This window comes from Miniopterus natalensis, chromosome 7 (assembly GCF_054644295.1).
Source record: "Miniopterus natalensis isolate mMinNat1 chromosome 7, mMinNat1.hap1, whole genome shotgun sequence".
In the NCBI taxonomy this organism is placed as follows: Eukaryota; Metazoa; Chordata; class Mammalia; order Chiroptera; family Miniopteridae; genus Miniopterus; species Miniopterus natalensis.
Window position 1 is genome coordinate 4,745,011 of NC_142087.1, and position 142,972 is coordinate 4,887,982.

General features: G+C 51.0%; 2 protein-coding genes across 2 annotated transcripts; one reads left to right on the top strand and one right to left on the bottom strand.

Annotated features, from left to right (window-relative positions):
* The first annotated feature begins 21,399 nt into the window (after window positions 1-21,399).
* CDH22 (cadherin 22) lies at window positions 21,400-89,723 on the top strand. Its single transcript, XM_016204776.2, has 11 exons — window positions 21,400-21,690; window positions 30,638-30,932; window positions 43,604-43,723; window positions 52,268-52,435; window positions 55,991-56,184; window positions 58,928-59,181; window positions 68,148-68,284; window positions 79,586-79,707; window positions 79,826-79,943; window positions 86,124-86,375; window positions 89,170-89,723. The coding sequence occupies exons 1-11, from the start codon at window positions 21,448-21,450 to the stop codon at window positions 89,721-89,723; spliced, it is 2,457 nt and encodes an 818-aa protein (XP_016060262.2). The 5' UTR covers window positions 21,400-21,447.
* Window positions 89,724-127,031: 37,308 nt separating this feature from the next.
* CD40 (CD40 molecule) lies at window positions 127,032-133,368 on the bottom strand. Its single transcript, XM_087818529.1, has 7 exons — window positions 132,834-133,368; window positions 132,406-132,552; window positions 131,981-132,074; window positions 129,345-129,406; window positions 127,864-127,950; window positions 127,716-127,744; window positions 127,032-127,196 (listed from the first exon to the last, which is right to left on the bottom strand). The coding sequence occupies exons 1-7, from the start codon at window positions 132,970-132,972 to the stop codon at window positions 127,032-127,034; spliced, it is 723 nt and encodes a 240-aa protein (XP_087674655.1). The 5' UTR covers window positions 132,973-133,368.
* Between the last annotated feature and the right edge of the window lie 9,604 nt (window positions 133,369-142,972).

Below are 142,972 nucleotides of genomic sequence, written 5' to 3' on the forward strand. Positions count from 1 at the left end.
TCAAGCTTTTACTTACAATGTGACTTCCTGTGAGTTCTCCTTTCTCAACCCAGTGGCTCTTCTGCTAAGATGCAAGGCCATCTTTGTGCTCGTTCTGGTCCTCTCTGCTACCTCCGGCCATTGTCCCTCCCCATCTCACAGGGATCTTTCTGTCCTCTGAGCTCACAGCTCAGCCTCTCTGCACAGCTCACTGAACTCTGACTGCAGTGCTTTGTTAGCATTTTGGCCTGGGGATATGATGTCCAATGCATTAGAAAGAGCGGGGATGTTGGAGACCTGGGTTCACTTCATTCATTCAGTCAACAAATATTCATTGAGCAATGCATTTGGTAAGCCCTGGGGATTAACAATTTCTGTGCTTAGAAATAGGAGCCTCGGGTTTTCGGACCAACCCTTCGGCTGAAAAGAGCTAAGACTGCTGGATAAAATAGAAAAAGCATCTTATTAAAGCATCAAAGAGCTGACAAGTAAGCTCTTTGTAAGGAATTACCAGGAATTATTAGGTCAAAACTGAAGGGAAAACAGAAACCCAGAGAAGTTAGAGAACACAGAGTCTGCTTTTGTCCTGAGGGTGTTTGCTGATCTCGGAAATTTTGAATTTGTTTTTTGATGATATCATGGCATAAAAGGAATCAAAATCAAAGTCCATGGTCTGCAAAAGATGTGCAATCAAGTAGGAGACCCTCAGTGAAATAAGCCAGGCCTCCAGAGGGCTTCACCCTTGGGGTAAGGGTGAACCAAAGGTTACCCAGCCTTGAATCATGGATTGGTGGCCTCATCGACACTAGTTGAGTATGCCAAGGAACCTCAAGCCTTAAATTTCTTTTTTCACTTCAATCTTGAATTTTGTTTAAAGCAATCTCAGAATGGTAGCCCCACAGCCAAATGCAAATCCTTGTTAAGAAGAATATACCTTCATCCTGGGCTTGCAATTCTTCCTAAAATTAAAAAAAAAAAAAAATCCAATAACAATGGCCAACACACAGTCAAAGATAACCAGACATTCCAGAAAACAATGCTGATGAGCTAAGCACTAGAGGCATATTGTAAGCAAACAAATGACATCTCTTGCTTCATGGAGCTTACAGTCCAACAGGGAAGACAGACATCCAAACTTGTATCAAGGCCACGAAGAACCCCTGCATTGCCCAGTGGAGCTACTTCTCTGCCTTTAGTTTACTTTGCCTCTCAGCAGCTTACAACATGCTGACCCCTAGTTCTGCTCTTGGTTTCCATGACACCACAATCTCTTGGATGGCCTCCAACCTCACTGGCAGTTTCCTCTCAGTCTTTGTGCTTCCTTTTCCTCCTGTATTTCGTCTCTGATGTTGGAGTGCCCCAAGGATCACTTCTGGGCCTGCTCTCTCTCTCGCCCCAAGTGATCTCATTCATTTCCTCAGCATTAATATCACCTACATGCTGATGAACCTCAAATTTATATCCCCTCTCCTTGGAATTCCAGACTATACCATCCAACTGCCTGCTACATATCCCCATTTTCATGTCTCGTGAATGTCTTATACATAACATATCTGAAAAGGTACTCTTGTCTCCTCCCCCAACCTTTCCTCCACTAATTCACTCCATCACAGTAAGTGTCATACCATCCAGTGTCAAGCCAAAAATATGTGTCATCCTGAATCCCTGGCTTGAATTAGGGTGGTGATGGACATGATGCAGTGGTCAATGGAGAGAGAGTTATTTAAGAATTAAAGTGAACTAAGCTTAATAATAAACTGTCCATTGAGGAGTGCAGGGTTAAGAGCTGTCAAGCATGACTTCCAGCCTCTGGTTGGATCATCTGACAGATATGGGTGCCATTCACTGAGATGGGGCACCCTGGAGAAAGGCAAGTTTTAAGGAAGAAGAGCGTATGTTTAGCTTTGGGCATGTTGGGTTGGAGGTTTCCCAGAGGCATCTAAGTGGAGATGTTGAGAGGACAACACCTGGACTTCAGAAAGGAGGTTGAGACTAATTTTGGGAATTATCATAGTATTGATGGTAATTGAAGTCATTAGCATGGCACAGGAAAAGATCAAAGAGTTTGTAGGTGGGATAGAGGAGAATGAGCCTGCAAAAGAGCTACAGAAGGCATTATTACACTGGTAGAAGAAACCTAGTTTTGTGTTTCAAATGCTGATGAGAGGTCGAGGAAAAGGAAAGGTGGAGAACATCCATTGGGTGTAGCAAGACGGAGGTCATGGGTGACCTCTGTGAGCCACCTCGATGCAGTGTTGGGATGAAAGCCGGGTGGCAGCGGGTTGAGGAGAGAGCGGGGGCGAGTGAAGGACATAGTTCTGCTGTTAAGGGAAGGGCTAGGAGGTGTCAAGAGGTATGTGCTCCTTTTCTTTCCTGTTTTGTTTTGTTTTTTAAAATGGAATCTGCTTGAGCACATGTAAATGCCGATGGCCAGGAGCCCACTAGAGAGAGGCGAAGTTCACGCAGGAGGAGGAAAATCTGTAGTGTAAGTTACCTCAGAGGCCGGGAAGGTGTGAGTGGGCTCCTGAGCCCACATCAGGGGACTGTCCTCAGACAAGAGGAGGGACATTTTCTCTGTTGCAAAGGGCAAGAATAGAGGACAGACACAGGTGTGTTTCCTCATCTATGAAATGGGGATAATAGTGCGTGCTTCAGGGGCTGGGGTGGGGATTTGATGAATGGATGCTTATAATGGGCTCAGCCTGGGGTGATAATCACAGGTGGTAAAAGCTCTAGGAACAGCAGCTGCTATTATTATCTTGCATTCTCACGACTCCGATCCACTCCCGCTTGTGGATAATAGTATTCAAGCCTCACCTGGTGACAGCGCTTGATTTTTTTTCCAGACCATGACTTTTATATTCGTCATCTACCCAAGCCTCACAATAAACCTGGGAAGATTTATTTCCCCTGTTTTATGGACAACAACACTGAGGCTCAGAGAGGTGACTTGACTTGCCCAAGGTGACACAGCTGGTAGGAGGAGAGTTGGGAGTCCAGCCCAGGTCCCACTCCCAAGTCCACGCCCCACCCCCATGCCAACTCCCGCCTTCTCTGTAAAGATGGGTGCAGATTAGGGCCTCCCACCACCTGTGCAGCCCCTACAGTACAGCCCAGGATATGAACCCCATTTTCTTTAATATTTACAGTGTCCCCTGGGTAAAGGGATAGGGGGATCCAAGACTAGAAGCTATAGCTTTAAATTCAGGAAGGAGGGGATTAAGGTTTGAACAAGGTGATTGCCTTCTTCTTCCAGCCTGAGGCGGGAGATTAGGAAAGAAGATGTCCTATCTGCCAACTCCACTGCTTGTCAGGAGAGAGAATAAAGGCCTGCCTATCTGTCACCCGGATGGGGCTCATAGTCTGGGGGGACAATTTGGCCAACCGGGTTTGCAGCCTGTAGCCCCAGCAACTCTGACCTAGGGATGTAAGCCCATGAGAAATATTCTCTCCCTCCATTCTCCCATCTGTTCCAGGCAGAACTAGGTCATAATGAGTGTTCTCACCTCCTAGCCCCTAATCAAGGTGCTCAACATGACCACCTTACTTTCTACCTGCTTCCCCATCTCCCTTACCCCCTCACCGCATCCCCTCTGCACTCTAAATATTTCTTCCTCCACAACTTTGCTCCAGCAGTTCCCTCCATCTGGCATTCCCTTTCCCCTTTGTTCTATGTGGTGAGCCCCACTTATTCTTCCAGGAGCAGTTCCAGTGTCATCTGCTTCAGGAAGCCCTACTGACTCCCTTAGATAAAATCAATCCTTTATTAAGCACCTACTATGTGCTGGTCCCTGGGTTAGGCTCTGGGGTATAGACATGCATCGGATCCTGGCCCTGCCTCCAGAGGTCCAGGGTTACATTCCAGTAAGAAGAAATGACAAAGCTGGAGGTCCCTTGGGATGTGGATGGGAAGTTGCAGAGAAGTGGGAAGTGACAACTCCTGATGGACAGGCTTGGGGCAGGGCAAGTGCTGACCTCAGGCCCCAGACCCAAGAACACAAGTGACAGGCAGTTTCCCTGGCAGATCAGCCACCCTCACTTCTCCCTGGTATGTTAACTTGTCTTGAGTATCTTCTGTCTGCACATCGAAACAAGCCATGTGAAATGGAGTGAGGCAGCATGGAGCATGGGGAGCACCGAGTCAGGAGCATGGCTTTGACATCAGACTGCCTGTGTGACGTTGGGCAAGTCACCTGACCTCTCTGTGGCTTATCTCCTCCACAAAATGTTAATAGAAATAAGACCTGCCTCATTTGGGATGCTTGCAAATTAAGTGGACTACACATGTGAGATGCTCAGAATGGTGATACCAAGCACTCAATAATGTTAGCTATTTTATGACTATTTATTAATTTATTTGGCAGAAGATTTGGGTCCATTATCAGCTACCCCTGTTCACTAGGAAAATTCATCCCCTCTCTGAACCTGTCTCCATCAGAAAATGAGGAAAGTAGTAGATTTCCAGCTTTGTTATTTGGGGATAGGAATGAATGGGGTGGGTAATTGTAAGGGGGTGAGAAATGATATAAGAAAAGACTCAATGGTGAGGGTGTAGAGAAAAAGGAACCCTAGTACACGGCTGGTGGAAATGCAGGCCAATGTAGCCACTGTGGAAAACTGTATGGAGGTTCCTCAAAAACTTAAAAATGTAACTGCCATTTGACCCAGTGATTCCACTTCTTGGACTATATCCTAAGAATCCTTAAACACTAATCAGAAAGAACATATGCACCCCTATGTTCATGGCAGCATTATTTACAATAGCTAAGATCTGGAAACAGACCAAGTGCCCATCAGTATATAAGTGGATAAAAAAACCTGTGGTACATATACAATGGAATACTATGTGGCTGTAAAAAAAGGAGCTCTTGCTCTTTGACACAGCATGGATGAACCTGGAGAGTATTATGCTAACTGAAACAAGCCAGTTAGAGAAAGACAAATATCATATGATGTCACTTATATGTGGAATCTAATGGACAAATTAAACTGACAGACAAAATAGGTCCCAAAAGTATGGATGCATGGAACAGAATAATAGATCTCAGTGGGAAGTGGGGTGGAGGGGACGGGAAGAGATTAACCAAAGAGCATATAAGCATATATGCATAACCCATGGACACAGACAATAGGATGGGGAAGGCCTGGGGTGGGGTGGGGGTTGGGTGGAGGGGTCAAAAAGGGAGAAAACGGAAGATATCTGTAATACTGTCAACAATAAAAAAGAGAAAGAAAGAAAGAAAGAAAAGACCCCCAGGGCAGAGCTGGGGACTGAGCAGGAAGAAGACCCCCCAAGCAGCCTACAGTGTAGGTGAGCCACAAAAGGTCAGTTTGTAGAAGGGAGTTAGCAGGCACACCATGGAGGACCTTAAATGACAAAACAGTGCTTCTAAGGGATGACAGGGATTGTGTCCAGTAATTAGAGAGATAATGGACCCTCTGCAGAGGCAGTGATCTCCCCATCACTGGAGGAATGCAAGCAGAGATTGAGAATTCAGACATCAGATGGGTGGGCCAAGGCCTTAGGGGGCCTGAAACCTTCTAAGAGACTAAAACCCTCCAAAAGCAGCAGTTGGAGGGAGAGGCAGTGGGTTAAGTGGGACTTAAGCACTCCAGCCCTGAAGTCAGCTGCTTCCTCGGTGTGTGACCTTGGTGGTTGACCTTGGCCCCAGTTTGCCCATCTATAACATGGGGCTGATGACAGTGTCTGCTTCATGGTGAGTGTGGGGAATAGATGTGACAGTGTCAATGTGCTTGTTGTTGCTGGGGTTACTGGTACCTCTCTGCCTTGGCCTTTGGAAGTCCCTTCCAGTCTTGGCCTCTCCTCTCTCCCATCCCAGGAGGAAATGGACACACTGGAGTCTGGGGCTGACGAGGCTCTGCCAGAAGCCTCCCTAAGGAGCTTGCCATGGTTACCAGCTGCCTGCCAGGAGAGGCCATAAATCCTGAGCCTGGGGTGGCGGGAGGGAGGAAACCCATCTGAGGGGCGGGAAGTGGGGCAGCTAAGTGGAATTGAATCTTGTTTAAGGAGGAGGCCCACGCCTTCCCGGGGTCTGTAATTTACTGCGAGGTTGACAACATGAAAGCGGAATTTTCAGTGGCATAATCGCTTGGACCTCAGGGAACCGTGGGAGATGAGCTGCGAGGTTGGTGGTGGCAGCCAGGCTTTAAGCGAGATCCCGGGGCTGATCCCACTGTGATCACAGCAGGTGGCAGACAGGGGCTCAGGGCTCAGAGCAGGGCCAGGGCCAGGCTAAGCCCAGGGCTCAGGCCTCATCTTGTCTGCTGTCATCTCCAGAACCAAGGTCAGGCCCTGATTTTTTCAGCGGATTTTATGTAGTGGAACGTACCGCCCAAGACGGCTATGACAGTGACTTCTGACAGCCCTCAGCCAAGCCCCTTCTCAGGGATTGCACTGGGCCAAAGGGAGCTGTCTCACTCAAGGTCATGCCCCCTGGGTGTGTGGGCAACCTGGTTGGGTCTGGTAGCTGCAGGATTCAAAGGCTGGGTTCCTTGCCTCAACTTGGAGCTGCAGCCCCAGAGTGACCCATGGGGCCAGCTGAGGCCTCGGCTGAGACAGCATTGCAGCTCAGCTTCTCCCTCTCACAGCCCTGCCTCCCTTCCCCCTTCCATGGTCCAGAACTCTTCCCAGTAAACTTCCCGCAGGCAAATCTCTGTTCTGGAGCCTGTTTCCCCAGGAGCCAGACCTAAGGCCTTCCATCACCAGGAGGCTTGTTTTAAAGCAGCATTTGCTTGTCAATTTAAAGCCTTCTTTCCAGATGGGGAGACTGAGGCCCAGAGAGGAAAGAAATTTATCCAGGAGCCCATGGTGTTAGGGACAGAAGCAGGGATGCCAAACTCTGTCTCACTAGTCCAACTCCTCCATTTTACAGATGGGAAGACTGAGGCCCAAAGAGTTGCGGGGGAGTGTCTTCAGCATCTATTGCAAGGTGCAGGGCAGAGTAGGGTAACGGAGGCAGCGTGCTGGGGTGAAAGTTTTGGAGCTGGATTCCAGCCACATGGTCTTGAGCCTCTATTTTTCATCAGTAACTGGAGAGACTAAAGCTCATCCCGGGAGGATGGTGTGAGGATTGCCTAAAATAATGACAATAAGACCTCTCACTGGCTGTATGCAGAAGGAGCGCTTCACACACATCTTGATGAATCACTATGAAAACATATCGCTCGTGGCAGGTGCCCAGTGCTTGATCTTCGCTACACAACCTCCTGACCACCTGGTCCAGGGGCTCCCCGGCCAGTGTGAGAATCTGCTAGAGAGCTCTTCCAGACGGCCAGGCTCCGGAGCCAGACTTTCCTAGTTCAAGACCTGGATTCCCACTCTCTGGCTGTAACCTTGGACAAGTTACTTTACCTCTCTGTGCCCCAGTTTCTTCATCTATAAAATAAGAACAATAAAACAGACTGTGACACAGATGAAACAAGGTAACTCATGTGAAGTGCTTAGTGCTGTGGTTAATAAGCGCAGCCTCTTATTTTGGGCTCATCAAATGCATAAACCTTGACACATAGAAGCGCCTATAAATGTTGCCTATTAATATTATCATTGCTACTGAATCAGATGCTCTGGGGACCTGGGGATGTGTGTTTTGAACAAGGCCCCCTTATTATGCTGCCAGCAGGACCCTGGTCCTCTGACAAGCCCCAGGAACCACCGTTTGACCTCTTGTTGTAAAGAAGCCCAGAGAGGGAGGGGTCTTGCATGGCTGGATCAAAGCCAAGCTTCAACCTGGTCTCCGTGCCCTCCAGCCTAGAGAGCTTTCTCCTGCACTGCAAAGGGACAGATTCCTAATGTCATCCGCTCAGGTTGCAATAAAAATTAACTACCCTGAATATGAGCATCATCAACGCAGCTCCAAGAGAAGGGGCGAAGGGAGACAAATGAAATGTGTCACATGTGTTCCTGGGGTATCCAAGCGGGCTCTCTAATGACTCTTTGGAGGGCCCCATCCTATTAGGGCCCCCGCCAGCCTGCTGGCGTTCTCTGCTGTGGCCTGGGTGAGACCTGATGCTAGGCACAGGTTGGGTGCTCCATGAGACTTTGAGTGAGCGGACCTGAGGGTGGGCCTTGGCCCCTGTCCAGCCCAAGTTCCCATTTCCCCTCCCCACTCATTCTCGTATCCTACAAACGTCTGTAGAGCCACTTGGGGACAACTCAGTTCTTACCGCAGCCTAGAAGGTAGTGTTTACCCTCTGGGTAAGGGTGATAGGCGAGGCCTTCTCCCCAAGGTTTCTAGGGTAACAACTGGATACACAAGGGCAAAGGACTCTGCTGATGATCCCCAATCTCTGTCCCCAGGGATCCTCTGCACAGATAAGCTTTAATAGACTCAGGTCTAGGGGATCCTCCCTCTGGCTGGACCTATGTGTTCCAGGAGCTGAGTTGAGGAGGAAGAGACTCAGAGAGGGCATCCAAGACCCTGATAGGATGGAGGAGCTGGAATTGAGAGAGAGAGTGAGTGTGTGTGTGTGTGTGTGTGTGTGTTCTCTCGAGCGATGTGAGCAGATGCAGCAGACAAAACAATGGGAGACAGACAACAGAGGCAGAATGGGGGAGAAGAAGATGGAAGGAAAGGAAGACACTGACTAGAAGGAAAAGTAGAAGAAAGGGAGAAAGAAGAGTAAAAGGAGAATAGGTACAATAGATATATAAATTGTGGCATATTCATGCAATGGAGTACTATATAGCAGTGAAGAGGAATGCATGTGAGAACAAAGCCGAATCTCAAAAGCATAGTGCAAATAAGATACAACAGAGTGTATGCAATATGAGTCCAGCTATATGAAGCTCTAAAACAAGCAAAACTAAATTAAGACTTTAGGAAAGCATAATTAAGTGGTAAACTATAAAGAAAGGCAAGGCACTGGCTATCATCACAGTAGGGATGGAGAGAAGCAGTGGGTTATGGTCAAGAAGGAACATAGTGGGGCACTTCTGAAGAGGGGATGATTTTCAGTGTTTTGACCAGAGGGTGGATCCATAGGGTTCATTTTGTAATTATTTGTTAAACTCTGCATTTATGATTAATGCACTTTTCATTATGAATGTTGAATTTCACAATTTTAACTGATTACAAAAAAAGTCAAGAAAGAGGAGGTGAGGGGAGGAGGCTGTGAGAGGGAGAAGGGCCTCTGGGGCTCTGCTTGGCTGGCAACACAGCGGCCCTGCCCCCCATTCGGCCACGTTTGTAAAATGGAATAAATATTGACACGGCCAGGATGGTATTCAATTTGTCCTGATCACTGGGCTGCGGTGAGTTCTGACAGGGCGCGGTGTAAAACAGCAGCTTGGGATGTAATTTCTACTGTCAACATGATGTACAGCGGGCTCTGCCTGCGGCACCAGCAGGCGGGCAGGGCGGGGGCAGGGTGGGGAGACAGGTACATGCTGGGGGGGCACCTGGGGTGGAGGGTTCCAGACAGGCCACCCCTGGGCAGGTGAGCTGTGGCAGCCAAGGGGGTGTGAGTGTGTGTGTGTGTGTGTGTGTGTGTGTGTGTGCACATACACGTGCGTGTTCATGACTTGTGCGGGTCGTCAGGCCTGGAGTAAGCAATATCAAGAGGGTGTTGCTGGAGGGACATGGTTCATGCTCAGAGCCAAATGCAGGCCTTTCTTTCCTCCCCTGCAGCCACTAAGCACCTCTTTGCTTATCCTCATTTCCCTCCTCCTGCCACAGCCTGTTTGAATTTCAGATCCACCCCTAACAAGCTGTGTGACCTTGGGCAAGTCCTGCAACCTCTCTGAGCCACTGTCCCTTCTTCTATAATAGAAATTTGAAAAAGAGCTGTTGTGAGAATCCCATCAGGACTTTGATATAAAGTGCCCTACCTGGAACTAAGTGTTACCTCTTATTATTAGCTAATTGGATGGCACCATGCCTGGCACACAGTGAAAGCTCTATAAACGTTATCTATCTCACTGACTCGCAATCAGCTCAATAGATGCGACCTGCCTCCCTTTCCTCCTTCTCCATTCCTTTGATCTGCCAAGGCTGTTCCCCAAAGGAACAAAGCTTGGGACATCCACCTCTGTGTCCCATCGCCCAGCTTTCTTATCTGAGTGAAATGAAATTGTGATGGGGGTGATGATAACGCACCTTAAGGGGTTATAATTGTGAGGAATAAACAAGGTAATGTGCATAAAGTGCTAGAACAATGCCTGGCTCCCAGCAGGTGATCAATACATGTCAGCGAAAACCAAAACCGAAACCAGGGAGTCATTCTTGATGTCGCTGCCCCTCATTCCCTACATCTGATTCATCACCAAGTCCTGTCCATTTTGCTTCCTAAATATATCAAATCTGTCACCTTTTCTCCTTCCCACGGCGGCCTCCCTGATCTGAGCCACCACCACTCTGTCTCGCCCAGACACTGCCACCACCTCCGCATGGCCCCCTGCTTCCCACGGTCGTCCTGTACTCGTGTCTGTTCTTTAAGTGGCAAGCACAGTGATCTCCTTAAACACGCAAATCTGATCACATCTCCTTTGCTAAAAACCCTGCACTGCCTTGCTATGGCTCGCCAGCCAAAATCGAAATCTTTAAGCCTCTTTGTAACAGCCGCTCCCCCTCACGCTCTGTGCTCTGGCCCCTGACCTTTCAGCCCCTGGAGTGTGGCTTTGCACATCCTATTACCTGTGCCCGAGTATGTCTCTCCTCCTTTTGGTTTCAGCTCAAAACCCTTTTCTCAGGAAATTGCCCCACTGACCACACCCATCCATCCCTAGTGAGGTTGTGTCTCCTGCTAAGTCCGGGGTCCCCTGTACTTTCACTTTGTGGAACTTGACCCAGTTAGTAATTGTGCATTTACTTGTGATATTATTGGATTAATAAGTGTATTTCCCCCTTACACACGCACACAGAATGGAAGGCCTTGGGGGCAGGGACTTTGATGTCCCCAGTGCTGTATCTTCAGCCTCCAGCACAGTGCTGGCATATAGTAGGTGCTCAATAAATATTTGATGAATCAATAAATGGAACAAGCAGGATTAAACGAGACCACAGAAAGGCATTCAGAGGCAGGCGGTGTGGCAGCAGCCAGGCAACTCCATCACCTGTCCTCCATCCACCCATCCACCCATTCTTTTGTCCGTCACTCACACATTCAGCAGTGCCCACCCTGAGCACCGCTCAGAGAGCAGCGTAGAGGTGCTCACAGCCAGCACGCAGGGCGCGGAGGCCAAGCCAAGGGAAAGCCTGGTTGTGCACCAACGCTCAGATGGGGGGGGGGGAGGCAGAGAGACTACAGGGGAGAGAGGGCAGTTGGCCTGGGCCCTGAGAGGAGGGTCAGGGTTGGAGGTGGGACAACATGAGAGAAGGGCATTCATGGCAGAGGGAGCAGCAGAAGCAAAGGCCAAAGGCTTGAAAGTAGTAAACAGTTGGTGGTCCCATCTGCCCACAGAGATGTGTACATGAAAAGATGGGGTGACAATATCATACAGTGCAGGTCCACATCTCACAGGGCTTTGAGTGGCCACGTGGATAGTAGCTAAAAGTACAGGCTTTGGAACCCACAGCCCACAGTTCAAATCTCAGCTCCACAACATACTATTTGTGTGACCTTGGGCAAACATATAAACTCTTTGTGCCTCAGTTTCCTCGTCTGGAAAATGAGGGCAAATAACAGTGCCCACCTCAAAGGATTTTGTGTGGTCATTGAGCATGAAAAACTCTGTGTTGCTCGGAATGGTAACTAATAAATGCCAGGCCCAAGTCTGGACTTCATCTTGAGGCTGAAAGGGGAAGATGTTAAACAGGAGGACATTCCAGATTGAGCTGGGCTTCATGAAGGCACACGTGGCAGTGTGCTCAGCATAGATGGGGGCAAGACTGGGAGCCTCAGACTGGCCTTTGCAGATGGGGTAACTGTGTATGTGGAGTGTGTATGGCCCCAGCTCTGCTCATCCCCTCTTCCCTGACCTCTCACCTTTGCCTCCCTGGGTAATGGTCCAGCTACCAAGCCCATAAGTTTTGGCAGATATATCCTGACCCTACACACAAACACACTCAGAGATGTAAACCCCATAAGCCCATTTGGTGCAGACCCCCAAGCAGATACTCACACTATACTTACTGAGCACCTACTGCATGCAGGGAGTTGTTCTAGTGCTGGGATACAGTGCACATGCTTGCTGCCCCTAAATGCATCACTAGTGATGCAAATGCACACATGTGCTCAGGCACACAACACATGTGCTTGTGCATGTTGAAGCACACTGAGGTAGTAAATGGCCTGCTCTCTTGTGCTTTCCACCTGGGAGCATGGCAATGAGAGGTGAGCAGAGCCGGGTGCCTCTGCCCAGCATCTATCCATACCTCAACAGCTCGCGCATTACACTGGGGTCCATTCTAGCCTGGAGGGAGAGCACTCAGCTGGTAGAAATAATTTTCCCCAGGGAGAAGGCAGCAGCCAAGCGCAGCGAGCTCTGGGCTCAGGAGCCAGCGGGCACAGTGCCCTTGGGACTCAGACAGGGCAGACAGGAGCCAGAGTGCCAGGCACAGCACTCCCACTGGCAGACCTGGGAGCCAGGTGAGCATGGAGACGTGACATGTACACGCCAGGCCAGTGTGCAGGGTGGAGGGAGTGAATGAACAAATGAATTGAACAAATGAAGGAACTGCTTCTTCCTGCATCACCCTTCCCGTGGGCACCAACTCAGCACCAGAGCAGGAGGCAACCACAGGGTAAACCCTGCACAAGTCTTCATTCTTGCTGGGATGAGGTGCACTCATGGGCCTCATAGTAATTATTAAATAAATGCATGACTGAATAAATCAGTGACTGAGTAGACAAATATCTGTGAACCCCTTTTACCTGGTGAAAATACATTTCACATAGTATCCAGTAGTATTTGTGACCAGAAATAATAATAATAAGAGTCATCATCATTCCAGTAGCTAACATTTATTGCCAAACGCTGAAGATCCCTTCACATGCATCACCTCCTTTAGAACTCACATTGGCCCTAGGAGGTAGGCACTATTATCCCCATTTTTCAGATGAGAAAACTGAGGCTCAGAGAAATGGAGCCAATTACCAAGATCACATATACAGTCAAACAATGAAACTTGGGCTCAAATCCTGATCTGACTTTGGACCCCATCCCATGGTCTGAGGCCCCCCTGAATGTTAAATTCTGCCCCAGAGATAAGGGCGAGGAAGATTATCAAGGAATTCGCAGGAGGCAGGAATAAGAAGCCCCAGGTGACACCATAAAGTCTCTCCTGCTTTGTCCTGCTGGGGGGGGGGGGGTTGTGCCCAGCCCCTCTTCTTGGTCTTAGCAGAGAGAGAGAGGCTGGGAAACTAATATGGGATGGAGAGGATAAGAAGTCCTTCCTTTGTCCCCAGGGAGACAGCCAAATGACAAAGGAGGATCTGGAGCCACTGAGCTGGCAGTCATACAGCCTTGGCAGCGATGGTACCAGGGCACCGAGAAATCAAGAAAGGACACGCTGGCTGTCCAGCCCAGACTCTGGAAGGACACACAGTGTGGGCACTGGCAGTGGTGCCCAGAGCATAGACGGGGCCACAGCAAATCAGCAAGGTTGGCAGCTTCTCAGTGAAAGGGAAAGACATGTTGCCCAAGCAGCTCCCAAAATCTGTCTGAGGCAAGACTGTCCTGAGTCCCTCTCAGGCCCCAGCTCTGTGCTTGGCTCTGCCGGGACCCAGCCAGGTCTGAGGCTGTTCAGAGGAAAGAGAATAAGAGTCTGTAGGAAATGGGGGCTGGAGCTGAATCTTCAAGGCCCAGAGGGGTCGTTTCAGTTGTTCAACATCATCAAGAACACGGATTGTTCCATCTTTTCTGAGTAGGTTCCTTTGGCCTCTTGGAATGGCTCCCTTCATTGTCCCCAAATGGCTGCTGTAGCTCCAGCCATTACCTCCTCACACATGAATAAAAGCCAAAAAGTTTCTTCTCAAGACATCTCTTTTTAAAAAGTAAAATACTTTCCCAGAAGCTCCCCAACAATTATCCCTTTATATTTCATTGGCCAGAACGGTGTCACCTGACACTTTCCAAACCAATCACTGGTGGGGAGAGGGGCGTGGTTCTTATTGGTTTATAAAAGTCACTGTTGACAAGGGCGGGGCTGGGCACTGAGCCAGCTGAGGCAGGATGGACAGGAAGGAAGAAGGAGGGGGAATGAACTGGCTGTTTGCCAAACTTTAGTGTTTCCTGTCACCGTTTTTTACACACCATAAAGCACAGTCAGGCTGCACTATTGAGTGTTTCCTGTTGGTGCCCTGAGGTCTCCTCTGTTCATGCCCTGCTTTCTTCATGTAATTCCCTACCTCATCTCCCCATATCCAAATCCTCCTCACCTTTCAAGGATCACCTCCTGTGCCCCTCTTCCAGGCAGCCCGCCATGGTTACCTAGCTAGACATGAGCTCCTCTGAGCCTTTATGTCAATGCATGGTTTTCCTGTACTTCCCATGTTCTCGTGTTTTGTTTTAGTTTGTTTTTATATGTTAGTTTCTCCTGTTCATCTGTGGGTATGTACATTTAATTCACAGGGCCTGGCACACAGTAGGTCTTCACTAGATGTTGATTCATTGGATAAATGAGCGACTGCAGAGATTTCATTCATTAGAATCTGGTGACTTTGCCACAAGCCTGTTAAGAACAGGGCAGGGGCTTTGGCTTACTAAAACACCGAAGCTGCCCAGGGCCCAGCACAGGGCTTGGCACACTGTTGGAGTTCAATAAATGTTAATTGAATAGATAACTGAGTAAATGGCACACGACAGGTGTGCCATAAATCCTAAATGAATGTTGCCGCTCTCTGGATGGTGAACTTCTGGAGGGAGGGAATTGTGTCTTTACATCTCCGTCACCCCCAGAGTATCTAACACCTTGTCTGGCCCAGAGTGGATGTCCTGTAAGGGTCTTTGGAATGAACGAATGCATGAATGAATGTCTCTACCCTAGTCTGTGAGGGCCTGGAGAGCAGGGATCACATCTGGCCTGCTTCCTGGCTGTTGAGCAGCACTTACTCCTGGCACAGCTGCCATGCATGTGGAAATGTGTCGTCCCTGTAGTCCACCCAACCCTGGTCACCCTAGCCTCTGCCACAGGGACTCCTGGTCCTCCCGTGTTCCAGCACCCAAAGGGGTAAGGCCTGGCTCAGCAGGGGGCCTCTGAAACCCTGCTTCTGCAGCCACCGTGGCTGATGTCCATGCTGTACCAAGCAGTAAGACATTTCCTACATTGTCCCTGCTCACTGTGTGGACCCGCCAGAGTGACAGAGCCTCAGTGGGACCCAGAGCATGGCGGGTCATCAGGGGCTTCCTGAAGACTGATGCTGTAGGGAATTCTCCTCCCAGAGCTGTGTGGGAGCTGGAAGGAAGGTGAGCACACCGCAGGGTGGGGACTGGGGGCTGATCCCTTCTTCCCAGATCCACTAGAGAAATTCATAGCTTCAGGCAGCAGCACAAAGGCTCGGCTGAGTCAGTCACAGGATGGGTGGGGGCAGAGCCTCACTTGTTCTGCTTGGGGGTTTGGGCCCAGTGGCCCTTGGTGAATGGTGGCAGCTCTGTCACAGCCTCAAGGCAGGAGTGATGAGGAGGGTGGAGGAAGGGGTTCAGAGGTGGGGGTCTTACTGACTCATCTATGCAGCTGAAGCTGCCCTGGTGGCATTCCTTGGACATCAGTGCATATTCTGAGGCTTTGTCCTGAGCCCTCCCTGCTGGGTAGAGGTGGGAGCCAGAGAAGCAGGCAAAAAACCTTCACAAATCCCTAGAGGGCCACAACCACCTACACATAGGTCTCCACCCACTTTCCTCCCAGTCTCTGATCTCACTGCAGTCAAAATGGCACACCTACCACTCCACCAAAATAGCTTTTATCAAGGCCACTAATGACCTCCGTGTTGCTAAATGCAATGGTCAGTTCAAAGTCCAAATCTGACTTGATGTCTCAGGAGGATGACTGTATAATTTATCATCCAAGCTGAGAGTAAAAGGGGTGGGGCACTATTAATAGGAACCATCACAGGCAAAGCTACCTGTGGGTCACACCGGGTCGCCCACCTAACAGCACACAACGCAGCTGGTGACCTGTCCTTACAGCCCTGTCTGCTGCTGGCTTCCAGGATAGCTTCTCTCTCCCCCCTCCCCTCCTCTCCTATCATTTTCAGTTTCCTTCCCTCTTCCTCCTCACCTCCCCAATCTCTGTATGTTAAGGTGCTGGACCTCTTCCCCATCCATGCTCACTCCTTGGTGAGTGCATCCAGTTTCAGCTCTAAGTACCATGAAAATCCCCAAGTTTATATCTGTAGCCAGGACCTCACCCTTGAGCTCCTGACTGTAGGTACCGTTGCCTGCTTGACATCTCCAGTGGATGTTAATAGGCATTTGAATGTAACATGTCCAAAACTTGATTGTAACACGGCCAAATGAGTCCCTGATCTCCTCAGATCTGCTCTGCCCACAGTTGTCTTCAGCTGGGTAAAAGGAAACCCTGTCATTCCTGTTGCTTGGGCTGTAGGCATGGTCATTCTGACCCATTAACATATCCTTCAGTTCAGCCTCACTTCTCAGCACCTCCACTGATCCCACTTGGTCCAAGCCACCATTACTTCTCACCCGAATTATTGAAATAACCCCCTGGCCCCCATCCAGCTCCAGCTTCCCTCTGTTTTGAACACAATAGCCAGCCAGAGTGATCTTTTAAAACAGAAATCAGATCATGCCACTCCTTTGCTCAAACCCTCTTAGGGGTCCCATGTCACTCCCAGAAAAAAACTAAAGGAGACCCTGCAGGCTCTGTTGCCCACCTCCATCGCTCTGACCTCACCTGCTGCCCCCCTGCACTCACCTCACTTCAGCAATGCTACACTCTTTGATGTTTCTCCTGCAGGCCAAGCATGTGCTGACCTTAGGGCCTTTGCACTTGCTGTTCTCTCAGCCTGGACAGGTCTTCTCCCAGCCATGTTTGCAGCTCCCTTCTTTCCTCCCTCCAGATCTCTGTTCAAATGTCATCTTAACCATGATGCCTTCTCTGACCAACTTATATAAATCATCACTTATAATAGATGATTGAGAGAGAGCGCAAATTCCCCCATGCCAGCATTTCCTATGCCCCTTCCCTGCTTTGTTTTTCTCCATAGCTCTTAGCATCTACTGACACGTTTTTTATTTGTTTATTGTCTGTGCCCCCTCTAGACTTGCAAGGTCAAGGACTCTGTTTCTTTTCACTGTGCCTAGAACAGCACAGACTGGAAACTCATAAATGTCTGTGGAATGAGTAAATGTGCACCAGACACACACACACGCTGACATCTGTGATTGCAGGCACACGCCAGCACGCGCATAGGAACCACATGCTCATACGTGGACCCGAGGGCACATGGGTTATAGGAGGTGAGGCTGCAGAGTGGACAGAGCAAAACCCACATTTACTGTCTTTGTCTGGGGCTCGGTTGTTAATCCCATTTGGGATTAAACAACTGTTGCGGTAGGTTGAGACCTGCAGCCCAGAGAAGGCTACCAGCGTGCCCAAATCTCATGGTGAGGCCCAGCAGAGCCAAAAGCAGCCTCAGGACTGCACAGCTGCCTCCCGTGAACAACTCTGAGTGTCAGGACAGGGTCTTATCATTGACACCCACTCAGGAAAAGCAGCTGGAGCAGGAAAGTGAGGAAGGAAGGGAGAGAGGAGGCCGAGGTGTGTGCGGCAGAGCTGGGCAGAGTGGTGAGGAGTTGGCAAGTGGCCAGGAAACCTGGCCAACACGACCGAGGGAGGACCTGGTGGGCTGAGACATGAAAGCCTGAGTGGGAAAGAGAGATGGAGGTTGTGAGGGCCCCGCCCCTCAGACCATAGTGCAGGATGGACCCTGTGCAAGGGTGCGTGGCCAAGGAGGCAGGTGGGGGCTGAGATGTAGCCACCCTTATCCTGCCAAGGGTGTCCCCCTGGCACTGGGCTGCATTCACTCAGACGGGGGTCTTTTCCATTCCCTAGTGGTTCTCTACTCCATGGGGAATCCAAGTCCTGGGTTCGAGGTTTTGCTCCATCACCAAGTATGCTATGCAACCTTGGACAACACCCTTGCACTTTGCCCCTTTCTAAAGTGGGACTTGACCTCCAGCCTTTGCCCCAGGCAGCCCTTCCACAGAGAGCTCCCTCTCCTCCCCAGCACCCCAACTTCCTCATGTCCAAATCCTTCCTGTGCTTCAGCTTCAAGTGCCACATTCTCTGTGATGCCGGCCCCGCTCTGCAGCCCTCTGTGCTTGGCCCTCAGAAGTTAAGGACTCACATCATGGAATCCCCTTATGGCTGTGTACTATTTCAGTCTCCTGTGGATTTGATTGTACTAAGTTCCTCCAAGGGCTTCTCTAAACACTCACAATAAAATGGAAACTGACTTCCCTCCTCCAGGTCCTGCCTGCTGTGGCCCAGACCCCTCTTTCCTGCCTCATCGCCAGCCACCCCCTTGCTCTGTACCAGCCACAGTGGCCTCCTTGCTACTCCTCAGCTTGTTCCAGCATCTGGACCTTTGCCCATGCTGTTCCCTCTGTGTGTGGAACCATTTTGTGCCTGGCTCCTTCTCATCCTTCCAGATCTGTCAAATGTCACCTCCTCTGAGAGGCCCTCCCTGATACCCTGTCTATAACATCACACCCACCACAGACCATTCATCATTCTCCTCCTCCCTTTTTCCTGCTTCATGTTCCTTCTGAGCATTTATTACTCCCTGAAACTATATTGTAGATTCCATTCCTTTATTACCAGAAAATCAGCTCCATGAGGTCCAGGACTTCATCTTGTTTATTGCTTTGTCCCCAGTGCCTAGCACAGGGGCTGGCATCAGGGAGATGCTGGTAAATATTTGTAGAAAAAGTAAATGAATAACTGGAAGAAACACATCTCTCTCCTGATATAAAGCTGATTGCATCTTGCTGTCTTACACAGAGAAATTATTTTTAAAGTATGTTGAGTAAATGAATGAAATGCATTCCTGTCTCCCCAATTGTAGAAGATGCTAATATCTGATGAATGAATGAATGAATGATTGACTCTTAGTGTGTGTGCACCTCCCCTCCCCACCTTGTAAAAGGTGTCAGAAAGAAAAAAGAAAAGAGGGAAGAAGAGAGAGCAACAGTGGGGACCTGCATACACTGGGGGTGTCCTCTTGTTTCCACCTCCTGTGCCCCCCACAGGCCTCCCTCCCACCAGCCCCTCCCTCCGCATCCCTGCGGGCTGCCAGGAGCCCTGGAACTGCCTGAGGAGCCAGGGGACCGCTCCCGCTGCACGCGGGGAAGTCATAAGCTCCAGGAAATGAAGGCTCCGGAGCAGCGCCTCCTCCTCACCCATAACTCCAGCCTCGTTACGACCAGCCCGGGCCGCGGTTATGTGCAGAATCAAAGCCGAATCCCCAGAGGCAGCAGCACCGCTCCGGGATTGCGATAGGGGCTACCAAGGGGGGGGGGGGGGAGCTGCCAACATCCCTCGGTTGTGCCATCACACCCAGGCCCCGCGGAGTGGGCAAAGGGGGGAGGGGCAGGGGTGCTGGGGTTGCTCACAGCGGGGCGCAGGCGGCGCTGATCTCCATTAGTTCAGGGGCCTGGAGGGAAGGAGGGAACGGGATGTTCAGGACCCCTCCCCTCATTCTTCCCTGTGGACTGTTGGTGTTTTCTCATTGTCATTGCCCTGCAATGCAGGTTTAACCCCTCACCTCCCAACCGATCACTCCCTACCTCAAAACCCCTTCCATAAAGAAATTCCGGAGCCACTATCGGGAAAGAGCACTGAGTAGTCAAGCATCCGCAAAATGGGTATAAGATACCAACTTTCAGTTATGACTCACATGAGTTAGTGAGTTAAAACAAAGGCAAGAGAATTGCCCACTGTGGCATCTGGTTAAAGGAGCTGGTCTGCATTTCTCCTGCCCCCCCAAATTCTAGCCACTTCTTTGTCCACAGCAGGACCTGGCTGGGGCCAGGTCAGTCCCTCCCACACCCTCTGCCCAGCCACACATATCATTCCCAACTTAACTCCTCACACTAGCCAGACCACCCAGCCTGCCTGCACACTCCTGTGCTGGAATGCCACATCTCTTTCTTCCTACCTGCTTAGGCACCCCCTCCTCCAAGAAGCAGCCCCGATTCCCTCCCACCCACCTGCCCCTTCTAGACACCTGTGCCCACTCCCTTCCCTGAGCCCTGTAGGTCTCAAGTTGTACCCCTTTGATAGCCCTGATCACTTGCCACCTGCATTTAGGTTGTTATTGGGGGTCTCGTCACCCATCCCACTAAACTGAGCATCTGTGTCTGTGTCCTAGCATCCTGCCCAAACCGGGCAAAGTATAAACTCAAAGGAAATGAGTTGCCGAACTGAGCTGAACTGGCTTGGGGAGAGGAGTGGGGATTGAGCCCCTCACCTCCACCCACTCTTCTCAGTGCCTGAAATTCCTCCGTTAAAGCAGCATTGCTGTCCCCTGTAAACACCCACATTAAGCCATTATTCATCATTATTGCTTGAGTAGGAGTTAGTCCCTCAGATCCTTTCTTGCCGAAAGCAGGATCTGATGGAGGGAGGGAAGGAGAGAGATGGATTGATCTGGGGACTGCGTGCTGGTCCAGGAGTGGGGAGGAGGGGTGTCTGAGGCTCTGGGAAAGGAAGGTTTTCTGGGGGAATGTGGAGACACAAAAGGCAAGTTCAGAGGGGTTGTAACCCTGCCCAAAGTCACATGGGCACCTCCAAGCAAGGCCCTCTGGGACTCCGGTGCCCCATTCCTGAAAGGGAATGTAGAGGGACTAGCATGAGATCGAAGGGCCTGCCCTGGGCTCCTGTTATGGAAGGAATGACCTCTGTGCTGCTGTGGGAGGGCACGAGTGGTGGGTGGCAGGCTGGGTGCTGGCCTCTGTGTGCCCAGGAGGCCTAGGTCCTGGGAGCTCCTGATGATCCTTCTAGAAGGGTCACTGTCCTATTGGCCTACCCTGCACAGTGCCAGGCACACAGTAGGTGTTTAATTAGTAACTAAGGTCAAAATATAGGCTCAACCTGCCCTGCCCTCACATGGAGGCTCCTCTGATGTTCTCTTGTTTCTCTTGCAGGCTCTTGGTCTGGACGACCCCTAGTCCTCTAAGGATCCTTGGATCTGTGGGCCCCAACCAGCACCCCTCTGCCCAGGGACCATGGCGCGCACCAAACTCCGGAGCTGCGGAGGCATTGCCTGGTGATCCTGCTTCCCAGGCTCCAGGGGGGCGCGGGCGGGACCCCGGGGGACGTCCATGCCCGGGGTGCGGCCGCGCCCCCTCCCCCTCCAGTTGGGCGCCCCGGCTGCTGGGTGGCGTTCAGGGGCGCCGGCCAGTCCGGGCGCCCCGTCGGGGGGCGGCGCCCCGGCGGCCTCGCTGAGGCCACCATGTGACGTGGCGCCGCTTGGCGGTGCCACCTGAGCTGTGACTCCCTGGTGCCTCCCGACGTCCATGCTCCTGAGCCCCAGCGCAGGCCAAGCATGAGGCCACGGCCCGAGGGGAGGGGGCCGGCGGGAGCGGCGCCGTGGGCCGCGCTGCTGCTGCTGCTGCTGCTGCCGCCGCCGCCGGGCCACCTGTGGGCGGCGGGCTCGCCAGCGCCGCGGGCGCCCGGGGCTCCGCAGGAAGGCGCGCTGGGCGCCGGCCGAGTGAAGCGCGGCTGGGTTTGGAACCAGTTCTTCGTGGTGGAGGAGTACACGGGCACCGAGCCCCTGTACGTGGGCAAGGTAAAGTGGGACCCCGCACCCGCTGTCCCGTGCCCAGGACCCTGATAGACTCAAGGGACCCCAGATCCCCTACCCCCTAAGTGCCTGGTCCCAACTGCCTTGGCTGGAGGCAGACACCAAGGTCACACACTCTGCTTTCCTTCCCTGCCTGACTCGCGTCTCTAGTCCCTCTTCCTTTGTGTCAGAGCAGAGAGTGCTAGTAGGTAAGCCCAGTCCATCCTACAGCTAGATGTATCTAGAATGTAGAAACAAATTCGCAAATCTGAACATGTCCCACATGCACTCTCCCCACTCTGCTTAAAATTCTTCAATAGCTTCCCATGCACTTGGGGACACACCCAAATTCCACCCCACTGCCTACAAAGATCCCGCTCCCCACTCGAGTTTCAGCCGCAGGGCCCTGGTGCCTCAAGCATGCCTGCCAGCGCCCCTTTTCCTAGGTTGTTTCCTCCTCCTGAACTGCACCACTGTGCAGCTCCCACTGATGACTTTATACTCACACTCAGGTCTCTGCTCAATTGCCATTTCCTCAGAGAAGCTGACCCTACCACACCAAGCTAGGAGAGACCCCTCCTATATGTGACCATCCCTCCCTGTTATGTGCCCTCTAACACGAGGTATCTTTCCTTCATATCACTTAAGTATGCATGTGTTTGTTTGATTATGCATTTAATGTGTGTCTCTCCTCTTAGACTGTTTGTTTTGCTCACTATTAAATCTCCAGTGCTTAATGCAGACATTGCTCACAAACTATTAATTAAATGAGTGGATGAATGAATGAATGAAACTTTCTCAAACTCTGATGGTTAATGTGGCTAAAGATCTGTGCCCTAGGAGTTTAAGGAGCTGAGGTCTTTGAGATGCGATGCTGGAGAGGCAGTGGCAAATAAGATCCAGCCTCTGCCATGCGGGGCTTCCCAGAGTGGCAGAGACACCCTGATGCGTAAGAAACTTCACAGGTCAGCACCTGGCACTGAGAAGGCATTCAGTAAATGGTGTCTGTTGGCTGGCTTTTTAGAGGAGAAAACACCTGCGCCGGGTTTTGATGTATGAGTAGGAGTTCATCACCCTGATGGGAAGGAGAGCATAACCTATGGAAAGACTTGGAGTCTTGAAGGAGCCCAGCTTATTTGGAGAATTGTTGAGGTGGAGGGTACTTGTAGGGCATAAAAAGCAGGGTGGTACCCAGGGAGTTCTCTCGCTTCTGCTAAGGCCAATCAGCTTTCCAGGAAGTTTTGGTCAGCAGAGATGGGTGGAGATCAACTTTGGAGTTTCCTGTGTGCTGAGAGTTGGGTCTGAGAACTGAGAAACTGACCAAGCTGCTCAGTTCAGGGCTCAGGGATCAGAACCCTAAATAAAGACAGGAGGAAAGCCTTGATGTGAAGCTTTCATTTTGCCTGGCAGGAAACCCAGATTTTCTCTTGTTTAGACAGTCATACCTGATCCTTGGCTACTTTCCCCCTCCATACATGTGGCTGAAGCTGAACCCCACAACTGAGCAAATGAGAATTTGACAGATAGAGCTCAGAGAGGTTCATGTCCTTACTCAAGTAAACTAGTGGGAGAACCTAAGACTCCTGACTCGTAGCCAGGGGAGTGAGATGGTGGGTCTGGTAGAATGCGGTGAGGGGAGGGGAAGGAGCCAGTGCCAGCTGGATAATAGCTAATAGTGAGGTAGCTAAGAATGCAGGCTTTGGAGCCAGACACACCTGACCCCGAGGCCTGCTTCTGCTAACCCTCAAACCATATTACCTTAAACAAGTCACTTCACCTCTCTAGACGTCAGTCTCTTCATCTGTAAAAGTGGGGCTAAAAGAGCTCACTTCGTAGGGTTATTGAAAGGATTAAAGAAGAAAACTGAGCACGTAAAGTGTTCTGCCTGCGACCTGGTTGCTTGTTTATTGTTTTCTCATCCTATATAAAGCATTTAACTCTTGAACTTCAAGATAGAAATCATTGTTTCTTTATGAAGGCGAAGAAACTGAGGTTCAGAGAGGGCAAAGTCATAGAGGGCCCAAGTGGCTTGGCCAGGATTTGAACGCTGTGTGTGGGAGGCCAGTCCCAGCCTGATTCTCCAAACCTCTCTGAGACCTCCAGGCCTGGGAGAAGGATTTTGGAAAACCCCAGAGTGACAGGGAAAGGCTCTGACACATCTGCCTAAATGTCAGCTGTGGTGGCCTCAGGCACCTCAGCCCTGTTGTCTGCCCAGCAGCTGGGGCTCTGAGAAGGCCCCCTGCCCAGCCACCACCCATGTCCTGAGAAGATCAGAGAACCCGCCGACTCACCGCTGTTGTCAGCATCCATCCAGCCATTGCCATCATCTCAGTGACATGAGTCAAACCCCACCCCATCTCCTAGAACCACAGTCTGTCAGCGATGGGAGGGCCCTAGTAAGTTCCTTCATTATAAGATGGGGCCAGAGGCAGAGAACATCATGCCAAAGCCACAGCAGCGCAGTGATAGAATCCACCCATTGACCAGATCTCCTGACACCAGCTCCTGGCCCCAAGCAATTTAACTATTCTGTATGAACGTCTACTGTGACGCAAGCATTGTGTCCAGCCCGGGGGTCTTCTCACAGCAGCCTCCCAACGTCCCTGCCGCTGTCATGACTATGTCATCCTCCCCCTTCATCATCTGCACCCAGAACCCCTCCTCTCTTGCTTTCAAGGCCACCTCCAGAAAAGCACTCTGTGCAGGGAGGAAGGAGAAGTTTCCATTTCTTTGCAAACGTTTGCCCAAAGCACACTTTTATGAAAGGTGGTATAGTGTGTGGTTCAGGGCCGCAACCCGGAGCCAGACTGCCAGGACTGGAATCCCAGCTCTGCTGCTTGTTATCTCTGACCTTGGGCATGTTATTTAACGCCTCTGTGCCTCAGTTTCCTTATCTGTTGAGTGAGGCTGTTCCTAGCACCTCCTCAAAGGGTTGTGATGAGGGTTCAATGAGTCAGCAATGTTAAGAACCTAGAATAGTGCCTGGCATGTGCTCATTATTAGCTTTTATTCTCATAGGGCTCACCTGATATTTCCATTACCTTGAGAATACCATCTACACGGACACCACAAACCCTGCTCTAAACCCTGAAAGCCTCCTGACAACCTGATGTCCTGGTTTCTCACCGGAGTGGGGGGAGGTGGTCTCTAGCCCACTCCTCACTCTAGGAATATGAGCTGGGCTTTTAAAAATCCTCCTGTCTCCTTTCTAGTAGAATCCATGTTTTTACAATTGGTTGTGTGTGCACACACATGCATACACACACACACACACTCATGTTTTCGCTCTTTGGGGAGAAAGGACTTCTCCACGGTTTCAGTTAATTCACTGCTTCCAGGTCCCCTGCCCCAGGGAGCCACTGGGAGCATCTGTCCTTGTCGAATTCCAAAGGTAGCTTAGCAACAGCACCATCTCCAGTGAACCCCAGCCCCAACGGTAACCTATTTTACAACCGCCTCCTCCATCACTCACCGCCAGGCTCCTGTCAGCACCCGCAGGAACCGCTGGGCCCCGAGGTTGTCACCAAGGCCCCACACCAGCAGCTCCTGTCACTGTCCTGGCCCCTCTGCAGCCCAGCCCACCTCTTCCCCTCACCTTCTCACAAGACCCACCCTTAAAGCAACCTCCCAGCATTTCCATACAATCTGGGTAGTTGACTAATCCCTTTTCTGAACTGTAATTTCCCCAGAGGCTTCTGTCAGCTGGATGTGGATTTTGTAGGGTTTTTAATTCTTTTTTTTAAAAAGCTAGAATTATGGGGTCAGCCCTTATGACCAACTCCTGTGGGCGGTGAGATCTATTTTAGATATACGGCAGGATTAAAGTGGGAAGGAGAGCAGATTTAATTAAGTTGCTAATATTTAAAGAAAATTGATGAACTCCTGGTTTACGAGTAGCACAGGCTCGAACAGACCCCTTATTCTGGGAGAGGCTTTTTATTTCATTTGCTTTCCGTTTAAATCCTGGGCTCGTTTTATTTGCGTAGCTGCACTGTCCATTTAATTGTCTTTAATAAGGAAAACGTACCTCTGCTCGCATTTAATTTTGATTTAATTAGGAGGAAGTAATTAATGGCCTCATAAATCCTGTTTTTCAGCCCCCCGGGTGAGAAGCGCTCACTCTTGTGTTTTTCGTGTTGTTTATGATCTAAGGCTGGGGTTGGGGAGGGGCGGTGTCCTCCGGGGCTGGTCCACACTTGATACAGTGGAAAGAACCCAGGATGTGGAATCAGACGGGCTGTGGGGCTGCCTCTTGTTAGCTGTGTAACTTTAGGTAGAATATGGGCCCTCTCTGAGCTTCAGTTTGCCAATCTGTACAATGGGGAAAGAATAGTCTCTGACTCCCAAGATCACTATGAGATACCAACGAGGTCATGATGAAGGGTCTGGAAGTTTGCCTAGTGACTCCCCTCCCTAGTCTAGCTCGTGGATCTGAAATTTAACAGACTGGACCTTCCAGAAATCCCAGAAGACATTGGGGAATTCTAAGGACAGCTGTATATTTCACTACTCATTTATTCAATGTGTTTGGTGCTGTGCCCTGTGCTGGATGCTGGGGAAATGGAAACAAAGCCATGTGCTTGGCCCTCAAGGAGCTCAAAATCTCACACTCTCATGTGCATACACACACACACACACATTCCACTTTCCCATCCCCCTTGTATTTTCTCTGCAGGCATTGTCAGGGCACTAGTGTGTGCCAGGCGTGGGGAGTTCAGACAGAGAGTAACCAAGTTAGCCCATGCTCCTGACGCCCATGACAGCTGGGAAGACAGATGTGCAGCACTGAGGTGTTATAGGGGAGTGTGCATGGGGCAGGGGCCAAGGCAGGGTGAGGGTTCTTCAACCAAAAAGGAGGGCATCTGAGAGGGCTGCTTAAAGGAGGAAACAAGCTGAGTTTAAAAGGCTCCAAGCAGATATTGGGTGATGGCTCCTGTATCTCCAATGGGTCAAGATTTGAGCTACCCTCAAATCTTCCTGAGACTAGGGTGAGAAAGGCAAAGGGAATGAATCTACACTGAGCACCGACTATGTGCTAGAAGCTTCCAGATATGATCTTATGAGCCTTTGAAATCTATGGGAAAATAATATCAGCCCAATCTACAGCTAGGAAAACTGAGGCTCAGAGAAGTATTGCCTCTTACCCAGGGCTAAGCAACAGGCCCGTGACAAAGCTGAAGCTGGCACCCAGCCATTCCTGAAGCTTGTTACCTTTCCTGATTTGTGATTCAAAGCCCTTTTCCAAATGATGAAATAGAGGCTCCGATTGAAAAGGCTGCCAATGACTGTGGCCTGTTGAGTGCAAGGCAAAAGACTGGTGCCTGGCCTCCCTTTACCCCGTGCAGCTCTGTGACTTCCCTCCTCCTCTGACCCTCTTCCTTAGCCAGAAACATTGAAAGTGGACCCATCAAATGCCCAGAGGCTGCAGAGGGACCAACCTGTGCATAGGAGTCAAACAAATCAGGGCCCATCTCAGACTCTTCACCTGGAAAATGGGGATACATTTATGTACATCATAAAGTTAAATCAGATTTCTGCAGAAGCCTGCACACATGTTGACATGCAGTAGGTGATCAATAAATGAGAGCACCATCCTCCAGCCTCCACTCAGAGCTGAAAGCCTTGAGAAATGTCCTAAGATAAGGCCACAGGCACTCGCTCTCCACTACAGAGCCAGGGCTGAGGCAAACAGGGCAGGCAGCCCCAGCCCAGCCCAAACCCTCAGCTCCAAGCTCCCGCCCAGGCCGACCAGCCCTGTCAGACTCTACAGTCCCCAGAGGGTAGCCACTGGGCCCAAGCGTGAACTCTGTGTCATTCTTTATGGAAAAACATCGATGACATCACCTCTGGGTTCCACTCATCCCTGTCTGGGGTCTGAGATAAAATGTCAGGGGCTGCAGGGGCATGAGGGAGACCCAGGAGAAAGAAAGAGAGGGAAACAACCATTTATAGAATGTTTAGGTCATTGCAAGTTCTCATTCAATCCTCACCACACCTGCACCAGGTAGGGCTTGATCTGATTTCTCCGGGGGGTGGGGGAACAGGCTCAGAGAGGTAAAATTAGCAAGCCCGTGGTCACAACTTTTGTGAGCCATAGGATCAGGAGCTGGCTTCCTGCACTTAGCTGTGTGACAAAGCAAATGACTTCCCCGCTCTATGCCTCAGTTTTCCCATCTGAAAAATGGAATAATAGTGTTCCAAGTGGCAGTGATGAAGACTAATAAGATTATAGCTATGAAGCATTCCCCCAAAGAGTAACTATAGGCATACCTTGTTTTATTGCACTTCACTTTATTGTGCTTCACAAGTGTGTTTTTTACAAATTGGGGGTAAGACCTTCCACCAGCAAAAATATACGACTCGCTTTATTGCCATACTCGCTTTATTGTGGTGTCTGGAACCGAACCCGCAATGTCTCTGAGGTATGCCTGTATTCCGCGCACTGATCAGAAATGTTTGCTAATGAAGTAAGCAGATGCCAGGTCTGATTGGAAAGTGGGTGCAGGCACTCTAAGATGGAACAGGCCCACCCTCTCCTATTGCATGTCACCTGGGCAGATGTGGAGGAAAACCATAAACAGCAAACAGGAGAGACAGGTCTCCCCATCCCCGGCACTGCCAATGATTCAGGGCCGCCGTTCTGAGATAATTTTATTGGGGGCATTAAACTGAGTTATGAGGTTTTTACAATCCAGCCACTTATGAGAAATCTATTAACAGTAACTGGACAGGAAGAAGGCTTCTTGGTGGAGCCCAGGACAGGCATTAATTGGGGCAATCTATAACAGGACGGGGACCCAGAGAGGTTCCACCAGCCGCCTCCATTTACTCCCCACAATTTCTGCTGAGAATCAGCAGACTCGCCAAAAAGAGAGAGATGCCCATTAATCGGCTAATGAAATATGAAAATGTTTATGGGCCATTCAATCTTCCAAATGGCACTTCTATAATCCACCTTTCAGACACAAAGTTCCACCAGCAGAATTTATTCCCCTGCTTCTGCGCGGCAGGGGGTGGGCTTTCGTCCCCCTTTGTGACGACTTTATTTGGCACCTGTTAACCTGCTGAGTAGGCTGGGGCACACAGCATCCTGGCCAGAAAGGGAACTTGGGGATTCTCTTTTTCACACCCCATTTCTGTGGAAGCTTAGAGAGGAGCGGGGACCCACCCAAGGTCACCAGCTTCATTGGATGCATTTTCCTCCGATTAGAGCTGCCTCGGAGATTTGAGCATTGGAGGGTAAGGACTTCTGTGTTTCTGTTCGGGAGAACAGTCTGCTGGCTGGTTCCTTGCCCAAGAGATCTCCGTGCACTAAAAACAGTCTGGGATCTGGAGCCTAAGAGTGCCTGGATTAAATCCCAGTTATATATAGCCAACATTTAGTAATAATATAATAATACGATAGCTACCATTTATTGGACACTTATTATGTCTCAGGCAAGGCTGATTTTCAGTTCATCCATGCCAGTGTGGTTGTGCCAGTTGTTGAGATGGTGAAAACGCTCCCTACCTGCGCTAAATAGTCTCCCTCCTCTCCCTCACCCCCACCACCTCAGCCCCTTGGACTTCTCTGTGATCTGGAAACCAGCAGGGCCCTGCTGTGGTACCACTTTGTAGACAGTGCCCCTGCCATGCTGGCTGTTAAATACTGTGTCACGTGGTACCTGGCAGGTGCTAAGGACCTTGTGTGATTTCAGCTCACATGATCCCCCAACACCTCTAGGAGACAGGTGCTATTATGATCCACATGTTGCAGAGAAGGTGACTGAGGCCCAGAGAGGTGCAGTGGACACACAGGGAGATGCTGCTGCAGCCAAGGTCAGCTATAAAGCCGCTTCCTCATCCTGGGCTCCTCCTGGGAGACTTGAGGATGGAGTGAGAAGGCCAGGCTGTGGACCAGGCCAGTTCCTCCAAGGAGCAAACCATCCCACTTCTTTAATCCTCAGTGGGAAACTGAAAAAAATAATCTATAAAATCAGTAACAAAACCAGCTTAAATACTATTTTTTATAAAGAACCCTAAATTAGATAAATATGTAAATTGCTTAGCACAGTGCCTGACACATAGTAAGTGCTCCTTATTTTATTTGGCGCCTGTTAACCTGCTGAGTGGGCTGGGGCACACAGCATCCTGGCCAGAAAGGGGACTTGGGGACTTAGATTTGCATTCCCTTTTCTCCTCTCTCCCTTCATGCCCTGTCCCCATCATGTGCCAAGCCCTGAGACTGGCTCTCCAGAAATAAGTAAGATACCAGCCCTGACCTCTGGTGGCTCAGAGCCTAAGGAGATTGGACAGCAGCTTGGAATCATATTAGAAATGCAAACTGAGGCCCTGTTCCCAGACCTACTGAGTCAGAATCTGCATTTTAACAAGATCCTCGGGTAATTTGCATGCACATAAGGTTGGAGAAGCACTGGCTGCAGCGTCCTACAAGCTGAACATGATAATGATGGCTTGATGTACTGTAGAGATCGTGGAGGGGAGTGGGGACGGAGATCCAGAAGAGGTGGCTTTGAACTGAGCCTGCGGGATGAGTAGAGTTTCAGTAGGCAGAGAAGAAAGGACAAGGTGCTGAAAGCAGGAGCTGATTGGTGGAGAGGTGGCTCTGAACTTCTTTGTAAAGGCAATGGGGAGCCATGGAAGAGTTGCAAGCAGGGGAGGACATGTCTAGATCTGCCTCGGAGGCTGAGCTGGCTGCAGAGGGAAAGGCAGATTACAGGGGTGGGGCTGGAGCAAGGTAGATTACAGTGGAGAGCTGGTGGAACTCTCTGGGACAGACAGTGAGGCCCAGACTGGGTGAGGTATGGCTTCCCAGCCTCAGTGTATTTACTGAAGAATGGGTATGTCAAAGAATAGCCATGCTTAGGAACAGGCCCCCAGTGGGACTTGAGGGGGAAAGCCAAGAGGAGCTTCCTCCCCCACCTCCACCCTGTCTTCCTCCCTGCCTCTCCAGATCCACTCGGACTCCGACGAGGGTGACGGGGCCATCAAGTACACCATCTCAGGCGAGGGCGCAGGCACCATCTTCCTGATCGATGAGCTGACAGGTGACATCCATGCCATGGAGCGGTTGGACCGTGAGCAGAAAACCTTCTATACACTGCGGGCGCAGGCTCGGGACCGCGCCACCAACCGTTTGCTGGAGCCTGAGTCGGAGTTCATCATCAAGGTGCAGGACATCAACGACAGCGAACCGCGCTTCCTGCACGGCCCCTACATTGGCAGTGTAGCCGAGCTCTCACCCACAGGTGGGCTGCGGGACCCTGGGGGCATGGGGTGGGCCAGGGTGAGGGGGAAGGGGAGCTGCCAGATTCTGAGTGGGCCCCTGCTATGGGGTGAGTGGCTGATACTCTGAGAGGCAGGAGAGACAGGAACTGCTACCCCAGGCTCAGGCATAGTGCTGGACACGGTCACAGAGGCGTACACATGACCTCATGCGTATACATGGACACAGTCCCCACGTGAACATGGGTCTGCATGTGGATACAGAGACACACTTGGACATGGTCTTACACCCACCCACAGTCACACACACAGGCCCAGCCTCACATACCAGCTCAGCTGTCCACCTGGACACAGCCCTTCACCAGAGTTCAACTGCACGTACATAGCACAGCCCTTGGCCACAATCCCCACACAGACTCAGGCACACAGGACAAGGTACACCTACAACCAAAGACAACCAGCATGGGACACAGCTGAGACAAGGCCCAACCACACAACCAGACACAGCCTCACACCCAACATAGTCACATGCAACCCCACCCAGAAAACAGCCCCTTACACAGAGGAGCTTATGCACAGACACAGTCACCTACACAAACACAAGACACAGCCACACCGAGTATTACTATCCTGGAACTGGCTCCACCAGAGTGTGGCCGTAGACAGGCCTGGGCACAGCCAAGTGCAACGACATTCAGAAGCTTCATTCACTGCCCTCAGGAAGCCCAACACACCAAGATGCAGCCACCTGGGGACACAGGTTCACAGAGACCAGTGAACCACCAGACACAGACTCAGGTGCGTTACCCAAGCATGCTGCAAACTCCCAGGGGCACTGGGTACATGTGGAAAAGGAAGCACGCACATCCAAAGTCCCATCTGCAAGAAGACCTCAGACATGGCCATACCAGAAATTCACATTTGCCCATCAGAGAACTCTGAAGCTAAAGGGCAGATGAATCTGCCCTCTTCCTCTGCGGGACCCACATACAGTTGGATGACCATTAAAGACCCACTTGGCCTAGGGTTCCTGGTAAAGCCAGTAGCTGCCATCTCCTTGCCCACCGTGTTAACCTAAGCACCTGCAAGCCAGGCTGGACAGGGAGCGGTGACCCTAGGTCCTAGACCATGTTCCATCACTGACACACTGTGGGCTCTGTGCTGCTTCGCTTTGGGCCTTCCAGCTCTACAGCTGCATGTCAGGTGCCAGGGGTATTTGGGTTCTGGAGGAAAGTGCAGTCAGTCCCAGTTTCCCCAGATTGAGCTAAACTGGCAGATTGGTGGGTAATGAGCCGGTGGCCAGGAACTGAAGAGGAGGAAGTGGACCAGAGAAAATGACAGGCACAAAGGGATGGTGGGAGAATAGGGAACAGTGAGGGTGTGAATGTGAGGTAGGTTCACATGTGTGCCTGGTGTGCACATCTGTGGCTGGGCAAAGGGCACTTTAAGGCCTGTACATCTATATGACATGCTATGTGTCTATTGGAGTGTATTGATTCATTCATTTAAGAAATATGTATGAGGACCTACTATGTGCTAGGCATTGGGGTTACAGCAATGAAAAGGCAGACAAGCCTCCCTGCTCTCAGTAAGCAAATAAGCAAGTAAACAAACAGATCTTTGACCTGGGAAGGCTTCTCTGAGGAGATGACATTGAAGCAGAGACCTGAAGGATGTGAAAGCATGGGCCATGAGGGAAGAGCATTCTAGGCAGAGGGAACAGTACGTGCAAAATCCCTGAGGAGAAGTGGAGAGGCAACCAGATCTTGCAGCCCTGTAGACCATAGTCAGGGCTTTGCCTTTTATGCTGAACAAGCTGGGAAGTCAGTGGATGGGCTTGTACAGAAGAGTTACATGATCTGACTTAGTTTTAAGAGGACCCCCTGGCTGTTCTGTGATGGTTAGGTTGGGTGGGGGGAGGAGTGGCGAGGGCAGAGGCAGATTGAGGAGAATATTGCAATTACCTAGGCAGGAAATGATGGTGGCATGAAACAAGGTGGTGCCAGTGAGGGTATTGAAAAGAGGTCGACTTATGGATAGATTTTGAAAGTAGAGCTGAAAGCATTTGCTAATGGATTGGATGTGGGGTGTGAGAGAAAGAAAATTCAAGGATGACTACTGAGATTTTGACCTGGGCAATTAAATAGATGGAATTTCCATTACTGAGATGGGAGGAGCAGATTTGGGGAATGGAGGGAAATCAGGAGTTTGGTTTCAAACATGCAAAGTTGGAAGTACTTACTAGCCAGCCAAGTAGAGATCTTGACAAAAGCAGTTCAATATACAGTCAGTGGAGAGGTCTGGGTTGGAGAGATAAATTTGGAAGCTGTCAGTAGCAAAGACCCCTGGATGTTCAGAGCCCAATGGGTACTTAGGAATCAGTTTTGCAAATAGGGGAAACTGAGGCTTAGAGGGGCAGTGATGTGTCCAAGTTCACACAGCAAGTCAGAGGTAGCTCAAGCCCCTGACTTCCCAGGTCTAGCAGCCCCTACTCCTGGACTCAAACTCTAGCCTAAGAAGATGTGGCACTGTCTCACTTACCCAAAATTGACCTGCTCATTTCCACATGGAAAAGGCCATAAAGGAGGCTGGAGAAGGAAGCAGGAGCCATATCCAAAGAACCTGAGGGAAGCAATGACATGGGCAGACTTGCATTTTAGACAGCTCCCCATGCTGCTGTCTGGAGAATGGATGGGGATGGTGGGGGTGGGGGCTCCAGAGGGAGGCCCAGTCCCATATCCACCAGGGTGACTTTTCCATCATTACTTCTCTCTCACTTCAACTCAGAGAGGTGGCAGGACTGATGGTAGCATCCCCATTAAACAGATGGGAACACCAAGGCTCAGAGAGGAGAAAATGTACTTGCAGTTACAAAGCAAGTCAGTGACAGAACAAGTTGGAGTGGCAAGGGGTCCTTGTGTCACACATCCCCAAACTGAGACCAAGAGAAAGGTCAGGACCCCTTCAAGGTCACCCAGCAAGTAGGAGGCAGAGCCAGCCCCCAGCTTCATGAGCACTGGCCTAAGGAGCCCCAGCCCTGCCTCACCTCCCTCTCCCAGCCCACTCACTCTGACATTCCACTCAGGAAAAAGCCAGGCAGGGGGACTTAACTTAGACAAGCCAGGAAACCCAGGAAGGGGAGGGAAGAAGCAGAAATTAAATTAGTTTATTTCATTTGAGCAACTTTTTGAAGGAGAAGCAAATTCGACACCTGGGTGCTTGCAGAGACTCCAGGCGGCTTTGAAAATCAGTCACAATTACTGAGCCTCCTGATCTGGGCTGACGGGGGCGGGGCCAACAAGCGGCCCCAGGTCGGGCAACTTCGGAGATCAGAAGGAGCAGGGACACAGCTTGGGACATGAAAGGCATCAGAGCTCGCAAATTAAACCACTCATAGCTTAAAAGGGAAGGGAAGTGTGCCAGGGGCCTCCAATGAGCCACGCTTCTGAGGAGGGGCACGGCACGCCAGCCAAGCTGAGCCTAATGCAGTGAAACTGGTCCTGCAGCTGACAGTCAGGAGTCCTGTCTTTCCTCACGACCTTGGCCACATCCCTGTCCCTCTCTGGGCCCAAATTCCCTTCTGATCATTGAGGGATTTTATTCGTGCAACAGATATTTATTGAGTGCCTGCTATGTGCCAGGCGCTGTTCCAGGCATTGGGGATTCTTAGGAAGCCTATATATAGAGCAGGGAGAAACCAGAAATAAACAAGCCAATATATTATACACCCGGTGGTGTAAGTGCTGTGAAGAACAGGGGATTGGGAATTACACAGGGTGGGGCAAAAGTAGGTTTACAGTTGTTTGTATGGAAAATAATACAACTAATAAATAATAAAACAAGAATAAACTCTGTTTTGTGTACTCACAACTGCAACTCTACTTTTGTCCCACCTTGTATTGGGGAGTGCTATTTTAGACAGAGGAGTCAGGGAAGGCCTTTCTTTTTATAAGATGACATTTAAACAATGATCTGAAGGAACCAATGGAGTAAGCCAAGGAGCCATGTGAAGCAGTGGTTTTCATACTCTATTGCGCATCCACATCACCTGAAGGGCTTGTTAAAACACAGATGGCTGCCCCTTCCCCCAGGACTTCTGATTCAGTAGGTCTGGGCTACTAGAAACGTTCACATTTTAAACAAATTCCAAAGTGCTACTGATGCTGCTGGTTTAGGGACCACACATTGGAGGAAGAATGTTCCAGGCAGAGGGAACAGCAAGTGCAAGGGTCCTGAGGCATAATGTGTTTGTGGTGTTTGAGGAATAGCAAGAAGGTCGGTGTGGGTGAAGAGAGGAGTAAGTGAGAGGGAGAGTGTCCAATGAGATCAGAAGAAGCACCAGAGGCAGGGTCGCTTAGGACTCTGCAACCATTGAAAGGTTTTTGGTTGCACTCTGAGTGAGATAGGGAGTAGAGAAGTGACATAATCCAATTTATATTTTTAAAGGATGTTGGCCACCATGTTGAAAATAGACTGTAGGTGGCAAGGCTGGAAGTAGGAATATTAGTGAGGGGGCAACTGCAATTGTGTGGGCAAGAGGTGATGGTGACTTAGACCAGTGTGGTGGCGAGAAGATATGGGGTTATGGATGGATGTTGAAGGTGGAGCCAACAGGGTTTGTGAGGGATTGGATGTGGTGAGTGAGAGATGAGATAAGGATGCTGCTTAAGTTTTTGGTCTGAGCCACTGGATGGATGCAGCTGCTTTGCTGAGATTGGGAATGCTCCAGGAAGAGCAAGTTGGCAGCGCAAAATTAAGAATTCATTATTGGACAGGTTAAGATTGAGATGTCTACTAGAAATCCAAGTGGAGTTGTCAAGGGAACAGTTGGATCTCTGAGTCTGAAGGTCAGGAGCAAGATCGGGACTTGAGATACAACTTTGGAAGTCATCCACAGACAAAGAGGAAATTTAAGGCATGAAGTTGAATGGAATAAAAAAGTGAGTAAGTTTTGATAGAGAAGAGTTGGATTAGATAATCTCTTGATGTAGGGGGCCCAGACCGCTTCCCGAGGATACAGAAATGAGAAGTTCAGTCCAACACCCATCTATTAACCACTACTTTATTCTGGGCACTGCAGGGGATATAAAGATAAGTAATTGAGTTAAATCCACAAATGTTTATTAGCACCCATTCAATACAAGGCCTCCCATGTAGTTGGCCCTGTAGGGGCTGCGAAGATGAGTCAAACTTAGCAAACATTTATTAGCACCTACTTTATATATAGCCCCAAGGGGATAAAAAAAAAAAAAAGCAGTTGCTTTCAATTCGATAAACAGGTCCATGCCTACTCTGTGGGGATGCAAAGATAAAGCAAGGTATGGCTCCTAACCTCAAAGTGGTGGCAGATCAGTTTTATCTCTGGTGGCAACTCTGATCAATTGGTAGTGACTTTAGGGCTGTGTTAAGAAGGAGTCTGAGGTTTCATTCAGGCTCAGCAGAAAAGAAAGCCGCGATTGATTAGTGATGTCTGCTGTGAGCCAAACTAGTAGAATGTGGTGGCTTACATGCCAGAGGACTGACATTGCTGGACCATGGAACCGGGGCTCAACAGACTGGGAATGAGCGAGGGCTCTGCCACAGCCACTTTCCCGCGTACTCCAGTTCCTCTGTGAGCAGCATCTTTACTAGATGGAAGAAGGCTGTTCTGTAGTAGAGTTTTCACTAGGACATTCACTAAATAATAGCTATCAGCCAGCACTGCTTTCACGGAGCTATTTTCCTTTATTCTCATGATCCTGGAGAATAAACAAGGCAGATATTACCGTCCTCATTTTACCAATGAGGAAATAAATTCAGAGAGAGAGAAAGTAACTTGCCTGAGTTTCCAGAGGAAGAGGCAGAGCCAGAGCCAGACCCAGAACCTAAAATCAGAATCCGAGCTACCTGCCTCAGCATGTGTGGCAAATAGTCACGACCGTTTCTTTAGCTCGCACAAAACTTTATAGCTTGCAAAGCACTTTCCCTTCCCTTCCTCCCAGGAATTCTCTGGGGTTAAGTGTTGGCACCCCCATTTTACAGTTGAGGAAACTGAGGTTCAAGAGGGGAAGAGAAATAAAATTGGGATAGCATATTATCTGATTGCTAAACCCAGTGCTGAAGGCAACAGGGGCAGAGAGGAGGAGGAAAGCAGGAGGCACTGTGTTCCCAAGGGTCCCATTTGAGGAGGCAGAGCAGGCTGGGAGCCTCCCATTGTCCCATCTGCAGCCAGAGAGAGTGTAGCTCAGCAGCCCTCAGGCCCAAGCCAGGAATCAATCGCTGGCCTCTGCAAAGACAACTTCTAAAGATGTTTTTAATTAAAGTCCAGGAAGATCTATATGTGCAATATCTCCTTGCCTAGCAACGGCACTGGCTCTCACCACCCAGATGGGGATGGGGATGGGGGGACAGGACAGGAGGTTTCTGGTGGGAAGAGGTGGCAGAGAAGAGCAGAGGCCCTGGCCCTTAGGAGTACCCCACGGCCCAGGTGATCTGGACAGGAAGAAGTGTACCTGTGTCTTTCTTTGTCTTTTCATCAACAAATCACTCAACAAACATGAGCACACTCCCTATGCCAGGCCCTGTGCCTACTGTGTCAGGGGCTGCAAAGGTGACAGAGCCACCATCCTGCCCTCGAGGGTCTAGCACGTAGAAGGTGCTCTGTAGATGTTGGGTGACTGAATGGAACTGAATTATAAGCAAAAAAGTGTTTGCTTTCTGCACCTGGCAGAGGGATGCTCTTGCAGACACTTAGAATATCTCTGGCCCAGACAAACGAGGTGACCAGACAACTTAACAGAGCACCTCGTTTAAATGTGGAGAGCACCGAAGGGCGTATGGGTCTCAATTTAGGATGGCAGGAGAAACCTCTCTCAGGGGGGCGGATTGAACACATACACACACACACACACACACACACACACAGACACTTGCCTGTATGTGTGGGTCCATGGCTGGGACCCATGAGCAGAGAAAGAGTGAGGGGACGGTGCTCCAGAGTTCCCTGGAGACTCTGGAAAATGTTTGTGACATGGTGGGGCCTGACCCCATCAAGCCAAAATCGCCTTTGTTCTCCTTGTCCCCCTCCCACTCTCTCCCACTCTCCTCCTGCTTCATATGTCTCTCCGTCTGTCTGCTTCTATATAACTCTACTTTCCAACTTTATCTCTGCATTTCTCCCTCTTTCTGTCACACTGTCTCTGTCCCACTTTGTTTCTGTCTCTATGTATCTCTGCCTCTCCAACCCTCATCTCTGTCTCTGTCCTCATTTCTCCTTGTGTCTGGGTGTGTCTGTCTTTCCACTTTCTCTCTGTCCATCTCTCTGAATCTGTGTCCCTCAGTCCCTTGTCTCTCTGTCTCCGACCCACTTTCTTGCCACATCTGTCCATGCCTCCTTCTCTGCCACTTGTCGCTGGGCCTGCTTCCTGCCCCTCTATGCTGTGACCTCCCCTCCCGCAGTCACTTCCCTGCATCTCCAGTGCGTCATTTATCTGCATTAGGCTGCGCTGGCTGGGCGGCGGAAGTGGGGTGAGGCCAGCCCGGCGAGTGCATTATAAGTGAAGATCAAAGAGGAGGTGGGAGGGAGGTGAGGGGGGAGTTTGAGAAGGGCCTTGTTTCCTGTGTAATCTGAGCATTCCCAGGGACCCGACAAGTGGTTTTTAATTTTTAATAGAAAGCATTCCTCGCAGTTCTGGCAGCAGCAGGGGGTGGGACTCATTTTTTATAAATGTTTGAGAAGCTAAATGTGAGCTGAGGGTTTCCCAGGCCCAGCAGGGTAGCACAGGGCGGGAGGAAAGAGGCAGGATAATCATAATTACAAACATCTTCATAATAATGACACTTGGTCATCTCAGTTGAAGACTCTGTTCTTTTCCAAAGTGTTTTACCTCTTTCATCTCATTAAGGCATCTGCCCTGCCCAGTGAGGCAGGAAGGATAAGGCTCATCTCCATTTCACAGGAGGGGAACTGAGGCCCGGTCAGGTCCGACAGTTTTCCAATAGCCAAGGACAGAGCTGGAATGAGAATTTATGTCTTCAATCCCAGAGCTCCACTCCCCATAGCACCACCTCCTCCCTGAGCCAACTGGGGCTTCTCCTGGGGGTCCTGGAGCCCAGGTTTGGGCCTCAGTTGGACCCCATGGATAGCAAGGGTTAAGGGACAAGAAAGGAAAGAATTCTTGCCTGGGAGCAAAGACGGGTTGCAGTTCTGGCTCCATGACGAGCTATGTTGGAACCACCCAGGCAACCAGAAACTCGGGGTGGGCGGGTCCCCTTCCTCCTGATACTGCTGCCCAAGGATCTCCTACTCATGTCCAAGGACATGGCCCCAGAAACCTTCTGACAGTATGGAGAGAAGAGAAAGGAATAATTCTGGTTGAGCACCTACTACATGCCCAGCTTCACCAAGCACTTAAATCTATCATCTCTAATCCTCATAGCATCTCTGAGAGCCAGAGTGGGCCCCTGCAGATTTCAGGTGAGGAAACAGGTCAAACAGGAGGAAAGACTCGCCCAAGGCACGGAGTGAAGAAGTGGTGGGATTTGAACCCAGGGTCTCTGATACCAAAGCCCAAGCAGTCTCCATGGAGGTGTGAGGGGCATCTCCTCCCAGTATATCTGACTTCTGCCAGTTTTGCCTGGGAGGAGCACTGCATCATCCTTGCTGCTTCCCTCTGGGTGTCAGGCTCAGCACAGGCACAGTGGATCCTGTAGGATAGCATGCTAGCTACACAGGGCTGGGTTTGAGTCTCACATACCACATACTAATGACATAACCTTGGGAAAGACATTCAGCCTCTCTGTGACTCAGTTTCCTCACCAGTTCAATCAGAGGTTGTGTCTAGGGCATCAGTTCTTAGCATGGGATGCACTTTAGAATCACCATGGGAGCTTTTTTTTAAAAAAGCTCAAGAGAGTCTTATTGAATCGGTCCAGGATGGGGCTCAGCATCAGTTTTATTTTACAGCTCCTAAGAGATTCTAATGTGCAGCCAGGCTAAGAATCACTGGTTTCTGTGCTCTCCCAGGATCAGCCTTTCCATATCTAACATTCCACATGGAGCCCTGGGCTCTGAGATCCTGTTTGTCCAAGAATCACTTGGGCAACCCTTCCTATGCCAGCCTGGACTTTGGCTGTCCACCTCAGGGAGCAGAAGGGTTGGCTGACAGCTCATCCCTGCTTCTGGAAGTCTGGGCATGAACTGGCTTATTGGGGAGGGCGAACGCTCAATACAACTCCTTGCCTTTCCCCTCCTCTTCCCTCCCTCTCCTGTCTCTGACTCTTCCCTCTCTTGCTTTCTGTCTACTTCTACTCCTATTGATCCCTGCCTTAGAAGGTAGGATACATGTGGGTTGTCACATCAGATTGACCTGCGTTTGAATCCCACCCTTCCTGTTTCCTTGCCGTGAATTTAGCCAGGTACTGTCCTTGGTCCTGAACATAGAAATCTACTTGAGTTCTCACAACAGTCCTGAGGGTTGGGTAGTCCTCTCACCCTCATTTCACAAATGAGGAAATTAAGGCACAAAGTGTTTGATTACTTTACTTGGCTTCCAATTCCTCAGATATAAAGTGGAAATTTTAATAGAGCTTACTTCAAGGCTTTATTATATAAATTCTACAAGATAATATACACAAAGGACTTAAATCCCAGAGCCCCACAATATCCAACACAAAGTAGTCATTCGATAAACACAATCTGTCATTATAATGATATGATATGATGGATTTCATTCTTACCCAGTATTAATTCACATTTTCACTCTTCACTATGCACAGCAGTTTCCTCACCTATAAAATGGTAATGATGCCATATTGTGCTGGGATCATCTCATATCAGCTCACAAGAGCCAAGTATTGATCTTCAGGAGTTTTGCGGTCCTCTTGATATCACATTGGTAGCTTGAAATTGGCCATGGTGGGAGTATTTACACCATGGAAATCAGCAAACACTACAAAGCAGGGTATTCCTCCCTGCCCCTCCACCCCCTGGGGCTGGTGGTTAAACATGTACCAGCACACCACTGTGTCACATCACAGAGATGGCGTGAGGACTGAAGGAGAGAATGGACATGATGGAGCATTGTAAAATGCAAACTGCTGAACCAAGGAGGGATGACCTCAAGGTGGTCCTCCAGCAACCACAAGCCTGGCACCCTTCTGTCTGTCAATTCTGGGGAGCTGCCAACTTGTGAAGAAGGTGGAAGGGGTGTGGGTCCTGGGGAACTAGTTGTGAATCACTGACCCTTCACCATCCCCACATGTTGGCATTAACTGTAATGGCTGCAGTAAAGAATCCCAGATTGGGGAAATGATTCCATCATCCCCGAAGGAGTCCCTGGGATGCAGCCAGGGAGAGAGAGATAGGGGGGGCTCAGCCATATCCCTGGGGAGTCACTCAGCCCTCTGGGTATTGTGCCTTGCCCAGAGGGTGGAGGGAAACATGCAGAGGGGAGTGACAGGGAGACCCTCTCTCATAACAGTTACAACAGCCACTGTTCATTGAGCACCCACTATGAGCCTGATGCTTTACGTATCGTCTTCCATTTCAGTATGTGTGTGAGGGAGGCATGATTGTGTCAACTGGCACGCAGCACCTCCTAACTCAACAACAGCCTGCGTTTACTGAGTCCTTAGCATGGGCCAGATACTGTCCTGGGTGCTGAAAAATGGAAATCTACTTGAATTCTCAAACCGATCCCAAGAGTTTGGTAGTTTCACCTTAATTTCACAAATAAGAAAATTGAGGGACAAATGGGTTTGTGCTGTGCCCAAGGTCAAACTGGTAATAATTGTCGTACTGATTGTGATTCAATACATCAGGCCGCCATCCCTAGAGTCACTGTGCCTGTGCTGACTCTGGCCGCAGAAGGACTCTGGCCTCAGATAATCCTGAGTTCAAGTCCCACCCTTCCTCAGTCTGTACCTTCAGTCAAGTCTTTTCTGCTCTTTTACCTGTTTCCTCACCTGTAATTAGGAGGGGTCCATTCTGCCTCTCAGAGATGCTGTGAGAATTAAAGATGATGAATTTAAGTGGCTGGGGAAGCCAGGCATGTAACAGGCACTCAATAGTTTATTCCTCTCTCTGTATAAGGGGGTGGAGGCACCTGGGACCATGCTCTTGGCCCTGAGCAGGAAACCCCTGGGTACCACACATCAAGAGGGAGAGGGGTCCTCCAAACCCCTTCCCCAGCTTCTCCTAGAAACTCTGACATGGCTGACATGGAGCTGGAGACATCAGAGAAAGAGGCGCATTGCAGGGCAGGTTTAGGAGACTCGTGATGGGAGGGAGGACACGAGAGGGAAATGAGAAATGCAAAAGAGTGAAAAATAAATACATGTGTCTGTCTGGAATGATCGAGGGCCCCGGGCTGGAGGCGGGGGAGGCCAGGCTTAGCAGAAATGCTGCAGTAGCATTTCCAAAGCCTCACTCATTAGCCAAGCAGTGAGCTGGCCTTCCCTCCCAGCACACTGCCCTGCTGGCCCAGAGAGCCCAACCCAGCCCCAGGAGGGCCCCGCACAGAAGCTCAGCAGGCCTGGGCCCCATCCCCTCACCAGCAGGGCACTCAAAAAGGGCATCTCCTCAAAGTGAGGTCTGTGTCTTATTCCCCTTGGGTCATATCCTGAGCCCCCAAGACTCCCTCTTGGGTCTTTCACCTCACCCCCTCCTTTCTGAAAAGGTTCAGATGGACCAGACGACTTTGCTGTCCCCCCCATTCAACCCCTCCCCCACCCCAACCCTCTCCCCCATCCCGTCCAGCCTCACGTCCCAAGCCCTGCTTTTGTCAAATTGAACATGATGTCACATTAGAGCCATCTCTGGGACAGGCCAAGAGAAGCTCCCAGTTTAATGAGGCAGCGTCGAAAATCAATAACTTAATTGCCACTGTTTGATGGACTTTTATCCAATTTATACTCTCCCCAGCAGCCTACGTGCGGAGCATGAGGAGAAGTGTGTGTATGACTGGGGGCGGGGACCATCTGGGCAGGGGCTAGGGAGGGGCGAGGAGGGCACCAGGCCCACAGCCAACTACTTCCCAAAGGGGAAGCCGGGTGCTGCCATTCTCCTTCCCCAGGCACCAAGAGACACTGGCCTCTTAGTCCCGATAAACTTGGTTGTCCTTCTGGGCTGCCCCCTCAGACTCCCCCCCAATCCGGTGGCAAGATGGGGGTGTGTGAGGGAAGTGAGGGGGTGCCCAGGAAGGAGGCAGAATTCCCTTGAGAAATCCAGAGTGGGTAGAAAGACCCCTGCTTTGGGAATTAGGTGCCTGGTTTCCAGTCCTGGCTCTAACTCTGACTGTCATGACCTTACTTGGTGAACATGACCATGACCACCACCCGCTGAGAGACTGCTCTGAGCCTGTCTGTCCTGGGAGCTTAGAGCGCATTTCCTCATGAACCAAGGACTAGAATTTCCCCATTTTGCTGAAGAGGAAACAGATTCAGAGAAGCTGCCTTCCGCTGCCAGAGTCCTGCAGCTGGGAACCAGGGAAGGGAGATTCGAATCCAGATCCGACTCATGCTTGTGCTGTCACCAGGAAGGCCCGTGATCGGGAAGCAGGCTGGGACTCTGTGGGGATGGGGACTGCGAAGGGGCTGCCTCCAGTGATCCCCAGCCTGGGTCCCCTCTCCCAGCGTCCTTCGGGGTAGGGAGAGGTGAGGAAGACAGCTCAGCAGCCCCAGGTGACCCCTGTGTTGCTTGGTCCCCCGGGCCCAGGCACATCGGTGATGCAGGTGATGGCCTCGGACGCGGACGACCCGACTTACGGCAGCAGCGCCCGGCTGGCCTACAGCGTGCTGGACGGAGAGCACCACTTCACGGTGGACCCCAAGACCGGTGAGGGGCGGGGCGGCAGGGGGCGGGGCCTGGCGAACCAGAGGCGGGGCGCGAGGGGCGTGGTCGGGGCGGGGCCGGAGGGGCGGGGCCGGAGGGGCGGGGCGGGGGCCAGGGGCCGAGGGCAGTCTGCTGCCAGCCTTCTAGCCTTCTAACCATAGGGCGCTGAGGGCTAAGACAGAGGACGCAGAAGCATCTTGCCCCCTCCTTCCTTCCCAGCCCTAGCAAGGGTCGAAGAGAGGGAGGGGCAGCCAGAGGGGAGGACTGAGAAACAGGAAAGAAGGGTGGGGGGCACCTGTAAGACTGGCAGAAAAGCAGTCAGAAGGCAGCCACTGTGGGCGCCCTGAAAGGACTTTACCCTCCGCCAACACCATCAAACAGCAGTGCAGCACCCACCCACCGTGCCCGCCTTCCCTCTGAGGTTAGAACCTGGGTACATCTCTGAGGGGCCTGCAAGAGTGGCAGGGAGGACAGAAGGCTCAGAGAAGTGAGGCGCTCATTGGAGGTTGCACAGCTGGGAGTGGCTGCCAATTCTAGGGTTGGTGCTCTCGCTGACCCTGAGAAAGGAGGGGACAAATGCTATGGTGGGGCTCATAGTCCGTCCGGGCAGGGGCACAGGCATATGCATGGGCAATTAAGATTTAAGATGCAAGGTTCTTGGAGGTGGTAGCAGCATCTCCAAAGGATAAGAAGGTCTTGGCCAGATGGAGATTCAGAGAAGGGCATTCCAGGCAGAGGGCATGGTGCAAGCAAACCTCTGAGGAAGAGAACAGCCTGAGGCATGAGCGGAATTGTAAGCAACTCAGGATTGGAGAGGCTGGCAGGGGCCTGAGGTGCCCAGTGTAAGTCAGGTTGGAGAGCCTGGATTTTATTCTCAGGGCAATGGAGAGGGAAGGAGTATTTGGTGGATTTGCATTTTTGGTTTTGGTTTTGGTTTGGTTTTGTTTGGAAAGGGTTTGAGTAGCCCAGACTATAAGCACAGCTATAATTGTATTTTCCTACACATATCTTTATTATTTTTTTCTCTTTGCAAAGCTGGTACATTTTAGAGAACATTCAAACATTAAAGAAATGTTGAAAGGAAAGAAAGAAAGAAGAAAGAAAGAAAGAAAGAAAGAAAGAAAGAAAGAAAGAAAGAAAGAAAGAAAGAAAGAAAGAAAGAAAGGAAGCTTCCTACCCCCACCCCTAGTAATTACAGACCCAAAGAAAGCCACTCGGTGTATATATCCTACAAGATCTTGGAAAAATTCATTTGAAAACTAAGTTATTGTTTAAATAGAAAATATATTCCAAGGTTCAAAATTCAAAAAGTCTATACGGGTATTTAGTGGAAATTCTTTACCCCTTCCAGTCCCCCAGCCACCCAGTCTGTGTCTCCAAGGCAACCAATATCATTTTCTTGTGTATCTTTCTAGAGCTACTCTATACATGTACAAGAAAATAAGTACATGGATTTGTTTTATTTTTTTTACACAAATGGTAGCTATAACACTCTATCCCACTGCTTGCCTTTTTTGCTTACCAATACATCTTAAAGATTATTTCATATCAGTACATAAAGAGCTTTCTCATTCTTTTATTCAACAGCTGGTGTGGATACACAAAACTTTGTTTCCCCAGTCCCCTATTGATAGACACTTACGCTCTTTCCAATCTTTTGCTACAACGAATGATACTGCACTGAACAACCCCATACATATATCATTTTGTGCGTGTGTGGATATATTGCAGGATAATTTTGGGGAAGTTGAAAGCCTGGGTCAAAGAGCATGTGCATTTATTTGGGATCTGGATAGAGAATGCTAACATGTACCAGATTGCACTCCTGAGAGCCACATGCAAGGGAGCTCGGTTCCCCTCCTCCTCACCAATACTGTAGGTTCATTGATGACTTCGAAGCAGGGAAGTGACATGCTCAGGTTTTCATTTTAACAAGATCCCTCGGGCTGCAGCTGTATAGCATGGCTCGGAGGCAGTGATTGAATTCAGGGAGACCCAGGAGCCTGGGGTGCCCAGAAGAGAGCCCCGAAGGAAAAAACCCAAAGCCTTTGCCCTTCTCGGCATCTGCCCAGACTCTTTAACCTGCTTCATCTAGTTAGGGGGACAGAGATGACGAAGGATTGGTTTTGAGGGTTACTTGAGGTGCTGAGGAAGGAGTCTGAGGGCCGAGAGTGAGATCCTGAGAAGGGCAAACCTTGGGGGCCTAGAGAATGTAAGGGACTAGATTGAGGGGGGAATCCAGGGGTTATTAACTTTGGGAGCTGGAATGGGAAGGGACACAGAAGGAAGACTGTGGGGTAAGAAAACAATCTAGGAGCTGAGGAATTAGGGAATGTGCCCTGTGACCTGGTGCAGAGCTAATTAATTTTGTTTTAACCATATTGGCTTTAAGATGAGAGAAGAGGAGGAAAGAAACATTGAGAACATCTAGCAGGTTGTCTGAAATATGGACTTGGAGTTCCAGAAATGGCTGGGGCTCTGTACACTTTGGTTTCCCATGTCCACAGGAGGAATAATAATAGCCATAGTACCCATTTCACGCGATTGTTGTGAGGGTTCATTCATTCAGTCGGCAACTCTGCTGAGGGCCTGCTCTGTGCCCGGCTCCATTCTAGGCTCTAGGAATAGGGCAGCAGGCAAGTCCAAGAGCCTCCCCTAATGGAGCTTTTATCCAAGTCGGGAATGCAGAAAACAAACATATAAGCACACGACAGAATGTCAAGTAGCAATAAGTGCCAGGAAGAAAACCTAAAGCAGGGTAAGGGGAGAGACTTAAAGCTCAGGCCAGGCCTTTCTGGGGAGGTGACAGTGGGGCAGAAAACTGAACCACGAGAGGGTGGGAGCCACTGGGTATCGAGGAGAGAGTTTGCAGGCCAAGGGAGCAGCGAGTGCAGGAAGAGCTCAGCTTGATGCCTAAATGGAAACCAAGGGGATGAAGGAAAAGAAGAAGATGATGATGGTGTGATGATGAAGCCTGAAGAGTTGATCAGCTTTTGGCGAGGAAGAAAGGAAGAGACAAAACAGAGAACTAAGGGAAGGGCCAGGACTGAGTCTGGGAGGTGGCAGGGGTGGGCAGATGAAGAGTCGGACTCCGAGAGAGTGAGGAGGACGGCCAGGTTCCAAGGAAGAGCATCCCACATGCACGGGCCTGGGGGAAAGGGGCGAGTGGGGAGCCATGGAGCCTGGGACGGCAGGAAGAGTAAGTCCCCAAGAAGCCAGAGGGAGGAGGCAAGGCAGGCGAAGGTGTCAGTAGGGTCCTTGTTCTAGGGTCCCTCAACTTTCTCAGCCTGAAAGGGCCTTTGTTGACATTTCCTAGGAAGAACCATATTTTTCCTCCCCTTGCCTTTAGCCCCACCGCAGGAGCTGCTCAGTGCCTTTCCCAGCCCCAACTCTATTTCCCCAGCCAGGAATATTCCGCTGATGCGGGTCTATATTTAGCAGCTGCTGCGAGGTACAGTCTGTTCTTGCTGTGCAGATAGCAGGGAGCAGAGCCTGAACGGGCCTGAGAGGAAGGTGTGAGGGACAGGAGGGGGTGGGGTGCCACGAGGCCCAGTGCCAGAGGAGAAATTAACGTGTGTGTTTTAAAGGCCAGGCCTGCCAGCAAGCCCCCCAAAGGGGTGACAGAGATGGCATTTGTGGTCTAATGAGGCGTCACTTGGGCTCCAGGGCCCCTTCTGCAGCATTTGGAGGGGACAGCAGGGATGGTGAGGACAACAGCTGGAACTGGGGGCCATGCGTGAGGAGAAGGCTGCAGGGAGCCATGGCCAGGTTCTAATTACCAGCCCCATGCACCACAACCCCAGCAAGAGTAAAAAGATTCGTTCAGAGACTTCAAGATATTCGTTGAAAATTCTCAAGTGGGCCAGACATGTGTGTTTTCCTGGGAAGGAATAAAACTAACCTTTGTTGAGCATATTCTAAGGGCTTTTGTTCCAAAAGAGAAGCCAGAAACAGATAGACAATAAAACCCAGGCTGCGCGAGGTGGGACAGAATCTGCGGGAGTAAGTCAGACAATCAAAATGATCATTGAACATTGACTATGTGCTGGACCCTATAGATAAGATAGGCCAATATGGATCTTTGCCCTCATGGAACTTATTTATGGGGTACCCAACGCAAGAGTTGAGGGGGATCAGTGAGGCATCTCCAAAATGTGAGATCTGCTGCTGGAAGCTTCGTTTTTCTCATCCTCCCAGCTGCTCTACAACTGGGTATCCCCATTTCACAGAATAGGAAACTGAGGCTCAGAGAGACTCAATAACTTGCCCAAGGTCAGATAGCATGTAAAAGGTGGAAAGAAGTCTTGACTCCTAAGTAAGTCCCTCCTTTTTGCACTGCCTCATATCTGACTCTGTAACCCCTGCACATAGTTGACCCTCAGTAAGGGTTTAATAAATGAGTGAATGAATTTGCAGAGCCAGAGGTTTTAAGAACAACTTCATGGACTGATCTGGGAATTTACCCCAGGCTCCCCAGAAGTGCACCAGCCTCCAAGATGCTTCTCCCAGCATCAGGAGGCATGTGGAATAAATAGAAAAATATGCTGTCAGCTCCTCCAATCCCTAAACTGGCCTCAGAATAAAGTGACTTTGCCATGCCTCCCACCTCTTAAATCTGGGTGGGCCTTATGGCTGCTTTGGCCAATAGGATGTAGCAGAAGTGATGTTTATAAATTCCCAGATTAGGCATTAAGAGACTGTGAAGCTCTCTCCTGGAACTTGGTCCTGAGACGGCCATATCAGAAAGCCAGCCCAGCCTGCTGACGGATGAGAGAAGGTCCCTCCGACAGCCAGGGTCAACTGCCAGACATGTGCATGAGGCCATCTTGAACCTTCCAGCAGCTGACCCCCCAGTTAAATGCAGTGCGTGAGTGTGCCCAAGAGAGGAACCGGCCGAGGAACTCAATTTCTCTGTCAGCTATCTACTGCTATATAACAAACTGCCCCAAAATGTGGTGGCTTAAAACAGCAACGATTTATTATTTGTCATAATTCTGTGGGTTTGCTGGGGTCACTCACAGGGTGACAGTCAGCTGGCAAGTCAGCTAGGACAGCTGGCATGGCTGGGCCTCTCCCTCCACAGCCTTTTATCCTGGGCCTCTCCACAGCATGGTGGTCTCAGGGCTCCAAGAGGACAAGCCCCAGCGCACAGGGCTTATCAAGCCTCTGCTTTTTTCACACTTGCTGATGTTCCATTGGCCAAAGCAAGTCGCATGGTGCAGGCCAGAGTCAGTGTGGGAGGGGATGACCCATGGCTTGGATTCTGGGAGGTGTGGTTCATTGGGAGCTGTTACCATAGCAACCTACCACTGAGGGTAACCCTGAGGCAGGGCCTAGAGGCACCATGGGTACCCACCTCCCAGTCACCCAGGATGGCTCCTGATCATACACTCAGAGCTTAATCACCAGTTTCCAAGAAAAGAGTTCAGTGTCCCCATTTTGTCTGGAGCTAGAAGTGGCAGGGCCTTGAGCAAGGAGGCCAGCCTCATGAGCATGGCTCTGCACCCACAGGTGTGGACCTCAACCGGACCCCTGCTCCAAGCCCCACTCAGAGCTGGGGTTGCTGGGATTTTCTTAAGCCCATAGAGGCACAGCAGCCCCAAATCCCATCTTCAACCTCTCTACATTCAGTGAGACCCCAGATGTAAAGTGACACGCCCAAAGCTTAGCACACAGTAGGTGCTCAGCTATTCAGCTCCCCTCCCTGCCTTTCCACCTGGCTCACTCAGGGCCCCGCTCTCTCTGGCCTGGTGGCCACCCCACTGCCCATCTGTCCGTCTGCCCTCTCTTCCTCCCTGCCCTCATCTTTCTTCACCCTCCCTGTCCCTCTGCCTCTCTATTGTCTATGAGAATGTCTGTTTCACTGTTTCTTTTTGTTTCTCTCCAAGTCTCTCTCTGTGTGATCTGTCTCTCTCACTGTCTTTCCTGGCATGATTTCTCTCTGCCTTTGCTGCTTCCCTCTTCCTTTGTCTCTTCTTCTGTCTCTGTAGGTCTCCCTCCCTCCCTGTGTCCCTCCTTCCCTTTCTCTCCCTCTCCATGTGCATGTCTCTCTCCTCTTGTCTCTTTCCCTCCTGACTTTCACTAGGCTTCTATCTCTTTCCCCAGGTCCCCTTTTCTTTCCTCTCTCTCTCTTCTTCCCTCTCTGTCACCTTCATCCTTTATCTTCTCTTGTCCCTTCTGCTCTTTCCCTCCTTCCACCCCACCCCCAGTGACAGGGGACACAACAGGCCCACCTTCCCAGTAGAGCCCCTCACAATCGCACTGTTGAGGCACAAGATGTGGGGAGTAGATCAAGAAGGGCCTGCTGTGTGATTGAAAAAAATGGCTTGCCTGATTAGGACTGAGAAGAGCAAGAATATTCCAGGGGCTAAGACAGGACCATATAAATGGCATCCCTCTGTCAGAGGGCTGGGCTCTGCCCTTGTACCAGGTGGTGGATGGGGCAGGGGATACGAGGCAGGCTAGGGAGGGACCCTGCTTCCTTCCACCACGCCAGCAGAGCAGTTCGGAGCACAGACTCAGGCCCCCGGAGTGCCTGTTTGAGTCCTGGCTATGCGCTTTCTACAGGAGAGACCTTGGGCAAGTATTTAGCCTCTCTGTGACTTCATCTCCCCATCTGTAAAGGGGATAATCACAGCACCTTCCTCATAGGGTGTTGAGATGATTAAATAGGTACTTAGCGCAGTGCCAGAGTACATGCACATCAGTGTTAGTGACTGCCGTTGTCACGTGGAATTCTCATGAGATGAAACTCCACACCAGTGATTTTAACTGATTTGTCTCCCAGGGCCATTTGACAATGTCTGAAGACATTTTTGGAACTGGGTTTGGTGGGGAGGTTACTGCTACCGGTATCTAATGGGTAGAATTATCCCGCCAAAATGTCCATTGTGTTGATGTTGAGAAATCCTGTTCCTTAGGGAGGTATTGCAGTTGTTCCATTTTATAGATGAGGAAACTGAGTTTCAGAGAGGTAAAGGGATTTGCTTAAGTCACAGGGCCCAAAAATGGCAGATCTGGTATTGATCCCAATCTCATCTGCTCCCAAGACTCCCCTCTCCCCAGGGAGACCTGTTCTGACAGAGGGGTCGGGAGAGGGACTATGGAGAAGTCTCAAAGGCCACTTATAGAGGGTCTGTGTGATCCTTGTTAGATAGAGTATATACACCATTTATACATGTGGTCCCACAAAAGCAGGTGCCTTCCACCTCCCCTAGCTACACATGCAAACACACACACACACACACACACACACTGCAGACTCTTCTACCATTCCATTGCTTTTATTGGAGTCTGGAGGCTGCTTGGGGACATCAGGACTCAGAGATTGGGTTTTATGGGGCACATCATGGGGCTGCTGGTGCATGACTCCACCTGGTGCTCAGGACCTGGGTACCACCTGTCACCACCTGGTGCTTGGCAGGTTGGAATGAGTCATAGGGGGAGGCTCTGAATGCCTCATCGATTCCCTGCTCCACCCTCATCTCCCACTGGCAGAGAGACAAGAAACGCAGCCTTCCCCTCAGCAGAATTCATCTTGCAGTCACCCCATTCCTGCACCCCTCCACCCCACCCCACCCCCGCATCCATTAACAGCTTGAAGGATTGTCTGTTCGGCCATTAGCTGGTGCCTGGACAGAGAATTGCAGCCAGGCTAGGGGCCAGGGACTGGGGCTCCAAGGGTGGGGAATGATGTAATCGTGGAGGTGTGTGTGTGAGAATGAGTGTGTGTTAGTGTGCATAAGTGTATGTGACCACATATATGTGCTTATGTATGCAGCACATAAGTGTATGAGACATACCTAGTGCATGTGTACAGGTGAGCCTGACTCCATAGTTAGTGCCACTGAGTGGGGGGCGAGTCCAGTTCAGTTTATTAAACGCTCACCAAGCTGCTACTCCATGCCTGGCTCTGGGCCGAGTGCCACTGGCAGGCGATCAGACACAGGCCCAGCTTGCTCAGGGAGTACCAGGGTTCTCCATCACATGGGGAAATTGAGGCCCCAAAAGTGGGATGGATTGCCTAGGGGAGTCACACAGTAGCAGGTTTTAGTCTCTACACCTCTTTTTAGTAAACCAAATAGTCCATTCTGTTGTTTTTGTGTTGTGTGTGAGTGTGTCAATACGTATGTGTACGCTTGTATGTGTGAGAGTATGTTTTTGGAAGTTTGTGTGTATGAGAGCGTGTGTTTGAAAGTAAGTGTATGTTAGTGTGTCTGTATATGTGTGAGCGTGTGTGTGTACTCGAAAGTGTGTATGAATCTGATAGCCGTGTGTATGCGTATGTGTATGTGTGGTAGAGTACTGGGTGTGAGCGTGTGGAGTACTGAGTGTGAGTTCTCTGTGTGAGCTTATGAGCATATCTGTATGAGCGTGTGTGTGTGTGTGTGTGTGGTTACTGAGCCCTGTGCCTGTACTATGGCCATGACTATGTCTTCTGCACGCGCCTCCTGAACTAGAATAAGCCAGCCTCTGCCTGCGGAGGGATCCCCATGTCAGCTGGCAGCTGATGTGGGCATCCTGGGCCTCACCCTCCCTTGCCCACAGGCGTGATCCGGACAGCTGTGCCTGACCTCGACCGAGAGAGCCAGGAGCGCTATGAGGTGGTGATCCAGGCCACGGACATGGCAGGCCAGCTGGGTGGCCTCTCAGGCTCCACTACCGTCACCATCGTGGTCACCGACGTTAATGACAACCCGCCCCGTTTCCCGCAGAGTGAGTAAGGCCTTCCGAGAGGAGGCAACATCTGTGTGTCTGTTTGCCCATCCAAGCCACCACTGACCCTAAGTTCCCTTTTGGCTTCCCACCAAAAGAAGGACTCCCATCTGTCTGTCTGTCTACCTACCCAACCCAGCCACTTACCCTCAGACCTCTTCCAATCAGGCTTCTTGCAGAGGAGGGCTCCAAAGTTGTCTGATTTTTCTATACATCCAAGTAACACAATTACCTCCCACCCCTCACCTTGGTTCCTGCCAACAGTGAGTTCCCATCTGTTCACCCACCCAGCCCCTCACAGCCCTTGCACAGACCCCTATCCTGATTATTGCGCACGACCTGCCCCGGCCCAAGCTTGCAAAGGGGTGGGGGCAGACGTAGGGATCTAGAAAGAGGCTGCCCTGCCATACCCAGGCCAACGGACACCGTAATTGTGCCTGGAGAAGCTGAAGTCTGGAGTGACAGGTCTTTCCCTCCTCCTCTGAGCCAGGAGGGCAGGATTCTGTGCTGCCGAATTATGCGAATTATGAGGCCTTTTCACTCTCTGCCTCTCCTGGCACAGCAGGGGATGGGGGCTATCTGGCCCAGTCCACCACCTCCCCATCAGCCCTTCTGTCCCAGGCTCAGGCCGAGAGCTATGCCTTTATGCCGGGGAAGCCACAGAGGCTGGCAGAGACTAAATGCCGCAGGGAGCTGGTCTGATTCCTATCTGGCGAGTCATTACTCAAGGTCTGCTGCTCTCACATTAGGCCCCGCCACAGGGGACTGACCCCCAGGAGATAAGGGAATCCAATCCCTTAGCCGAGAGCACAGCGTCATCTCAGCCTAGCGCCTCAGCCCAGACACGGAGTGGGATGGGCAGAGTCACCAGGGAGCCTGGCACAGAAGCCAGCCCACCGCCCACTCACCCAACCCAGTCCCATCCTCTGGGGAAGCTTCAAAGCATCAGGTGGGGGGGCGCCCAGTCTTCTGCCCAGTTGTGCCAGGCTCCCTGCCAGCTCTGAGCTGGAAGGGGTGGGACAGAGAAGAGAAAAGGTACCAGGAAATCTCTTCTTTATTCATTCATTGATTCATTCTTTATTCACTTTTAGCTTTTCTTTATTGCGAAATATAGCACACAAACAGAAGGGCGTAAAATGTCAGTGTAAAGCAAACACTCCTGTAACCACCAATCAGGACCCCAGAAGCCCCCACGTGCCCTCTCCTGATCATAACTTCTCCCTCACTCTTCCTCCAGAATTAACCAGAATCTATCTGCCCTTGTGATCTTCACCTCCTCACTTTTCCTTAGGGTCAATGCACCTATGTGTGCATCCCCTAACATTAGAGTTTCATTTCATCTGCTTTAAACCTTATATAAATGGAATCATACCATACAAAGTATCTGTCATGTTATTTTGCCTCTCAAAATTATGCTTGTGAAATAATATGTTGTTACTTGTAGCTGTCATTCATTCATTTTCATTGCTGTATAGTAGTCCATGGTTTCACTGTCCTACTGTTGATGGACATCTGGGATGTTTTCATTTGAGGTTGTTACGGAGGATACTGCTTGGAACGTTGTTGCACATTTCCTAGTGTCATTTTGCACACATTTCTGAGTGTGTATACAGAGGAGCAGAATGGCTGGCTCATGAGCTATGCTCATCTTCAGCTTTACTAAGTAAAGCCAAACTGTCTTCCCCCATGAAGAAGTGCACATGTGTGTTGTACCATGTCCTTGCTAGCACTTGGTATTGTCACATTCTTTCATTCGTGTTAATCTGGGGAGTGTATACCAGTAACTCACGCTGCTTTTCATTCATTCACTCACTAGTCTCTCACACATTTCTTTTATGTGACAGTCTGGTGTTCTGCCAGGCACTGAGAATGCCTGATTGGATAAGAGATGTGGTCCCTGTCTTCCGGGGGGGGTGGGGGGGGAGGGAGAGAGAATATGAGAATAAACAGAGAGTAATAAGTAATAGGGAAACGCAGTAATCCTTACACTGGGATAAGCTTGGGGGCCCTGGGCACACAGGAGCAGGACCTGGAGTTCGGGGAAGGTTCCCTGGAGCAGGTAACATTCTGTGAGACTAAAGGGAGAGTGGGAATTGCGGAGGCAAAGGCAGGGAGGAGAATACAGAGGGGGGGGTGCCTGGAGGTGACACAGAGCAAGTCATATTTAAGGAATTACAAGAACTTCAGCCTGGCTGAAGCTAGAGTTGAGGTGGGAAAGTAGGGGAGGTGAGGCTGCAGATGTCAGCAGGAGCCAGACAGCAAGCTTCTTGTAGGGTCAGCCAAGGGGCCTGTACAGCTCCATCCCCAGGGTAGTGGGGAGCTATGCGAGGGATTAAAGCAGGAAAATGGCATGATCAGCTGTATCTTAGAGAGAGACCCCCTAACTCTGTGTGAGAATGACTCAGAGGCGCCCAGTCCACACGAGGGGTATCCAGACCTGTGTGGGGGACCCAAGAGATAATGTCTACCTCCACAGCCCTTGCTTCATCTGCACTGGCCCATCATTTAGCAGGTGGCACTCACCCCAGCCTTGGCTCTGAGAGGAGGGCAGGGTGCTGTTTGTGTTCCATCTGGCCTCATTCCTTCTGGTTTCCCATCTGCTTCGCCCCTGTAGCCACAATGGTCATCTTGCCATTCTTCAAACATGCCAGGCATCGCACCCACCTCAGGGCCTTTGCACCTGCTGCTTCCTCTGTCTGAAATGCTCTTTCCCAAATACCTGCTTGGTTCAGTCTTTTGCAAAAATGCCATCTTCTCAGCGAGGCCTTTCTCGACCATCCTATTTAAAACTCGACACACCCCCTCATCAGCACTCCCATCCCCTTCCCTGGCTTCATTTTTCTCCAAAGTGCCCATCGCCATTGGACATACTGCGTGCCTTATTGATATGGTTGTTTTGTGTCTTTCTCTTTCCATTAAGAGGAAAGCACTGTGAGAACTGGGATGTTGGTCTGTTTTGCTTGTTGCTGTAACTTCAGTGCCTAAAACTGCATCTGGGACATCATAGCTGCTCAATCAATAAGCAGAAACGAAGGAATCAATGTCAACAGAAAAATGAGCATAAAGCCCTACCATTTTAATTGTTTGTTCCATTTATTGAGTAGCTACCATGTGCTAGGCACTGTACTAAGCATTTTACAGGCGTCACCATCTAAGTTAATCAGGATAACAATGCTTCTAGGAAGACACTATTATTATTCCCATTCTATGATGAAGGATTCAAGGCTCAGGATTACACAGCCAGGACTGACTCCAGAACTTTAGCCTTGACCATGGTTATCCTCTCTCACCCTCACTGGACACATGGGGGAGCTGAGGCCCAAAGAACTACAGGCAAATTAATCAGCAAATAAACCCAGGGTCAGATTTAGGACCTTCCCCTTTGCACTGTCTCCTGCGTTTCTGCAGAGGATACGCCTCTGTGAGCGCCTTCCTGGCCAAGCTGGGAGCCCCTTGCAGACATTGCCCTCCCTGGAGCCTATCTGGGCACTCCATCCACTCCCCTAGAGCTGGTAGAAGCTGCCCCGTCCCTGCTCACCGTCATATTCCCTACAGAGATGTACCAGTTCAGCATTAAGGAGTCGGCCCCCATCGGCACCGCTGTGGGACGCGTGAAGGCCGAGGACTCAGATGTGGGCGAGAACACGGACATGACTTACCACCTCAAGGAGGAGAGCGGCACCGGCGGCCATGTGTTCAAGGTCACCACAGACAGCGACACTCAGGAGGCCATCATAGTGGTGCAGAAGGTGAGGCTGGCCCAGGAGGAATGGGGGAGGCAGGCCCTAGGCCGTGGAGTCAGGGTGGCCTCTGACAGCCAAATGCTCCCATCCCACTCCACTCCAGGGATTAGGTCTTTACAGAGACCCAGGACCAACCTGGAAAAACACTGATGGTTCGTTCCCCTTTTACAAATGAGAAAATGAGGCACAGCGAGGTTAAGTGATTTGTCCAAGGTTGCACAGCTAGTTGTCAGAGCAGGATTCAATCCAGATTTGAATCAGTGCTTTTAATCGCTACTAAGTGCTACTTCAAGTCCATACCAGCACCTTTACCTGCATGGTTTCCTTTAATCCTCGCCTTTCCCTCTGAAGGAGACATCATTATGCCCATTTTCACAAGTGAGAATACAGACTCAGAGAGATAAAGGGGCTTGCCCCAGGTCCCACCTATAAGGGGTAGAGTTGGGATTTGAACCCAGGTCTTGTGACTCCACGCTCTCTCTTTCCTGAGTCTAATGGCCTTTCTCACCCCCTGGCTTGCCCAGAAACCAGAAGCCAAAAGTGCAAACTCTGTGATTCCTAGAGGAAGAAGATGGAGGTCAAATAAAGGAGCGAAATCCATTTTCCAGGCTTGGTCATGGGCTTGGCAACTCAGGGTTGGGCAGGACTTTGAGAGTATCCACTCCAACCCTGCTCTCCCACGGGAGGTCTAAATCCCCTGCACTGGCTCTGGGGTGGTTGTAGACCTTTGTACACCTTCATGGACAGGATGCTCACTCCCTACCATTATCTAGCTCTTCCTCCTGCCATTTAGCCAGAACTGTCTCCCTAAATCTGTTCCTATCAGCCTGGGCTCTGCCTTCTGGGACCCACAGAAACATCTGCCCCTGATGACCCTTCATTCACTCAGGAAGTACCCACTCTCTAGCTGGCCTTGAGGGCGTGACCATACTTCCCAGAGGATAACAATATGATAGCTGATACTTCTAAAGTGTTTGCAATGTGCCTGACACCCTTCACCTGCTTTGCATGTATTAACTCGTGCCATCCCTACAACAACTCTCTGAGGTACTATTATTGCCCATTTTATAGGCCCTGAGGAGTTTAGTAATTTGCATCCAAGGTCATGCATCTTGCAAAGCAGAGTAGGGATGTGCACCCAGGCAGTCTGGCTCCAGAGTCCACCCTTTTAAGCATTATGTTGTTTTCAATCTTCTGATCTCACTGTAAGATGAGCCCATTTCACAGATGGGGAATTGGAGGCCCAGAGAGGCACAGCATCACAGAGCAACAGAATCAGGCTCCATTCCCAGCCTTGGGACTTCAGCACAGCGCTTGCTTGCTCTCACCTCCAGGCTGCCCCTTTCTTCTCCCCCCCTTCAGGGCCTCTCCCACCGGCTCCAGCACTGGCACCTAAGGTGTCTCTGTGGAGTCAGTGCTGGCTCAGGGAGCAGAGACCTGCCTGATTGATGACCTGGCTCCAGAGCCCATCGCTCACTCTCAGGCCAGGCCACTGCCTGCCTTCCTGCATCCTGATTTCCCAGGCAACAGGAAGGAGGGAGGGAGGAGGTGGCAATCTTTGCTGCTGGAAAAAGTGGGGGTGGCAGGTTCTGAGAGGAAGGGAGGGTCCCTACACACAGGGCTGATCTCTAGGAAAGTCACCCTTGTACTCAGATAGCTCCCCCACCACAAAACTGAGGTGCCTGCTGCCCCACCATTGCAATTTCTCTTTGCTGTAAGGCAGCAATTTTCAACCTTTTTCATCTCACGGCGCACATAAACTAATTACTAAAATTCTGCGGCACACCACACAACATATTATAATTTTTGCCGATCTGACAAAAAAAAATGGGTATAATTCTGATTGATTCACACGGGACGGCTATTGTGTTGGCTGTTGTCATTTTTTTATTTGACAATCTAAGGGAAAAGAGGTCAGTGCCCCTGACTAAACAGTCAGGTATTGCATGTTTTAAAAATTCCTACAATACACCAGTTGAAAATTGCTGCTGTAAGGCATTGTCTTTAGAGGCCGGGGCCAACACACAGCCATGAAGCTCATTCATCAGGTCACCCATTAGCACTCCAGGATGGGAAGCAAGGCTCCGCATGGGCTTAACCAGATCACCAGGAAAGCTCTAAGGCAGCCTGGCTTATCGGGCTCAACTCGCATTAGCTGCTGTCCCATATGTACCAGGGAATATCTCATTTAATCCTCTGAACTGAGGCCCAGAGAGGCTAAATAGATTGCCTGCAAACACGCAGCTGGTCAGCAGCAGAGCCACTGCCCTTTCCTCGTGTGGGGTAAGGGCCAGGATTTGGGAGCCCCACTGCCTGTGTTTGACTCCTGCCTCTGCCAGTGACTGCCTGCTAAGTGACCTTGGGCAAGTTACAGACTTCTGGACCTCAATTTCCTCATGTGGGAAGTGAGATAATACAAGCCTCTTATGGGGTGTTGTAAAATTAGATGTTAATATATTTAAAGCACTGGCACACAGTAAGTGCTTTGTAGATTAATAAATTAATGGAATGCCCCAACATACTGTGCTGAGTAGCCAAAGCCAGGATGTCAGTACCGTTTAGCCCTGGGTGGCCGTGTGTCCCTAGGCTAGACGGTCCTGCGGGGCCTCGCTCTCTTCACCTGCAACAGGAGAGGGTTGGTCTGAGTCTACACGTGACCTTGGGCCAGCCCCCCCCTCTCTGGGTCCACCTCCCAGCCTTGGGATCAGCAGGGCCAGGCCACTCAGGGGCCCTCTGCTTCTTTCCCCAGCGCCTGGACTTCGAGTCCCAGCCGGTGCACACGGTGGTCCTGGAGGCCCTCAACAAGTTCGTGGACCCCCGCTTCGCTGACCTGGGCACGTTCCGCGACCAGGCGATCGTGCGTGTGACGGTGACCGATGTGGATGAGCCCCCCGAGTTCCAGCCGCCCTCCGGCCTCCTGGAGGTGCAGGAGGACGCGCAGGTGGGCTCCCTGGTCGGCGTGGTGACTGCGCGGGACCCCGACGCCGCCAACCGGCCCGTCCGGTGAGACCCCCGCCCGGGGCCGACGCCTGCTGCCTGCTATCCAGCCACCAGCCACGCACACACTGCGGGCAGAGGGGGAGGGGGAGGGGGAGCCAGGAGGGAAGGAGAAGTTGGGGGGGGGGGGAGATGGACAGACACAGCTGGAGTTCTGAGACAGAGGAAGCACGAGTGAAATCCGTAGCTGAGAGACAAGGCACCCAAAACAAGGAGAGAGAATCCAGTGTGACAGACACAGCAGAGAGACCTCAGGCTGGGTCCCCCTCACCCTGTCCACACGCACTCCCAAGTGCTCGCAGCCCGCCGTCATATGCCTGCGACTCCCCAGTTCCATTGTTTGGCCCCACCTGTCCCACTCAACAACTCCCTGGGTCACCACTAGACACCTCAAACTCATGTTCAGAACTGAGCTCCTGGTCAGTCCACGGGAAACAAACAAACAAACAAACAAAACAACCAGCTCCTTCTATCAAAAATGTGGACAACATCCTCGACTCCAGTCTTTCACGCCACCCTCCAAGCCATCAGCAAACTCTGTTATCTCCATTTTAGAACTAGATCCAGAATCTGACCACTTCTCACCCCCTCCATCCTACCCCTGGGCCAGGCCACCTCTTCCTCTTGCCTGGATTATCACAGTTGCCTTCTGGTCTCCCTGCTTCTGTCCTGGCCCCTCTGTAATCTAGTCTGCACAGGAGCCGGGTTGCAACTACTCAAATGTAAATCAGAGCATGGCCCTCCTCTGCCCCAAGCCCTCCAAAGGTACCCTCTCTGGCTCAGAATAAAAGAGCAAGTAGCTATTGATGATAATAGCGATTGATTATCAATAATAAATAGCAAATAATAAAAAAAGAGCAAGCCCTTACAATGACCCCCAGACCCTGTGTGATGTGGACTCACTGTAAACCTCTCAGACACCCCCCCCCCCCACACACACACACACACTACCCTCCTTCCCCTGGTTCATTCTGCTCAGCCACACTGGCCTCACAGCTCCACAAATACACCAAGCTCACCTCTACCTCAGGGCCTTTGCAACTGCTGATCCCTCTGCCCAGATGTTCTTCCCTTAGCATGGCCATGGCTTGTCCTCTCACTTCCTCCAGGTCTTTGCTCAAGAGTGAGGCTTTAGCAAGGCCTCCCCTGACCACACTTTTAAAAATTTCAATTCCACCCCAACCCCCAGCCCCAACCGTTCATATCCCCTTTCCCATTTTCCTTTGTCTTCAATAGCCTTCTTCACGATCTAGCACACTACCTGTTTTCTATTTATTTTGTTTGCCTCTCCCATGAAAAGATAAGCTCCATGAGTCCATATGTCTATGCGTTCACCACTGTATCCTTAGGGTCTTGCCCTATGCCCAGCACTCAGTGGACACTCACTGAACGTGTGGTGAGTGAATGAAATGTAAAAGCAGAAAGACTGAGAAAAGAGGCAGAAAGAGAGACACTCATAGGGATGTGGGGAAGCCAACTATGAGAGGAAGAGATCTGAGAGAGAGGAGAGCCCGTAGAAAGAGGACAAGAGTAGCTAAGAGAGACAGAGGGACCTACCTGGCAGTGTAGAAACAGACACAGATAGGGAGAGGGGCAGAGCAGGGATGGAGACAGGAGGGCAGAGGGGAGGCGATGCTGCAGCACTGTTGGTGTCCCTGGAAGGGTTTGGGGGCTGCAGGGGTTGGGGAGCCCCTGACTATGGCTTCTGTTGGAAGGTCAGATAGCCTAGAAAGGCAAAAGGGTTGTTGGAGAAACTGATCCAGAGGAAGAGGTCAAGGGTGGAGGGAATGGCTACTATTGGACAGATGGGAAAGGGTCTCTGGAGCCCCCTGCTTCCTCCCTCAACCCCTGTACACAGTCAGTGAATGATCTCTGAGCCCGCTGTATGCCCAGCTCTGTGCTGAGCACTGGAGAGAGTGGGAAGGGAATTTAGTTTGACACAATTCCAGATGGGTAACATTCCCATCGTCATCTGTGTGAATGGCTCTCTTGGAGCTGAACAGTGCACACACAACCTGTGCAACCTTCTGTGGCAGCCCTAGGTGAGGACACAAAGATGCCATCCTACTTAACTGCCAGGGGCTCCCAGACTGGGAGATGCCCTCAGGGGTCTGTGAAGATGTCCTACAGGAGTCAGGAATTGAACTGAGCTGAGTACCCGGGTCTGGTTAGGTGGAAATATGAGGGAACAAGCATTCCAGGTAGAGGAACAGCCTGTGCGGACGTACGGAGGCAGAGGAGTGGTAGGCGTGCCTGGAAAAGAGCGGACTGTGATAGCTACAGTGGACTAAGGGGGTGAAGCAGCACAGGTGAAGTGTGACGGGCCTCCAGGGCAGGCTGAGGAGCTCACACTCTGTCCCTGGGTTGGCTGCACCCTTCTCACTGCCAAAACCGCCCTGCCTTTGAACTCCCCCACCGCCCTTCCACCCAGGCCGTTGGCACAGTCTTTCAACTTCCCCCTCAGCCTCTGGCTGGGCCCCAGACCTCTGGGGTTGAGGGAGGCATTATCACTCATGATTGCCAGGGAACTGAGGCCCAGAGAGGGGACGCGGTTTCCCTGGGCTCTTACAGTGAGTTAAGAACCAAGAGTAGGAGCCGACTCCTTGCCTCCCAGGTCAGTGCTCCTGTCCACCTGCTCCCCTCCTCTCCAATAACACTCTCCATACCACTTCAGCCATCTTCCTCCTCCCTCCCCTCCCTTTCCTCCTGCTTTTATCTGCACTGAAAGGGCCAACTTTGAAACCTCCTTTCATCTCTCCTTGCTGGCCCCTTCCCTGGGGCTCCTCAGATGTGGAGGCGGTGAGGACCTTGAGACAGGTCCAATTTAACACCACAAACATTTACCCAACTCCTCCTCCGTGCCAGGCCCTGAGCCAGGCCTGGGGACGCCACTGAGATGACTCAGCCAAGGACAGAGCTGGAGAGGAGTGCCCAGTCTGTAGAGACAAACATGGAAAAGGGGGCCAGCGAGAGACTGGGGGAGACAGAGAGGGGTCCTCATAGGCCATACGTACTGCCCAGGGTCTGGCTTGTATCCCAGTTCCCTAGTTCTAAGGATTGAGACTCAGCCAACACCTATGAATTGAGTCATGTCCAGCACCATTCCAGAAAATGCGGAAATAGTGACAAGACCCTGTGCCTGCCCACATGGACTTTGCCTTCTGGGGGGAGACAGTCAACAAGTGGTTAAGTGAGATCATTGCTTGTAAGAGCTATGAAGAAAATACACAGGGTAATAGGATAGGGAGTTTTGGGGCCACAGGGAGCTACTTTGGACTGAGTGGTCAAGGAGTTGATAAATGAGCTGAGATCATAATGATAAAGAGAGAGCCAACCTTGCCAAGATGTGGGGAAGCGCAAGTGCAAAGGTCCTGAGGCAGGAACAAGCATGGTGTGTTCCTGGAAATGACATAAAGTGATATGCTGGGAGGTTTGGCCTAGCACAGTAGGCGCCCAGGAAATATAGAAGTGCAGTTATACAGAGCCCCTGCACTGGGGAATGTGGAAGATGCCACATAGTGTTGCATTTGTGCTCAGAATCTATTTTACTCATTTTACAGATGAAGAAACTGAGAGTCAGAGAGGAGAAGTGACTCATCCAATGTCACTCATCTTGAAAGGGAAAGGAATGGGCTTTAACCCATGATTGTCCACTGCTTGAGTCCAGCCTCCTGCCGTTTCACCGCTGCTTGTTACTCTCTCTGTGGTTAATGCAGTACCCAAATTTGTGCCATGCCTTCCCCAGTGCATGAGGCATAGAGATGAGTCAGACATGGGCTAACAGGAAGACTGGAGCGCCATATAAGTGAACCTGGTGACAGATTTAAGTCTAAGTGGGCTTGGGCTGAGGCAGGGGCTTGAGGACTAAGGAGCTCCAAAGAGGGGCGAGTACTCTTGAAGGCGGAGCAGACTTCCCCCAGATGGCCCCACAGGACCAAAAAACGATGAGGCTGGAATAGGAAGAGGGCACTCCAGGGTGGAGTGATGGTGAGGGCCAGGGGGCAGGAACAGAATCATGGAGCCAGGAGGTGAAGTCTAGGAGCAGATCAGCTGGAGGAGCTCACACGGGAGGGGGGAGGAGATGAGGACACCTGAGGAGACAGGCCGTGAAGGACCTTGATGTCAGGGGAAGGAGTGGGATTTTATCCTTAGGCAGTGGGAAGCTTTGCAGCGCTTTTGAGGGAGGGAGGAGAGTGCTAGATGAGCCCATCTCTGGAATAGGGGGCCTTGCAGATAGACTGTCCATTTATCAGCCCAGCCATGTGACTCTCCTTTGAACATCCAGAGGGAAAGAACACTTAATGTGCTCCCAGCACTCCGCAGTGGGTGCAACAGTACATACGTGGGCTTTGAAGACCGGGGTTTGAATCCCAGCTCAGTTGTAGAATTGTGGGGAAATCACTGCACCCACTCCAAGCCTCAATCTTCCCATCTCTAAAATGGGCATCATGATAGTACCTGCCTCATTCATTTATTCAAAAAATGAATATTAAATGTCTACTATGTACCACGTTCTGTGCTTGGTGCTCCCAGGGCTGGAGGAAGGATTATGTGTTTGGATTTCACCATTTTTCTTGGTGGTCTGGACACTATTTCTCTCTTTCATTCTGCAACCAGTACTAACCACATACAAATTGCTAGGCATTATGTGTGGGCTTTGAGTGTATGCTTTAAAGGGGGCTGGGGGAGGGGAAAAGAGTCACAGACAGGGTGGAATGAGGAGAGAGAAATCACTTGATTTGGGGGGCAACCCTTCCACATCTAAGAGTGCTCCCCACTAGTAGTTTGGGTAGGGTCTGCATTGTTGAGCCTGCTGCGTGTATATGTGCATGGGCCTCACCCAGGAGCACCAGGAAGGCTGTACACACCGGAGCCTGCAGACTTTCACAATTATTATGCCTATGAGCACTATCTATGCACATATGCATGTGGTGTCCGTGCCCGAATACACACCCAAGCCAGGAAGCAGTACCCTCCCCACTCCCCCCCTCCAACCTGGGCAACAGCAGCGTTTTGTGCTGTTTGTGGCATATGGGACCTGGCAGGTGGACCTGGCTGGCCCTTAGGAGAGTGCTCTTAGACCTGGGGCTCTGGATAGACATGGCCTAGGAACTTGGCTCTGCCACTTACCAGCCCTTTTGCCCCAGAGCTAGGCTTCTCTGAGCCTCAGTTTCCTCATTTGTACAATGCGGTTGATGCCAGTACTTGGGAGGATTTGAGGCGCTTAAGCACGGAAAGCCTTTACACAGGCCTGGCACAAACTCTTGCTTGGCAAATAAAAATAAGAGCTAGTTCGTACATCATGTAGCAGGTGCCAGTGCTGTTACGTGTTTTACTGGTAGCCACTTGTCTAATTTCTCAACCAGCCTATGAAGCTGGTATCATCATCATTATCATCATCTCCATTTTTAAGAGGAGGAAACAAGAAAAGAGAGATTAAGTGACTTGCCCAAGGTCACGTGGCTAGGTTTCAAACCTGGGCAGATGGGCACCAGGTCTGTACTCCTGACCACCGTTCGCAGGCCTCCCTTGCACACGTGCGCACACACGCTCACTAGCTGACACACATCACTGTCTCTCACTGCACTCTGCCACCCACACCTGCTCTGGTTCCCCTTCCTGCTTTCCAGGTCCTGGCTGACCTGACAAGAAGCAGGATGGTGAGATTTGAGCAGAATCTTCTAGACCCACGGTTGCCCCCTATCCTTCTGAGGCTACTTGACAATACTCCAGCATCCATATATGGCGTCTCTCACTCCCAAGCACGCAGACCACACACTGCTTGGAGGGACTTCTGTGTACCCCTTACAGACATTTCTGAATAAAAATTAGAATAACAATAGTTCTCACTCACGAAGTAATTTTCCTGGAACTCCGCTAAGTACCTTATCCCCCAGCTGGGCATTTAATCCTTCCAACAACTGGCCAGGTAGGATTATCATCTCTGTTTTGCTGAAAATTAGGCTCAAAGATGGAAGGGACTTGCCTGGGTCAACCTGGCCCTGGATCCCGACTCAGGGCTGAGGAGCTGCCTCTGAAGCCTTTGCTCTCCCAACTACAATGCAGCATCTCACACACACAGACACACCACCCACATCGTCAGGTCACACACACACCTTCCACCCACAGCGCAGGCCAGACACACGGCTCATGCACCTACACGTGCGGCGCACAAGCCTCTGCCCCCACCCACCCCCACGTTTGCAGGCCACACTCCCTGCCGCGTGCCGTGCCCATCCCCCCACCCTCCCACTCACTTGCTGGCTCCCTGAGCTGGAACAAAACCACCTGGGCGCAGCCAGCCACACTGACCTGCAGCCTCAAGTCTTTAGCTGGTTAATGGCAGCCTCTCCCCCTTGGCCTTGGGAACAGCAGCCTCCACTTAGACTCCAGGCCCCCCTTCCCCTCTGGGGGCAAACAAAAGGGAAAATCGAGGGGGAGGACTAGAGAGTGAGCAGAGAGGAGAGGAGATGCAGGAAGGAGGCGGTGGGCGACCTCCCACGAGCCCTGCCTCATGCCAAGTCCTGACCGCCCCATCAGGAGCCCCAGGTTGCGTCATTCCCTGAGCCCTCTCCTGGACTCTGTTCTCCTGCCTGAAAATTCAGGAGGAGGTCTCCATCGTTCCTTCCAGCTGAGCCAACACTCAGTCTGGTTCTACCTTCTTTGGACGAAAACATATGACAGGGCCAGGCTGGGGGCAAAGGGGGCCTGAGGCTCTATGTGCTGCAACTTTGGATGGGTCAACAAGCTAGAAAGAATTCTGGGTATAGAGTCCCAAATTTGGGTGACAGTCCCTGTGCAACCTTGGACAGAGTCATCACTAGCCCATATGACACTTTTAAGAAGATACTCCCTGGGCAAGGACACATGACTGGACTTCATCCCCACACAACCTTCATAACCATACTTGGTAGTCCTAAGCTTGGCAGGTTTCCTCTCTGAACCTCAGTGTCTTCATATGCAAAACAGGGACATCAGTCAGCCTCCGGAGAAGCCAGGCAGGGACCTCACTTGTCTCCTTTGCCCCTTCATCCCCAGGGCCTAGCACAGAGCGGCACAGAGAAGGCACTCAATTAATGGTTGTGCGTAAAGGAATGAATGGAGGGATGGCTAGGGGAAAAGTAAGCTACAAACTATTAAGTGTTATACTGGTGGCAGGAATTATCACCTTGGTCTGAACCTTCCCACACACTGTCACCCAGGAGGACTGGGACTGGTCAGGAGCAAGGAAGTTGTGGACTTAGCAGTTTAGGGACAGGAAAAGGCATTAAATGGGGACTCAGGAGACTGGCTATAATGCCCACTGTGGCCATACACACAGCCCTTCGCAGTTTGCCACAAGCCTTCACCTCCACTACCACAGTAAATATGAAAAGAATAGCCCTGGCCGGTGTGGCTCAGTTGGTTGGAGCATTGTCCCATGTACCTAAAGGCTGCTGGTTCAGTTCCCAGTCAGGACACATACCTAGGTTGCAGGTTAGATCCCCAGTCGGGGCACGGTACAGAAGGCAACCAATCTCTCTCTCTCTCTCCCCTCCCTAAAAATTAATAAGTGTATCCTCGAGTACACTTATTAATGAATTCATTATTTTAAAAATGAATAAGGGCTGTCACCTGTGCCCAGACCTGTGAATCACCTCTTCTGACCCACACCAGTGGGAGGTGAGTATTAATCACTTCCTTTTCCAGACAAGCACACAGAGGAGGTCCAGTGACTTGTCCAAGGTCACACAGGTAGAATAAGTAGCAATGGACTACTCTCAGACCTGTGCAGTCTCACTGGGCATCATTATCCCCATTCAACAGATGAGGAAACTGAGGCCCATAGAAGTTTGGTAATGTAGCCAAGGCCCCACTGAAGGGTCATGTCAGGGCTTTGGGCCCCCAGCAGGGGTGTTTCCTGTGTCTTCACACACACCCCACCTTAGTTTCCCACTTTGGGAGGTGGGGAAAGGGCCCCTTTTCTCTTGCCAGGGGGAGGGGCCAGTGCCTCGGGCTGAACCCTGCCCACCAAGCTGCTTTGTCCTGCTGTACAAAGAGCCCTTGCTTGGCATTCGAGGCCTTTGTGGGCCACGCAGCCCGGCGGCACCCCCGCCTGCGTTATCAGCGCAGAAAGCGTCAGCCAGCACTGGCGGGGCCTCTCTGGGCTGCCGCCCGAGACATGTGTTGGACACGGGCCTTTCAGGCCTGGAGCTGCCACACAAAGGCTGGGGAAGAAGGCAGAACAAAGGGCTTTTTCACTGGGCAGCTGAAAGCCGAAGATTAGTTCCTGCGTGCTGTGCAGGCTGGGCGGGAGGGGGGAGCCAGTGGCTGTTCCCCCAAGCCCTCTAGATACAGCATCACTCAGCCGAGTCCCTGGTCTGGGGCTTCCATGCCCAGGCAGCCAGAGAGAGCAAGCCAGAGCCCACCCCTTCTCCCCTGCTCAAAATTCCTCTTGGCCCCCAGCACATGTCAACTCCCTAGGTCCTGTGCCCTGCGTGTTCTGATGCCTAACTCTCCCCCACTTCCCAGTTCTAACCATTTTCCATTTCCATTTCCAATTCTCACCACCTGCCTTTGCACCTTCTGTTCCCCCTGCCCGGTAAACAACCCCACCCCCTTCTCAGGCCCAATTCCAGGGTCACTGCTTATGGAAAGATAAGCATCGAATATCCAGGGAGTGCTAACTCTGTCAGTGGCTCTGCCTACTTCCAGCTCTTGCAACAACTGTTAGCCCAATTACCCAACTGAGGAGACTGAGGCTCAGAAAGACTGAGGGCTGCCAGTGGTCACCCAGCAGGTACCCAGTGCAGCTGAGACAAAAACCCAGGTCCCTTTCCACTCTTCCTCTGTTGAAAAGGGTTTCTCTGCTCCTTGTGTCTCCCAGGCAGGTGGTCCGTCTTTGGGGTAGGATGGCTGGGGTGAGGGGACCTGGGCACGGGTTCCATCTGATGCTAGGGCACCTTCAATCAGCCCCACCCTGCCTCCATCAGGTACGCCATTGACCGAGACTCAGATTTGGACCAGATCTTTGATATCGATGCAGACACAGGAGCCATCGTGACAGGCAAGGGACTGGACCGTGAGACCGCCGGGTGGCACAACATCACAGTGCTGGCCATGGAGGCAGGTAAGCTGGAGGGGAGGGGTGGATATGGAGAGAAGGGTGAAGGCTGAGGGGTGGGGCTGAGGCAGGGCAAAGAGGAAGGACCCTGGCAAAGACGGCAGGGTGGGAGGAAGGCAAAAGCCAATAGGCAGGAACAGAGAGATCTGGAAAGGATCCTAGGCCAAAAGAGCAGGGCCAGTCTTGAGGCTGTTTTCTTCCCTCACCATTTATTGAGCACCCACTGCATACCAAGCCCTATTTTAGAAGCTGGGGATACAGCCCTGAACAAGAAAGAAAAGCTCCTGTCTTCATGGGGGAAAGCTAACGGGTCAACAAACAGGTAGAAAGGGCATACATCCTGTCAGGGGAAAGAAGAAAGCAAGGGACGGGGGTGGGGAGAAAGAGGGTGTTGTTTCTCTTAGGAGAAGGTCTCTCTGAGAAGGAGACATTTCAACAGAGACCCCAAACCGAGGGAGTCATGCCCACGTCTGAGGGAAGAGTGTTCCAGGCAGAGGGAACAGCCAGTGCAAAGGCTCTGAGGCAGCATTGCCTTGCCTGTTGGAGGAGCAGCAAGGAGGCCAGTGTGTAGTGAGGGGCAGAGCGGTCAGTTATTGTAGGGTCTTTGGCCTTTACTTCAAATGAGGTGGGAGTTGCTGGGGGGTGTTGAGCAGAGGGGGGACGAAGTCTGACAGGATACCTCTGACTGCTGCTTTGAGAATGGAAAGCAGGGTCTCGGCTAGAAGCCAAATGCGTGGTGCCGGGAGGACAGGACAAGATGATGGCCTGGCCCCGGGGCAATAGCTATGGAGGAGGTGAGAAGTGGTCAGCTTTGAGAGACAGGATGAAGAGAGAGAGCCAACAGGGCCGGCTGATGGGATGACATGGAACCAAGAGATGGAGAAAAGTCAAGGAGGACTCCAAGGTGCTTGGCCTGAGTTTCTGGAAGAGTGAAGAGTGTGTGTGTGCACACGTGCGCGCGTGTGTATGCGCATGTGTGTCATAGGCACACTTTGGTACAGCTGGGGAGGAGTGTGAACTGGGAGAGAAAGGAGGGGGCGCTGAGACACGGGGTCCGGATAAGTAAGGCCATTGAGGCGAGGAGCTAAGAGCACAGGGATTCATGGAGCATCGGGAGAGGGGAGAGTCAGCTCCAGGCCTCCTCCATAACCACAGCAAGGCTGCCTGGACCTGCTCTCCAAGCTCCCACACCCTGGCAGCTCCCAGGGTCTCAGAAGCCAGCGGAACCGCCAGGAAACAATCATGACGACAGGAATACTCGGTCTCTGAGCCTCAGGCGGGTGATTTTCAAACTCCCCTCTGCAGCACCGAGGCCCCAAGCCCCCCTTGCCCCTGTGAGCCCCCCGCCAGCCTTCCTTCTCCTCCTTCTGCTGGCGCCTTCCCACTTTGCAGGCCCCACCAGCCCATCCCAGGGCTGGGGCCGAGGAAGTCCCTAGGCTGAAGTTCCCTTCGTCTCTTTCAACTTCAGTTTAAAAGAAAATACAAAGCTGGCTCAGACCTCAGTGCCTGCTGCTCCCAAGCCTTTGAATCCACTCTGCCACCACATGAAAAGAAGATAACAAAGGTGGCTGGAGAGAAAGTGGCAGCTGGACTGGGGGGAAGACAGCTCCCCCTCTTTGCCTCCCTGAACCTGCTGCCTGAGCAGCCAGGGGAACTGGCCTGGCTGCTGGGCAGAGATGCCTCCTCTCCCTACCCGTAAATACATCCCCTCCAGCAGCCTGACGTCCCACCACAAGCACATCCCTTCCCGGGTTAAGCGTTGTGCTTCTACCCAGTGGGTCTCTTTCAGAAACAGCTAGAGTGGCATACAAAGTCTGCAGCGCTGCCATTCCACAGGAAAGACAATGGGGGGGACTCGCCCCCCATAAACATGTTACAGTGTTTACTTAATACGTATTCGGGGCTAGTCATTCCCTAGCACATACTTTTATTGAATCATAATCAGTAACAGATTCAGCACCCGTTTTACTGTTGGGAAAATCGAGGCTCAGAGAGTTAGACTTGCCCAAGGATGTACAGTCGCAAAGCTGGGACTTGGACCAGGTCTACCCCGTTCCCACCATAGTATTCCTGTGTGGGCACCCTTTTCCTGGTACTCCCTGCTCTCTGTGCCCTACCCCTGTCCTACCCACCGGTCTCCAACAATGGCCATGAGGAAGAGGAAGACTGCTCACTGGGCTAGACACCCCCACCTCTGAGCTGCATCCCACAACCTCTGCCCAACCCTCACCAGGACATTAAGCCCCGGGGAAATGAATGTTCCTACTTCACAGTGCTGGTGGGAGGATTAGCAGGACTATGCAGGGAAGGAACTTAGTCTAGTACTTAATAAGTGCTCAGTTAGTGGTGCCTATTGATCTCGACTGTGCACTTGACTTAAGCACCGACTCTGTGCCAGACGCTTTACAGTTACGTGCTCATCAAATCTTCCCACCGAAGAGGTGTCGATTCTGCTGTTATCCCCAACGTGAGGGTGCGGAAACTGAGACTCAGAGAGGTGAAGTCATTTGTCCAAATCTCCAGCCCCGGCCCGCCTGACTCCAGAGCCCAGCTCTCACCCAGATGCCCCTCAAGCCATAATGCCTTGGTGCCCGGCATGAAGCTAGGCGTGTCACAAACAGTTCACCCACTCCAGGTTCCCGTCATCTCCAAGAGACAGGACAAAATTATTATCCCCACTTTACAGATGAGGAAACAGAGGTTCAGGGGGGGACAGTGATGGCACCAAGGTCACAGAGCAAGTCCGTGTGGGGCCAGGGCTCCACCCCACACCTCCTGCATCCTGGCAGCCTGCCTGAGCCCCAAGTACAATGCCCACGGGTCTGCCCTCCTGCGCCTCGGGCTGAAGCATTCATTTGACTTCCACAGAAGCAGGGGATGCTCAAGGGGTCACCACGGCCCCACCTGCTCCAGGTGTAACAAACATAAGGTGACAAGAATCAGAGGGGAAATATATATACACAGCGCAGAGCTCCGCGAGCCCCTCTGAGCACGCCGCCTGTCACACTGGATTACCTCTAGACTCCCAAGCCACTTAGTATGCCGTCTCCCCTCTCCAATCTGCCCATGCCGACGCTCCTTCCCTGACATTATCTTTAACGTTTTGTAATCATGAAATATTAATGACCGATATTGAATTTAAAGTACAATTTGTGTCTGAATCCTTCGGTGGAAAGGGCAGTTGTAAAGGGACAGCCTTCAAAGAGACTGGGGTGGGGACAGCACTGGGGTTGGGGTTTCGAGGGGCTGCATCCGTCTCCCTCCTCCAGGGTGGGCAGTTCCTCAGCCGGTCTGGAGGGGTGGGATCCATGCCCAGGAGAACCAAGCTGTCACCAAATTAGCCAGAAACTTCCCCATCTGAGTCACCCCAGGCCAAGTCACATCTCACAGCACCCTGATTTTTCCTGTAATGCCACAGAGCATTGTTATGATTTCTATATGGATCCTTGGGAGTATTTGGTTCATCTCTCTTCCCCAGGAAACAATACCTTCCACGGGGGCAGGGACTCGTCTGTGTCTGCAGCATTCACACCAGGCCAGGCATGTAGTAGGCATGTTGAATATTTAACGAATGGATGGCTACATGGGCTTGTCCCCCAGTTAGGACAGAGGGTGGCAGGATGGAGGGAACTGGCTCTCACTGCTTGGTCCCAGCTGTGTGAGTTTGGGCAGGTCACTCCCTCGCTTGGCCTTCATTTTCTCAGCTATGAAATGGTACCGTATTGGACGAAGGTAAGGGTCATAACTATTAATGACAGCCGTTTCTATTTATTTGAAGCTTATGATATGCCAGATGGCATGCTGAATGCTTCTATCATGCTGAGTGCTTTACATAAAACATTTCCTATTGTATACGTTAGAAATCACGCACGTAATGTGCCTAGCACAGTTCCTGACACACAGTAGGTGCTATTCACAACCAGAGAAAGAATCTGAGGGGACAGGGAATGTTGGAGATGGTGGACTCCAGCCTCCCCATCCCCACCCCGTTTCATAGCTGGGGAGACAGCCCAAGGAAGGGAAGCAATTTGCCCAAATCCACCGATAAGGTGGCTTTCTGACTTCCAGTCCAGTGCTCCTTAGGAGGACAGCAGAGGGGGATCTAAGGGGGCTGGAGGAAGAACCAGGGATGGGGTGAGGGGTTCCAGTGGGTTTCAGTGGCAGAGAGTACTTTTTCCTCTAAGGACAACCCGCCCCCCCCCATGCCATGGCTACCCTCAACCACTGTTTTCTGAGGGCCCCTATTACCCACCTGGCCAGCGCTGGGCACTGAGATCTGGTGGTAAACAGGGCCACTGACCTTGGGAGCTCATAGGTGGGCAGGGGTAGACATGTCAACAGTGAGTGGAAGTAAGGGGACAGTGGGCACTGGGAAGGAGCAGTGAGGGACTTGCCCAGCCAGAGGGAAAGAGATAGGAAGGCTCTTCCAGAGGGGTGACATCTGAGCTGGGTCTCCAAAACTGAAGAAACCTTTCTGAGCAGAAAGGGGCAGCTGAGTGCTCCCAACAGAAAGACCCATGTGTGCAAAGGCCTGGAGGCCTGGGCAGCCCAGTGCTCATTCTGAGAAGCGCTGGGGCTGGAAGGTGGCTGGGGCAGGCAAGGCGAGCTGAGCATGCAGAAGCTCACTGGATGTCCTGTGAAGAGCCGACAGCTCCTGGAGACGACAGGGAACCAGTGTAGGTCTTTGAGCAGAAGAGTGACATAGTCAGATGTGCGGTCCCCAGCATTCACTCTCAGGTTCAGAAAGGAGGGTAGACAGGAGGCGACAGGCCTGGAGCAGAACAGATGGGAGGCTGTCAGGAGGATCCGGCTTAGACGTGTGCTAGGCACGCAGGGCAGGGCGAGGGCAGGTGGGGGAAGCGCCAGGGAGGCTGAGTGTGGGCCAGAGGTTTGGCACAGCATCACCAGAGGTGTGTAAGTCACACCTGGGCTCCTCTTGGACTACTTAACCTCGGGATCCTCTACCACCTCAGCTGCCTAACAGATGCCAACAGGAACAGAGACTTTGTGTTATCCATAGAGTCTCCATAGGACCGCCCAGAATGTCAGGACCAACTCAGCCCTAGGGAGGAAACCTTTCCCCACAGCCCCTATTCCAGCCGCCCCCCTTCACCCAGGAGTCCTCCCCTACCCTTTGGAGGACTAAGCTGCCCCCCAACAAGGTCAAAGCCTCCCATCTCCTTGGGAAGGCAGATCATCAAAGTCTCTGAGAGACAGAGAAGGGCACCCGACCTCCCACTTCCACTGGAGGTGAGCAGGGACAGGGCAGGGAGTGCAAGGAGTCCACTCGTGACAGCCCTGAAACCCCCCTCCCCTGGAGCATCCCCACCTGCTCGCCCAGCCCCCCTCACCGTCCTGCCTGCTTGTCTCGGTTGGCTGGTAATTGGGATGATAAATCTTCCTGCCCAGCTGGCCAGCTCTAATCAGAGCCTGGTGTTTTTCGATGCAATTTAATTCCTTTGGGAGGAGGAGGGGCTGGGAGATGGTGGAGAAGAGAGTCCAGCTCTGCTCCTGCCCCCACCACAGCAAGTGAGCGGGAAGGAGGTACCTTCCAGCTGCCCCTCCCTCCCCCTCCCTCCCCCTTCCCACTTCTCACTCTCCTCCCCACTCCCACTCTTGCAGCCTCGCCTCTCTCTCTCTCTTTGGGCTTCTCTCTTTCTCTGACAGCCGAGGAGAACTTCCAAGTCCAAGTCCATTTGTTTTACTGATGAGAAAACTTTGGTCCAGAGACAGAGGCAAGAACAGGGTCATGCAGCCCATGGGTGCTGGAGATGCAGCAGTAAATGAAAGAGACAAAGTGTCTGCTGACTTTCTAGTGGGGGAGGTGGGGGAGCAAGTTGAGCAAGTAAAAATGTAGGGGGTGTTGGATATGTGCTATGGAAAGAAATAAAGCAGGGAAGGGTGTATCTGGTGGGAGGGCAAGGGGCAAATTTAAATAAGGTCATCAGGGCAGGTCTCTCTGAGAAGGCATCTGAGCAAAGAACTGAAGGAGGAAAGGAGCAAACTTGGAGCAGAGCTGAAGGGAGAGAGGCCTGAGGGATAACGCCAGGGAGGTGGTGACGGGAAGATCCCATGGGGCCTTGTGAGCATGTAGGACTTGGACTTATACTCTGATGGCCCAAGACTGAGGCAGTCAAGGAACACTTCCAGGAGGAGGCAGGGTCATTAGTTTGGGACCTGGAAGGTAAGTAGGCTCCGGCAGCTAAAGATGGTACACTCCCCATTTGGAACCAGACCCAGGTTCAAATCCCGGCTCCACTGGTTGTTCCTTATGAGACCTTGGGCAAGTTGTTTTCCTCTCTGAGCTGGCTTTCTCATCAGTAAAACAGCAATAATACTAGTCTCTACCTGCCACAATTGTTGACGGGGTGGAATGAGGCAGTACAGGCCTAGGACCACAGCAGGTGCTCTGTATGTTTACTGGGGTTTTTCTAGGAGGGAGCACATTCCTAGGAAGGCACCAACAGAGCTGCCAGGCCAGGCCCCTTCTTTTCTCCCCTCCCCAGTGACCCCCAGCTCTCTAAGCTCAGTTTGGTTCAGATACTAGTGAATAACTGCCAGGGGTTGGGGCCTTCCTTGGAAGGGATCCAAAGCAGTTATCTGTAGCCTCCTTCCACCACAGGACCTTTGAACATGCTGTTCCTACTCCCTGGGGCACTCTCCTTCCCATCTCTTTCACTTGATTGGTTTAACACTGGGTTTCACGCCCTAGCCAGTTTGCTCAGTGGTTAGGACTTCGGCCCAAGGACTGAAGGGTCTCGGGTTCAACTCCAGCCAAGGGCATGTACCTCTGTTACAGGCTTGATCCCCGGCCCTAGTCGGGGCACATGCAGGAGGCAACCAATTGATGTGTCTCTCTCACGTCGATGTTTCTCTCTCTCCTTGTAAAACAATGGAAAAAATATCCTCAGGTGCAGATTTTTAAAAAAATTATAACAATAGGTTTCACATTATTTCCTTTACCTCCTACTTGGATCTGAACCTAAAAGTCACTTACTCTAGAGAAAACATCCCTGTACTCCACCAGGGCAGGACCACCTCCTTTCTCTCACAGCTCCTGAACTTTTATCCGTCAATTTTTTTCATACTCTGGAGTAATATCTTCCCCTGCCGCTAGACTGAGAGACCTTGTTAGTCTTGTTCACTCTTGTGTCCTTGGTACAAAGAGGGTGCTCAATCCATAATTGTCAGCAAAAACCAGAAGTCCCAACTCCAAATTGCTCAGTCCAACCCTCCATCTGTTATACATAAGGGACTCTGGGGCCCAAAGTGTAAGAGACCCACCCATACCACACAGCCATTCTCTGCCCCAAGCCTGGTCTCTTCCTGAAGCACCCACTGAACTGCTCAGCCCCTCGGCCCCCCAGGGCATCACCTGCCACCTCCCAGATTAATGGTGAGCCAGCACAGGGAAGAAGCACCAGGCCGAAGCACGTTTAATTTTAATTTAGGAATCGCTAAGGCTGCAGGCCTGCTCGGCTCTGGGCTGTCAATCAGCCTTCCTCAAGGCTGCATCAATTAGTTTAAAAATATTGAATGTAATTTTGCCTGACACAACATATTGCAGCTACTGCAAAATATAATTTATTTTAGAAGAAGAAATAATTAAACTAATTTGCATGTCAGTCAGCTGAACTGAGATGCCAGGGGGCGGAGGGAGGGACCCATGGGGGATCTGGCCCCTGGAGAGGGCACTGCTGCTGGCATTGGGAGAGATTGGTGTGAACCTGGGTCAAGGCAGTAGTTGTCACTGGATGGACAAATATCCAGGCAGCTAGAGGGCCCACTGACATTGTATCTAGACCAAGCACTGAACTTGGAGTCAGGAGACTTAGAACCCAGCCCAGCTCTGCCGCTGAGTTGCCTGTGGCTTTGGGAAAAGTCCTGCCCCTCTCTGGGCCTGTTGTCTCATCTACAAAATGGGTTTAATAAAACCTCCTTAACAGGCTGTTTCGGGGATGAAATGAGGTCATAGTTAAGAAAGTTTGTTGTAAATTGGAAAGTCCTGCACAGCGGTGAAGATTAATTAATGTTTTATACCAGAAACATTTAAGGTGGTAAAAGTATGAATTTTTATTATCAATTCTTACAAATGATGCTAACCTTGATCAGGACCATTTTGGAGGAAGTCAGTCAGAGGTAAAACATCAGGCTGGACTCCCCCACCTGCCAATCACCCAGGGCAGCGATTGGCAACAATGCTATACATTAGATTCTTGGATCTGCTTAAAAACCACCAATGGCCAAGCCTTGGGCACCTGTGTGTGTTTCATTGTTGTTGTTGTTTAAATATTTCTTTATTGATTTCAGAGAGAGGAAGGGAGAGAGAGAGAGAGAAACATCAATGATGGGAGAGTCATTGATCAGCTACCTCCTGCACGCCCCCTACCGGGGATCAAGCCCAAAACCCAGGCATGTGCCCTGAGAATCGAACCTCGATCTCCTGGGTCATAGGTCAATGCTCAACCACTGAGCCACGCCAACTAGGCACTTGTGTGTTTTAAAGGCTTCCCAGGTGACTAACATGCAGCCAGGATGGAGACTGCCGCGATGTCAAGGGCACTGGATCCTGACTTCCAGCTGGCCCACAAGCTCTGGGGGATCCAGGCCAGCCCCCAGTTCAGGGGTCCCTGGGATAAGCTTGCAGGTGGCGACTTTGGCAATGTAGAGGCTCACCTCCTCTGGGCTTACTCAGCTGCCCCAACTCTTAGATCTGAGACTCTCACTCATGCCAGAGGGTTCAGGGCTTTCCCAGGACATGACTAGTGCCATTTAGAAAAGAAAAGGCAAAACAACAACAAAGTGGTAATTATGTGGGATGAAGGATGTGCTAACCTGACTGTGCAAACACTTCACAGTCTATACATCTATCCAGTCATCACGTTGCACACCTTAAACTTACACCCTGTTATATGACAATTATATCTCAATAAAGCTGGAATTTTCTTTAAAAGAAGAGGTAGGAGATGCCCAGAACCCAAAGAAATGGCGCCATATGGGGTCTCTCCAGCCGTGGACCCAGGGAACTTGTCCTGAGGTCTCCTTTCTGTGGCCCCACAGGACTCTGTTTCTCTCTCTTGTCCCTGCACCACCCTCACTGCAGAGGAGGGTGCCCAGGAAGGGCATTCAGGCCCTGGCTGCCCCCTACCCTCTCTTTGCCTCAGTGGGGAGAGAAGTGCCTGTTCCTGGCAGCAGGCCTCACCCTCCCGACTCCAGCAAGCGCCCACCGTCTGTCTGTTTAAGTTCTCCAGCACTTAAAAATAACGGCTCTCGGCATTCCCAGTCACGACTCCCATCTCTCGCCCCTGGAAAAGCCCCTTCTAATCTCTAAAGCGGCAGATCTGGGTGAGCTGAGAAGATAAGGTGCCCCAGGCTAAGGGGAGCTCCAGAGAGGGGTTGGGGTCTGAGTTAATTAAAGATTTAGCCCCTCCTTTCCCAGATGTCCCAGGAGGTGGCTGCACCTGCCTCCCTGTCTCCCTTTCTCTCTATCAACACACAAGCAGCTGCAGTCGGCATCCAACGGGTCCTGAGTTCAAAGGAAGAGTCAGGTGACCAGTCCCACTACCCCCAAACCTCACAGGCCTCCTGGCTGCCTGGAAGCTACCAGGTTCCCCCAGAATATCTCCCTGCCCTGCCAGGCCAGAGACCAGACTGGGAGGGGGTAGTTTCCTCGCCCAGAGGATGTCCATGGAGAGTAATGAACTCATGACTAAGAGAGCCGAGGACTGGGCACCAGTGAGCACTCAGAGGTCTGGGGAGCAGCGAGAAAGGGCCAACATTCTGGGCGTCACTGAGAGAGAACAGGCTGGGATGAGGTGTCCCAGTATCCTAGTCACCTGATATCACTGCTGAACAGCCCCTTTCCAGGGTGTTTATTTATTCAACAAATCCTTCTGTAGCACTTGCTGTGTGTTGTATACACAGTTTTAAGGGCTTTGCAGATATTGACTCAGTCTGTCCTCTTAACCAGCCCATTATTACTAACCTCATTTTGCTGGTGAGAAAATTGAGGCACAGAGAAGATGAGTGACTTGGCATGTATCACACAGCTACTAAGTGACGAAGTTGGGATCAGAGCCACTTGGTTCCAGAGTTCTAGATCTTAATCACTATGCTCTGTTCATTTTCTGGGTGTGGAAACTGATATCAGAGAGGGAAAGGCCTTACCCAGGATCAAACACTGGGTCAAGGACAGAACCCTGCCTGGAATTCAAACCCCTTTCCATCTGAATCCTTCCAGGAGTCATTCATTTGTTCAACAAATGTATTAGAACCTACTGTGTGTCATCTCCCACAATACTGAAGACCCAGTGAGTAATACGACCGAGGCCTTGACCTCAAAGACATCGCAGTTGGAGGAGTGGGGACTTCATGGTTTTGCTGAGGACCCAGGCCAAGACCCGCCTCTGGGAGACTTGTCATCCCCTCTCAGGGTTGGGTCTTGAAAGAGGAGAGATTTGAAAGTTCAGTTGCCAACTGATCAAGTCTTTAAACTTTTCCCTGTTTTAGTTTCTCTTCTGCAATGTGGATACCGAAATAATGGACACGAATGCTCCAGGTGCATGCTATGCGCTCTGCGGGGATGGGATGGAGCTGGCGACAGTGATGATAGTGTGGGAGGTGGAGTGCAGGCGGTGATGTGGTGGTGACATGGGTGATGGTGGGCGTAATGATGGGGCTGGGGATGGTGGTATGAGTGAGGGTGGTGGGAGTGACGGCCTTGGTGTTTGTGATGATGGCAGAGATAATGAAGGTGGTGGTGGCAATAATTCTAATGGTGGCGGTAGAGATGGGGATGACCTAATAGTGATGGTAACAGAGGTGTGGTGATGGCACTGATGAGCATAATAGTGATGAGGAGGTGACGGTGGTACTGATAGTTGTTGGTGGAAGTGGCGGTAATACTAATGGTGGTCGTGGTAATGACTTAATGGTGGTAGTAGTAATAGTAATGGTGACATTGACAGTGGCAATGGTGGTGATGGAGATGGATGATTGGTGATTACTGCGGTAAGGTTGTGGTGATGATGCCAGTGGTGCCGATGCTAATGGCAGTGGTGGTGATGGTGACAGTGACAGTCATGATGATGGCTATGGTGATAATCTAATGGTGGTCATGGTGATGGCAGTGGTGGTGATAACAGTGGTGGTGATGATAACCCACTTATGCTAGATGACCTCAGTCCTGGTCCTAGTAGCAGCTTGATCAACTCATAAGTCTCTCAGTGTGACCCCCCTGCCTGATCCTAGCCAGCAGCAGGAGGGACGCTGTCTAGGTCTCACCCTCCGCCTGTGCTCTTGTTACAGACAATCATGCCCAGCTCTCCCGGGCATCCCTAAGGATCCGAATCCTGGATGTGAATGACAATCCCCCAGAACTAGCCACACCCTATGAGGCAGCCGTGTGTGAGGACGCCAAGCCAGGCCAGGTATCGCCCAGGGGTTGGGGACTGTGGGCTGCTGCCAAGACGGGCCAGGGGCTCCTCTACCCAGGCCCAGAGTGAGTGTGGCCTCACATCAGCCCCCTGCCCCCTCCTCACCCTTTAGCTCATCCAGACCATCAGCGTGGTGGACAGAGACGAGCCCCAGGGTGGGCACCGCTTCTATTTCCGCCTGGTGCCTGAAGCTCCCAGCAACCCTCATTTCTCTCTGCTTGACATTCAAGGTGAGTTACTTCTGAACCCCCAAATCCTAGGGTGCATGGAGGGAGGAGCCTAGCTTAACTGTCCCCTTTCCACTTTATTGATGGAGAGACTGAGACACCCAGAGGGCCAGTGATCTTGGATCACACAGAAAGTCCAGGCCAACCTGGAGCTGTTGTTACCCAGACTGCTGGCCAAACCCTGCAGAACAAGGCGGGGGGGGGGGGGGGGCAGGGGGCTGTGTGGTCCAGTGGAGAGGGGGATCTCAGCTGTAGGGAACTGTAGATGGAAAGCTACAGAGAGGTGATCCATGAGGAGTGGGCGGGCCAGAGGCCAGGGCGGAAAGAGCCCCTGGTCTAAGGAAGGTTGAAATGAGCCATATGTGCCCCCCACACCCCACCCTTCAGCTTAAAAAACCCTTTATTTCACTCACGTGGTTCTTTGCATCCTCATGGCCACCGGGAAGGTGGTTTCCTTACCCCTCCCTCCATCTTGCAGGTGCTGAAACTGAGACTCTAAGAGGATAAAGGACTGCCCAGGGCCCTACAGGGAGTCAGCGGGGAGGCTGGGATTCAAACCCATGCCTGCCTCAGACCCAGTGTACTTCCTGCCTTAGCTCAGCGCCTTGAAAGGAAACTGCCTGCCCCACCTGAACTGATCCCATTATGAGACTTGCCCCAAGAAATTCCCCAAGAACCTTTGAGGAATAGATGGGGGGGAAGGAGGCAGTCAGTGGACTGGGAGTAAGGGACCTAGGTTCCTGTCCAGGCTCAGTTGGTAGCTCCCTATGCAACTCTGGCAAGGCTGGCACATCTGTAAGCCTCAGTTTTCATCATCAGTAAAATGGGTGCTGAACATGCCTACCACCCATGTTGCTAGGTCGCCCCAGTGAGATGAGGGCTACTGAGGTGTATTGTTAGTACCTAGAACATGCAATTTTCTTCATTTGACAATTATGTATTGAGCATTTATGCCAAGCACTGTCCTAGGCCCTGAAAATACAGTGGCAAACAAGATAAAATGCCTGCCCTCTGGAGTTTATATAGTGAGGGGAAAATGAACCAAAGAATAAGTTGGGGATGGTAAGTGGCTATGGGGTGGGAGGAACAATAGCCACGAGAGGCTGGACTTTGTTTTATTCAGTGCTGGCCCCTAGGTGCCTACGGCAGTGCCTGGCACATAGGAGGTGTTCAGTAAAATGTATTAAACGGAGGGGAGGGGGGGAAAGCAGGGTAAGAGTAGAAGCTATTTAAATAAGATTGTCTTTGAAGGCTATCTGAAGGAATCAGTAGTGACTAGGGATCTAAAGGACACGAGAGAGTGAGCCATGCAGATAACTGGACAAAAAATGATCCAGGTAGACAAAAAAGCAAGTGCAAAGTCCCTGAGGTGGAAACAGGCCTAGGATGCTCAAGGAACAGGAGACCCTCATGGTTGAAGTGAATGAGGGACAGGACCAGGAGGAGATGTCAATAGAGAGGTGCCAGGGGCCACACCATGTTGGTTCCTCTGACCCTGGAAAAAGTCTGGGATCACCCCCAAGACCTTCACACCCCTTCCCTCCAAAGGGAGAGAACTCAGTGGCATCTGAAGCCAGATCCATCTGTATTTCCAGGAGTCATATTAAAAATATTTTACAACTGGTACACTTCAGAAAGGACACTGGTCTTAAATCACCTGGAGCAGGACTCTGGAGCCCCTGCTGTGCCAGGTTTTAACCCCTTAGTGGCTTGATTGTGTCAAAGTTAGGGAGTGCCTGGGGGAAAGGCTGAGGCCTCGGGGAAGGATTTGGGGGGCTCAGAGACATAGCTTTTTAAACCTTTTTGAAAGTATTTCAGTATTTTAACAACCAGAATAACCCTGCCTCCTCATTATTCCAGTGGTATCCTGAGCTGGCCTCAGGAGACACAAATAGCCCTGGCTTGACCTTTCTAAATTCATGAGTCTTTCCAACCCAAGGGGCCTAGGGTTCTGCTCCAAACGCCTCTCTTCAACTGGAGACCTCCAGAGCTTCCATCTGGTGGGACCACCTGGTAGAAGCCCTAGGAGCAAGGAAAGGTCTCCTCCTCCTGTCCCCCAGCCCCTTTCTGTGGTGTGCCAGGCCCCCTCCTCATCGTATAAATATCTAGGGTGACAAACGGCTACCCCAACCCATCTGTTTCTCTGTACAAATTTGTAGCCAGTTTGAAAACATGATTTATAAATATTGCTTTTGCAGCCAGGGACTGACACTGATATATGTCAGGCCAGATGGATAGATGCGGTGCTAGGCGCAGATTCCACCTAGAAGTTTGGGGTAGGGGTCTGGGCTGCCAATGGCTTCCCCAGCTGAAACCAGCTACTGCCCAGGAGGGCAGTTCAGGGGTTCAGGGTTGGTGCTCAGGGGGTCCCTTTTATGGGGTGAAAGAGTGGCAGGGCCCAAAGCTCTCAAAACATATGGCTCCATGGCCAAAGACAGCAACCCTGGGAAAAAAACATTGTTCTCCTCTCTTCTGTTCTTGCTTGGAAATTTGAGGCTGAGCCAGAGCCAGCCACTCATTTTTCAAATCTGTCTAATTCTCTGTGCCTCCACTACTGCTGTTATTTCACACCTAAAACACAATAGCTTCTAACTGGTATTCTACACCCACTCTTGTGTTTTACATTAGAAACTTCCTCTTCTAGAATATAGGCTCACCAAGGGCAGGGACCGAGTCTGTCTTACTCATTACTGTATCCTCAGGGGTTAGAATAGTCCTGACACGTAGAGGGTGCTCAATTAGTATCTGCTGTTGAATGAACAAATGATATGTCACGAGGTCACTTCTTTGCTTAAAATCCACAAATCCACCCTAGCTGGTTTGGCTCAGTGATTAGAGCTTCTGCCTGCAGACTAAAAGGTCCTGGGTTCGATCCAGCCAAGGGCACGTACCTCGGTTGCAGTCTTGATCCCCAGCCCAGGTCAGGGTGAGTGCAGGAGGCAACCAATCAATGTGTGTCTCTCTCACATCGATGTTTCTCTCTCTCTCTCTCCATCCCCCACCTTCTACTCTATCTGAAAAACAATGGAAAAAAATATCCTCAGGTGAGGATTAAAAACAAACAAACAAATTAAAAATTAAAAACAAAAGCAAAAAACCCCACAAATCCATGGCCTCCCATTAATTTTAAGAAAACAACCCAAATTCCTTACCATGGCCTCTAATACTTCCCATGATGGGCCCCTGCCTCCCCCTCCAGCCTCATCTTGACTCACTTTAGCCATCTCCCTCTTCACTCCAGCCACAAAAAACTGGTTCTTTGAGTGTATTATGTTTCTTCCTACCTCAGGGCCTTTGCATGAGCTATTCCCACTCCTTGATCATTCAGGGCTCAGCAATAATATTACTTCTTCCAAGATCTCCCTGACCTTCCAGACTGGGTCAGGTCTTCTGGTAGGTGCTCTTACTATACTTTTCCTCATTAGTTCTCAACATGGTTTGTAATTGCAGACTAAATTGTAGGTCTATTTGATTAATATTTGTCTCTCATATTAGAATATAAACTCAGATCCGGCACTATTGGCTTAGCACATTGTTTTCCCCCAGTGACTAGCATGGTGCCTAGCACATAGTAGTTACTCAATAAAGGTTTATTGGATGGATGGATGGATGGGTGGATGGATGAATGGATGGATGATGGGTGGATGCATGATGGATGAAGAAGGGGTGGATGAATGGATGATGATGGATGGATGGATGGATGGATGGATGGATGGATGGATGGATGGATGGATGGACAGATGAATGGGTGATTTGGGGTGGATGGAAAAGGTAGCTATGCCAACAATTCACTGGATAAATTCAGATAAGTCACCAACTTCCACATATATAAATGGGGATAATGTCATTCCTCTTGGGTGTAAAGATTAGCATTACTATGTGTTTAAAGTAGCCACACAGTCCTCACGCATAGAAAGCATTCAGCACATGCAGAGTTTCACACCAATCCCTCTTTTCACCATCTTGCTCTCGAGCCTCATTTCTTCCCCAGGAGAAGGCAGATGTTTTCACAGCGACGGTTCACTCAGTCTTTGACGGGAGGGCTAGAGTTCAGACCGGAGCTCGAGGAAACTAACCAGGGGCCACAAACGTTACCCCAAAAGTTGTGGTTCATTCAAGTGTCGCTCTTCAAGTCTGGCTCAGTGCCAGGAAAGAGACGGGCCGACGCTAATGTAACGCAATGTGACAAGTGCTATAACAGAAGCGTGCATGGCACCTGCGTAGTCAGAGCAGGGAGAGGGGAGTCATAAATCCTTCCTCCCCACGGAAGCGGAGAAAGGAGGCCACAAAAAGGAGGTGACATTTAGCTGGAGCATGACGGATGAGGAATCTGCCCAGGCAAGGGGGTGGAGAGGGAGCTTGGTGAGCAAAGGACAGAGCAGCCTGGGCAGAGGGGGGCACATGGGGCGGCCCCGGGAGCACCGGGTGGGGCGCGAGAGAAAGAACAACCAGCATTTGCTGGGACTCTCTGTGTGCTGGGAACTATTCTAAGGGTTCTGCATGAATTTTCCCATTTAATCCTCACACCTACGTGATTCTATTTTCCTCAGTTACAGATTAGGAAACTGATGTCCAGAGAAGCTAAGTTTCCCAAGCTAGTAAATTGTCGACTTGGCATTATTTTTAACATTGTTGTGGAAATTTTCAAAATGGGTGTAAAAGTGGATAGAATAATATCACAAAGCCTCGTGTGCCTGTCATGTGAGCTTCAAACCAGAACCTCTAATCCACTTCTAGATGCGCTCAAGGTCCCGCATGGCCCTCCGAAGGCTTTTTCCTGCATTGTGCCCATTACAGAGAAGGCCAGAAACAGGGCCCTGAAATGGGGCCACGGAGAAGAGGCTGGGTTAACTGGGGCCACAAGGGCTGGGAAAGGGACCCAGGCTGCCAAAGTCAGAGGTCGGCGTGACCAGCTGCAAGACTTCCAGGGCAGGGGGAAGGCCTCAGGAAGGCAGGGCCCCCTCTTGTGGAGCTGGCTGTGAAGGGTGCGGACAGTGGCCAGCTGGACTCTGAGTACTTCTGTACCGCCACGTTAGCAGCCATCAAAATGATCGAGGCTCACCCTAGCCAGTTTGGCTAAGTGGTCAGAGCATTGGCCCGAGGACTGAAAGGTCGCAGGTTCAATTCCTGTCAAGGGCACGTACCTCAGTTGCAGGCTTGATCCCCCTCCCGGTCAGGGTGCATGCAGGAGGCAACCAATCGATGTGTCTCTCTCACATCCATGTTTCTCTCTTTCTGCCTCTCCCCCTCCCGTCCATTGTCTCTAAAAATTCAATAACAAAAAATATCCTCTGGTGAAGATTAACACAAAAAAATGATGAGTCTCAGGGATGGCCTGACCCATACAAGAGAGGTGTAGAGGAAGCAAAAGGCCAGGGGAAGTGGGCACCACATGCCACATAAGCCCTTGTTCCAAGACCAGACACCCCCCCCACACACACACACACACCGCCAAGTCCTGCCTGGCATTCCTGCAGCAGGCCAATGAGATGTGTGTTAGTTCACCATCCTCTCTGGCCACATGTGTTAAAAAAAAAAAAAAAGGAAAGAGGTGCGTGAGGAAGCTTTGGAATGATAGGGTCCCCTCATTAGGCCTTGAGGGCCATGCCTCCAGGCTCACTCTCTTAGACTCCTGACAGAAAGCTTCTTCAGCCAAAGGAAGGCGCCAGCCAGTGTCCCCAGTCTTTTCTGATGACCCAAGACTTGTCAGGGCCCGGCAAGCCACAATTCAAGAGCCACAGGTCCCCAGGGTCAGGATGCATTGGGCAGCTAGGGTGGAATCTGGAACAAAGACAGGCTGTTGAGACAAATGGCAGATAAAAGAAAAAAAAAAATACATAGCCAGGGACAGGACCTTGGCCCAGTTGGGGATAGAACCTTGGAATAGCTTGAATAAGAAAAAGAATCTTGAGACAGCTGGGAACAGAATCTTGGGACAGCTAAGGACAGAACTGTGGGATATGTGGCTGGGATGGGAACAGGATCTTCTGGCAGCTGGGGGCAGAATTTGGGGACACTGGTAACAGAATTTGGGGAGATCGGAGAATAGACCCCTAGGCTAGCTGGGAGGCTGTAGCCTGGGGCATAGGGAGGCAAATCCCAAGAGGGAATCAGGAGCTGGCTCGGACAGGGAAAGCTGACCCTGGACCCCAAGTCACATGCCCCTCCCCTTTTCTGGCGCAGACAACACAGCCGCAGTGCACACGCAGCACCTGGGCTTCAACCGGCAGGAGCAGGACGTGTTCTTCCTGCCCATCCTGGTGGTGGACAGCGGGCCGCCCACGCTCAGCAGCACAGGCACACTCACCATCCGCATCTGTGGCTGCGACAGCTCCGGTGCCATCCAGTCCTGCAACACCACCGCCTTTGTCATGGCCGCCTCCCTCAGCCCCGGCGCCCTCATTGCCCTCTTGGTCTGTGTCCTCATTCTAGTCGGTGAGTCCACCAAGAGCCACCAGTTGGCCCCCATCCTGGGGCCCTGGATTTCCTTCCCGAGGAGTTCCCATGGGGCCTCGGTTTCCCCCTCCATCTAAGGAGGGCTGGCCTGAATGATCTCCAAGGGCTGCTCTGTACTGAAGGCTCCTCATGTTAGCTCCCATGAGAAGTCTTCTCAATACAGAGCAGCCCCACCACCGACTCCAGACGGTGTCAACCCCCACCTGAGACTAAGTCACGTTGCCCCGCCCCCTACACGGCCCAAACTCTCCCTAATTTTTAGAAACTAAGCATATTTTTAAATTCTCTCTTGTCTATGGTCCTATTTTATTCTCTATGTAGGACTTTTAGTAAAGGGCCCTTGTGAACCTCACAACCACTCAGCCAGGTGTATCATCCCCATTTTTCAGATGAGGAAACTGAGGCTCGGAGAGGTTAAGTGGCTTGCATAAGGATGCACAGTTAGCCCTCTGACCTGAAATCATGTCTTTTCACCCTGTGTTCCCTTACCCCACCTGCTATGAATCTAAATGGGGGACAAAACCTTGGGGCAGCTGGGGCAAAATCTGAAGAATTTGGGGTCAAAATTTACTCTGGTGTCAGTTCCACCAGCAGCCAACTGAACCCCCACCATGTTCCCAGTGAAGAGGTCAAGTTCCAGGAGCTAAACTGACTCAAGTGGTCATAATGTTGCCTCTCCTCATCTCAGCCCTGACTATTAGACTTCACGGAACAGCGAGAGCCAGAGGAACTCAAGGGAGCCCATGTTGCAGACATCAGCTTTGCTCAGTTCCCTGGGAAATGTCAACTGCCTGCCACCCCGCATTGCCTACCACTGATATGGCCACTGCCCATCCCCCTGAATACCTGCGTATGGCCAAGCTGTACCTCACCAGGTCCCTGCAGAGGCCCTGGGCAGGCTCCTCCTAGCTGGGAGGCCCTGGCCCCCCTTCTCTCCCCTCCTCAGCCCATGGCTCAGAAACCCTTTTTCCAGAGGGTGCACTTTACAGCGGTTTCATTTTCCGAGGCAGTGCAAACAAATTTCTGCCTAATTGCCCACAAACGAAGAAAGTGCACATCAGTGCTCTAAAGGTGACGGGCGGAATCGCTGATCGGGCCTGGCACATCTGTCGCCTGCCGCCTGCGCTCCCCACCATCTGCTCTCACGGGCATCCCCCTCTGCAGCTCCCAGCCTCCAGCTCCAAAAGCCATCCATCCATCTTCCCCACTTCTCTCCTGACACCTTCCCTCCCTCTGGACCTATCCTTGCCCCCACCTCCTTCCCTGTCATGAGCCACCTTGTTAGGCCATGAGCCAGCACCCTGTTCCATGGCCCTAACATCTGGCTCTGGTCACTGGCCCTGCTGGAGTTGTTTGGAGCAGCAAGAAGAATCCAGGCCCTGGCATAGTACCCAGCATGTCTGCCCATCCATCCACCCACCTATCCATTTAATTCTCTGCTTCATTCCTCAGTTCCTTATTTATCTATCCAGTGAGTTCCCCCTCTGTGCTGAACTGTTCTAGGCACTGGGACTCATCAGCAAACGGAAGAGGCTAAAAGCCCTGAGTAACTGGCAAGTTGGGGTTTTCATCACTGAGATGGAGGAGACTGAGGGTGAGGAAGGGGCAAAGATTATTAGCTCACATTTGGGCAAGTTAAATTTGAGATTCTCTTGGTCAACCCAGAGGACTTGTTAAATAGGAAATTGGACATACAATCCAGATTTCAAGGGAAAAGTCCAGGCTGGAGTTTGCAGTACGGGAGTTGTCAGCCTCTAAATGGAGCTTAAAGCCATGAGACTGAAGGAGATGGGATTGTGCAATAGAAGGATTATGGACGGAAGTCCAAGGACTGAGTCCTGGGACATCTGATGTTAAGAAGTCGGAGAGGAGGGGAGGAGCCTGCTTAGATAACAGAGTGATCAGAGACACGGGAGGAGGCAGAGTGCAGGGAGCACTGGAAGTCAAGTGAAGAAAGCCAAGAAGGGATGATTCATTCATTCACTCATCCTGTCGCTCACCCAGGTTTCTATCCAACTCTCCATTCAGTCATTCATTCTACAAGCATGCTTCACATGCTCAGTGCATGCCAGGCACCAAGCTAGAGGACCATTCCCCCAGGTCCTGGAGGGTAGTGGAGTGTGTATTTTTGGGTGGGGGAAACCAACATGTTAACCCAGCAGGGCCTGTGCTATAATGGAGCAGTCGCTCTCAAACCTGTAGATCTAGGGTGGGACCTGAGAATTCACATTTCTAACAAGTTCCCAGAAGATGCTTGATTGCTGCTGGTCCGGGGCCCGAGGTTTGAGAACCAGTGTGATAGAGGGAGGAACCCCTCCCCAAGGGAGCTTGGAGGTGATGGCCCTAAGCCTGACCTGGAGCTCTTCGGGAAGGGCTCCTGCAGGAGACGTCTTGACCTGAGACTCCAAGGACTAAGAGGGTGCTCAGGACTTCTGGAGTGGGCAGAAGAGAGTGGGGGTGAAAGAGAGGTCAGGGTCAAGGACATTTTTCACTCCTCCAGCCCTCAGCTGCTCCCTTTAAAACCCCCAGCACCTCTAAGTGCTGTATCTCTTCATAGAGTTGAGGTTGGATTCAGCCCTCAACAGCCATGAAACCTCTCAACGCCGCCCTCTCTGCCCCACTGACGGTGGCGGTCTGGTCCCAGTTTGCACCCCTCCCAGGACGGCTATAGCTGCTCCTTCCCAGGCAGCCAGCTGAGGCCGGGGCTCCACGGCAGGGGGGCTGGGGGGTGCCCCGGGCGGCCTTCACTCGCCCCGCTCCGTCTCCCACACAGTGCTCGTGCTGCTGATCCTCACCCTCAGGCGCCACCACAAGAGCCACCTGAGTTCCGACGAAGACGAGGACATGCGGGACAACGTCATCAAATACAACGACGAGGGTGGCGGCGAGCAGGACACCGAGGCCTACGACATGTCGGCGCTGCGGAGCCTCTATGACTTTGGCGAGCTCAAGGGCGGCGACGGGGGCAGCGGCGGAGGCCGGGGCGGGGGCAGCAGCCCCCCGCTGTCCCGCCTGCCCTCCGAGCGCCACCTGCTCCCGCAGCAGGGGCCGCCCAGCCCCGAGCCGGACTTCTCGGTGTTCAGGGACTTCATCAGCCGCAAGGTGGCGCTGGCGGACGGGGACCTGTCGGTGCCGCCCTACGACGCCTTCCAGACCTACGCCTTCGAGGGCGCGGACTCGCCGGCCGGCTCGCTGAGCTCGCTGCACAGCGGCTCGTCGGGCTCCGAGCAGGACTTCGCCTTTCTCAGCGCGTGGGGCCCGCGCTTCCGGCCCCTGGCCGCGCTCTACGCCGGCCACCGCGCGGACGACCAGGCCCCGGCCTCCTAGCCCCCCCCGGGGCGGGCTGCCTGCCCCACCCGGGACCGCCGGCCCCAGGACAAAGCATTTCCCCCGCTCACCTTCTTCCCCAGCCCTCCCACCCTCCCAGGGCGGCCACACTGGAGGGGGGGCTTGTTGGGGGTGGACTCCCCGAAGCCCCCTAAGGGGGTAAAGGGGGTGTGCAGCTTTCGGCCCAGAGGTGCGGGAATGATGACCAATGTCATTAAAACTGCATCGAGACCAGGCACTGCGTGGACCTGAGGTTAGAAAGGGAGATGCGTGGAGAAGGGGCGGATTACTCACTCCTGGTTTGGGGGGGAATCCTGGGGGGAGGATGTTGCCGATGTGCCCTCCACAGGTTTCCCCCATCGGAGTTAAGAGGAAAGAAGGGCTGGTCATTTACTAAGCGCCTACTGTGTGCTGGGATACTATAGACAATCTTAGCCGTCCCAGAAACCATGAGGTGGGACCCTGCAGGTAACTAGATGGAGAAGGCCACCCAGAGAAGTGGCAGTGACCTGTCCAAAGACACCCAGTCGGTGAATAGTGGAGCCCCTTGGTCAAGTGACCTCACTTCTCTAGACCTCAGTTTCCTCAACTGTCAAATGAGGCTAATAACAGAACCTACCTGGAAGAGCTGTGGGGATAAAAAGGGTTCAAAAGTCAAGGGGTTAGGGCAGTGCCTGGCACATAGTAGGTGTTCAATAAATGTTAGCCTTTGATACTATTACTATCTTTGTCATTATTAGAAGCCCAGCATGTCTTACAGGTCTGAGCCCACTCCCTTGCCCCAGTTGCCCCCCCCCCTTCCCAACATCTCCAAGGGAGGAGGAAATGGTCTCAACGGCCTATAACACCCCTGACTGGGGAGTAGGGATGTTCCCAGAGACTGGGGAGCCTTCCAGAGTCTTAGGCAACACTGGGACAGGACACCTGCCAGGGGTGCCAAGAGAGGACAAGCTGGGTGGCTCCAGGACCTGAATGAGGTGGGAGGGTTGGTGGAAGATGAAGGGATCAGAAGCCACTGAATGCGATGGGGACCTTACCTGTCTGGTCCTGGAACCCATAAGTCTCCCCATTCATGGGCCCCTAAGTTAAGAACCTCAGGGGCTAAGTCACCTTTAAGCCTCCAGCTCTAAAACCATTTGATTATAAGATACAGGTTATTTGTCTTCTCACCCCACTCCCGAGTGATTCATTCATTCCACCTTGACCTGCTGTGAATTCCAGCTCCTGTTAGCTGGACATCCTTCATCAATGTTCTCCACTGCCGAAGCCTCGGTTTCCTCATCTATAAAATGGGGCGGATAACAGTCCCTCCCTTAAGGGATTGTTAAAAGGCTTAAAGGAGGTGACGAAAGTTAAGCTCTAATCTCAGTGCCTTCTTAACACATTGAATGTGATCAGTAAGTACTCATTAGCCTTATTTTTTTACCCTCCCAGGAAGCATTCATTCATTCCCTCCACATTTGCCAGGGTGCCCTGTGACAGATCAAGAGATGGTCATTATGTCCTGAGTGCCTTACCTGTATTATTTCATCTAAGTTAAAAATTTCAGCCCCAGTTCACAGGGGAGGAAACTGAGGCTCAGAAAGTAGTAACTCACCCAAGTTACACAGATCATAAGTCATTCCTGCCTTCCAGTAACTCAAGGTCCAGCTGGGCAGGGTGAGGAGGCAGGGGGCAGAAGTAGCCAATAATAATGCATTTGGTAAGAGTTGTAGCAGAATTAACAGAACAAGGTCCTGGAAACACTGAAGAAAGGTTAAATAATTCCTGGAGTGCTTCCCAGAGGTGGTGACTCCAACTGGATCTTAAAGAATGAGTATAAGAGGTATGAGTTAGCCAAGCAAGCAAAAGCATGCCAAGCAGTGAGAAGAGTGTCTGCATAGGCTAGGGGCGGGCGAGAAGTAAGAAACCTGTGGTGGCTTCAGGAACAGTGTGTGGTTCCAGGGGCCGGGTCACTGCGTGGAGGAATGGTGAGATGTGAGGCTGGGAAGGCCGGGTGGAGGGAGGTTGGAGAAAGAAGTTAAAGGCCAGGCCAAGAAAAACTTTGCTCAAGTTGAACATGTCTCCTAAAGCCCACGGAGGGTAGCTAATGGTAGGGATGTGAGGTTTGTGTAGTCGGCCCAAGTCAAGGGATAGTGGGACCCTCATCCCATGTAGGATCCTTAACCCATGGTTCCTTTAGCTCATGCTACAAACGGGTGTGGTGACTTAGGGACTGATGAGGTGATATGCAGTCCCCTCTCCCACCCATGTGTGCCCACCTCTCACATACAGAATCCCAACAACAAATCCAAGATTGGCTGTGACATATCCATTGTAGAGGGGGAGATTGAGACCTAGAGGAGTAAAGTGACTGGCACCCATGAGACAGAGCTGGGACAACACAGGACGCCTGATTCCAAGTCTGTTCCTTCCACGTGTGCCAGTTCCTTAGCAGATTCTGCCCCTGCCAAGTAGAAGGGTACAGGTTGGTCAGGTGTCCAGAGGACATATAAACATGGAGTCACAGGACACTTGCACATCCTGTCCAAATCCCACACATGGGGAATGACTTTCCCAAGGCCACACACACTGAGTTAAAGATCTTGCCAGAAATAAAGAACATTATTCATCCAGGTTCATCTTCTGAGCCTCTAGCTCTGCCATTTACCAGCTGTGAGACAAGTGACTTTGGACCCTCTCTGTGTCTTCATTTCCTCACCCATGAAGTGTGCACATGTGGAACACCTCCGTAGGGTTGTAGTAAGAATAAAGTGCAATAGTAACCACTGACGCTTCTGGGCGTTTCCCACGTGCCAGGCACTGCTCTAAGCACTTCACTTAAATTACTCATTTAATCAACAGCCCAATGAGGTGGCCCTCATTTTAAAGGTGAGGAAACTAAGGCACAAAGAGATTAAGTAACTTGTCCAAGATCATACAGCTAATAAATGGAGATGCCAAGATTTAACTGGGGTGCTCTGGCCCCTAGAACCTACACCGTCAGCAGTGCAGTGTCTGGCACACAGGAAGCACTGAGCATGTGGCCTGGGAGTGTCCGATGTCACTGTCTGTGCCCTGGGAGAGCGTGTTCCTCCCCTCTGCCACATCCCACAGCCTGTGGGAGTCTCCAAGGCTCTCCATGGTTTCTGCTAATTCCAGGCATGGAAGGAATGGCTCCTCAGTCCCCTTTGCTTCCAGCTTCTGCACTTGCCATCTCCAATGGGTCCTCACAACCCAGCAGTGAAATCCAGTGAGTTCAGCCACTTCGCTAGGTTCCACAGGACGCTCACCGATGACTGATGCCAAGCATTTCATGAGCTTTGTACGTTTTTCTGATGCTTTGGGTCACAGAGAAGGGTCTTGGGCAGGACACAGTCTTTGGCCATCTGTCTAGTTGGTTCCCGTTCAAACTCCCCAAGCTCCAAATCCTCTCCCCGTGCTATGCAGAGAGCGCGGCCACCCCGCTCCAGGCTCTGGCAGGCACACCCACCTCCATCAAGGAGCTCAGAGGACGCAGAGCCTCCCGTTGGCCAGGTCTGCCCTCCTTACAAGGCATCTGGGATGACGAAAAGAAAAACTTCCCATCACCACCCTCATGGGGTAAAAGAGTAATCTGGGTCATGAGCAAGAACTAACGTATCGAGTTTAGAGCCAGCAATATTAATGACAATGACATGATGGTAACAATGGCGATGCTGGGGACAGCGCGCTTCCATAGGGCTTGCTGCATGCCAGGCGCTATTCTAAGCGCGGCACGTAATTCTTACTCAGATAGGTAAAACCATGGAGAGTAGGCTTGATGTTCACTGTGTTTAGCACTTTGCGTAAGTTGCCTTATTCAATTTTAAGCAGGAAAGTCACTAGCCCTATTTTGTAGATGAGGGGCCCAGTGCTCACAGATAAGGAGGACTTTCTCAAAAGCATAATAAAGCTTGTAGGGGTCACACACCTGCCACGAGTCTGCACAGGACCAGGAGGACTATACGTATAAATTTTAGAGAGTGAGAAAAGGAGAGGGACAGAGAGAGAAACTTTGATATGAGAGAGAAACATCGATCCGTTGCTTTCCGTATGTGCCCCAACTAGGGCCCAAACCCACAACCCAGGTTTGTGCCCTGACTGGGAATCAAACTGGCAACCTTTCAGCGCACGGGACAACACTCAACCAACACAGCCACTGTGGCCAGGCCCACTCTGCTTCTGGGTGGAGTTTCCAGGTGAGTGTAGGAGGAGAGAGAAGCAGTTGGTGAGAAGGGGAGCACTGCAGACCGATGGCAGAGCTGAGGAGCGAGGCGGGGGTGGGGCCCAGGCCGCCGTCCAGGCCCGGGGCTGCGTGTCTGCTGTGTACCCATGTGCATGCGCCTGCACGTGCTGTGGGCACCCACCAGGGAAGTAGGAAGTCAGTGCCGAACACACAGGTCAAGAACTAACCCCCCACATCCTGCTTCAGGCAGCTGAGAGAGCCGGCTGCCGTCATGGGGGCGGCCAAGAGCCCGTCAGCCAGCCGTCCCCTCTGCCCACCCCCGGGTCACCATCAGCAGCGCCACTTACTTCCTGCCAGCAAACGCTCTCAGGCCAGCTCCATCACTGATCACCGAGCCTTTGGAAAATGTAACCCTGTCAGCCCCCACTGTGAGCCAAGAGGGTTCCTGCTTCACTGCGTGCCCAGGGGTGCACAGCACGCCCGCATACTCATGACGCATGCACGTGTGTGCCCTCAGACACATCCCCGCCTTGTGCACAGTGCAGACACATGCATGCTCACAGCCGTGCACCCAGAGCACATCCCTACAGGCCTGCAAATACTCACATGCCTGCACACCATGCCTGTACTAGAGGCAGGCTCTCACATGTGCACTCCCATTTGTACACAAAGCATATACATGTCTTCCATAGGTGTGTTCTCTTACATGCATGTACATGATACATTTTCATGAGCCAACACATTTCCCATCCAGGCATGCATTTATGAACATATGTGGGTTCCAGACATTCCCATGCAGGCACACAGTACATGTGTGTATATCCCCTCAGATGTGCTTGCACGCATGAACTCATAGCTCCATGGCACATTTGTAATGTATACGCACACTCATGCATGCACAGGAAAGCATGTGTAATCTCAGGAACAGTCAGTACAAACTCTGATTTCAAGTGGGTGTTGCCCATAGATGTGTTTGCACATGTGAGCACCTGTGAGGTCTGTCTGTACATAATATACATGATGACTTACAAGGATCTAAACAAACAGGCATCTCCAACAAGCACTCAGATCTACACCAAGCTCACACACACATGCAATGGCATATGCCCCCGGGGATCTGCCTGTCTGTGTACTTCCACTTCCACGTGTCCTTGGCCACCTAACCACCTTTGTCTACATGCCCCTTTGGGCAGGCCTGCCATTGTTCACCCACAGCCATGTCACATGTGCCTAACTCCACACGCAAGCATGCACGCAAACAGACACGTGCCCCTGAAGCTCATCTCCCACCAGTGTGTGGGGTCAGAGCTCTGGCACGTGGGTGCACACACACCCCCCCAGGGAGCAGCCTGCTCCAGCCCCAGATTGTCAGGTGTGCTGGGGACAACAGGAATGGTGCCCACACGCAGAAATCGCCACTCACGCAGAATTGCATCTGCTGCAAACTTCTCATTTACTGTGCAAATGATGATTAAATGTTATTGTGCAAGAGAAAACAGCAAGGAAGACTCATTAGCTTTATTGTCAGGGAGGACTCCATGGGCTCCAGCTCCCCATTCCAAGGCTGGCTTAACCCCCTGTGTGCTGGGGGCACCAGACTCAGATGTGGGCTGTGAAGAATGAGAGTTGAAGAGATAGATTCCAGCGCTGGGCCCATGTGAGCTAGCCTGTGTGCAGAGAGCACTGGGGAAGGAGTCAGGAGTCCAGGTGGCCACTCCAACCTTGCCCCTTGTTTGCTGTGCAGCCTTGGACTTGTCATTTCATTCATCAAATAATCTCTCACCCCTATCATGTCACAGGAACAAAGAGGCCATGGTCCCTCCTGGATGCATGGGGCTTTTCAGATGGAGAAGGGCAGTCCAGGCTGCTGGAACAACTTAAGCAAAGGCTCAAAGGCTCAAGGATGCAGTAGCAGTGGGGGCTTGTCCAGGGAACACTGGGCCCGGATAGGTGAGTTGGAACTCAGGTTATCAAGAGCCCAGTAAGCCCTTGCAAAGAACTTGGACCTTTTCCCAAGAAAATGAGGAACTATGAAAGGTGTATGGATAGAGCTAACAGATAAAATACAGGGTGCCCAGTTAATTTTGAATTTCAGATAAATAACGAATAATGGTCTTAACATTAGTATCTCCTAAATATTGCCCAGACATACTTATACTAAAACACATAGTCATTATTTATCTGAAATTCACATTTAACTGAGAATCCTGTATTTTTATTTGTCACATCTGGCAACTGTATGTAGGGATTTTCATTTTAGAAAGATCACCCTGGCTGCTGTATCCAGGGTAGATTAAAGAGTGAGAGGACAGAAAGAGACCAGTAAAGAGATAAGGAGTTCATATTCTCACTTTTTTTTTAATCAGAGGGTCCCCAAATTTTAGCAGAGCACATGCTATCTATTACAAAGACCACATTTTCCAACCTCTATCACAAACTCTGTATTACCTGGACCAAGTCCCAGCTAATACAATCTAAGCAGAATTGTCATGTGGCAGCTTCTAGGACACCTCCTTAAAGGACTGTTGACCCATGCTTTTTGCCTTTTGCCTCTTTTCCTGCTCCTTTCTGCTGGTTGAACACAGCTGAGATGGCTGGAGCTCAAGCAGCCACCTTAGACCACGAAGACAAAGGCTATAGCATATAGATGGTCAAACAGTGAACTCAAAAGAGACTTGGTTCCTTTCAATCTCATGAAGCCACCATACCAACCCTGAATTGCCCACATCCACATTATATTTACATGAGAGACAAATAAACTTCCAATTGTTGAAATCACTGTTATTTTGGTTTTTTGTCCCAAGCAGCCAGGCCTAATTCTAAGCTGATATGAGAAACTGATACAAGAATATCAGAGAGAGATGTTCAGGCTTAAACTGGGTCAGCAACAGTGGATTTGAGAAATATTTAAGAGGAAGAACCAACAGGAGTCAGCAATTGACTGGATATGGGGATGGTGGGTAGAGAATGTCAAAGGCTGTTAGGCTTGAGTGACAAGGACAGTGAAGCTGGTAATGAGCCAGGGAACCCAGGAGACACCTCAAATCTGGGATCATGGGAAGTCAGTTTGATTTGGGGAATGTTAAGCTTGAGGGGCCTGCAAGCTATATGCTCAAGATATGGAAATTCAGGACTGGAGCTCAACAAATCTTTGCTGGTCACCCTCGCCTACAGGGTAGCTAAAGTCATAAGAGCAGGGAGGCCCAGGGAGAGGGGGGAGTGATGGGATCAAAGGGTCAAGGGTGAACTCTGAGGAAGCATCAGGAGCGGGTGGAGGGAGAAAAGCCACTCGGACCCCCATTTCTCCAGCTGTAAAATGGGGGCAGGTAAGAGGAGTGACCTAACTGATCCCTGAAGTTCCTTCCTGATCTAACATTCAAGAACGTCAAGGTGTGATCTTACACCATTTCTTTCTCCTCCCTGTGATTCAGCTTCCCCTTTGGAAAATGGAGCTAAAAACAACCCCTCATGGTGGTCTGCAGGATAAAGTGACCCAGGCTAGCTTTTCTCTCAGACCTGGCATAGAATAACAGCAAAATAAACAACAGCTGTCAGGTCATGGACGCTGGGGCTTGGCCTGGGTGGAGGAGGGGTCGGGTGAGTTCTTTCCCCCACTCCAAGCCCAGAAACAGGCGAGAAGAGGGATCCCTCACTGAGACCTTTTGCGGGCAACTGCCGTATGCAGAACAGAGTCAGATGGGGAGAGGAAAATGGGCTTACTCTTGAAATGGTGATAAGGCCCAGCTTTGCCAGGAGAGTTTGGAGGAAGTTATGATTCAGGGACAGGAGAGAGGCTGGGTAAGGGACAAAGGTGGGTTGTCTGCCCCAGAGGAGGGGCTGACGGATTGAGGTCTTGAGGGCTCTGAGTTGGAGGGAGCCGAGTGGATGCCACTGGGCAGAGGGAGGGTGTGGCAGCCTGCTGATGACAGCTCAGGCGCTGCGAAATGGGTCTTCTGGGAGCAGAAGGAGCTAGAAGGGCTTTAACACTCCACCTTCCCGGAGCCAGTTTGCTCGGGCTGCTGTAACAAAGCCCCAGAAGCTGGGTGGCTTAAACAACGGAGATTTATTATCTCACAGCTCTGGAGGCTAGAAGTCTGCAATCCAGGTGCCAGCAGGGTTGGTTCCTTCGGAGGGCTGCGAGAGAGGCTTGCCGATGGCCAGTTTCTCCCTTGTCTCTTCACATTGTCTTCCCTCTCTGTGTCTGTCTCTCTGTCCAAATTTCCCCTTTCTAGGAGGACATCAGTCATATTGGATTAAGAGCCCACCCAACTCCACTATGCCCTCAGCTTAACTAATTACATCTGCAATGACCCTATTTCCAAATAAGGTCCCATTTGGAAATATTGCAGGTTAGGGCTTCAACATGAATTTTAGGGGGACACAGTTCAGACCATAACACCCCCTATTTCAGTCCCAGCACCAGCTGTCACCACAGAACCCTCACCAGGCTCCCTTACTGGGGCTGTATGAGTTCACCTGCCCTTTGGTGGAAGCTTATACAGTCTGAGGGAGGAGGCCTTGGGACCCTGATCTCCAGCTGGGAGGGGGTGAGGATGGGCATAGCTTCCTCCCTTCCTTTCTCTCCATACCCATTGATTCACTCAGACCCTCACAGTTAACCATAGACACACACACACACACACACACACACACACACTCTATTCAGAGAAAAGTCCAGAGACCCACCTATATACATGAAGGCACACACACAAAGACACTCATGTAGAATCCTCACACACAAAGACACATGCATACACATATATGCACATGATCACAGCCATAGGGACATGCACTGATAGAGACCACAACTCACACACACTTCCCAAACACACAGATGCATGCTAGCATACCCACACAGGCACAATGACAGCCACGTCAGGGGACACACAGAGACACATCTATAATCCCACAACCACACAAGATACAGATCTGCTCATATGTATTGTCATAGGCCCATATACCCACATGCAAAGACACAAAATACAAGGACACAGGCTTTCACGCACATACACACCCAGACAGATGCACAGGGGCCATCTGCAGACACAGGACTTTTTAATCCCGATGTGGTTGGCAGATCCTGGCAGGCACACACCATCCCTCTGGCCTCACAGCTCACCATTCACTCTCTGGTAATTGGAGGCAATTTAATGCCCATCCTGCCCAGCCAATCACAGGCCCCACAGAACAGGCAGCCTTCAAAATCCCCCCACCAGGAGGGCAGGGAAGCAGGGTCCCCCTTCCCACTCGTCTCCCCTTCCACTTTTGTAGTTGAGATGGGATTTATAACCCTAGACACACACACACTGAAGTCTTGAGATTGCATATATACATAGAATCACATATACACAGAAGCCCACACAATTGCACATGTACACACAACTACACACAGAGACACAGGAAGGTAGTGTACACACAGATATAAAAGGCATGGTGAGATAGATGGCATCTATATCTATACAGATACACCCGGTCTCGTGGTCAGTTAACGAAAATGTGTGTACATCATTTCAGGAGTTCTACTAATGTGCGTGGACACACAGACAGTGACACATGGAGATGGAGGACAAGTATATTCAGTTACACGATCTCAACCTGTGCTCAGTGAACACCTCCCAGGGTGCCTGAGCACGTGCACACCAGCACACAGTGACAATGAAGAAGTGTAAAGGCATAGAAATGTGAGAGCAGGTGTACACCTGCACTCACACACAAAAAACACACAGGACCTCTCACTGGCCCACTGTGTGTCCCCACAGAGGCCCATGGTCCAGCCCACTGAACCCAGAGGCGGCCCAGTTTCCTCCCCAGCCAGGGTGATTTCCCAGGAAACAGGGTGCCGAGGCCCCACCTGTCAACCTTCTGTTCACAGCTCTATCACGGCCGGTGCGCTGACATTCAGAGCCTGGCACCAAGATGATCGCGTTTAGCTGTAATGTACCACAGATTGCACTGACATTTGGAAAATATTCCACCTCGGGACCCATTCAACTTCAAACTTTTTCCTGGAAGAGGAGAGAAATGGCAGAGAAGGCAGCGAGGGCCTGCAATGTTCCGAAAAGGAGCTGTTCCCCAGCCCAGCCCCCTGGAGCTGAGCCCTCAGGCCTCTTCGCCTCTCCTCTCAGAGACTTGGGCCCCTGGCTGCTGAATGTATCTACCTTGGGACAGGAGACTGGGAGGAGGAATGGACTTCTCCAAGACACAGACGAACTTCCAGACCACACAGCAAGTCTTCACAGAGGATCCACTGGGAGTCCCTTCATCAAATCTGAGACCTGGTGATATCTACCTGCTATCACACCACCTACTAAGCACCAGGGCCTGTTTTAAACATGCTGTATACATGACCTCACTTGCCATCGTAACAACCTTGTGAGGTAGGAAAGGTTCTCGCCTCCATTTGAATGATGAGGCATCTGAAGCTCAGAGAGGTGAAGTGACTTGCCCAAGGTCACACAGTCAAGAAAAGCTGGAGCTGAGATTTGAATCCAAGTCTGTCTGGGTCCAGAACCCAACCTTTTTTCCCACATGCACATGGTGAACTTGCAAGATGTATCGTGGAGTCCGGCAGATGCTGAATCCTCCCCGGGCCTCTCACTGCCTTTTTTCTTCTCTTCTTCCCCTTCTCCTCCCCTTCCTCTCTCCCTTTCTCTTCTCTTGCCTCCCCTTCTCTCTGCCTCTCTAAGCAGAGCCAATGTTCCCAGAATGAAGGCACAGTCTGGGGCGGCTTCCTGGAAGGGAGGAGGGCCTGAGCTGCACCTGGGAACTCAGCGGATGGGTAGAACGACATCTGCAGAATCAATGTGCGAGCCTCGCCGAAAAGCCTCTGGAAGCCACTGCCTTTTAGTGAATGGAGTGGTTGGACTCTTCCTATGTGACAGCTGCGCAGAGCCAGGGCTTGGATGGGGGAGACTTGCTCGGGGTGGCCCGGCCTTCTCTGAGGTTGTGCCCAGACTGGGATCTGAGCAACAAAGCCATCCGGGTAAACTAATGGCAGCCGGAGATGTGCCCACCCATTCTCCAAAGAGGAGCCCTGCAGGGACCCTGCTTAACCAAACTGGGCAGTAATGGTGGAAATACAGGGAAACAGGTATTTTTAAGATAGGGTGGAAGTGACATGGTCCCAGCTAGTCCAAAAGAGAAGAGGTAGGAAGACTGTGTGGTTCTCTGATGAGCTGATTAATCTCCTTAAATAACTTGGAGTCCAACTTCCCAAAAGGCAAAAGAAAGTTAGGTTAATCTACTCTAAATGATTCCTGAGCTTCTCGGGGGTGGCAATCAATAGGCACACACACACACTCTCTCTCACTTCATAAGTAATTCTCAGTAATTGTAAGAAAGAGGTTTTTGTGGAAAATGACATTCTAGTCACAGAGAGAATCCTGGGCAAAGGGATCAATTGGCCTCCAGCTGGGGAGCCAGCCCTGCTGGGGGGGGATCGGTGGAATAGCCACCATCACATCACGTTTGGGGCTGCAGGGTCACCCCAAGGTCTGTCTGCCTGCAGGAGCTTTAATTGGTTGGGGGAAGGGAGACTGAATGGGGAGAATGAACTGAGATCTTCAGCAGAAGCAAAGAAGGGTCCCTCCCAGTGCCCATCACTCATGTCATTGAGAACACCACTACTGCTCAGCACCAGTGCCCACCCTTGATGCCCTGGGAACACCACCGATGGTCATTATCAATGTCCTTGGGAACACATCAATGCTTAGTGCCAAACCCTGAGGACATCAGCAATGCTCATCAGTGATGAGTTTGGGGGCACCATCGGTGTTCATCACCAATGCCCTTGGAGGTTCATCACTTATATTCCCAGGAGTACCCATCAGCATCCTCCCCCAAAGCTCTGGGTTGGCATCCTTATAGATGCCCCTTGAACATAGGGACTGTGTCCTGTTTTGGTCATCACTGCATATCCTCTAACCATGGTGCCTGGTACATAATAGGAGCTCAGTAAACACCTTTTGAGTAGATGAGTGAGTGAATGTTCTTAGGAAGGACACACGAGCCTACCACCTTGTCTTCAGGACCCCGCCCAGTGCCTGGCCAAGGAGAGCACTCCAAAACTACCTGTTGGGTGGATGAGTGAGAAGGTGAGTAGATGGGTGGGTAAATAGATGGCTGGTTGCGGATGGATGGGCCGGGATAAATGGATGGTACATAAGTGGGTGGATGGATGGATGGTGGATGTGTACATGCCTGAAGAATATATGGAAGGAAGGAAGGAAGGAAGGAAGGAAGGAAGGAAGGAAGGAAGGAAGGAAGGAAGGAAGGAAGGAAGGAAGGAAGGAAGGAAGGGAGGGAGGGAGGGAGGGAGGGAGGGAGGGAGGGAGGGAGGGAGGGAGGGAGGGAGGGAGGGAGGGAGGGAGGGAGGAAGACCTTGGGAACACAGTTGATGACATATGTAATTCCAGGCAATCAGCCGCCAAGACCAGAGTTCAGCACAATGTAACCCCAAGAAAGAAGAGACACCTGTCTGATGCCCCACCACTAGTAGTTCTGGGCCTCCATGTGGGCCTGATGGCTTCACCTGACTCTCTCCTTTGAAGTGGGGATGGGGCCAGCGATGGAGGTGGGCAGAGGCAGGGAGAGCCTCTCTCCTCCTGGCCCTACTTCCCCCCTCCCACTTTCTAACCCAAATACAATTTTCTAGAATGTTCACAGGTCCTGGAGGGAAAGCTCATTACCTGCGATCTGCGCGTAAAAATGTCAGTAGCTGCCTGCTGTTTAGGGAGCCAGTTGCCTGCTGAAGGCTTCAGCCTGAATCTTGTACCCTTTCTTACAAAGGAAGATGACTAAGTCTGAGAGAGATGTTGAAGACTCGCCGGCACCAACCCATCCTTTCTCTCTGACACAGTCAGGAGAATAAAAGAGAACTGAGTAGGAGTCACCTTTCTAACCAAGTGACAATTCGGTGTTACTTATGGGTCCTCGGGGCCATGCAAAGCGCAGGTTTGGAAGCAGCAGGCTTGATGCTAACTCTCACGGTTTCCTAGAGCTGACTTGGCTGGCCACTCCATCCGTCCAATGCAAGAGCTGATGATTCTCACCTTGATTCTGTCACCATTTGCTGTGTGTCTTTGGGCAAGTCCCTTCCCCTCTCTGTGCTTCTGTCAGACAGAATGTCTTCTATGGATGCTTTCAGCTCAGATGTTATAGAATTCTGAGATCTAAAAGGGAATGATTCTATTGTTTAGGAAAAGAGTCTGCAAATTTTTCCTGTAAAGGGATAGTAAATATTTTTAGCTTTGTAAATGAGTGCGCATGGCTGTGTTCCAATAGAAGTGTATTGACAAAAACAAGCAGGTCTGGCCCAGGGGTTTTAGTTTCCCACCCCCTGGTCTTGGTCAGAAAGTATGAAAGAGGCCTCAGGGTCAAGGGAAATCCCACTAGTTCCAGGTCTGAGATGGATCAGGTGTTGGTCCTCTGTGAGGCCCCAGCCTCCCCTTCAGGAGGTGACCCCACCCCCGGTGCCTCCCAGGCAGTCATAATCCACCTGCTCTCTTCCCTCCTCTCTCAAAACATATCCTAGGAAAAGATCTAAGTCAGTCTTTGAGGTGAAAATCGTGGACTCCCTCAGAGCTGGAAGAGCCTTTGAGCCCCATCTTCCCATTTCAGTCTGGTGTCACCCAGACCCACACAGGTTTCGAGAGACGAACAGATCTGGACTTGAAATTTCACTCCGCATCCTGGACGAGGGTCTTCACCCTCTGCACCTAGTTCTTCAACCACGAAACAAGGACTGATCCATGTCCATCCCTAGTTGCAAAGATTAAACAGTTAATCTTTACAAAGCACTCAGCAAGTATCTATTACAGAATAAGCCCCCAACAGGGCACCTGTTATTATTCAAGCACAACATTGACAACTCAGGGCGGGGCCCACCAGGTGGGGCACCTCCTGGCCCACCTCCCACCATGCAGCCCAGCCCGCTGCCTGCCCGGGCTTCCCCCACAGCACATCGGCTGCACAAATCACTGCCATTGATTTCTTGGAAGGCAGCTTTAGGGTTTTGGAGATTTTCTTTTTAGTTTGATTTTCGATCCCAATTTATTCTTAGTGCCTTAAAAGAGGAAGTGGAGGTTTGGAGGCAGGTTGGATCCTTCCTGACTCTTGGCTTTACTGCTCTTCCTCCCAAACCCAGCCCATGTCTACTGTGTTGTAAAACTTGCCTCTTCCCCTAAAGGGGGGGGGGGGGGCCACCAGGACCTCTGTTCACCCAAGGGGTGGAAGGAGAGTATGGAGATGGTGACTTCGAGCCCAGGCAATGTCCCCTGTCCTCCTGGTGATGGCCCCAACTGGAGCCCTAATCAGGATCTTTCTGGACCTCCCCTTCCTACCCACCCTCCAGGCTTGACCCCAGGTCCTTGTGCAGGCCATTAAAACTCTCCAGGAGTCTGTTTCTTCTTCTGCAAAATGGTTATAGAGGTGTCATCCCCCAGGACTGTGGGAGGACCCATAAGTTAACCAAGACGTGGGGGTTTTGCGAGTGCCCTGAGGTATGAGGGGGTCTCAGTGGGCATAGCCTCGCTGGGGCACGGCCTGGTTGCCCCCAGCGGCCCCTGGCTGCAGGCGGAGCCAGGCCGAGAGGCCCTCCCAGATGTGTGTTCCAAGCTCAGGCTCTGGAAATGTTGCAGCTGCCACTCCTCTACGACCCAGCTGGGACCCACTGACAGCATCTTAATTTCAGCCCAAACTCTTTTCCAGACGGGCTGCTAATTAGGGCTAATGGGCAGCTCTCCCTGCTGGCTCCCGCTGCCGCCTCCTCTACTAGAGCAAGCCGGGCTGCGGCCCGGGCCCCCATTTGTGAGTCAGCCCCCCGGGTTAAGCTTCGCTCTCCAAAGTCTCTTGGCAGGGGTGAGTTTTTTTCGCTGCTTTTTTACCTGACAAATGGGAGATGGGGAAGAGACAAATGTTCATCTAGGCAGGTAGTCATTCAGTGACCACTTACCCACTGCCTACTTCAGGCCAGGTCGGTGGAAGGCACTGAGGGCCTACAAACAAGCTAACCGCTCCTGGATTCAAATCCGAGCTTAATCTAGTTCTGGCTGAGTGCTCTTGGGTGAGTTACTTAAACTCTCTAAACCCAGGTCTCTACATTGGTAAAAATAGTCCCTACCTCACATGGATGTTATAAGAATGAAATGCGACGTGGTAGGCTGAACACAGTGGCCAGCACCGCAGCCCTGAAGCTGGCAGGAGTTGGAGGGATCATAAGGGCCTTGAGAGCCATCTTGAGAAGTTGAAACTTCACACCCAGAGAGCAATAAACAATAACTATTATTTTTCCCATGTTTACTGCTGTTCGATGCTTGTTAAGCACACCCAAAATGCTGAGAATATGATAACAGCTGCAGTTACACAGCACTTACTGTATGCCAGCCACTGTTCCCCACAAAAACCCTACAAGATAGGTGTAATTATTATCCCCATTTTACAGATATAGAAACTAAGGCACAGAAAGGTCAAATCACTTGCCCATGATCACCCAGTCAGCATTTCTACTGCTGTGTAACAAATTAGTCCCAAATTTAACAGCTTAAAACAATAAACGTTACCTCACGTTTCCGTAGGTCAGGAATTCAGGCGCAGCTCAGCTGGGTGCCTCAGGTCCTCACTGCTCTTGGCTGGAAGTCTCAGTTCCTTCCCTGTGGGCCTCTCCATAGGGCAGGTCACAACATGACAGCCGACTTCCCTCGCAGACAGCAAGTGAGAGGGGGGGCCCATGATGGAAGCCTCTGTCTTGTTAAACCTGCTCTCAGAAGTGACATCCTATCTCTTCTGGTATATTGTATTTATTAGAAGCAAGTCACTAGGTCCAGCCCAACTCAAGAGGAAGGCACTACACAAAGGCAGTAGCGCCAGATGCCATCACTCCATCGGGGGCCACCTTAGTGGGTATCTAGCTCAGCCAGTAAATAGTGGAGCTGGAGTATAAAGCCAGAAAGGCTGGCTCCAGAATCCATGTTCGTGATCCAGAATCTGGTTAATATCCCAGCTCCACAATTGTGACCTAAAGGATGAGACATTAGACACCATTCCTGCCCTTCTGAAGCTCTCCATCTAGTGAGAGAGCAGAAAAGATTAAGGTGAAACGTGCATCAATAGACGAAGATAAAGCAGGTTAACCAGGAAGCCTTCCTGGAGGAGGTGATGCCTGGTCTGAGAAGCAAAAGACAAAGTGGAGTTGGCCAAGCAAAGAGGGGTATGGAAGAGAATTTGGTATCTGGAACAATCTGTGCCAAGGCTCAGGGAGGCTGGTGCCATGTGTGAAGGTCAATGTGTGTCTGGGAGGAGGAGAGCTGGGGTGGGTAGAGAAGGAGCTGGAGAGGTAAACAGAGGCCATGTCTTAAAAGGGCAGGTAAAGAAACTTGCATATTATTCTAAAGAACTATGGAGCCATGGAAGGTTGTCCACAGTTAGATTTGCGTTTTTAAAAAACTATCCTGAATGGTGTGGGAAATGGAAGAGGGTGGCTGTGGACAAGGGGAGGAGTGAGGAGGCCCTTCCTTTTTTTATTCATTCAGGTCACATACAGTTAGCAATGGCCAGCTACGTGTGCTGTTGTAGGCACTAGAGATACAGCAATAAATAACACAAGGCTGTTCTCTCTTGGAAGTCACATTCTAGTGGGAGAAAGAAATAAACTTATAAAAGTAATAAATATAAAAGAAAATGATCAAAGTGATTGGTGCTATGAAAAAATATAATTAAGCAGAGTAGCACTAAAGCAAAAGTGACCACATTAGCCACATTGACCTTAAACCTGAATGAAAAGAAAGAGCTGGCCAAGGGAACACGGCATTCCAAGCCGAGAATCAGCTAGTGCAAAGGTCCTGAGGTGGAGCGAGTTTGGTTGGAGGCCAGTAGAGCTGAGGCATAGTAGCCAAGAGGGAGAAGGACAGGAACTGAGGCTGAAGAAGTAGACAGAGGCCAGAACAAGAGAGAGTGGCACCTGATGCTGAGCCCTGGCAGTGGGAAGAGAGATAGGATGCTGAGCAGTGACATGAAGAAGGCACAATCCACTGGCCTTGGGTAAGCAAGTCAGAATCGTGATGGTAGGCCCAGTGGACCAGGGGAGCCATAGTAAATGAAGGAGCAAGAGGGGAGAGGCTGGCCCAACCTGGGCCTATCTTGCCAGCAGGTCCCCACCTCACGGGCCCAGCTGCAGATTAACATCCCCAAGGCAGACCCAGGCGAAGGCAGCAGGTTAGGCAATATTTGCATATTTGTTTAATAAAAAGTTATGGATGTACAAAGAAGGATAATTAACTACCCAGCATATTTTCCCTCAGCTCCCTCTCCTCCCCACATTACCACTGTGGCCCCATCACCTCTCCTCCAGCTGAGTCAGCAGAATGGGGGCGGGGGACAGGCCCAATAAATGTGCACTTATTGAGTGTATATTGTGGCCAGTCAGGCCTGCGCAAGCAGCAATCCCAACGGTTCTGCCTGAAGTATTTATGCCAGTACCTAGGGCCACGTTAGCTATTTATTTTCGAAAAGAAATTAAATTAGATAGTTAAATAGCTTTCTGTGTAATTATGAAAGAAATTTACATGAGATGTTTATGAGGAGAAGAGGGATCATTAGGCACCCAAACCCCAAGGATATCCATTAGTTGGGAGCCCCCTTATTTCCTCCTGGATACTACAAGGGTGTGGGGAGGGGCCCCTCCCAGGGAGAGCCAGAAGGGTGGGAATTCCTGTTGTTGGCATATGAGCTCCAAAAGTGTATGACCTGTCTGTCTCAGCAGTGGGCTCAGAACATGGTAAGTGCTCAGTAAATACCCAGAATGAATGAATGCCAGTTCCACGAAACAAGGGGCTCCTCCTCTCTGAGCCTCAGCTTCCTCATCTGTAGCAATGCCTCCCTCACCAAGTTCTAAGAATTAAAATAGGTAATGAAAAAAAAATGCTCCCTAACCATTGAGGCCATTTATTGAGCACTTACAATATGTCAGGAGCTATTCCAAGTACCATATTGACTCCTTGAAACCATTATTTTAAGGGGATATCAGTACTTTAAACGTATCCCCATTTAATAGATGGCAGAAGTGAGAGGTGACCCCAGCAGCTCAGGGCAGGGCCAGGCTTTAAAGCAGACAGCTGGGCTGAGCCCACGCCTCTGCTCAGGAGCTCTGGGGCTACCCTAGCATTCTTTGAGGCTGGCTGTGAGGCTCTTGCCTTTCAGAGTTAAAGACCTAGTGCCTTCACCCGCTCCTATGTGTAGCCAGGGAAACCCACACCCAGAAAGGAAGTGTTATGTCCGTGTCCCCCTGAACAAGCAGGGCGGAACCCTCCTAGTGCAGCCACACTCACCTCCCCAGGGGCTGAGCAATTAACCTGAGCTGATTAGCACTGATTGCAGCCCCCTATGGGGCAGAGAAGGGAGCCCCATCTCCAGGGCTGGGCCTGCAGGATGGGAGAGTGCAGTGCCCTGGGGGCCCCTCTCATCCACCAGATGAGGCTGGCTGTCAGGGGGCCACAATCTGAGCCCCTGAGGGACATGCCAGGAACCCAGGGCCGGAAGAAACACACTTTAATCCAAAACTGGGAAACTGAGGCCAAGTTGAGGGGACTTGAGGTCCAGACCTCCTGAATTCTACTTCTGGCTCTGCCACTTGAATTAGCTGTGTGGCAACTTAACCTTGCCCAGCCTCAGTTTCTTCATCTGCCAAATGGGAAGATAATAACAGCGCTTTCCTCCCTGAGTTGTCAAGCTGGCTGTGAGGCTCTTGCATTTCAGAGTTAAAGACCTAGTGCCTTCACCCACTCCTATGTGTAGCCAGGGAAACCCACACCCAGAAAGGAAGTGTTATGTCAGTGTCCCCCTGAACAAGCAGGTAACACGTCTGACAGGAAGTGAGCACTCAAGAAACACCATTGTCATTATTATCACCCAAGTCCCTGAAAGTGGAAAAGCAGTGAACTGTCTTTTTAACCAGAGGCTAGATGGTAATAGGTGCCAGAGAAAGCTCTGCCTTCAGGGCATACAGGCAGTGTGGGCGGCTCCTTCCCACTCTGTGAAGTCCTCCCATCTTGGAGGTGGTCTGAAGAAGGAAACACCATGCATTGGTCGTTTGTATGTGCCCAGGGATGTCATTCAGGTGAACCCCATTACCAGACGAGGACCAGGAGGGTGCCAGGCACAGATCTCCCATCCAGGGAGGAGAGCTGAAACCCCAACCTGGGCCCCCTGGCCCCAAAGCCACCGGCGCCGCATGGGCAGAAACCGGGCCCTAGGCAGCCCTGACTATCCCAGGCTCTGCGGAGGGCTGGAACCTGGCTAAACGGAGCACTAAAGACTTAATGGAGGATGCTAATCAGGGAATCCTAGGGAGGACGCCAGACAAGATCCAATTAAAATGCCAGCCTCTGTGAGTTCCCCTTTTTAATTTTCCACAAATTAGCTTAAAAGGGGAAATGGAAATGAAGATATTAGATTTTTTTATTTTTTTAGAGCCAAGAGGGAAAATCCTTTGAGGATTACATTATTTGTTTCTCTTTTTAAAAAAATAAATAAAATCAGTGAGCCAAGGGATCTGGGTTCCAACTATAACCCCAAGCTAGCGGTTTCAGTCTCATTTGGGGAGATGTCTGAATCTGAGGTTGTGCCAAATTCATGTGGAAGCCCACGTTTGGTACTAGAGAGTAACCCCGAGCTTGGGGCTGATTCTGGCTGTGAAGCTCTGGGTTTGGGAGTCTGCAGCTTCACATCTGGTATTATCAAGACTGAGCTGAACCCCAAGTCTGTCTGTGAGCCCAAGGTAAGCTTTGAATTTGGGGTGTGCTAACAGAAACCCCAAGGTCTTAGGGTATCAGTGAGCCCAAGTATGTGAACACTGTGTCTGAGGGGTGGGCCCTGTTTAGGAGACCCGCCTGTGAAGGTCTGCACCAGCCCTAAGGTGTGCTTCAGAAGGAGCCAGGATCTCAGGGCGGGGAGGAATGGGTCTCAGGGCGATCCCTGAGCAGCCAGTGAGGACCCACCCAGTTCCCCTCCTTTCACTACTCTCCACCCCTCTTTCCGTGCACACCATCCTCATACCTTTGGTCTCACCCTTCACCACCCATCAGCCCCCCTCCCTCACCCTACCTCTGCCCTGAGTTGCTGACTCTCCAGGACCTGCTCTCTGTACCTCAAGTCTCAGGCACCTCCACAGTCCTTCCCTGGGGTGCGGAAGATCAAGGGATGAGGGAGCAAGAGCCCATCATCACCTTCTCCTTAGACAGAGCAAATCCTCCCCAAATCACCCTTCAGGGCCCAGGAAAGGCTGATCGGATTCTGGGGGAAGCCTGCTGCCTTATCTAAGTCTCTGGAACAAGCATTTTGCATTTACTCCCCCAAATGTGTTGCTGAATTGCGTTCCAGCCCATGGCTTCCAGCCATCTGCAGAGGGAAATCCAGTTAGACCTTGTATAATAAGTTCCTGACAATCTTGCTGAGGACGCTGGGTCATAAAAGTCTCCTAGTTTTATCGCCGGTAACAGACACGGAGTGAAATTAAGTTGTCTTATCAAATTTTGATAATATATATCCCTCTAGAGGAGAAGTCTTTGCCTAGGGCTTCCATGGTATGAGCCCAGGAAGGGGATGGGGAGTGGGAGTGGGGGGGGGGGCTTCCTAGGGATGCGGCACCAGCTGCAGGCCACCCTGGAGAGCTTGGTAAGACTGACCCACAGGAGGGCAGAGTTACTGGCATCCTAGGTTTCAGTGTCAAACAGGCCTGGATTTGAGACCTCGCTCTGTCATTTCCAAACTGTGTGAACTTGGGCAACTTACTTTACTTCTGAGGGCCTCAGTTTCCTCATCTGTAAAGTGGACATGACAATAATAGTGCCTGCATCCTGGGTTGGTGTGAGATTTAAATGAGATGCTACATGCAACAACTTAGCCCAGGGCTTGGCATGTGGTGAGTGCTCAATACATGTCTGTAACTTGGGAATAGGAAAAAAGAAACAAGGGCTGGGCACTGATATTATCTGGTCCATTCTCTTCCCATTTTACAGGTGGGGAAACTGAGAGGGAGAGTAAGTGGATAGCGGTCACACAAGCAGAGTGGGTACCCAAGTCACCCTTTCAGGACTGAACCATCCCCACTATCTCCCACCCCAACTTGGGCCTCCTAAAGAGTCTGGAGGCTGCCACTCTTCTGTCCCTGCCTACAGTCCTACCATTCAGTGCCTTGCCCCAGGAAATAGACAGACATGTCAGGAAGCCTGGCTGTCCCTTTGCTAGGGGGATAGACTTCCAGGACATGGACCAGTGCTAGGTTTACCCAGGTCTGCCCAGCTGATCCTGGGAAACTGGTCCCACTGCCCCAGGAGGAGGCTGTCACACCCCAATCAATGCCTGCCTGATAGAATTGACCTGCCTTCCTCCACTGCTGGGATCCCATCTATGGCAACCTCACACTTTGGCTTACCTCTAGTAGCAAAGAGCTCACTACCTTACCAGGCAATTGTTTCATTTCCCCAGCCTGGGCTGAAGACAATCCCAACTTCTCTGACTTCTAAGCTAAGACATTCATTCTAGAATCACATCTGCCCACACAACTTTCTTTCAGCACAGCCTGAGTGTATGTGAGCCTGTGTGTTAATGGATTTCCCCATGTGTTTTCCCTACTGTGAGTACTAAAGGGATAGGAAACCGGACTGGTACAGCTCTGTATTCCCAAAAGACAGGGCCTGGCATATAATAGGTACTAAAAATAAATAAATAAAAATAGCTAACATTTATTGAGTACTTACTATGAGTCAGACATGAGTTACATGCATTAACTCATGCAATCATTATTATAACCCTGAGATGCTGTTACCATTATTATTTCCATCTATAGAGGGGCAACATAACTTGCCCAAGGTCACACAGCCAGGACGTGGTAGACTCAGGATTTGAATGCAGGCACTATGAGTCTGGAACTATTATTCTTACCTCCCAGATATTCCTAAAGATTATTTGGAATGAAGGAAGGAAAGGAAAAAAAGGGAGACCCAGGTATGTATACTCATCTCTTCCAAGTACTCTACGCTCCTGGAGGCAGGAAATGTATATTACTCATCTCTCTCCCAGCACAGTGCTTGGCACACATTAGGTGCTCAATAAATGTTTGCTAAATGACTGTTTACTCCTCGTAGGTATATTTTTCTCCCCCACCATGCCAAAAGCCTTTGGATGAGGAACGGAATTACATTAATCTCTGTAGGGCTGTCACTAGCCCATTCTTTGTGGGCACAATCCCAGGAATGGCTTGGCAAGTTAATGGCCCATTGTGAAAAGAAAAGAAAAATTATCTTCCTCTGGCACCAGGGGTCCCAGGTTGGCAAGTGGAGCCCCACTCTCCCAGGGATGTGCCTTTATTCAGCACCCAACGTGAAGAACTGTCCATGGAGATCCTGCTCTGGCTCCCTGGGGCCCGGCACTGAGCCTGAACATGCAGTAGGCATTGTGAACATTTGTTGAATGACTATTTGCCAGTATTTGCCTGTCTCCTACCCTTTGCACCCATAGCCAGTCTGAGTCCCAGGAGAGCGATTGGCGGAAGAGCCACCAGCTGGGTGTCATGTAGCCGTGGTGCTGATGGGGGAGTTTGCAGACATAAGAGAGACAGACAGGGTCAGACATAATTGGTAAATATTTGTCTATCTAATCAGAGGGCCTTTTAATTAGCAATTTCATCCATGCAACTGGTTTATTTTTTTTTCTTTCTGCGGGAAGTCAATTAAATGTAACAGATGGAGGAGAACATGGGGGTTTCCTTGTCTCCCACCATCTGTCCTATCCCACCACCACCCCCAGCTGTGCCCACACCTCATTGGTGGAGCTGCCTGCCAGTCGCCAGAGGGGGGCGGGGTTAGGGGACTGAAGAGCAGGAGCAGGGTCCCTGACACCTAGAAAGCCCTCCTTGATGCTTCTGTATTGCCTGCCGCCCACTCCACGCTGGTCCTGTAGGTACTCAGGTCCTAAGACCCTTTGCCAGCAGGGCATCTCCCCTTCCTGCCTGCCTGGGAGCCAGTATCGTGGAAGATGTGCTTGTTTTAGCTTCCACTACAGGCCTGCCAGGAGCCCCCATCCAGAGAACACTCTTGTTTAGTTCAAAAAACCTTTATTGACTGTCTGCTCTCTGCCAGGCGACTGCTGAGCACCGGGGACATAAATCGGGCCGTCCCTGCCCTTCAGGAATTTGTAGCCCATTGGGGGAGATATTCATTCATTCATTCACTTATTCTTTAAATATTTATTAAGCAGCATGTGTATGCCAAGCTCTGTGCTAGGCCCCTACGACACAATGATTAATGTGCCCTGACTCTAAATGACTCCTTTAAGCAGAGGAGACAAGCACGTAAATTCACGCATTCGATAAGTATTTATTGAGCGTCTAGTGAGCCAGGCACTGCTCTGGCTGTTGGGGACACAGCAGTGAACAGCCCAAATTCCTTGTCCTTTCTAGTAGGGGAGAGACAATAAACAGATGGATGTATAATGACAGGGGTGATCAGCGATTTGAAGAAAACTAACCATAACATTGTGTAGTATGGGGTATAACTGAGCTACGGAAAAATCCAGAGTCCTTTGGCGTGGCCTACAAGGGCCCTGATCATCAAACCCTACTTTCTCTCTCAGATCGTTTCTCCCCACTTCCCACCTCCCGGGCTACATTCCAGCCACATCCACCTTCTGATGATTCCTCCAAGACTGTACCTCTGCCGGCAACCCTTTTCCCCCTATTCTTTGCCTGGTTAACTCCTCAGCTAAAATGTCCCCTTATGTCCCCTCTGGATCTCTCAAGCTATGTTATACTTTTCTGCTGCATTCCTACAGCCCCAGCACTCCCTGCATTCCAGAATCTTCTTCCAGCTTGGTGGTTGCCAGGCACTCATCGGCCTCCCTTGGCCTGCCTAGGAGCCAGCCAGGGTCCGCACCAGGCGTGACTTGCTGGTCTGCATTATAGCACCAGCGCCAGGCGCAGGGCCTGGCTCGTGCCTCATCACCCACCAATCCCACCAATGCTGGCTGGACTGAATTAAACCGGCAGAGAAGAGAGAAAGGGCATCCCAGTCAGGGGTCAAGATTAGCAAAGACAAGGGAGCTGAAAGATTTCTAAGTGTTTCAGAGATGGGGAGCGGCCCCGTGAGGCCGAATTAAGGAGAAGAGCAGGCACGAAGCTGGAGTTAAGCCTTGAATGTGAAACTAGGACGTCTAGACTTTATCCTTATAAGCCTATAAGCCAACTTTAATCATTCACATTCTCCTTCCATGATTTTGCCAGATTCACGTGTCTCTTTACTACTTTAGCTTTTTCCTTTAAATTATCATTTTTTCACTTTATTTTTTTTAATAATAGCTTTATTGAGATATAATTCATGTAGTGTAAAATCCACCCTTTTAAATTGTACAATTCAGTGGTTTTTAGCATATTTACCCCAAAAGACATCCTGTACCATTACCAATCATGCCTTATCCCTCCTCCCTCATCCCCTGGCAACCACTAACCTATTTTCTGTTTCTATGCATTTCTCATTTGGGACATTTTTTATGAATGAAATCACACAATATGTGGCCTTCAGTGACTGGTTGTTTTTTTCAATTAGCTTACTGGTTTTAAGAATCATCCATGTTATAGCATGTATCAGTGCTTCATTCCTTTTTATTGCTGAGTAATATTCCATCGTGTAGCTATATCACATTTTGTTCATGTGTTCATCAGTTGATGGACACCTGTGTTTCCACTTTTTGGCTATTTTGAATAATGCAGCCATCCGCATTCATGTGCATGCTTCTGTGTGAATGTATGTTCTTCTCTTGCGTATACACATAAGAGGAATTTCCAGGTCATCTAGTAACCCCATGTTTAACTTTTTGAGGAACTGCCAGGCTATCTCCAAAGTGGCTGCACCATTTTCCAGTCCCACCAGCGGTGTACGAGCGTTCTAGTTTCTCCACGTCCTTGCTGACACTTGTTACTGTCTGCCTTTTTCCTTTCAGCCATCCTCTCACCAATGGGTGTGAAGCAGTATCTCATTGTGGTTTCGATTTGCATTTCCCTAATGACTAATGATGTTGAGCATCTTTTAATGTACTTATTGGCCATTTGTGTATCTTCTTCAGAGAAATTTATATTCAAATTCTTTACTCGCTTTTTAATTGTGTTGTCTTTTTATTATTGAGTTATAAGAGTTCTTTATATATTCTGGATACAAGTCTCTAATCAGATCTTTTATGCTTTATTCTTAAAAGAAAATTTTATATCACTACCTAAAATGGAAAAAACAGTGACACCTGTCATAAATCAAAGGTGACTGTAAAGATAAATACAATTTATCAAGTCAATAAGTACTATAAGAGCTAGAAGATGCAGGTGTGGTCATGTTAGGGATGACTTTACTATTGGATGATCAGGGAAGGCCTCTCTCGGGAGGTGACCCTCAAGTGAACAGCTAAAGAAAGTACCGAACATGCAAAGATCAAGGGGGGGAGGATTCTAAACAGAGAGAGTAAGGTGGAACTGAGCTGAGTGTTTCTGGAACAAAGTGGGCAAGGAAGACAACCATATGGGGTGATGTGAAGAAACAGACAAAAAAGACCCAGTCACACGGGACTTTGTAAGCCAGAGCCAAGGGCTTGGCTCTGTCATAAGCTCAAGGTAATGCCCTTTGAGACTTTTAAGCAGCAGCAGAGTGACATAATCTGGTTAATGTTTTTTAAAGCCCCTTCAGCTACCGTGTGGTGGATTGTGAGGCTGCAAGGTGGGAGCAGCGAGGCCAGTGCAGAGGTTACTGCAACATGCACGGGGGGGGGGGGGGGGGGGGGGGCTGGCTCAGGCCAGGGAAAGAAGCGATGGACAGAAGTGGCTATTTCAGAATGTGTTTTGCAGGTAAAGCTGACAGATATGGCTGATAGATCAGATGGGTCAGGCAAGGAAGAGAGAAGAATCAGGGGTAGTTCCTAGATGGTTAGCCATCTACTGAAATGGCAGGTAAGAGGGGAGGTTGAGGTCTAGGTTAACTCAGGCTCCATTTTGGACTTTTAAGGAGAGAACGCTGTTGGACATCCAAGTGGAGATGTCAAGAAGGCAGCTGGAAATTTCTCTGGGTTGGAGAGTTGCACTGGGCAATCACTAGTTGTGTTTAAGGCTGTGGGACTGGATAGAGCCCCAGGCAAGAAGGGGCCCGAAGCAGAACCTGATGGCACACCAGCTTCAGAAGGCCAAATGCAGAGGAAAAGCCAAACAGGAGAAGCAGCCAGTGACAATCACACAAACCAGAAAGCAAGGCATTGAGCTGAGAGGAGACAGTGTCTGAGAAGAAGGAAGAGGCAGGAGAAATCTAGTTTCCATCACCTCAGTGTTATTGAGTTCTAACCAGATCCATTGTGTGCCGATGGCTGAGTCTGAGCCTGCTCTCCCCTCGTCAAGAGCTGTGAAAGACAAACAGCCACCAAACCCATAAGTCCTCCTTGGCATTGAAAGAGAAGTGGAAAGCCCCCAAGGGACACCCGACCATGTACCACCTAGGGCTATCCCCAACCCTCTGAGATCTCCTGGAACACTTGGAGAACCACTTCTATGGGCAAAGGGGACTCGTTGAAGGCTATGGACAAGGGGGTGACATGGTCAAATTAAGGGGGTGGAGAATGGGCTGGCAGAGGCGAGACTAGGCAGGAACATCAGGGGGAAGGGAGGAGTACCCATTTTGGTTAGAGATGTGAGGTCTGAACTGAAGCAGAGGAGACTGAGCCTACAGACCTTTAGGAGGTCTCCTGAAGCCCTGCTCATCCCTTCAAGCCTTAGAGCAAGCCCCTGGATTTCCATCTTGCTTTCTACTCATCTCTTCAAAGTCTCTCTGACCCCCCCTTGCCCCATTTATTCCCACTCTGCCCCATCTAACATATACAATGGTAGAATGTATCGAGTGCTCACGATGTGCCAGGCACTGTTCTAAGCACTTTACATGTATCACCCATTCAACCCTCAGCCCTTCCATTTTACAGATGAGAAAACTGAAATACAGAGGTGGTTAGCAAGCTGCCCAAAGTCACACAGTGAGTAAATGATAAAGCTAGGATTTCGACCCAGGGGCTCTCACTCAAGTCCATACTACAGTGATAGAGAAAATGGAACCCAAGCTCCTATCTATCCAGCAAGAAAAACCCTTCGTCAGTGAGCCATTCCTTGCATACCTCTAGTGATGGGTATTTCACCACCTCCCACATCCGTCTGCTTTGCTGGTCAGGTTGATTCATAAATCCCTCTTTTTCTGTCCCTCCAATCTATCTCCCTGTAACTTCTCCCCCCCGGCAATGCAGCAGAGGGCTGGGGAGTGGCATGGTGGCATATGAGTTAAAAGAAGGGCTCTAAAAAGCCAACCTGGATTAGTAGCTGTGCAGCCTTGAGCAAGTCCCCTTACCACTCTGGATATCTGTCTCCTCATTTGGGAGCCTGGCTGATGGTAGAACTGCCTCTGTGTTGTGAGGATGGTGTGGCAGATGCTTAGCATAGCTCCTGGCCCACTGTGAGTTCTGAATAGGTGGAAGCTACTAGGCTGATGGTGATATGTGCCCAGTATAAGCTGTCCCCTCCTTCCCTGGGACCCCAGCTCCTCCCCTCAAGGTCATCACTCCAGTTCCTCAGCCCCAGACTTTGATCCAGTTTGTCCCCTGCCCATCACTGGGCTTCACCCTCTGCCCCTCCCCTGCCAGCCCCCCTGCAGCTAGGTGAGCCCAGCTGCACCTGCTTCTTAATCAGGATGCCAGGGCCCCCCACTGCCCCCACCCCCCTGCAGGGTCCCAGGAGGCTCCTCACTAATTTCTCTTCCTCAATCAACCAGTACTCTTGTGGCCTCTCAGCTGATTTCCCCTTTGTTCCCTGCCAAGCTGGTGCCACCTCCAGGGCCCAGCTTGCCCCCGACCACCCCTTCGTGCCCTGCCCACCTTGCTCTGTCCCTTAGGCTATGTCTAGGCCTGCAGGCTTCTGAGAGGGCTGGGGTGGGGCTGAGGTACGTCAAACAAAACCATCGGGAGTATGTGATTGTACACACACATACACACACACACACACACACAGGTGCTCTATCCACTCCAGCCTGTTTCAGCTCCCCCTACCTCCACCCCCTGCTTCCAGGCCCTCCCTACTTCTTAACTCTTTGGATGGGTTAGTTCATGCCCAAGACCTTGGCCTGAGCAAATACAGATAACAAAGCAAATCTCATTTCTAGAGTGAGTCTGCGTCTGGTTCCCACCCCAATACTGCGGCAACAAGCCTGGGGCTGCACTCACATTCCAGCCCCCCACCCAGCCTGAGGGTCCCCCAAAGTCAGTATGCCCCTTCCTGGGAAAAGGAGGCCAAGGGAGACCCAGGACAAGACCAGAGTGAGCTGGAGAGGGCTCATCCTGCTGTGACCCCAGTAGAGCCCCAGCTCTTTCCCTGTGGCTAGGGCTGGCCTTGCTCAGGAAGCTGAATGATTTCATCTCGGCTGGCTGGCTGCATCTACTTCCAGCTCAGTGCTCAGGGTGGCTGGGGGTCCCCAAGAGCTGGCTGAGGAGGTGAGGGAGAGGCAGGAAGGCTGTAGGACTCTGGACTCTATAAGTTCTCATGGGCCCTTCAGCACTGGGCCCATCCCCTGGTTCACCAGCCTAAAGGCCATTAGTCAGGCAGGGTCTTTGGGGAGGGGACCCAGACACTATTCGCCAAAAGAGAAAGGGACACCAAGGCTTTTGGGACCTGCTGCCCCCAACCCTTGCCCTGCTCCAAGATTGTGGTCCAGCTGGACGCACCAGTCCTGCTATAGAGGATGTTAAAATACTGAACTACTTCCAAACATGTTGATACATAGTGTTGCCCAAGCTCTTGAAGTAGCCCCAACACACTGATCCCTTCCCTGGTTTCCAGAAATTAAAGAATCAACACCTGGCCCAGTAGAGGGCCTCCAGGAATCCTGCCCTTCTGAGGGCCCATCTGATTGTTTCCTGGCCATGATTACTGATTACTGGTGGGTAATTAAACATGTGGCGTATCACCCAGGATGTGATCCTGACCCTGACTCTTCTGCCCCTGAACCCTAGACCCAACCCCACCCTTAGCTCCCCCTGGTCCAGCTGCGTGCCCTGCCCCTCTCTCTGACTCTGGGAGTCTGGAAGCATGGGTGACTCAGGACCCAACAACAGGCTGGAGGGTCCTGCATCCAGCACTTTAGATAAGAGTCTTGTTGGGCAGGAGGCTTCAAGGGAGAGTTGTAGGCATAGATAGAACACAGCATCCCAGCCAAACCCTCAAAGGGAGGAAAGTCAGAGGAGTCTCCTCTCTGGGTCTCAGCCAAGGGGCAGTGGCAATGACCCTCCCACCTGAGTCTCAGCTTCCTCTGTCACTCACACCCCTGCAGCCCCAACCGGCCAGTACTTCCATTATCAGTACAGATTTATTTCACGATAATTTCATTTCGTCCCTAGCTCCAGAAAGATGGATTGGCCAGCGAGGTGACTGCAGATTCTGTGTTGGGCTCATAAATTTGCTGCCCCTCTATGAAGCTTCCGTGAAGTCCCCACACATGGAGGAGGGTGAGTGTGACCACCATTCATCTCTCCCTGCCACCTCCTCTAGGGACAGGAATGAGAGGAAGCAGGAAAGCATGGAAAGAGGAAATTTCCCAGCCCTTGACCTACTAGGGTGCCCTCTCCACCTTTGTCACAAAGAAGGCTATTTGTCACATGGCTGGCAGGATGACCTGTCTTCCCCTACCACGGGGGTGGGCACTGGAGCTGAATGTGGGATAAGGGGACAAGAAACAGGTGCAGATGTCCCTTCCTCCCTCCTGTCACTGGTCATCAGGAGGCACTATGCTGAGCAGGAGAGGGAGGCTTGTCCACAGCCAACTCCTTTCAGGAGGGAGAGCACACACACCCGCACATACACACATCTAACAAGCGCGCACACATACACGTGCAGAATAGTAGCACGCCCACACTAACACCTGCTAGAGAGGAAATCACACACGCAATGGCAGAATCAAAGCAGCTAAGAGATAGGAGCGTGGGACTTGGAATCCAGGAGAGCTAGAAATTGGATACAGGCTGTCCTGTGTTTCCTTGGGCCACTTACTCAACCCTTCTGAGACTCATCTTGTTTAGCTGCAAGGATAACTAATATTCCCTTAAAGGGTTGCTGTCAGGATCAAATGAGCCAATGTGTGAGACACACCTGGCACATAAATGGTAGGCGGGGTCATAATTACCATGCTCCTAGGCGCACACACGCGCATGGGCACACCCCTCTTCACTCTGCATCTCTCCATAGCCTGATTCACCCCTCTTTCCATTTCTGCGCAATCCCTAACTGACCTCTCACCTCTGACCTCCAGGAAATGCCTAAAAATGTGGAGCCCAGAGCCCCCTGGGGCTACATTCAGGTCTTCTTCCCTGACTCTCCTCCCAGCCTTCCTCCAACACCCAAGTCACCTCCCTCATCCTGTTCCACACAGTTCCATCTGCCTCCAACCTTCACACCCCTGGATGCCAGGAACCCAGGTCACAGGCAAGGTGAGAGCTTGGAGGTCATTTGGGATGGGATGGCTGAGAGGACAGAAGTGAGTGGAGAAAAGGGTGTCACAAACGATATAAAGTAGAAGCAGAGACTCAAACAGGGAACTAAGGTCTAAAACAGTGATTTCCGGTCCTGGTTGAATGTTAGATTCACTGGGGAAGCTCTAAAAAAACAAAAAAATACTGATGCCTGACCTGCTACGTCACACCCTCACCCCACAGGTCTCTTATTTAATTGGTCAGGGGTGGGACCTAGGTCATTCTCGGGGATGGGAACTCAAGCCTTGTAGCTAGACGGGACTGAGCCCCAGCCTGGCTGGCTGATCCCGGCTGAGTCACTTCCCCTCTCCAAGCTTTGTCTTCCTCACCTCCCACAAGGAGCATGCCAACCCGCGAGGGCTGTGGTGAGGGCAGCGGGCATTGGTCCTTAGCACAGGGTCTGGCCCTGATAGTGCTCCAGATGGAGGGTGCCCTCCTGGGAGCCAGCAGGGCCCCCTGGGCTCTAGATGGGACTGAGGTTTCTTGTCATCCACCCCACCCTAGCTCATTCCCTCCAGGGCCTCTGTGCCCTCCCGCTTCTCTCCACATTAAACATTAGCCCCCTGCCTTCCTGCAGCTGCAGGCCTCACATTTCATTTCCCCAGTTCCCCCACCCCCGTGAACACTTCCCTGGGGTCCAGGGTGGGATCAGGCCTCCAATTAGATTCACACAAGGATTCATTTCTCCTCCCAACTGGGTTTCCAGGATCAGAGGAGGATGGATTGGCAACTCTGTTCCTGATTTTATCCAGTTGTCACTCCTGCCTAATTAGTATTCCAAGGAGAGCTGGCTCCACAGGCCCCAGGATTTGTTTGCCAGCCGGCCAGTTCCCTGTCTCCCCAGTTCAGAGTGAGTAATTCTGTCCCTCCCAGGCCCATTTAAGGGAGTGAATAATTAGTTACATTCAATTAGGCCTCTCACTGCCACTGTGGCTCCTGCCTGCCTCACTTGGGGGGACAGGAGCACTAACGAAATGGCACACGTCTGACACAGGGGAGTGGGTGTTAAACACCGAAAGCCCCCCCACTCCTCCACAGGGGCCCGAGGGCTTGGAGGGAATGGGTTAGGCAGGAGAGGAAAAACTGAGGGTGGGACACTAGGGATGAAGGCAGGAGAGGAAGGGAAGGTGAAAGAAGTGGAGAGAAAATGGGAGATGCAAGAGGAGGGGTGGAGAGAAAGAGGAAGATCAGAGGCTGGGAAGGAGAGAAGCCACCCACCTACAAGTCCATCGATATGGAGCCCTGACATGAATCAGGCTCCAGCCGTACTATGGACTCCTATGCAGCAATTAAAAAGCATGTTGTCGATCTATATTTATTGGCACGGAGAGAGTTCTGCCGTGTACTGCTAAGCCAAGAAGGCTGCTTACAAAACAGTGTATGTAATAATAGCCCAAGTTTAAAAATATTTTTGGCACAGAAACCAAGTCTGGAAGGACCAGTAACTTGTGGTTGACAAGTGTGGTGAGAGGGTTATAGGTGGTCTTGTTTCCTTGTTTATCGCTTGGATGGGGTGTGCAATGCCAGGTGTCGCCTTCATAATTAGCCAAAGCAATAACACTTGGTCGAAAGAGAACCAGGGTGGGATGAATCTCTGGGAGAAGAGAAAGAGGTAGTTAGTTGGTCAGGGAGCAACGCAGAAAGCAGGGCAGGGTCCTGGAGGGAGGAAGAGGCAAGGAGCTACCTGGGCACCAAGGCCCGGCTGGACGTGCCAGTAGGCAGCGAGAGAGGCCAAGCCCCAGGGAGAGGGGGAGGGGGTCAAAGCAGAGGAGTGATGCGCCCCGGTTCCCCACCCGCTGGCCCCATCTGTCTGGGCCACAGCTGCCCACTCACCTTGCTGAGCCCCTCCCAGAGCCAGCCCCCTCAGTAACAGTGCTGCATGTCCCAGGGGAGCCCCCTCATGAGCTTTCTCCTTCCCCCAGACTGCAGGACCACAGTATGGATTTTGTTTTCTTTTTTTATAAATTAAAATTCTATCTCCCCACCCCCGCAGGTGGGTTTGTAATTTTCTGTGCCAGAATCACTCTGGGGGAGAGAAACCCTTCTGGGAAGAGTCTTTAATAACTTCTGCTGCCCAAGGAATCAGCTGCAGGGCCCTGAAGGCTTAAAGGGAGGGTATGTGTGTGCCTGCCTGGGGAGCCCAGGCAGGGGAGGGGCTGTCTAGAATGAAGAGGACTTCTACCCCCAGCTCAGCCTCAGTCCCAAGGCAATCCTCTCAGTCCTAGGGCTTCAATGCCTTAACCCCATTAACCAGGCATGCACAGGTGGAACCTAAACCCCCAGGGGCTCTCTCCAGCCTCCTGGCTGGGGTGCAGAGGAAGGAGACAGCCTGTCTACGCCACATTGCCTATCTGGGCTCTGGACCCTCCCAGGACCTCAGTTTCCCCATATATAAAATAAAAGGGTTGGACACAATGACATTCCCGGCCTCTCTTTTTTGAAATGTTTTTATTGATTTCAGAGAGTAGAAGAGAGAGAGAGAAACATCAATGATAAGAGAGAATCACTGATCAGCTGCCTCCTGCACACCCTTTACTGGGGATCGAACCTGCAACTCAGGCATGTGCCCTGACGGGGAATCAAACCATGACCTGGTCATAGGTAGACACTCAACCACTGAGCAACACCAGCCAGGCTCCCAGTCTCTTTTAATTCCAAGCCTCTGTGACATGCTTTCTTGGGCTCTCACTGGGATTTTAATTTTTTGAATTGGTGGCATTTAAATATTGGGTGATTTCACATGGAAATCTGGATTCCCAGCAATATATATGCTCATTCCTATAGGGCAACCCTTGGAGGGAACTAATAGATGCTGTCCCCCCAAAGATGAGCAGAGCCTGTCCGTTTTGCCACATATAGTCTCTGCCGTCCTGACCTGGCCTGCCTCACTCTCCAGCCCTGTGTGCATGAGTTTGCAACCCTGCCCTAATGGTTAGCTGCTCCTGCTCTGGCCTTTCTCTCTGTCCTGGGTAACCACACTGTCTTTTAAGGCATGGAAACATGTACCTGTTTCTCTACTTGCTAAATGGGTAAAAACCACAGGCTTTTAGGTCAACCAAGTTAGGTCCAAATCCCAGCTCTCATTCCTCAGGCCTTAGCAAGTCATTTGACCTCTAAACCCCATCTCTGAAATGGGTGATATAAGAGACTATGCCTTGTGTAGGGTTGTCCTACGGATTAAGACAATGCAAAGAAAGTTCTGAGTGCTGTGCCCAGCATAACATGGGCACTCTGTCTGTGTGCGCTCTTACTGTGTGACTATGCACAACCCTAGCTCACAATGAGGCCACAATAGCAATGCGGTCGATGCTGCTAAATAAAGGAAGCAGCGGAGAGGCAGACCTGGCCTGGGGGCGGATGAAGTTGCGGAGTAGAGGTTGCAGCAGGCTCAGACCGATGGGCTGAGGGAGGAAAGGCCTCGTCTCCAAAGGGCAGGGTGTCGTCTGCAAGTCCGCAAAAGCCAGCCACCAGGGCCTTCAGACGTTACCTTGGCGCCACCCTCTGGATGACATGTGCCTCACACCTATCCCTCCACTCAGGCAGGAGAGGACGGGGTAGTGAGTTGATCCCTTATCTGTTGAATTGACAAGACCCTTAGAACTCCTAGGGCCCCAGCCCTTCATTACACATCTCTGGAGCCCAGACCCAGAGAGCAACTTTCCCAAGGTCACAGAACCTTGGCTGAGCTCCACCTAAAACACACAACTTGCTCTAGCTGCCATGAAGCTACCCCACCCCTTTGTCAGGGACCCTAAGATATACAGCAGACCCCCTTATCCACGGGGGGATACACTCCAAGACCCTCAGTGGATACCCGAAGCCACAGGTAGTACTGAACCCTACATCTACTATGTGTTTTTCTTATATATAGGCATATACACAACTATGATAAAGTTTAATTTATAAATTAGGCACAGTAAGAGTAACAACAATAACTAATAATAAAATAGAGCAGTTATAACAATCTACTATAATAAAAGTTCTGTGAATGTGCTCTCTCTCTCTCTCTCTGATAACCGATCTGATAATGGAGACAGCTACTAAGTGACTAACGGATGGGGAGCACATACAGCGTGAATATGAAGGGAAAAGGGGTGGTTCACAGCCCAGGCAAGATAAAGCAGACAGCACAAGATTTCATCGTGATACTCAGAACAGCATGCGATTTAAAACATGAATTGTTCATCTCTGGAATTTTCCATTTAAAATTTTTGGACCGCAGGTGACCACGAGTAACTGAAACCACGGAAAGAGAAACCGCGGATAAGGGGGACCACTGTATGAAAGGTACTTTCTTATGCATGTGCTCTGCTGGCTCTTAGGGGGAACTTCTCCCCGAAGCGGAATCTGTGAGAAGGAAGGAACGCAGGTCGTTTATTCAAGCGTGTTTTCAAGTCCAGGGAAATCCCCGAGGCAAGTGATCCCCAGTGCTAGCAATAGAAAACCAACTGCTTATCCAGAAATCTGAATGCCAGGAGCAAGTTCTCAAAGTGTGGTCCCTGGGCCAGCAGCAGCATCACCCCAGAAACTGGTTATAAATGTAAACTATTGAGCTCTATCCCATCCAGACCCATTCAATCAGAAATCCTGGCAGAGGGGCCCAGCAATCTTTTTTGGTGGTCCTGCTACATGCTCAAGACTGAGAACCTCTGACCCAGGAGAAGACAAAGGAGGCACCAATAGCAGCTGCTACGGGTGCTGTCTCCATTTGCCAGATGAGGAAACTGAGGTGCTAAAAGATGAAAAGGGACCACAGATGATAGGTGGCAGAGGTGGTGGGTCTTTTGCCTCTTCCCACCATACTGCCAAGCACAGAAGTAACAATAGCATTTGGACTCTAGGTAGGGGATGAGGGTGAGGTCCCCCAGCTCCCCTTCCCCCACCCCACCCCACCACCACTTTGCTCCGCTTTCTAAACCAAAACTCTCCACCTGGTGCATCCAAATGGTCCTTGAAGCTCCTCTGGGAAGACTGCCAAGCCAGGTGCCCCTCTTGATTCTCATCGGCCCCCACAGCCTTCACCAGGGACAATCCCTCTCCACTCCCACCCTCCAGGCAACAGGACACATTGGGGAAGCCCAAAGCAGCTTCTTGGGGGGACAGGGGTGGAGATCCCCAGGTTAAACCAGCCTGGCCTCATCTGCACCATGAATCTTAATCTTCGTGCCAGGGCTTCGCATGACTTCTCCTCCTTGTCCTACAGCCTTCCTCCCCTCCCCTCCCTTCCCCTCTGCTCCTACTCCATCTGCTGCTCCTCCTGGCTAGGCTCCCCCTCAGTTGGCACAGCAAGAAAAGAGAACAGAATGGTTATTTTTATCCTAAGATACTGCTGGGGGAAGGGGGTGCCATCTGACAGAGAAGCAGCAGCTCCTGTTGCAGTTGGGAGGTCAGAAAGAGGTGGGAGGCCCAAGACATCCCAGGGAAGGAGCTACAGATTTGGGATCCAGAGATCAGGAAGGTCTGGGAGAAGCAGCCCAGGACCAGGAGTGGGGTGCTCTGAGCAGCACCACTACGAAATGCTGTGCAACCATAGGCAAGTCACTTACCATCTCTGGACTTTTGTTTCCACCTCCGTTAAAGAGGGACGGATGTGGGTTCCACTTGGCCCCAAAGCTGTTTTGTAAACATGAATGAAATGGAGACAACCCTTTGCAAACATGGTGCCAAATGTGAGCACACATGGAGGGGTAGCAGCCTGGGGACATTCTTATTTATCCCCTGAAAGTGCCCTAATTCTGTGAGCCTGACAGCAAATTAAGCAGCTCATGTCACCCAGCATGTCCACCCCCGTTTTTCTTTTCACATGTTTGATGACTTTTTAATTACATAAGCAGTGTGTGAATTCACTCTCCTTTTGGGGAAAAAAATGAAGCCTTATGGGAAAGTCAAATCTTCTTTTACCAACCCTCCCCAGAGCCTTCCTCCCCAACCCAGACATCACAACTCCGCGAGCTGCGCATTTCCTGCGTATCCTTCCAGAACCCTTGCTACACCTACACATACAGTGTTTATTATGTTTACACGCTTACCCACAGGTGATAGATCGGATTGTTGGGGGGTATGTGCTTTAAAAAAAAAATTCTGTGCCCATCATTCTGCAACCTGCTTTTTTCCCAGGACAGAGTTTTTGAGATCCTGTTGCATAAATATATTACAATTTTATTTAGCCAGTCCCTGTCGATGGACAGTTAAGTGGCTTCCAGTCATTTACTGTCACAAACAACACTGCATGATATTCATGTAGACGCCCCCCTGTGTTCATAGAAACCACCATGGGCACTGAACTGCTGGGTCGGAGGGTTTGATGATATTGCTATATGGCCCCAAAAAAAGTTTTGCTTCCATCTTTAAAAGCAAGTTGGGAGACTGAATGGGCTCCAGGCTGGAGTGGAGGTTCCCTGGGTGAACTGTTCCTGAGCCGCAGGGTTGCAGGCAGAGGGGGACTGTGCCTAGCACCAGCCCCTTGTCCTCACAACGTAGCAGCTGCAGCTCCAGGCTTCGCGGCCACGTGCGCATTTGTCCATACCTCCCCGCTCCAGGCACACACAGCCTCACTGTCTCTCCTGCACTGAGATGCGGCTCTCTTTGCCATCCTCCTGTGTGACCGGCTGGCACCAATGTAAGGTCTCCTGCACCGGAGCCGTAGAGCAGGGACCAGGAAAATCCTCCAAGTCTATCTCCACAGGATCTTGCCTTTTGCCCTTAGGGTGGAAGGCCTGGTGAGCCAAGGAGTGAGGTTATCCCCAGCAACACCTCTGAGGAGCCCTTCCCTCAAAGGGGATGCTCCCCAAGCCCCCTCCCTTTTCCCAAATCAGGGCCAATTCCATGGGTGTCTCCTGCCCCCTGCTGGCCACACTGAGGGTGTCAAGAAGCTTCCAGTGGGTTCAAGGAGCTGCCCCTCCAGTCTGGCCATGGTCCCTGCACCAAGGCCCCAAAGTGGTTCCCTACACACTGAATGCTGGGAAAGAACAGCAAATGATAACATTGACTTTGACAATGGTGCCTGGGCAGCTCTGGGGGGAGGTGAGCTCTGAGGATGACAAAGGTTGGTGCTGAGGGAGTGGCTGGGAGGAACTCTGGGGCACAGAGTTGGGGGGAAGAATAGCCAGTTCTGCTGTCACCCCACTAGCCACAGGGACAGGCCCTGAATCAGCTTTACTGGCATATAGGCAACAATGAGTCAATCTTCTTTCCAATTTGCCAAAACTCAGAGCCAGTTCCCAGGGATGACTTACCTTATTGTGCCCCTCCTTAGTCACCTTTCCTAGAGAGCAAAATTAAAGGAATGGAGAGTTAGTGAGGCCACATCAGGAAACAGCCAGTTCTACTTTACCTGCTCCTTCCTCCCTGCCTCCCTCATCACCTCCCGACCTGGGGACTCACTGATACAGGCAGACACGAATAGGACAATAAACAGGACTACTGCAACAACGGGGATCACCACCAGGGCTCTCATCCGAGGCCGGAAACCTGGAGAAATGGAGACTTCAGCGATGGCTCCCACCCCCATGCCCAAAGCTGCTATGCCTTACTTGGCTCTAAAATCCTTCCATGTCTGAGCTCACCTACATTGAAGGTTTCAAACAGGTAGCTCTGGTAAAATGGGGCCAGCGGATGTCTTTCATATGACCAGCACATTTTTAAATTATTTTAAACATTTTAACTTGGGGAGATTGCATATTTAAAATCTAGATATCTGGCTTCTCTTAGAAATTTGGAAGATCTAGCCCCATTGGGCCAGCAGCCCCACCTGGCACTCATCAGGCAGAACTGAGTGCTGGTGGCTGTCTCCACTGCTCACCACACTCCCCACACCTCTGTATTCTCTGCCCAATGCTGAGGACCTGCATCATTTATGTCTGCACTGCCTTTGTTATAGAAGAATGGAGGGGAAATTAAAGTATTTCTTGTATCTAAGTCTCCATTCCAAATGGGAAAATGAAAGAAAAAACAAGAGGCAGAGCAGGGACTAGGGTAAGGCACACAACTCTGGACAAAATTTAAGGGGACACTAAAAAACTCAGTAATCAAGATAGAAAATATTTTAATGTTATATTTTGAAAAACCAAATCATCAAATTATGGCCCACAGGATGCCTGCCTGTTTTTTAAATAAAGTTTTATTGAAACCAGGGCCAGGATTAGGCAGAGGCAAATCGGGCAGGGTCCTGGAAGTGCAAGGTTGGACCATGGCTTTAGTTAAAATTTTATAGTTTGTTCATTACAGATTTTTTTGCATTGACTTCAATTCTTTTTAAATATTGCATCAAAATTTTATCTTGATTTATGCATTTTTCTGGCACCTCTTTAAATATTATGCCCAAGGCAAGTGCCTCTCTCACCTCACTCCAGTCCTAGCCCTGCCAAAAGGAAAATGAATGTTAAGGAAAAGCAAACAGAGTACAATTTTCTTACCTCTCACCTTTTTCACTCATTAACATAACCAGCCTAGTCCCTGTAATTATTTGAGCCTGTGATATGTGCTGTAGGCCAACCTACCCATTCTAAAATCAAAACTGAGGCCCTGAGAGGAAACCATGTTACACCATGCTGGTGCTTGAAGTTCAGGGTGGCAGAAGAGCTTTGATGGAGCACTTCCAAAGTGCAAGATCCTATGCTGGGCACTTACACCAACCCACTAAGGGAAGTGCTGTTATCCCATTTTACAGATGAAGAAACTAAAGCTCAGGAGGTGAGATGACTTTCCTGGACCGCACAGATAAGTGGCAGAGCTGAGACGCCACAAGTCCAAACTGCCTCCTCCTCTCACTGCACCTCCCATCCATTGTTTCTGTGTGCCTTAGCTTCTGCCTTTAGTTCCCTACCTTCCTAGCCTGCTGCCAGGACCCATTCTCCAGGACTCACCACATTCAGCATCAGTCTTGTTAGTCCCTGCCCGCACCTCCACCAGACCTTTGGTCTCACAGCTATGTGCACACACGTGTGCACACGCATACACACAGGGAGAAAAAGAGAAAATGAGACATTAAGTTTCCCCAACCATAAGATTTCCAACCCCAGAGGAAGACCATCAATGACCAATAAGTCCAGTTCACTGAGCATGTATTGTATGCACCCCCCTGTGCTGGTTATGATGCAAACTCTGTTCTTATGAAACTCATGAGTGCAGAGGAAAGATTATTACACATCTTGAAGGGGTAATAATAGGAGAGTCTCTAATGAGTGCCAAGCGTTGTGATGTAGGCTAAAGCGAACTGGGAATTGTTTAGAGAAGAGGAGATGAAATCCACAATGACAGGAATGGAGAGGTGATCCATTTGGTTTAAGGCAGGGGTTCTCAACCTCAGCACCACTGACATTTTGGGCCACGTAACTCTGTTACGGGACTGTCCTGCACACTGTAGGATGTTTAGCAGCATCCCTGGCCTCCACCCGCTAGATATCAGTGGCATCCCCCTTCCCAATCTCGTCTCCAGATATTGTCAAAATTGTTCAGTTGAGAACCCCTGGTTTAAGGGACGTCCAGAAAGACTCCCCTGGGGAAGTTAGGTGTGAGTGGGCCCTGAAGAATGTACAATTTAGAGTAGTGGTGCATTCCTGCTAAGCAGGACAATGCGATAGAGAGATAAGGTGGGTGAAGTGCCAGATGGCATTAGGGAACCATGGAAAATTGGGTCTTTAGAACCAGGTCACTGATAATCAGCCATGAAGGTTTCAACCAGATTCAGTTGGTGAGTCATATCAGCATCGAATCAGAGTCTTAAGTAGTGGGAAGACTCAGCTGGCCGGAGAGCTCACAGGAGGAGAAATGAGGGGAAAGTGGCCAGCCAGGAGCCCATTGCAGGAGTCTAGATATGAGAAGACCAGGTCCAACATAGTCCCAGGAGGAATGGTGAGGAACGGTCAGAGAGGAACATCACAAAGGGAAAAAACATCTAAAGTGGGGGAAAGAGAGAGAAACTTTAAAGAAAGCACATACATGAGAAGAGTGGTTACAAGCTTACGAAACACTGTACATGTTGGCTCAGAGAGACGAGGTTTCACACACTTGCACAGGGCCATGCCCTATCTAAGCTGGAGCAAGGCTGGAACCCAGTGCTCTGATTCTACTGCCCCAGCGTGCCCCCAGTCATCAGTCAACATTTATCGGTAAAAATATATTGAGCACCTACTATGTTCTAGGCACTGTTCTAGGCATAAGGGATGAATCAGTGACAGGCAAAAAAAGCCAAGTCTCTACATTTAAGGAGTTTGCAATCTACTGGAGAAAGCCAGACAATAAACAAGTAACAAAGTGTATATGAGATGCTATAATTTGTGTGGACAATGTGTGTTTGCACATGAGCACATATGTGTTTGTGTGTTTGTCTGTGGAAGGGCATACAAGGAACACGGGATGCCTCCAGGAACACTGGGTGGCTGAGGGGCAGGGGTGAAAGAGAGACTAATCACTGTACTCCCTTTTGTGCCTTCTGTCTCATGTGCCTGTCTTACCCCAATTAAATATAAAAAGTTAATGGGGCATGTGTTAAAGGGTATTTCAGGCAGAAGAGTTTGATGCAAGGAATGAGCAGTGTGTTGAGGGGATTGCAAGAAGCAGGATATGGGAAGAGGTCAGGAAATGGAGCTGGAATGTTGGAGGCCACGCAAAAGAGTCTGGGTTTTGTCCTAAAGGCCCTGAGAGCTGTGAAACATTTTAGATAGGGAGTGCAGTAAACCAAAAGGAACTGCAGAAAACTCACTTTGGCAAGCGAATGGAGAACCAGTTGAAGGAGGGAGACTAAAGGCTGGGAGGTCAGTGAGGAGGCTACAGCATCATCCAGACCATGGTGATGAGACCCAGGCTAAAGTGGCAACACTGAGATAGTGAGAATGAGGGGTCCCAGAACATCTAGAAGGAAGACACACAGAACCTGGTGACTGATTTGGGGTTGGAAGTGAGAGGGGAGACCATGGGACAAGTGCCCAGAGGCATGGTGGTAGCTGTCACAGAGGGTGAGGGGAGCAGGAAGGTGAACCTATTTGGTGCCTGTGCGTCACCTGCACGGAGATGTACCATCGGCAGTTGGATATAACAGTCTTGGACCCAGAAGACAAATCTAGACAAGAGTTGTTGATTGGGAACCACCTGAGAGAGATGGTAGCTTGAAGCCATGGACATGAATGAGATGGTCCAAGGGAGGCAGGCAAAGTGATTGAAAAGTAGAGCAGAACAGAGGCCTAGGAAACTGGTTAAGGAGGAAGGAGGAGCAGGGAGGATGGAAGGAAAGGAGGAGAGGTGTCATAATGTACCCAAGAAAACAGAGTTTCACAGAGGCGGAGAGATCAAGAGCATCTATTACCACCAAGAGAGACAGACAAGGAAATGCTGGAAAGTGCCTATTTGGTTGGATGTCCATGAGGTCACTCTAGATGTTTTACAGGTGCGTGAGTGTGTGTGGCCATGGGGAGCCATAGCTGAAGGGTAGGTGGCGGGACAGAATGGAAGCAGATCTCATGCCCCTCTTGGGGCAGGAAACACAAGGGATGAGTTCTCATACCTTGTCCAAGGATGACACTTTTCAAAAGCAGATGACACATTGGAGAAGAAGCCGACCAGGCAGCGTTCACAGATGGTATCAGAAACCCCTGTAGCTGGGAGGGAGAGGGGGCATTAATCATCGCAGTGGACCACCTGTCTGGCTCTCTAGAGAACCAGTGGGCAGGCGGGACAGGAAATCGTCTTGCTTTAAGCACTCTCCCCCCAGCATAGAGCCTCCCCCAACTGCTGCAGCCTCTAGGAAGGTGTCTCCAGGAGCCAGCATGACAAAGGTTCATTCCCGCTCACTCTAGGAGGCTTACTGATGTAGGTTGTAGTCTCAATTCCCTCCACCCCGGGGCTGAGTGCCCACTGCCCAGCCCCTCACCTTTGGCCCTCAGCTCCTCTCTCCTGCCTCTAGAGCTTAATCTCAGACAGGCCACTTACCAATCTCCTTGACCCCAAAGCCAGGGGGGCAAGAGCTGTGCGGGGTGCAGGTTTCACAGGCCTCGTTGACACAGTGTTGGCCTTCATTACATGTGCAAGTCCTGTCTGTTTGTGAAGTGCCGTTACTTTGGACCCGGAGCCCTAGGTCTGTGTGGAGATGGGCGAGAAGGATGGGAACCCCTTGCTGGATACTCTCAGGGGCACCCCCTCCTCACACTTCCTGCTCTTTTTTTTCCTTAGACCCTCTTCCAAGTAGGGACAGCAATCAAATTATTTAACAGCCAGTACAGCCTAGACTCCAACCAATCCAAACAGACCCTGCCTATTTATTTAAAACAACAAACAAAAAACAGAATGACTGCATTGTCAAGAATGAGCTGGAATATCAGTCCAGCTCCCAAGCACCTCTTCCCTAGCAGCCCACGCACTGGGGTCGCAATATCTGTGCTGATGACAGCGCTTCTCACTGTTCCAAGTCTTCAAGAATTCGCCTTCACTACAAGGGAGGCATTCTGTGCCGCTGACAGCCGTGCAGTCATTCAACAGTTTGTGTCCTGGAAAAAGCATCGGAAATGAAGCAGCTATGACCAACTCAGTGAGTTAGACACTCACCAAACACTGATCAGGCTGGACTTTAGGGCAGAGAATTCAAAGATGGCAGTCTCAAACCCTTCCAGCCTTCACAGTCAGGTGAGGGGCATGGAAGATACAGGAACCTGGTCCTGGGTAGGTGGAGAGGGAACCCAGAACATTCTGACAGCAGGGCAGGGATGGGAAATCCCATTAAGACTCAAGTTTACAGATGACACATGAGGCCTGCATCTGCCAGCGAACCAAGAGGCGTCCCACTGTGGGGCTAGAGGGCGGGCATCTCACCTGGCGGGCACATATCACAGCATTGACTTTTTAGGTATTGGCGTTCACCGCATGGTTCTAGGTGGACCTAAAAACAGAATTGGGCAATTTGAAGGGATCTGGAAATCTCTGCTGTAGCCTCCTTGGCAGGAAGGTGAAAATCAGCCAGAACAGGGGTTAGAACTGAAGTGGAAGTCCAAAGCAGAAAAGTGGAGCCTGCCTAGTAGTTGGTGTGTTTATTTTTAACTTAACTGCCAACCGATGTGATAGAAGCACCCAGAGAATCATTCTGGTCTTTTACAAAGCAATTGTGCTTGAACCTCACAATAATGTCTGAACTAAACCGATCTTCCTTTTGACTGGACTCCTGAGTCCTTCCTCTTCCCAATGATTCAAAAGCACACGAGGACCCCAGTGCCTCCCCTAGAGTCCTGCGGCTGCTGACTTTGGCTGGTCCTAGTCCTGGGGCTATATTTAGCACTTGGCAGATTCCTCCTATTCTGCTGCTCCCCACCCCTTTCCCTCTCCAAGCCTCCTGTTTTTCCCCTCCAACCCCTCCCTCATGAAATGCCAGAAAATTGTGAAGCTGGGAAGACAAAGTCTAACTCTTTCACTTTACAAATAGTGAGACTAAGGCCCCGAGAGGCTGAGTCACTTGCCCAGGGTTTCCCGGTGATTGAATCCGAGCTAGAATTCAGGTCTCAGTACTCTCCCTCTCTCCATTGACGTGGGTCTCACCTGCATTTCTTACTATGTCCAGGTACCACCCATGCTTTTTAATTATTTCTCACTAAATTAAAGTCATTTTTTTCAATGTAAACCTTATATCACTGCCATGAGAGAGAACCAGTCTCACTTCTCATAAATAAAGGTAACCCTAAAAAATAAAATTCAACAGAAACAAAGGAATGTTATGAAACCCCAGCTGGTTGCTTTGCTTGCCGATAGCTCTCCACCCCAGGCCTGCTCTGATTTTTGTTTTAAAGGGAGGATTAGCAAGTGCCTGAGAGGTATTAACTATATTCTAGCTCCAGAGATTTCCTCCTTCAAAAAAATCAAAAGGATTTTAAACAGAACTGTAAAGTGGATCTCTGTTGTTTAGTTCTGTGTGCATGTGCTCCCTATAATCACCCCACACTTTGGGAACAGTCAGTAAAAAGAGCGCAGGTTTGGGAGACAAACAGCCTAAGGCTCCAACCTTGACTTTGTAAGACTTACTAGTTATTTTGCTTCTCTTAGTCTGTTTTCACATCTCAAAAATGGGAGTAATAATACCTGTCCCACAGATTCAATTGTGAAGATGAGAAAGAATACATATATGTGGTCTGGCACAGTGTCTAGAACATAGTACATGCTCACTAAATGGCAGCTTTAATTATCATACCTATGTGAGTATCTGTTTGAATGCCAGCACCCTGGCTAACTGGCTGGCTGTCCAGGATCCTACCTAATTGCTGGCTCTCATTCAGCCATTACTTACAGAAACACATCTCATGCCAAATGGGGAAGGAAGTAGAAAAGGCTGCTGTTCCCACCATCACATCACAACATTCATCCTGTGAATGTTCTCCCTGCAACCCTGGGGACCTCCCCACCACACTCCCAGAGCAATGAAAGTCCTTTAAGCCCTTTTCAAACACATGAGAAATACGGCTCCTCCTCTGAAAGTCTGTCAATCCCCCGTCCCCACTCCATAGCTCCAGTCCTTCTGACCCAAAGTAGTTCAGAACCAAGGCTTGGAGGCCGTCACCGAGAGTCAGACTTGGGAACCAGGCAGATGTAGATTTATATCCAGGTTCCACCTAGCTATGAGAATTTTGGCAAGACATTTCCTCTCTCCAAGCCTCAGTTTCCTCAACTGTATAATAGTTAAAAGAAACCAGACAGAATGCATGGAAAGCACTTTCCTCGGAGCCTGACACTCAGGAAGCTCTCACTAACTAGCAGTGGCCTCTGGCCAGGCGTGGCTCAGCGGTTGAGCGTCGACCTAGGATCCAGGAGATCAGGGTTCAATTCCCGGTCAGGGCACATGCCGGGTTGCGGGCTCGATCAATGACTCTCTCATCATTGAGGTTTCTATCTCTCTCTCTCCCTCCCCTTTCCTCTCTCTGAAATCAATATATTTAAAAAAAAAAAAAAAAATAGCAGCTGCCGTTGTCATTGTTGTCACAACCCAGTCTCTACCTGGAGCCAAAACTGGGAATATGCTCTTGAGAAGCCCAAACCGCCCTTCACCCGCCCTCCCCTGGCTCTTCCTCCGCTCCCTCCGACAAGAATGCCCTTCTTTCCAGCTCCACCCTCTTCCTGCCCCCTTTCTCCCTGAGAGCCATAGCTTAGAGTGAAAATGAAAGCTCTGGGACCAAACAGCTTCCCCCCGGCTCCCTTCCCGTATCACCCACTCCATGGGTCACTCCTGCCCAGGCTTCAGGCCCCAAACGACAGCCCTTGAGAGCAGGGGAAGACAGGCGCTGGGATGAGAGGGTAAGGTAGTGGGGGATTCCCAGCCTCCAGAATGAGGAACTACGAAAATACATTTAAACAAAAAGTGAGACAACTGTGGGCTTCTGAGAATCCTGGAGATGTGCTTGACTGGGCACCTCCGAGCCCTTCTGGTGCCCGGAGAAACCCTTTCTTGGGTCCCGCAGAGGCCCCCTGCTCCTCTTAATTCAGGATGCCAGGCGGAGCCTCGAGTATCCTCCTAGGGTGGGTCACCCCATGCTCCCACAAGATGCCCTGGAAGAAGGCAGCCCGGCTGGCAAGGGGATGATAACGTCTCGGGGCTGGCATCTGTCCGCCTGCGGAAGGGACAGGAAGCCGGCCGGCCGCGCTCCCCGGGCCTGCCCCCTGCCTCTCCCGCCAGCCTTGGGGGCAAACCGGGCGCCCGCCCTCACAGCAGACGGAGGCCGGAGGCCCCCACACCCCAGCCCCTCCGCGCCGCCCGGCCCGTTTCCGGCAGCGCCCCCCCGCCCCCCCGCGGGCTCCCTGGAACCCCCGCCCGGGAGGAGCGGGAGGCAGCCCACCCGATCCGCCGGGACCCCGGGGCACCCGAAGCTTCCACAAAACCAGGCAGGAAGGTCCCTTCCCCGAAGTTTTGCTCGTCCCCCCATTCCCCTCTTAAGTCCCAAACTGCCCGTGGGGCCGGGGCAGGAACTCCACTCACGGCGCTGAGCAGGGAGCCCAGGAGGAGACACGGCAGCGGCAGGCGGCCCATGGCGAGGTGAGAAGCGGGCGGCGGGCAGGCGCGCTCGACGCTCTCGCTCCTAGTAACTCCCCGGCCGCAGCTGTGGCCCCGCCCCCAGGGGCGTGGTCTTCGAGGGCCAATCGCGGCGGGCCTCGCTGGGGGCGGGGTTCCGGGCCACGCGCGGCTCCGGGTTTTCCCCCGGGACGCCCCCCAGCGGTCTCATTCCCCTGGGAGCTTAGGGACGCGCCGGGAGGGAGGCGCGGAGGGCCCCGGGGGAGCTCTTCCCCCTCAGCCTCTGGGACGGACGGCGACGGCCGAGCTGAAGGGAGGGAGGAGTCAGCAGGAGGGGGGCCGGGGCGCGAAGAAAGGGAAGAGAGATCCCCACGGGTGCTGGGAAGACACCACAGGGACCCCCACGGTTCTCCCCCGCCGCCTCCGGGAATCCCGGCAGAACCGAAAGCGTCCCCGTCGCGGGTGGAGGGGACTGAGGAAGTCCCCCCACACTTACCCCACGACGGGAAGGCCACAGCTGGAGTGCGCGGACGGCTGGGAGGCGTTTCAGGGAAAAGCGTTTCCCGCTTAGAGTTTCGCTCTCTTTCAAAGGAAATTCCCTCGTGTGGGCCCAGCGTCCCTGCCTCCCTGTCCATCCGTCTGTCCGTCCATCCGTGCATCCGTGCATCCATGCGCCCGCCCCCACCCCCCACCCGATTCTATTCCGTCCCAGTTTCCACCCGTCTCTGAGCACGGGGGCGGCCTTTCGAGGGCTCGTAGGACCCCTTGAGAATCTTAGGGGACTCAGGCCCTCCGGCTCTGCAGAAACGCACCCCCCGGCGCCTACATTTCCCCAGTTCTGGCCCTCCAAGCCTTTCCCGAACCAGCGTTAACACCCTCTGCTCTGCAGCACGCAGCGGACCCTTGGGTTCCTGGGTTCCGGTCGGCTCTGCCTCTGATGCGTGGAGTCCCCTTGAGCGCAATTTTTTTCCCAGTGAAACCTGAAGAACTTGAACTGCGCAGTGGTTGGGGTGATGACCCTCCACGCTCTGAACTTCTGGGCCAGGCCAAAAGGCGAGGGTGTGCAGAGCTGGGAGGACGCGGAGGGGGGGCTGCTAACCCCGTCCTCCTAGATTCAGATGCAAAGGGCCCCGTGGACCCTACCTCTGGAAGCCATCCCCTCTTTTCCATCACCTCCGCCACTACCCATAAGGCTCCTCATCTTCCACTTAGGCTGTCCCAACAGCCTCACTCATTCGATAAATATTATTGAGTCCCTACTATGGGCCAGGCCACTCTAAGGGGTCCTCTCTCCCTCTCTCCCTCCTTCCCTCCCTCTCTCTCCCTCTCTCTCTCATTCAGACTGCAGTTCCCTTTATAAACCCCAGATCTAATCTGATCAGGACACTCCACTGCTTAAAAAACCTCTTTGGGCTCCCCTATACCCTCAGGATAGTCCAAACTCCTCCTCGCAGAGCGAGCCCTTCTCCACTCAGCCCCAGCCTCTCTCCCCACTCACTCCCTGCCAGGTCCCCCCACGCATACTGGCTTCAGCAGTGCTCACCTCCCAATTTCCCAAACACACAACTTTTTTCTTACTGTGTCTTGCCGTTTTTCTTCCTTCCCTTCTCCTTTCTGGAACCAATTTAAATGTTGCCTCCTCTAAGTTTCCTCTTAACCCCCTGAGACGCAGGTAGATACCCCTCCCCCGTGCTCCCCCAGCATTAGGGTCCATCTGCCTGGCCACGTTTGATTGTGAACTCCTTGAGGGCACGACCGAAGCCATCCCAGTCCTGCGCACACCGTAGAACAGCCATCGCTGAATGAATGCGCGAGTGGGCTCAGTGCCTTACCATTCTCATCACAGCCTCCATCAGGAGGGAAGCCGAGGCAGGAGCTGCCGAGCTGGTAGTTGTGACACAGCCCTCAGGCTGGCGGTCAGATTCAGACAGTGGAGGAACACTAGAAATCAGCACCCAGAGCACATCATGAAAGCCACTCAAGCTGGCCCAGGATGAAGAGAACATTAAAATATATTTTTTGCCTTTTTAAGCCACTTCAAAAAAACAAGCACAGTTTTAATTCCCTGGGGGTGGGGGGCATCACTACAGTAACTTCAGCCATTACATATTCTTTATTTGCTTGATTTCAAAATTGGACCCTTCACAAAACTGCCCTGGGAAGCAAATACACAGAATTAAAACATTAATTATATTATATAAAACATATCAGAGCGGCAATTAAAGCAGCTTAAATTAACATGTGAAAGAAGAAATAGTAGCCTTCGGCTGCCCCATGGGGCGAAGACCAGATAGGATAAAAGAAGATATTTTAGTGTATGTATATCCCGAGGAAACATGTGCTGGCAGGCACAGGCCCAGAGGAGCCAGGGGATCTACTTGGGCTGGGACGAGTAGGCTGGAGAAGGAAAGAGAGAAGATAATGCATGGGGAGGGTGGCGATATTTCAGAGTCCCATCAAAGAGGACTATGAAGGGTTCTGTGATGGGAGTAGGGCAAAGGGTAGTAAAAAAGTGGGGACCCAGGATTTTGGAATCATAGAGAAAATGGCCTTCATAGGGGAGTTGTGGTCATAGGGCCAGGTGAATGGGTAAGGGGTGTGCCTGAAGGTCAAGTCCATAGCACTGTCACAATCTAGCTACCAGATGGTTCTACTATGCAAACCCCATTGTGTTGCTCCCAGATTTAAAACAACTCCCCAGAGCCCTCACTCCTTAAGTTCACAGGGCCCAAGGCCATGGGCTTCCTGGCCTGCATGTCTAACTTCCTTCCTGCCTTCAACGTGCTCTCCAGACTGTGCAGTCACCTCTGCCTGGAAAGGCCTTCTACGCTCTCCTTTTATTGAACTAGCTCCTTCCCATCCTTCAAGGCTCAGCTCAGGTGCCCCTTCTTTGGAAAGCCCTCTCCAACAGCCAACCTGGGATGTGCACACCTACCTCCTGTGCCCCCTCCGAATCTTGCAGCTGCTTACCTATGCAAGACTCCAGCCCTACCACACTATATTTCAATTATTCTGTTTACTCATGAAACCAGTGTACTGAGGCGACTCAACTCGGTGGGGCATACTAATGAAGCGCTTTCCCCCTAATCTCGGCCTTCAGCCCTGCTGTGCTGAATCTCCCTTTTCCATCCCTTAATGACATCTTGGGCAGATTGCATTACTTCTGGATCACTTTCTGTTGTTAAACCTCCATCCTTGAAAACTTTATTCTCAAACTCAATTTAAATCTCATTTTATCTTCTCCCTTACTCATCCAAGAGTTGGCTTGAGCCAGGTCCCTGCCTGCTTAGATAAAAGGTGGGGGTAGGAGGCATGGCCTGATTGGAAGACATGCCCCAGCACCCTCCCCCTTATTGAAATTGAGAGGAGAGAATGGAAACAGCCCTCTGCAATAGCCCTCTCCTTCTCACCCAATCCTGCTTTCCCAGCCAACCCAGAGTGGCAAGTGTCCAAATATGGTTTCTTATGGGGCACACGAGTAAGTTTCCTGGAGGCTTCCCTACTGCACTGTTCTTTGACAGGGGACATCCAGGCAGGTTTGAGCTCTCCTTCGATGCCTAGGTTCCTGCCACTGGGGAGACCTTCTTGTTCAGCAGTCAGACTGCTTGCTGGGATAACAGAAAGCCTAGCCAACTACTGAAGGGTCCACTCGACCCAAAGAAACTCGCCCATCTTGGCCAGCTGCTCCATAGTGACACCTCTCTCCACCTCTCTTCTCGCCTGCTCAGATAGGCACAGGGGGACATCAGCAAGTCCACTACCCCAGTGGGGAACAGCATCCCAGTATCCTTTCTTGCAGTCATCCCTCAATCTCCATGAGAGACTCCCAATTAAAGTTAGGATTGTCTCCCACCATAATATATAATCCTCAATAAAACCAGACAACTCTTCCCTCCCCAGGATTATTAAACGGGCAAGGAAAAAGAAAGTGATGTTTTGACTAAGGATGGAGGGCCAGTTCTGCCCCCTTTAGCAAAGCTTGGAGGGAAAGTATCTGGCTCCCATTTGGAATGCCAGGTACATAGGACATGTTGGCTTTGGCCGTGGGTCATAGTGCCAACTCTTAAATAGCAGGGAACTCCCACTCAATAACCATTGGACTGAGCCATCCCTCATACCTAACTTGATCCCTGAAAAGGAGGGTCTTTGTAGCCTGATTCCCATAAAGAGCCCATGAACATGCTGCATGCTGAAAAACTGTTTGTTGAGTGAAGGTGGGACTATATGAGACTGAAGGGATCCATCAGGATCTACCTGCTCATTCCACACTGTCCTGTGTAGCTGTCAATTTTCCCCAGATGACCAGGCTCTCTAGTTGGGATTCCCAGGCCCAACTGTACACAAAAATTTTTCCCTTCAGCTCAGCAGAGTTGGGTTGGGATTTATCAGAGGGAAGTGAGAAACTCAGGAAATAACCCAACCAGAAATTAAGGAAACCCAAGAGTCATCAAAACAGATGGGGGGGGGGGCCACACAGATGGGTGAGTTAAGTAAGTATAGATCTTTATCTTGATCATGACCTAATAATAATTCCTAGAGAAGGAGACCTTGGGTCTGGTCCTCAGGCTTCATGGGCTCTGATGTCTGGAATAAGAGATGGCTTTGGTTGGGAGAGGGTAATCCAAATTCTTCACCATGACCTCAAGATCCTGCGTGATCTCTGGTTTCTACTTACCTCTCCCTTCACTCGCCCACTTGCCTGCTACACCTCAGCCATACAGGCTTCTCAATTCCCACCTCAAAACCTTTGTCTGTGCTGTTCCCTCTGCCTGAAATGCCCTTCCTCCCACTCTTCATTCGTTGACTCTGCCTCACCGTTCAGTTCTCCTGGCAAATGGTACTTCCTCAGAAAGGCCCTCCTGGATCACCTTATCTAATGTGAGTTCCACCACTGCCAACCCACCTTCCCCACTGCTGTCCTCTCTCATAGCTCCTGTTCTAGCCAGAGTTGTCACTGCAGGCGAGAAAAGACAGAGCTGGTGAATTTAAGTACGTAAAAGAGAATTATTGGAAAGGATCAGGTGACTCATAAAATTGACAGGAAGGCTGAAGAATTAGGCTCGGGCAGGAACCACAGGATGTGGGTCACGCAAAAGACTCTGCTACACAAGTCTTACAGACCAACTCTCTGCTAGCCAGCCTCCACGAGGGCCCCCAGGGAGCCCACCTCCTGGTCTTCACAGCCTTGTGTAGTCCCCTCCGTCATTATAGCAGGGTTGGTCTGTGTGACCAATAGAAACCCAGAGAAGTGATAGTATGTCACATCCAAGATTAGGTTATAAACTACTGAGGCCTCAGTCTTTTGTGCTCTGTAACATATTCTCCCCCTCTCTTCTTCCTCCCCCTTTCTCCCCCTACCACCCTGCCCCCATCAGGCCCTCAGGAGAAGCCAGCTGCCTTGTTATGAGGACCCTCAATCAGTCTTTAGAGAAGCCCACATGGTGAGGAGCCAAAGCTTCTAGCCATTAGAAGTGGGTCCTTCAGCCCCAGTGAAGCCTCAGATGACTGCAGCACCACCTGACACCTTGACCGCAGTCTTTGTTAAATACCCCTAATCAAAACCACCCAGCTAGGCTGCTCCTGGATTCCTGACCTGCAGAACCTGGGAAATAATAAATGCTTGTCATTTCAAGTCGCTAAGTTTTAGGCTAATTTCTTACACAGAAATAGATAATACAATCTCTCGCTGACTGGGAACTTAAGCATCATTCCCTCAAAGTTCAAAGTCTTGGGGAGGACATCAGAGGGACCACCCCATATTCTGGCTGCCAAGAGGTAAGAAGAACTCTCTGCACCCTCTTGGGTCCTGTCCTCGCCCTCCAGTGCAGTCTGGCCCAGTAAGAGGGATGGGCCGAGGCTGAGCAGCCAGGACAATCCGCTGGCTGTTATATTCCTTCAGAACACTCGCCAGGAGCTGAAATCCTCCTGAAATCCTCCGGGCAGGGGGGCGTTTTGCTCCTGGCCCCGCCTCTTCCTAAGCTTGGGCGTGCACCAGACCCTGGGCTAAGGGAAGCAGATAGTCTCCCAGGCCGATGACACAGGGGCAATAGCCTCAAATGTCAAGTATGATTTTTTTAAAAATGCCAAACCCCAAGGAAAGACTTATGGGAATGTGAGAAGGTAACTTTTTCTCAGTGAATTAATAGAAATATATATATAAAGTTTGGGAATTGGGATCAAGAGACACAATTCTGCATCTTTTCATGCAAAGCACACTGGATAATCAAACCTTTCCTGCTCACGGTGTATGTATGAAACACTTCATTACACACCAAAAAGTTATCCATGGTCCCATCCCCAAGTTAAATCAATGTTTTGATTTGTACATATTGCCTTTTTGTATGTACCTTCAGAATTTTTCTTTCCAAGGCTAGCACAGGTATATTTTCTGTTTCACATTCTCCTATAATATTACACCACATTATTATTTCCACTTTTGTAAATACCTATTTTTTTCTTTATCTCTATACCTCCCTCCCCATAACAGCCTGGCACGTATCCTTGTACCTATTTAATTTT

Coding starts and splice junctions, on each gene's coding strand:
- CDH22 (XM_016204776.2), top strand. CDS start 21,448: ATGAGGCCACGGCCCGAGGGGAGGGGGCCGGCGGGAGCGGCGCCGTGG. Junction 43,724..52,267: donor CACGGTGGACCCCAAGACCG/GTGAGGGGCGGG, acceptor CCTTGCCCACAG/GCGTGATCCGGACAGCTGTG. Junction 68,285..79,585: donor AGTGCTGGCCATGGAGGCAG/GTAAGCTGGAGG, acceptor CTCTTGTTACAG/ACAATCATGCCCAGCTCTCC.
- CD40 (XM_087818529.1), bottom strand. CDS start 132,972: ATGCTTTTTCCAGGACACAAACTGTTGAATGACTGCACGGCTGTCAGC. Junction 129,407..131,980: donor AAGTGTCATCCTTGGACAAG/GTATGAGAACTC, acceptor GTGTGCACATAG/CTGTGAGACCAAAGGTCTGG. Junction 127,951..129,344: donor CAAGACTGATGCTGAATGTG/GTGAGTCCTGGA, acceptor CCATTTCTCCAG/GTTTCCGGCCTCGGATGAGA.